The sequence below is a fragment of the Panicum hallii genome, chromosome 7, assembly GCF_002211085.1.
Source record: "Panicum hallii strain FIL2 chromosome 7, PHallii_v3.1, whole genome shotgun sequence".
NCBI lineage: Eukaryota > Viridiplantae > Streptophyta > Magnoliopsida > Poales > Poaceae > Panicum > Panicum hallii.
The window spans coordinates 30,673,097-30,813,648 of NC_038048.1; the positions used below are offsets into that span (position 1 = coordinate 30,673,097).

Below are 140,552 nucleotides of genomic sequence, written 5' to 3' on the forward strand. Positions count from 1 at the left end.
ATACTTCTATATACATCCACTATATACTTCTATAGTATCATTCAAGACAAGATTGTAGTACACAAGGATACGCATGCTTTCATGCTTTGGAGGGTCCTTAGCAGAGTACATCTTCGGGACATAGGGCACTATCTTAGCGCCCATGAGTACCCGGCTCGCTCGAACTACAGCATCTGATCGCTGAATCGGCTCTGCAAAAAATCGAGAAGGGTCTAAGAATCCAAGATAGTCGAAGCCAAACCTTGCCCACTTCTGCAGTGGCTGGATCCGCCTACCGATCCATGAGAACATCACCACTATGCCAGTAACTCCCGTATCCCTCTGCTTTTTGATCATACCAAGCAATTCTGGGATCTGGCTTTCATCCCTGCAGGGCTTGGACCACTCATGCGTGATCTAAAGTGCTCTCACGGTCCTCTCTGGCAGGGAAGGCGCATGATTTTCGATGTAGAACCACTTCTCTCTCCACACTGACAAACTACTCGGGAATTTGTACGAGATGTATTTTTTCTCCATCCCTTCCCTCAGCTACAGCCCAGCACCTCCGACCTTGTATGGGACCTTATCGTTGGGTTGGGACTTGAGGTGGAAAAGATAGGTGAAGAGATCGAAGTGTGGCTCTATTCCTAAGAATGCTTCACAGAACTGAACAAAGATGGAAACGTGAAGGATGGAGTTGGGATTAAGATGATGCAACTGGATTTCTTAGTAAAAGAGGAGTCCACATAAAAAAATCAAAAGTCAGGAGGGCTAATCCTCGCTCGACGAAGTATTAAAAAAGAACAATCTCATCAACTCCTTCATATGGCCATTTATCCCTAGTGGCAGGGCGCCACTAGATGACTTCCTTGCTCTGGAGAAAACCCTCATCAACGAGGGCCTGGAGATTAGCTTTGGAGCACTTACTTGGTTTCCACATATCTCTAGCGGTGGTGGCGGCATTACACTCCTTTTTCTTCCCCTTGGAGGCACCTCGCTTGTTGCTGGCCATCCTTGTGGTCACGAGATGCTTCACTCGCATACGCTCGGGGGCTACGATGAGAGAGGCGGCGGAGCAAGGCTTTTGGGGGGAAGGATGAACTGGATGACTACTTCTTGCAATGCAAATGACCTAGATCTAACTCTAGAAGTGGCGGCGGCTGCAAGATAGAGGAAGACGAAAGGCTCGAGCAGTAAAAAGCACAAGTGAAAGGGCGAGTAAAACCCTAGGTCACCGCACGGTTAAATAACCAGCAGCGAGCCCAAGTTTACTGTACAGAATTAGAAGAGTTTTTTACGGGATAAGATTCGTTTTGAGCAGTAATCTCGGGGGCCATGGGGCACGTGTCATCAATGGCTTATTTTTAAAAAATTTTGGAAGACAAGGATGGAAGACTCAAAACTAATTTGACCCTCAGCCTGATTCTAAGATTCAACATAAGGCTCAGTTGTAGCTACTCATACCGTAGTAGGACTAGTCGGAACAGAAGGAAACTACCCGAGTAGTACTCAGGTAGGATTCCTAAGCTCTTATCTGGCTAGGATTTCCATGTAACCCTATCCCCCAGACTATATAAGGGCGGGCTGGGATCCTAAAAAACATCAACACCTAATACAAACCACCACACAGGATGTAGGGTATTACGCTCTCGGTGGCCCGAACTTGTCTAAATCTTGTGTTCCTTGCACCTTCGAGTTCCTGATCTCAGCAGCACCCCACCTACAACTGACCACCTCAGGGATATCTTTCTCCTTTGCGTACCCATTGTTTTGCTAGCCTCAAAATATCTAGTGCATCAATCACCTACTCCGGGTATTGACATCCACATTCACTAGACAATCCCATTCACAACACAGCCCAAAATCTCCACGACGAACCCATCCATCCAAGAAAGGTCTACTCCAATAAATACTCAATTCCAATGTTCTACATGAGCCAAGAGAGTATGGGTCATCTTCTAGAGAGAGAGAGAGAGAGAGAGAGATGAATGAGGCAAAGAAAAGAGGAGACCAAGACCCATACATCTCCAAAAATTCATAAATGAGGAGTACAAATAAAAGACAAAAAAAATTCCAAAGTGTGGGTCCATTTTTCCATCTCCCCTAAACATTATCCATTCCATAAGATCGGAATTTGAACGGGTATCGACCTCTTGCGAACCACTCTTAGGCTCAGCGATAAAGGTAACCAATGTATGCTACACTCTTCCTACCTATGAAACTCCACATATCAGCCTTAGAAGAAGGAAGAAGATGGTCAAAATTTTCGACCATGGTAAGGACTATACACCTTGAGCGATTTGAGAGCACCATTGGGGAATCTTGAACCTCTTTTGAAAACTTGCAAGAAAATCCAAGATAGGAACCTAAACAGAAAGCAGGAAATATTCTGGTGAAGACTGTTCAGTCTCTCAACCGCCCAAGACGAGGGATGAAACGTGAATAAGCCCCACACTCTGAAAACCAAGGTACAAACCAACTTATTCAATGTACATACGGGTACAGTAATATGTTGTGCGCAAGGTACCTGCAGGGTGTGAACATCGAAGCAACTCCTGATCCACTGAGCCTAAGTTTTAGCTTTGCTCGAGGACGAGCAAAAGTTTAAGCTTGGGTTGTGTTGATGGCCATTGAATCACACTTTGTTCGTCAACTTCTCGGAAATAAATAGAGCTTTGCACCATGTTCTATACATATTTTATGTAAACTAATAAAGTTTCACAAGTTTTGGATGAGTTATGATTACAGGAGTATGTAGCATAAATTTCACGCAAAATGGGTGAAAACCGAGGCCAACCGGCCTCCCTTAGGCCAGCTGGCCTGGCACCTCCACGAATGGCCACGTCATTGATCTAGGGCAAAAGAAAAACACTCAAACTAATCATGAGCTGTGCACTTAAAGACGGTTTGATCCAATGACCCGAAAGGCACTCACCATGGATTGAAGGGCCCACCTGCATGCAAGACTCGGGCAAACATCTGAAAACAGCCTCCCAAGATGACATGCAAGCGTTGATCATCAAGTCGGTGCAACAGATGGACGAGACGTGCTAGAGTCAGGCTGACCAGCCTTGACCAGGCCGGCCGGCCTCCATTGCTCCGCTTCAGACAAACGCCACCTCCACTGACACCACGAGTGCATCATCTAGGAGAAGGGCGGTGCCACGCAGCTACCATCCCAGGCCGTCCATCTTAGGATTCATGCAACTGTCATAATTCTTTTATCGACATCCACCTCAGCACCTCCACACTATAAATAGAGGGGCATCATAGCTTGTAAAGACACACCAAGGAGTTCTCTTCTCTCATTTCACTTTCTAGAGTTTGATTTAGTAGTCTGGGAGTTAGAGTCGAGTTGAGCTTGTCTCGGGATTCCGGAGTCATCATCGGAAGTCTGGTATAGCTCTTGTATCTTTCCCTTTGATATTTTATCAATATAATTTATCTTCTTTACTTTTCGAGTCAGCCTTTACTTTCCGCATTTATTTATCTTTCCAAGTTATCCAGCTTGTGTGCTAAAGTTCTTTCCTCTAGCTTAGACTTTGTTATCTTTCTTGTTTATCAGGATCTTACCTTACGGGTTTTCTCGCCCAGACTAGGGGGCTCAAGTTAGTTCCCTAGGTTGAGAGGGATTTCTCTTGTCGGTCACAAGAGAATCCTAACACCGAGCGCCGAGTGTAGACATGGTGTCTGGCTTAGTGTTAGATAGAAAGTGTGTTCCATCCCACGGAATAGTGTGGCAGGCGGCAGGTGGTGATAGCCATGTCCGTCCCTCGTAGTCCACCATGTTCGGGTATTTTGGTAGCAGTATTTGCTGTTTGCCATTGGACTCCCCTCCCACCCCTTTCTACAGTCCTTCCTCTCTCTAGCCGCCTAAGTAAGCTTTTGGTTCCCGATAATAAGTTAGAAGCAAGGTTTAATCTAGTAAGGCTAGCTTGTTAGTTTAGAAGTGTTTTAGGAGTTTCTCGATCGTTTTCCTCCCAGCTGCTTACCGCTATAAGGTTTAGAGTCTCCTGTGTCAGATGGTCAACACTTGGCCATTATCTTATCTTATCATATCTGGTTTACCTCACTAAGTTGATTGGTTGATAACTCTAGTAAAGTTTATCATTCGCTTCTCCGATACTCTTTAAACCATAATGCTTCCTCGAGAAAATTTACGATACCCTGGAATACTCCAAAGGTGAAGTGCTATTACGATGATTCCGTGCGTATTGCATATTCTATTGGACATAAGAAACGTCAACAATTTCCTCCCATAGATAATGAAACCATCCGCCACAACTTCTCGAACTCGCGATACCGGACACATGACCTCTCTAGCTGGTTTCTCTCAGTGGTTTTTCTCCTTTTTCTTTTATATTTATTTTGGTTGAATCTTTGGAAAATCATAGTAAATCATAAAAAATCATAAAATAGAAAATCCAATTTTGTTGGACTCCACAGGAGTAGATTTATGTAATGAACATATGATATGATATAATTTAATAAAAAAATTTTGTTGTACTTTTAGATATATATATATACTTTTCTGTAATTGATTCATAGCTACAGTTTCCGTGGTCCAATTATGGTGAAATTTTTATGGTGAGCTAATCATTGAGCTTTAGTAAAAATTTCATACTTATTGAATCATATATACTTGAGCAACTAAATTCCAAGCTATATCAGAGATAAAGTCTTCGATTGCTCAAGCATACATGATCCAATGAGCATCAAATTTTTAATACAGCTCAAGCATATAATGATTAGCCTACCATAAAAATTTTACCATAATTGGACCACAGAACTGTAGCTATGAATTAATTACAGAAAAGAAAAGTATATGTCTAAAAGTAAAATAATCTTTTTACTAAATTATATCATATCATGTAGATCTAATCAAAATTGAGTTTTTCAGTTTATGAATTTTTTTGTAATTTATTTTTGAAAGTTTCAGCCAAAATAAATATTGAAAAGGAGAAAAACTTAGAGAAACCAGCCAGGTAGGTACGTCCGGTGTCGCGAGTTCGAGAAGTCCAGACGAACGGTTTTATTATTTAGGAAGGAAAGGCAGATTCGTCCGCTGCACCTAATAAACGTGGGACACGAGCCGTTTGCCGGACCTCTGCTGGGGTGATGGGTGGGTGGGCTAGACGACATTTCGACCAAACCGCCATGAGGCCCACGACGCGACCGCGCCAAGCAGAGTCTGTAAGCCCAAGCCCAAAACCGAGCCGAGCAGACATCGTTTCGTCCCCTTCCACCTCCCGCTCCGTTCCTCCTCTCCGCCCGTTTTGCTCCCCTCCCCTCCCCCATCCCGGCCCACCCCACCGCCGCCGCCGTCTGCGCCGCACCACCCACCCCGCCCCGCCGGCGTAACTCCCATCCACGCGGAGCCCCTCCCACCAAAACCGCAGTGCGGGCGCGCGACCCCTCCCTCTAACCTCCACCGCCGCCGCCGCCTTGACGGAACCCTAGAACCCAGGCGGGGGTCGGTTCGTCTCGCCGGAGCGGCCCGACCCCGCCGGGAGCCGACCGCGGCGGAAGCCGGAGACCACCACTCTGCCCTCTACGGAGGAGAAAACCGTGGGAGGAGGCTGAGGGAAGGAGGGGGTCAAGATGAGGATCATGATAAAGGGCGGCGTGTGGAAGAACACGGAGGATGAGATCCTCAAGGCGGCCGTCATGAAGTACGGCAAGAACCAGTGGGCGCGCATCTCGTCGCTGCTCGTCCGCAAGTCCGCCAAGCAGTGCAAGGCCCGCTGGTACGAGTGGCTCGACCCATCCATCAAGAAGGTAAGAAGCAACTCTCAGCCCCGCCACCTGCAGTATCCCCCTCTCTGCTGCCTGCATCTCTAGCGAACCCAAAGATTTGTGCTCGTACGGGTGTTTGTAGGTTTAGCTGTCAGGCACTACTTTTAGGACAGATGAACACAGTTCATGATTGACTGATGTTACTGTAAAGCATGGTCACATTTGGTACTGAAGATGGGCATAAGCCCATCGTACATTTTTTTTTTGAAAATGCCCTGACTCTTGCAAATGGTCGAGAGTTTTCCAAAATTTCCCAGATGCGATGGTGTTAGCTCTTGAATTTTACATTGATACAGAAAATGTCTGCACCTGTCTTCATTAACTTTTGAGAACTTCTAGACTGCATTATAACACAACTTTAGTAGTATATGCGAGCACATTTTTCGTTGGATATATACCTAAACTCAAACTTCAACTGAACTGATATAATATTATTTTGGAATCATGAACTTCATTGCAAAATGCAGACATGGGAACTTCTATTCAAAATCAGCGATTTTTTCTTATCTAGTTCGTGCTGTATTTGGTATAGTTTGGTTAAAACTGAAATAAACAGAGCGATCACTTCAGGGCATGCCTTCTACAATCAATGAATACAGTTATCTTAATTACCCCCAATCATCCCATGATATTTATGTGCCTTTGATTTCTTTATCATGCCACAATGACATTGATTCTTCCATTTTCGTATACTCTATCTACTCTTTTTTGTTGACTACAGACTGAATGGACAAGGGAAGAGGATGAGAAGCTACTCCATCTTGCTAAACTCATGCCTACACAATGGAGGACCATTGCACCTATTGTTGGTCGGACACCATCTCAGTGCCTTGAGCGTTATGAGAAGCTGCTTGATGCTGCTTGTGCAAAAGATGAGAATTATGAACCTAATGATGACCCGAGGAAGTTGCGACCTGGTGAGATTGATCCAAATCCCGAGTCAAAACCTGCTCGTCCTGATCCTGTCGATATGGATGAAGATGAAAAGGAGATGCTTTCTGAGGCAAGGGCTCGATTAGCTAATACCAGGGGCAAAAAGGCTAAACGAAAAGCAAGAGAGAAGCAACTTGAAGAGGCTAGGCGGCTTGCTTCACTGCAAAAAAGGAGAGAGCTGAAGGCGGCTGGCATTGATACACGGCAGCGGAAGAGAAAGAGGAAGGGTATTGATTACAATGCTGAGATCCCTTTCGAAAAGAGGCCACCTCCAGGCTTTTATGATACGGTTGGTGAGGACAAGCCACCTGAGCATGTGCAGTTTCCAACTACTATTGAGGATCTTGAAGGGAAGCGGAGAGTGGATATAGAGGCACAATTGAGAAAGCAAGATATTGCCAGGAACAAGATTCTGCAGCGGCAAGATGCCCCAGCTGCAATAATGCAAGCCAATAAACTCAATGACCCTGAAGCTGTCACAAGAAGGTCCAAACTAATGCTTCCGCCACCACAAATTTCTGATCATGAGTTAGAGGAGATAGCAAAGATGGGTAGTGCTGGTGATCCTGCTCTAGCTGAGGAGCTTGGCGAAGGAAGTACTGCCACAAGAGCCTTGCTATCCAGCTATTCCCAGACTCCAAGGCTTGGTATGACACCATTGCGAACTCCACAGAGAACTCCAGCTGGTAAGGGTGATGCTATTATGATGGAGGCAGAAAATCTTGCACGTTTGAGGGAGTCACAAACACCTCTTTTAGGAGGGGATAACCCAGATCTTCATCCATCAGATTTCTCTGGTGTTACACCACGTAAGGAGATACAGACTCCAAACCCCATGGCGACACCCTTGGCATTGGCAAGCCCCGGTCCTGGTGTGACCCCACGGGTTGGCATGACGCCCTCCAGAGATGGAAATTCCTTTGTTATAACTCCAAAAGCTACACCCTTTCGAGATGAGCTCCGCATAAATGAAGAGGTGGAGTTGCAGGACAGTGCTAAGCTTGAGCTTCGTAGACAAGCTGAGCTAAGAAGGAGTCTGCGATCTGGTTTTGCTTCTATTCCACAGCCTAAGAATGAGTACCAGATAGTTATGCCACCTATCACAGAGGATGAAAAGGAAGAAGCTGAAGAGAGAATTGAAGAGGATATGTCGGACAGGCTAGCGAGAGAGAGGGCCGAGGAACAAGCAAGGCAGGAGGCATTGCTTAGAAAGAGATCCAAAGTGTTGCAGAGAAGTCTGCCTAGGCCACCTGCTGCCTCAGTAGAGGTTCTCCGGCAGTCTCTGATTAAAGGTGGTGAGAGCAGAAGCAGAAGTACCTTTGTGCCTCCAACATCACTTGAACAGGCTGATGATCTAATAAATGAGGAACTCCTTAGGCTCCTTGAGCATGATAATGCTAAATACCCCCTTGATGAAAAAACTCAAAAAGAGAAAAAGAAAGGGAACAAGAGGCAGGCAAATGCGGCAGCGGTTCCTGAAATTGAGGATTTGGATGAGGATGAATTAAAAGAGGTACATTTTCTTTTCTTGCTATTGAATTTATTGTGATGATGATCTTATCGCCATTTTCCCTGATTGTACTTTGTTTTGTTTCAGTAGACCTGATTTATAAATTTGTTCGCTGTACCTTGCTAATTATCTTGATGAGATGTGATATAATAGGGTAGCAGATGTGAATCATGTTTACCTCCTGAGACTGTCAAAATTCTCTATATTTAGTACTGATTTAGTGATTAATGGATATTTTTCTGGACATGGGTTGGCATGAAAAGGACATGAATTTTTGTACTGGTAGCTGTGCAAGTGTGTATGTAGTAGGAATATTATGGTGTGGTTCAGGATTCACAGAAGAATGTGCTTTTAAATAATTAACATTTTGATCTTTATCAAAACTTCAAAAGTATTGGGTGCAACACAATCATAGAGGTGATGATTAAAAGGGAATGGCCGAACTCTAGTTATGTACTGTTTGACATGGCTTGGTCCGGATCTAATATTTAATGATGGCCTTACTTTTGGGATAATTTTTTGAACCATAGGGATAGTTCAAACAAAATGGGTCACCCAGTGAAGTTTCTTAATGCCTTCCTTGACTTCTGTTAGTATTTTATCAATATGCAGATTTGTATAGCAGGCAGATAGGTGTAATGTCAGACAAAAAGCTACACTTGGTTTCCCTTGATTCCTATAGATGATCCAGTACTGTTTGAGGACATAAAGAAGATGGAAATGTTCCCAATGATCTAAGGCCATTTGATATGCATGATCTTCATGCAGAATGTAGGTGAAGAGAAAGTTCTTGTACCTTTCAGCCTTTAACTGAAAGGCTAAGGTTTCATTGAGAAATTGTGTTTCATGGAGGAAGGAGCACTTAATAGCTGGAAATGAATTATGTAAACTAGAGAGATTTTCTAGAGCGGCAATTTGCAGAGTGCAGTTCAGATCTAAAACTTAAATGTTCCTATCATCATCTGGAAGAGAACAAAAATGTGTTGTTTCGTATTATTATGATATGTACTTTACCTTGACATATCACATATAGCACTTAATTACTTCTTAAATTGATCACCTTCTAGTTTGTTTGTATTTTTCTCTTTTTAATTGATTACTATCCTGTGAATAGTAATGTCATGTAATGATGAGGAAGGTGTTCATATGGCTGCATTTCTTTTGTTTGCAGGCTAGTTCTTTGGTTCAAGAGGAAATTCAGTATCTTCGTGTGGCCATGGGGCATGAAAACGAATCTTTTGAGGATTTTGTGAAAGCTCATGATGCGTGCCAAGAGGACCTTATGTATTTTCCTACAAAGAACAGCTATGGTCTTGCCAGTGTCGCTGGAAACGCTGATAAGTTATCCGCTTTGCAAAATGAGTTTGAAATTGTGAAGAAGAGAATGGACGAGGAAGCTAAGAAGGCTTCTCGTCTGGAGCAGAAGATCAAACTTCTGACACAAGGGTACCAGGTAAGCTGAGATCATGCATCATCTGCATTGGAGTGTGTCTATACTTGACTGCGTACCTTCTTTTAGGCAGTGTGTCATACACCAGTGCTACGTTATGTGCAGAGTGGGCAATATCTTTAGTGATTCCTTACTTCTGACATAACAGTTTTCATGCTCCAAAGTTGGCTCCGCTTTTCACCTGATACTGGCTTTGTAAATTGCATTGTATTTCTGTATTACCATGTCTTAATGCTGATCCTTTGACTTGCTCTTTTTTTTTGAATCTTTAGGTACGGGCTGGGAAACTGTGGTCGCAGGTCCAAGACACATTCAAACAGATGGATACTGCTGCAACAGAACTTGAATGCTTCCAAGAGCTCCAGAAACAAGAACAGTTGGCAGCTTCCTACCGTGTCAGAAACTTGACTGAAGAAGTGGATAAACAGAAAGCTTTAGAACGAACACTCCAAAGCCGCTATGGTGATTTGATGTCTGTTTACCATAGAATCCAAGAACAGCTTGAGGAGCACAAGATTCAACTTAGGAAACAGGAGGCAATAGAAGCAGAAAATCGTGCTCGAGAGGAGGCTGCAGCACAGAATTGTGCTGCTGAAGAAGAAAATGAAAGAATACGTAATGTTGAAGTGGGGAAAGAACATATGAACAGTGTTACTGATGAGGAGCCTGCCCCTGCAGGAAGCAAGCAAATCAATGAGGATCAGATGGACGTGGACAACAATAATGTAGATGGGGAATTCGTTGGTCCTATTCCCCCAGCACCAGATACTCAAGGGGATATCATTGAAGCTTCTGCTCAAGAGAACTCTTCTAATGCTCCAAGTAGTGATGGTGTCACCACGAATGGTGAAGCATGTGATATGGTCGATGCATCCAAGGTAGAAAGTCAGGACAATGCCAGTGGCAGTTTGCTCGTGGATGCTGGCAATCAGGAAGATGGCAAGAATAGCATTCCATTGGTTGGTGCCAGTGAAGGAAATGCTGCTTTATCCTCAGATGGTGCTGTCACAAATGAGCAGAATGACATGGTTCCTGAGTGAATATTGTTCGTTGCACTTTTTCTGAAGCTGAAGTCAGTACCGGACAAGGTAATGAAGGCGATCCATGTCAAAGGAAAATGAAGAGTCTCAAATGCACTGCTAAAATATGCTTGAGACAACACCATGTTGGTAGTATCATGTGTGAAGCCAACTGAACTCTCATAGATGCAGAGCTGCCTAGTTTTTTCCCAGCATTTTACACCCATTATTGCTGGGGGACTCTACAGATGTCAGATCCTGTAATATGTTGATCCAGTCATTTTCTTTGGATGCTTACTAGATTTGTGAACCCACATCGTTGAGCCATGCACTGAACATTTTACATTTTTTGCTGGTGGAGACTAGTCGGGTTTCGGAAAAATGGTTGGAACTGTGGAACCCTTCCAATAGTGGTGGGGTTTGCAACCTTTTGGATCGCATAGCTTTTTCTCACATGTTAATTTCCATTTCTAGATCACCTATTGAATTTGTCTTAAATCAACTTCGCTGCTCCTTGGTTGGCTTTATATGGCGGAAGACGAAAACTATGCTAGAGATTGTGCGATGTGGTTGATCCCAGCTCTTCTGGCACCACCTATTTTTCTTGCTGTGGGGTTTGTTTTTCTGTTGTTGCTGCTCTGCCATATGTAATCGGGAGCAAAGTGGCTGCCATGTGTGCAATTGCAATTTCAGCGATACATCTAATACATTATGATGGGATCCGTTCCCACTTATCTTTGTGCTTGATTTTCCTTTATCTTTTTTAAAAATGTGAGCATTACAGCGTGATCTGGCAATTTTGCTGCTGCTTTCAATAATCTTTAGAAGTAGAATCAAAGAAAGATTTCCCAACACGTTGCTATGCCAAACAATAACTTTTTTTTCCCGGCCTCGTGATGCTTGGTAAACGTGCCGTGCCGTACGACAGTATGAGTGCTATTCTCCTTTCTTTTTTCTTCTTTGTTTATTTACCATTTGGATTGAAGGACAAGGACCCGCATGCCATGATGCTGCATCACCATCAGATCAGAACGCATGCTATGCCTTTTACGTTTCCCTATTCGCAATGCGTGGTTTTAGCAAAAAGGAGACACCACAGCCTGGTCAAAAAGAAAAGAAAAGGGAAAAGAGAAACATTAGACCTTTTTTTAAAAAAACAGATTAGTAGCTGCTCTCCTTTTCATTATTAGAAGAGATTAGAGTTCCTTTTGGGTCGCGGAAATTTCGCTTGAATCATTATGGATCCCATATGACCGCGGAAAGACATTCCGCATTTCAAGGGGGGCTAGATGTGTCATCGACACCTCCATGGTCAGAAGCTTGACAATTCTACTCCATCCGTTTTAAATTGTAGTTTGTTGTAGCAAATATAGAGATATAAGCATCTAAATATACATTGTGTCTACATACACTACACAACTTCTTAATTTGCCAAAACGATCGACAATTTGGAACGGATGGAGTAGTTAATGGTGCCTGTCAAGCATGCCTGCTATTGTACTAAAAAAGGCCTAAATCAGTGGCGTGACAGTTTCATGTGGCATTTGGTAATAGTAATCATGCCTGGAAACTGGAATGGTTCTGCAGTGCAGTTTGGCGCCTAGCTTCAGCTTTTCCTGATAAGCACCCTCCTGAATCTGCATCCTGTTGGTTGTCTGAATTCAGAGCAGTTTTTGGGTATACATCCAAGCATCTGTTGGGAACGTAGATAGAAATTTAAATTACCATCCCAAATTGTCTGAAAGCTACCTGACGCACGCACCAAGATAAGTTTGTCGCCAAAAGAAATTTCTAGTAACAAAAAGAAGTAACTACTATTTAAGCAAAATTTTGAGCATAAGCTACGGCTTACGTTCAAAATGACCAAGAACCGACAGTTCCAACAAAGACAAAACCTTTACAACTAGCTCTGCATCTTCAACATGCCTGTACACTGAAACGGGAAAATAGCTACTATACTTATGTATTATGATATCTATACGCCAAATGAAGACCCTCTTTCTTTCCTTTAGCGGCAACTTTATTGTCAGACCCTAGCAGGAACTATGCCTGTTGTGCATGTTCCTCTTCATCTTCTCAAGGATCCCCACAGCCTTCCTCCTCGCCCTTGAGGTTCCACTCTGAGCGAGCAAAGCCAGTGAGCCGTTTACCTTCTCATCAGCCTCGACCTCCTTCAGCTTCGTCCGGTTGAACATGCAGATCGCGAAGAGAACCACCACCGCGTTCTCTTTGCTGCGGCTGCACTCACTCTCCCTTATTGCACGGAGCATGCAAGCAGTGCCGTCAAACTCGGTGATCATCTCCACCACCTCATGGTTGTTCGATAGCAAAGCCAGTATAGCCAGGGACCCATCGACAAGTAACTGATCATCGATGGCTCTCATTGCTACATCCACAATCCCATTTTTTTGAGCTCTTGACTTGTTCTCGTGGAGCAGACAAAGATTGAAAATTGCTGATGCTGCGTCTTTCTTTGCTATGATATTGCCATTGTCGAGAAGATCAACCAAAGGTCCCATTGCCCCAAGCTCCCCGATTTTCACCTTGTTGGAGTCGAGTGCTGACAGAGTGAAGATGGCAGCTGCAGAGTTGCCACGGCTCCCCATATCTCCCGATTTTAATGCCCATATCAGAAAAGGGACTGCTTCTGGGTCATCTCCAATAACCTTCTTGTTACTTTCATGAAGTGAAAAGTTGAGAATTATAGTCACCATGTCCTCCAGAACTTGTGGATCGTTTTGCAATCCTGGGGTGGATCGAGCAAAGATCATTCGTGAGATGTAATCCGGCCTCTCTCCTAAAACAGCTCTGAAATCGCTGTTCTGCTTTGTAATCAGTCGAAGATCCTTGATTGCTTGCCTCATTTCAGTACTTTTTGCTGAGGAAGTGATTTTTTTGAATATTTCATCAAATGTCTTTTGGTCACTGTTGGTAACATTGTTTTCCTCTTGGTTCTCAACTGGTGGCAGATTAAATCTGTTCTCTGTGCACCACTGTAATATCATGCTTCGAACAAGGTGATTAGGAATTAGAGTTGTGTCCAGAAGAGCTTGCTGAGTCTGTGGGCACAATTGGTTTCCTGCACTGAACCACTCCTCAATGGATCGACGGTCATAGGTCTGTATGGACAGAAAAATAATATTATTAATGCCCAGGCTATCAATAATTCAGCTTTGCTAATTTTCAATTGCTTGGAAATTTCTTATCTCTTGATCACCTAAAACTACAACCACATAGAAATTGATACTACGTGAGTTGTTGGATGTTGATGCAATGATTCAGCTGAAAAGTCGCAAAGTTTCAATCACTTAAAGCTAGACATTACTATAGTACAAGCATGAAATCCAACATGTTGAATTGTCAGAGATGAATGTGATGTGAATAATAGAAGGCTATCATGCAAAACACAAAGAAAAAAAATGAACTACATCCAAGCATCACATAGTATATCATCAACCTATGGATCTATGACATTTTGTTACAAATTATGAATATCACTTGAATATCTGTATCTGGTCAAGCATTTTCAAACCTTGAACTTGTATTATTACAAATAATTATATGGAAAGATACATAGACACACATGATCTTCATAGTAAGTACTACTGTAGCCAAAATTTCATAAAAATATACTGACAGCCCGGACACGCGTCTCGCTCCAGACAAGACGTGGCACGGACCCAACGACACGGACCTAGGCTTTTCCTTCATTGGAGTTAGGGCGTGTCTTTTCAAGTCCGGCCAACAGCCCACCACTGTTTCCTTCGTCTTTTCCCCCAGGCTGCTCTGATCCATTCCCCAGGCGTCTTCATCAATGGCGTCAGCTGGCTTACGCTGCCAAGCTCAGCCTGACCTCCGCCGTCGGTGTGCTCGTATCTCACCCCCGACGCCTTGGGAGCGCTTCGTTGGGTAGGACCGCGCCCCCGCAGCAGCCTCTAGCACCCGCATGCACGAAGTCGTAGAAGTCATCTCCTCCAGCGATGGCTACTCAAGGCGCTCGATTTTTCCGTGGCAGGAGGGAGGGGTTGGCGCGTGTGCAGGGGCAGCTTCTCTAGGGCCAGAGGTGAGCGTCCGCCCGGCGCGGCAGGGGCGGGCGACCGGTGGCTGGCGGCGGGCAGGCGTCGGCGGGATGCATGCACAGGGTGGAACGCCGGACAGCCGTAGGGTGCCGAGATGAGATGTTGCAAAGATTTTTTTTGGATGTTGCAAGAGATGATTTATGCTGTTTCAACGAGTGATCGGTTTTTATTCGATGTTTTCAATTTGTGATTTCTGATGTTGCAACATATAATCTTGGATGTTCCAAAATGTAAGTGTCAATGTTGCAAACATTGTTTCTGCATGTTACCATCTTGAGTGGATGTTGCACGAGACATGATGTACATGTTGCGGTGGGAATTTTATATCTCAGAATCAGATGTTATAGTCAATTTTACGTATGATTTCGTATGTTGCAAGAGGTGATGTCCGATGTTACCTTAGTGAATTCTCAATGTTGTGACGAAGCGTCCGATGAGAAATTCCCCATCGGACGTCCGGGCGCTAGCAGCGCCGTAACATAAATGGTTGGTACATGCAAAAGTTAAAGAAGTACAGTCCTCTTGGACCTTGTGGGCTAAGTAGTAATGGTGGGAAGCATGTTTTGTCATGTAAATTTAAGATACTGAAAAATTGTGATCTTTACTTGCTGGTGAAGTATAGAAACCATACTACACAGTCAATGGAGAAATTAAGCAGTGCAACCAGTACCAAGTACCAAACAAGTAACACATGGAAACAAAGACTCTGTTCAGCAACCATTCAATTCTCATGTTTCACAGGGAAGAAACCCAACTAATTCTAGTATTTGCTAACCGCAGATTTACAGATATATTGAATGAAATTAACATGAATCTATAACTTATACAGGAAAGGAAACTAATTTAAAAATATACTTTCAATCACAAAAAATGGAAACCATCCCAAATCCAAGCAGATCTGCAATCTAAGCCTCTATGAAATACTAGCTGATACTACCCATTTTGTTATAAGGACGGAGATGGACATATGTAAATATACAAGTAACCAATACCAAAATGTACCAAATGTGACATTTGCGGTTGTTAGATTTGGATACTCCAAACTCCGTGCAACGGACAGATAATAGTTTACCCAAAGCAAAGCAGAGCCACGGCTGATCACGTATTAAGTCTTAGCCTTAAACAGACAATTTACTGTAACCACAGAGATTAGTAAACATGTACAAGAACGTACTATTGGAAACACGATGGGGAAACGTACTATAGAGCAGTAATGGTCATGTTTCATGTACTCCCACGCGGGAGAAGTACAACATGAATTCTGCACAGGACAAACCACACGCAAATCCCCAGAAACGAGAAGTGCCGCCATTTTGCTCTAATTGTGATGGATTCGATGAACCAAAATGCTATAGAAGAACAGCAATGGACCCCAATTCTGCCCAAGAATCGATTAAAATGACCGAATCACTAGCAAAAATCAACTACAAAAGCAACTCGATAAAAAAGAAGAAAACAACCAACCAAGAAAACAATGGCGGCCAGTAGATGATTTTCACGGCAATGGTGCACCAGAATTCACCAAGAACACAATCGAAACCAGTCAAGAAGCGCTGCTGGCTCCTCACCTGCCCAGACGCGACGATGACGGGGTCGCTCATGACCATGGACGAGATCGGGCACAGGAACTGCGGTGGCACAGGGACGGCTTCCTTCTCCTCTCCCCCCTCCGCAGCGGGCCGCCTCCCCTCCCCGCCTCCGCCGCCGCCGCCCTTCCTCCCTCCGGTCCCGAGCTCCGCCTCCCTCAGCGCCTCGAGCGCCGCGGCCGCCTCGTCGTACACGTCCGCTGCGGCGCCGCCCGCGGCCACGGCCGCCAGGGACCGCCGCAGCCGCCTCCGCAGCGCCGCCGCGTCCTCCTCCGCGGGCGCCGGCTTCGCCATTGTCTGCGCCGCGCTGCGAGGGGAGGAAGGACCCGGGGCTTTTATTTTTCCTTCTATTATTAGATAAATTAATTAATGCTCAGCGGTTTGGGTGGGGTTTGCGGCCACCACGGCGCGCCACGTAAGCCTTCCTCAATCAGTGCTGTAAATTCCGGTGGCGTACAGCGTAGTACAGGCGAGGGCAGAAAATAAATTGACTAGGAAAATATTTTACTGCTGAAAACTTACACTGTGTTACCCATGGAAATGTTGGTTTTTTTTTATATGGCCTTGAGATGAAATTCAGACAGGAAGCAGATCTTGAGGAGTCTTTTGAGTTCCTGCCTTGGTAGGTGTGAAGGTGTGAAGCATGTGCCTGTGTGAATGCTGGAAAGAATTTCAAAAGCATGAGTAGGTTCAGTACAAGTATAAATGTATGTATATAATTGACAATATCTTTATTGGTAGAGATATGATTTTTTTGGTTTAGATCTGCTTGGCCATTATTTATAAATACAAGAAATGAATATAAGAGGAGGATAGAATAAGAAATTATTTGTCAGTAGGGACGACGGAATACGGAGACGATATAGTAAACAATAATATTCTAAAGATAGATCTGGTCACAAATAGTAACATTTTGGATTGCTTGCAGTGAAATATTGTTAGAGCATGTATGTATGGTATGGCTCCAACTCTGCTAACTCTGTCTAAACCAGCTCCACTTTAAAATTTTAGGTGGAGCTAGTTCTGAATGGAGGAGTTGGAGCTATCAGAACGTAGTATTTAGCTACGAGGTGTTCTCAACACCAAAAGATATAGTTTTCAGAGTGTATTGCCATCGTTGTCCTTGGTTGATGGGACCCATATATCATACTTTTTTTCTGCCTTTATCTTCTCCTCACCGTTGATTGTGTTCGACGTGGCTGCCAACGACTGGAGCAAGGTGCAGCCGCTGATGAGGAGGTTCCTGCTCGTGCAGCTCGGCGGCGGCATGGAGCGCGAGACGAGGGTGGCCCTGGTCATGGCCGTCGAGAAGAGCACGTGGACCGAGGTGGCGCGGATGCCGCCCGACGTGCACGCGCAGCTCGCGATGGCCGAGGCTGGGCGCGGGTTCGAGTGCGCCGCGCACGGCGACTTCGTGGTGCTGGCGGCGAAGGGAGCTGCGGTGGCGTAGGGGAGCGGCGGCGGAGGAGTGCCACGGCGCCGCAGCGGAGCGGCAGTGGAGGCGAGCCGTGGCGGTGGAGACGAGCCGCGGCGGCGGAGGGGAGCGGCGGTGGATGAGACCCGCGGCGGCGCAGGGGAGCGGCGACGGAGGAGAACCGCGGCGGCATAGGGGAGCGGTGGTGGATGAGATATGCGGCGGCGTAGGGGAGCTGCGGTGGCGCAGCGGAGCGGCGGCGGAGGAGAATCGCGGCGGCGCAGGGGAGCGGTTGCGGCGCAGGGGAGAGGCTGCGGCTACGGCAAGGGAGGGAGGCGGAGGGGCTCGCAATGGGAGGCAGGCGGATGGGGCTCGAGAGAAAAGAAACAATATCTTTTTGTAATGGGTGGCACTGGAACTCCACGTCTAGGTCCAATCTAAGAGTTCTGGAGTTGAAAAGAAGTACTTCAGAACTGCACTACAGCTCCAAAGTTGGGGGCGCTCCATACGAGCTGAGGTGTTTGGCTAGAAAATTGATTGGAGTTGGTGGAGTTTAGCTCCAGAGTCATACCAAACAAACCATTAGTATTGACCATAAATAGCTGCTTGCACATTGAGATTCTCTGTTTGAAAAACTTATTAGTAAAAATCCTCTATTAGTATATTTCCAAATAGTAGTTCCATAATGTTATAATTTTTGTTGGCTTTATCAAAATTTTACAATATGAATTAGCGGTTAAAGCAACATATTTGATACCTAGCTATGATATATGAAACAATCTTTTCTAGTGATGAGAAGGGGAACTTAACCAGCAATTATAATAAGGTGATGGGTTAGTATAAAATACTCCCTCCGTCCCATAAAGACTGTTCGTTATAAAAATTTCAGATATATTACTATTAGTGGAAAATGATCATATTACCCCTAATTAACTATTGCAGTTGTGATTGAAGATCATACTATTTATTTGGTTCTTTAAATCCTCAATAAATGCAAATGTATTGGAATCTGAAAAGTAACATCTACTTAGGTATTTGATTGGCTCCATACCCTTCTCTATGCAACTATTTCTTGGTGTTCGATATTGCTTTAATTAGATGAATTTTACTACAATCTAAAATAACATATTTTATAGGATAAAATTTAAAGCTAAACGATCAGTCTTTGTAGGATGGAGGGGTTACCCATCATTTATAGAAGTTTGGTGATTACGATTGCTTTTTTTTTAAATGGACGTACTTTAAGCGTTGGATTCAATCCAACGATCCAGTGTCCTTCAACCTCAATCCAAAATAGTTTGATTCTTTTTCTCTCCTCAAACAGGCTGAGGCCGCCACGCGCCCAACACACTGCTTGGGCTACACCGTCTCTCGAAGCTCTGCCATTAGGTTACCGGCACAATGAGACTATGTTAATAGCAGTTTAAAAAAATTTGAAAGCTCCTAAAAAAAAAACAAACTAAAAAGTATATTGATAAAATATCCATCAAAGTTACCTTGAAAGGACTATACCAAAAATTTAAAAATGAAAAATATAAAGGATAATAATATGCAAAAAAATAAGCATGTGCTTGGATGGTGAGTCAAAGTGGGTCGAGATGGGTTCGATCCACATGAACCCATGTTTGGTTGCAATTTCATGTGAGTTAGGATGGACCTAGACAGAAATATTTTCCGTAGATGCGGATCCATCTCATCCGCTCGAGCGGATGGGTCGACTCACTTCGACTTGTCTCACTCCGTCTCGTGGGACGGGCGAGCAGCGAGCGGGTGAGCGCGCGGTGGCAAGCGACTGGCGCCATGCGGTAGTGCGCGGCCGGGGCAAGAGTGATAGCGTGGAGCCGGGCATCAGTAAGCAGCGGTTGGGGCAGGGGTAGTGGCGCCGAGCCAGCAGCGATGGGGAAGGGATAGGGACAATGTGGGCACAGCCCGCTGCCCGTGGCCCGAGCAGCCCGGGCAAGGGTGCCACCGCTGAGCTTGCTGTGGCCGGGAAGGGCCAGCACCGCCGAGCATGCCGTGGCCGGGGGAGGGGCGTCGGGAAGGGGCAGGGCGGCAGCCAATAGAGGCTCAAGGAATAAGGAAGAAGTAAGAAGATAATGTATGGTGAAAAGAATTCAAAGAGGCTGACATATAGGACCAAGAATGACATGTAAGCTCCACCAATGCGTGTTGTTAACGGTATGAAATTGTCATCCATCTCATCCTACTCAACCTCTACAACCAAACTGAAAATTGGATCAGACTCATCCCTCCTAACCAAAAGACGAAATGGGTTGGACCCAACCCAAAAAATAGGGATGAATCCAACCTATCTCATCTAGTCCCAGAACCAAACACATGCTGAAGTATTCATTTTCAAACATATTGCAAACTCACTCATTAGAAGAAGAAGAAAAAAAGAAGGGCAAAGATGTTGTCTGGCCCATGAAACAATAGCACATTCAATAACATGAATAATACAGCTTTCGGCCCATTTCATAGGGTTCAGCTCATCCAATTGTGGTCTCACAACACTATTTCTCATATCTCAGCTGCCAAGGTTGGCTTTTCGATCAAGGTCTTCTTTATAGGCTCCAAAACACTGTGAAAGACCGACCGACCACGAACCCACGGCCAGGTTCGCAGCTACGTTTAGGCATGATTAGGAAGGAGATTGAATTAGAGTGCAAAGCCGTCACAATATGCTAAAGGTTAGATACTTTCTATTTACCAAACAAAATTATAAAATTCATGGACAACCGGGAAACTCAGCCCAATAGCAAAGTCTATTTCTTCGAGAAATTCTTTTGGGCTAGGCCGCCATTCTGCTATCAAGCCCATACTTGGAGATTCAAGTTGAGTACTAAAATATAAAGCCGGCCCAAGATGCATTTTGTTTTTAATATGATTTAATACTATAGTTTCTCATTCAAGAAATTGCAGTAGGAAAAGGGACCTTAGGAAGGGAACACGCAATGCCGATGACACATGCATTGAATGACATCTCACTCAATTTTGTTAGAGATATGATATCTAGAAGCAATGTGCATATCATTTATATTGGCCTGCACACATCACAACACCTGAGATATGTGAGGTGTCACAATATCTACAAGCTAGAAAGGTGCAGGCCAAGCCAGATGCATTGAATGACATCTCACTCAAGTTTATTTCAAGGGATTCTATATTTTAGTGAAGGGCTCAAGATATACTCTTATTACTTAGGGATATGATAAATCTATAAGCACATACATATCTCATTTATATTGTCATGCACACATCATAACATTTGAGGTATGTATATGTGATGTCCAAACATCTACAAGCTAGAAAGGTGCAGGCCAACCCCAAATGCTTTTAATGACATCCCACCCAAATTTTATTTGAAGGTACTCTATATTTTAGTTAAGGGTGCAAGATATACTCTTATTAGTTAGGGATATGATAAATCTAGAAGCACATATATATCATTTATACTTGAACCACAGTTCAAAGATATGGGTTTATTAGCACAAAATACCTTGGTCGTGTTAGTTGTTTCTCTTTCATCCTTGAAACCTTATTTTTCGATTAGCCCCTTGATTTAAAATGGATATTGTTTTAAGATTCCTAGCTTTTAAATTTTTTAACTTTGATGAATGTTGATTGACATTGTAAGATAAGTTCTACTAGATCCACCCTTAAAAGTATAAGAGCTTTCTTTAGAATACCATGTTTTCGTAGAAATTGTTGGCCAAAGTTTCAGTGCGATCATGTTGATGTTCTACACAACATGTATTTCGAATCGAACGGAAGCAAGAGTTTCACCTTATATGAATTGCGAAAATGTTGAACTCACCTTCCTCCTAACCAGTGACGGCGCCTTCTCTAACTCGCTAGTGGTGTCTGTGCCACCTCTTGCACTGGTTACACTGCTTTATCTCTCCATCATCTCCCTGCTTCCCTCCTTAGACCCTAGAATTGCTAGAGAGGAGCAATACAATGGTCGAGTCACAAATTTGATGAATGTTGAGGTGTCAAGCTAATTAGTTCTCATTGGGAGTGGAGAAATGGGAGGGGGAGGGGAACGACTGTATTAGTACAATGAGTCGGTGACAAAGGAGATGGGAAAAGACAGGATGTGCGAATGAATACATGGCATATATATAGTAGTTCCGGTCTACAATCATATTTTCGGGATATGATGTTATCTCAACCAAAATTGAAAGTATTTTTTTCTTATTTTTCCGACACAATTTATAGTGACTTAACTTTATGCCATTTGCTCTTGTAAAACCAAATCCTATAAAATGTGAAAGCAATATTTTTACGGAATTGTTCAGCCATCGTAACTTTTAAATCATTCTTATCATGCGCTTTTTGGTTTTTTAGTTCTTTAAATCATAAAAGCACGATACATTAGAAATACCTAAATATTCAATTATAACACTCTTTTGTGAATTTTAACACAGTGAACAGACATTTGACTAGTTCTAAAGGTAACATAGGCGAGATATTTTGCAGGCCCAGGTGTGAACGTTAGACATTCCATGTCCACCTTAGAACGTGTCGTGTAAGCCCTTGCAGGTGAGGGTAATTTTCTAGAGGGACAAATATGTATATATGTTTGCATTATTAATTATTCAATGCAGCAACGTGAAACCCGATGGCGCAGTCCACACTGGTTTGAATCATCATGTCTTCAAGTATATCTCTAGGCTATAGTTGGTTAGATTTCAAACTTCGCATGGAGATTTTGTCCTTTTTGCACTTATTATTGTGATATCCCATAGTTGTCCTCAGAGAGAGAGAGAGAGAGAGATCAAACCTTGCTGCATTATAAATAGCTAGGTACTGTGCTTATAACCCTTAACAAACACCAAAACTAGTTCAATCATAACACTGAAAGCACTCATGGATGAAAGAGCAAAGTTATGCCCTGCTAATGGGCTGAGTGTCATTGTTGTTGATGAAGATAAACATCATGCGAACTCTACAAGGTCTATGCTTTGTACACTTAACTATCATGGTAAGTTCCTTCCATTCCGATGTGCAAAAGTAGAACCCATGGGAGAAAGCCATGCACAGAAGATGTCATTAGACAATTTTTTCGTGGGTTGTATTTGTGAAACACTCATTTCCACTATGAATGATTTGGCGAGCAACAATTTTTTCTTGTGAAGTTCCTAAACAGAAATTTCATTCCCAGTTTTTTTATGAACAGATGTTTTATTCCACATATCGTAATAACCTTTTTTTTCTCTTTTACAGCAACAGCATATACAAGTCCCATAAAAGCACTTGAGTTTCTTGAGGGTCATGCACAAGAGGTTGATCTGGCTTTGGTAGCAGTGCACATGGAAGAGTTGCATGGTTTTCAGTTCCTTGACATAGTTAGCGACGCACACAAAAACGTTCAAGTGATTAGTAAGTGTCAATTTCCTTCCTAACTTTGAATCCAATTCTGTTCCCTTTTATTTCTTTGATTTTCTCGATTTATTTCTTTTTTTAGATAAATTATTACTAATAGTATGTCCTAAATTTGAACCAGTGATGTCAAATGAGACAACAATGGATACAATGAAGAGATGCATTAAGCTTGGCGCACGTTTTCTGGTGAACAAGCCTATTGATGCCCACACCATAAATAACTTGTGGCAACATCTTGACTTAAAAGATTATTCAAGGATGGATTATATCAAGAACTTATTACAAGGTTGAAACCAATGCTGTTACTAATGATCTTGCTTTTCACAGTTGATAGAAAATATAATATAATGCACTCCCATCTAGATCATAAGCATGCCCCGCAAGGTTTATCAGGTTAATAGTAATCATTATCTGTCATCCATAATGAAATCATGAGCATTTGTTTGGCCAACGGTAAATTGTACGGCTAAAATACTATTAAAATATAGTGGTTTCAAAATACAATTGATGTGCTATATTTTGCATGCATGTATAGGTAATGGAGAAGCACATGATTTAAGTTACCTAAAGGAGAATACTAAAACAAAGAAAGGTTATATCTGTTGGAATGAATATCTACACAGGAAGTTCCTACGTGCTCTTGAAATACTTGGAGAAGGTTAACAGATTTCTTACTTGCAACACTTCAATTGGAAATTTCAGTAGAACTTCAGAATTCCAAACTACACAATCCTTTGTTTCAGGTGCTGCTTCTCCTAGAAACATAGAGATTCTCATGAATGTGGAAGGTGTTAATCGCAAACATATTGCTTCTCATCTGCAGGTGTATATATATCTATATGCTTATAGGCTTATAGCATCCATATATATAAAGGAATCAAATCTGCTATATTCTTGAAATAAAATAAATACATGCATGCTAATTGCAACCCCAAAATAGTTCCATTGACCTACCTATATGTGCTGGTATTTCTAGTAAATTTCCTCTTTCTGTGACCAATAAGCTAATTGTAAAATTGATCTTTCATCCAGAAATATCGAAAGCGTATGGAAGCAGGGAAACAAAACAGTGCATTGGATGCAAAGAAGTGTAGACATAGAGCCTCAACATCCAAATCTGCAAAGCGTCAGGAAGGCCCTAACACATCCCTTAATAGTTTGGACATCCAACAGGAAGAAATGACAGCTGTGAGTCTTATATATGATGCAGGACAACATAGATACTATTACGGACAAGATGATAAAATTTTGAAAATGTAGGAAGCTGTCTAAGTATTTCTTTTGATTGGCGTGCAGGATGAAGACATGCCCCATGCTAAGACGGGGAGCTTCTCTGACAATAATAATGCTCATGCTGCAATGCAAAGATCCATTCAATTTGGTACCATTTATGATGAGTCCGAATATTTCTATTATTCTTCTGGTGATGAAGCAACTGAAGATGGAGTAGATATGATGGAAGATGATGGCACAAGTGCTTCTAGTTTTACAGCACAAGTTAGCACTGCTGAAACTTTCTCTGCAGAAGGCACTAAGGACATCTTGAACAATAACAGTTCTAAGAAACAAGATCGTCATGGTGACAAGGTGGGCAAAGCTATAAAGCTTGTGGACTATTCAGAATCTGAGGACGATGAGATATAGGAGTTTGCTTGGTTATGAGGGGAGAAAGACAGCAGAGATTGCAGTAGTTCCGACAGATGGAGTACCTATAATCATGCTTTTAAACTGCCAATGCAACTATCCAGAAAATGGTGTGCATGTGTAGTAGTGTTTGTGTCATCGTGTTTATGAGAAATAAGGTATCATATATGATATATGCCTAAAAATTATAGTAATTTTGAAATGTGATGTTTTCTACTAGAATTGTGAAACTTTTGAACAATAAGATAGCGGCAAATTGTGTATGTTTGTGAAGTTTAAAGTTCAAAATTTTGATCAGTCTGTTCCGCTACAAACTCTGTTTAGTACGTAAGATCAAATAACTTCATCTGTGGTTGGGCCGTGCTAGTCTAAATACACGCTATTGCAAAAAGCAGCAGGTGGACTATCCACACTGTAGAGATCTCCTTTCTGGCATAACAGATGCGTGTATGAAAACTAAACATACTCGTCCGATGTTGCCTTGACAATATTTGAAACAACACCTTAGAAAATAAGGAATTCAAATCGGAACAAACCCAATGGACACATTGACCATGCCAGAAAGAATTTGAATGACCCAATTCACGGTGGGACAATCCTTTCTCTATTCCATAGGATTGTAGAACAAAAGCATGGCATGTATTCACTTATTTGTCATGGATGTTTCTCCAGACTCTAAAAAATAAACTTCAAGGTAGAACTGTTATAGATATTTGAAGACACCAATTGTGATATAACGGTCAATTCTGATGGGTTCAGAAAGATCATGGCAAACAAATTGTATTATGAGTGTTTTTGTAGTAGTATTGTAAATGTTATATGTATAATATGTTTCTCCGTGGCTGCATGCTTTATAGGAGTATTCTGTAAGAATAGACAACATGGACTATGCATTTAAGTTTCTTGAGAAGGATATATACTCCCTCTTGTCATAAGAAAGTGACCTTTTCAGGTTGTCTGAAGTCAACCAAACCATTCTTGCTTACAAATTACCTTTTATATGTTGATTTGTATATTTGAAAATGATATGAGTAGAGTTGTATGAAAATGCATAATTTTGCTATATCTTACAAATATATTATAATAAAATGGTAGTCAAAGTTGTATCTTTGGGACAATATTTTTCAAAATGTCACTTATTTGTGACAGGAAGTAGAATGATCATAGAAAAATGATACTCCCATGGTGACTGTAGATATGTTGGCAAATGTATGGTGTCTAGTATTGTGTACGTCAACATATATTGTGTATATTATCTTGTGTGAATTTCAATGTGTCCAATGGGCCTAATTGAGTAGTTGCCATCAATGAGGCCCAGTAGAAGGATTGGATGTTCAGTGATTAGTGGTAGTAAATGATGTGGTAGTAAATGATATCATAGCATCCCAAATCCCAATGGCACTACTAAACTAGATTAATTTTAGCGCATCCAAATAAAATTTTGTGCTGTCCTTCCTATAGCTGCAAGATGTACTATGATTAGTTAGGTGGCATGTGACTCACAAGTACATACAACCTAAATATATATTATATTATATATATTACACATATCATCAAATCTACAAGATATCCCTTCACCAGAATCATTTAATGGTTATTCAGTATGTGATATTTTCTAGAGAGGACCTTACTGGTCTTCGTAATTTTCTCAAGAACCCTTGCTTGGAGATATGGCTGCTTAGAAATTTGTACATTCACTTTACCTTAAACCTATTCCATTTCTCACTAAATTGAGCTTGACCTTGTGGTACATAAACATAGAGTGGATCGTGTATCAATATGGCATATAATCTGGTTAAACAAGTGTACAGTTATGATACCACTGTGACCATTTAAATATGTGACGCTAGTATATAGTTATTTTTTGATTGGACGACATGCCTACTATTGTGGAACATATAACACAAAGTTAGTACTCTTTGTGGGTTTATTAAGTTTATAATGTATATATATAACCTTACTGATTAGTAATTTTGTTCAATTGATATTATATGAATATTACTGCACATCGAGAGAGTTCTAAATTTCGAGTCACCATATTTCTGCAGCCAGAATAATAAAGACAAGATTTTAACTAGTGTATATCAATTGTCCAACCTATAAGATGGTTGGGATGAGATCTGTTGTTAGAGGAATACATCACGTCCCTAGTCTCGACTTTGTACAACATGAAGTTTTGCGCCCTGTCCGAAACTCAATTGTTTTATTTATTGAGTAAATTAATGAAATGTATTGAACCACTACCCTAATCACTTTACATGTTTTACCATGCCAAATATATTAACTTCAATGGAATGTTGGTTCTTCTAACAATTGGATGCGCATAATTTGGACTTTGTATTAAATTCCAATATGTGGTAGGGTCCTATATAAGAAAATAATTAAAATAGTTAGGACCCTCACATATATATTGACTAAAACTATAAGTGCTTGCACATATTTGCCACATGTTAGTTGCACATAAGCAATTAATAAAACATATATTCTTCCGTCCATAAATGTAAGGACTTCCAGGCTTCAAATTTGTCCACAACTGTAAGGACTTCTGGCATAATCCACTAGAATAGGCAGGATTTAATTGCATCATTTATATCAGTGTTCACCTAGATAATCGATGGTTTTCTTCCAATATATGATGGGGTCCTATATAGGAAAATAATTAAAATAGTTAGGACCCACACATATATAGTGACAAACTATAAGTGCTTGCACATATTGGCCACATGTTATTTGCACATAAGAAATTAATAAAACACCTTCCATAAGGACTTTCGGGCTTCAAAATTTATCCACAAATGTACTTCTGGTATAGTCCATTAGAATAGGCAAAATTTTAATATATCATTATATTATTGTTGACCTAGATAATTGTTGGTTCTTCTAACAACTCGATGCACATAATTTGGACTTTTGTATTAAATTCCAACATGTGATGGGGTCTTATATATATGAAATAATTAAAATAGTTAGGATCCACACATATATAGTGACTAAAACTATAAGTGCTTGCACATATTGGTGACATGTTAGTTGCACATAAGCAATTAATAAAACATATAATCTTCCATCCATAAATGCAAGGACGTCCGGGCTTCGAAATTTGCCCACAAATGTACGTCCATAAATGTAAGAACTTCCAGGCTTCTAAATCTGTCCACAAATGTCCGTCCATAAAGTAAGAACTTCCGGACTTCGAAATTTGTTCACAAATGTAAGGACTTCTGGCATAATAATCCACTAGAATATGCAGGATTTTAATATGTCATTTATATCATTGTTTATCTAGATAGTCATGATTTAATTGTGTCATTCTGATTCAGGTCCTTAATTGAGGGGTACTTGTGTCCTTTCCCTCCCTGCTTAAGTAGTCCTTAAAATCCTAGAAGTACTTAAATTTATGGATGGAGAGAGTAGAAACGAACATATGTGGGCCCTTTTTTTTCTCTATTTATAGGTAATAGCTTCTTCAGGTGTTTCCCAAAAAAAAATTGGAGCATAAAACGCTGTGTAGCTTGTAGAAACATATGGGTAATCAAAGAATAGGACGACCTAGTGATAAGCTTGGTGTCATAGTTGTGGATGAAAATCTATGCCATGCCAACGCTGCAAGACGCCTGCTTGTCAAACTCGACTTCCAAGGTAAATATCTAAACAAATCTATGCAGCTACATCGAGCAAAAACGGTATGCATACGAACTCTTTTCCATGTTTTATGGATCCATGTTTCTAAAAATTGTTAGCTTCTAGAAACTTCTATTTTGAAAGATTATTTCTCACCATTCTGTGCCAAAAAAGATTTCCTAAATACTTCTCCCTTCTGTTTCAGTGCTGGTTTATACAAGTCCCGTTGAAGCACTCAAGTTTCTTAAGGACCACATAAAAGACATTGATTTTGCATTGGTGGCGGTGAACATGAAAGAGATGCATGGTTTTCAGTTCCTCGACATTTCCAGGAAGTCCCATAAAAACCTTCAAGTGATCAGTAAGTAGGCGGTTTCTTTACAAATTATGAATATTGCATATGCATGTATTCATGCAGGTTTTTGTTTATTTCTATTTATTATTTACATGGCGGAGTAAATTTTCTAAAATTTTCAAGATACTAACTTTCATTTTCTGAACCAGTGATGTCAGTTGATTTGACGTGGCCAACAGTGAAGAGAAGTGTCGAGCTTGGTGCACGTTTTTTGGTCAAGAAGCCTCTCGATGCAAATACGATAAATAACATATGGCAACATCTTGACCTAAAATTTTATTGGAGGGAGAAGATTGAATACTTATTCCAAGGTTGGAGCTAACGTGGCACATACCGACTCTTTCTCTAATTTGACCAACAAAAAGGAAGAGATTATGTCCTTTTATACAATAAAAACATTTAGTGATAATATATGGAAAAGAGAAAAGCGTTTATGTCCAATAGTATTAATAATAATTACCATGTTGCATGTGAATACATGTAGGAATTGAACCAAAAAACGATGATGTATTTGAGAGTGAGAACAAATTTGGAGAAGGTAAAAGGAAGGTAGCCCATCTCATGTGGACTCCATTTCTGCAGAAGAAATTTTTACAAGCTCTTGAACTTCTTGGGGAAGGTACAATTGTCTCTATTTGTATCGTGCCTCACAACTTCCCCATTTCAGATAGATAGTGGATTATATATGCATGTCAATTTTATTTCAGCCGCGACTCCAAGGAAGGTACAGCTGATCATGAATGTAAACTCCATTGGTCGCAAACAAATTTCTGCTCATCTTCAGGTACATGCATACTGTTCTTGTTAATATTGTACGCACACCACATAGCATGAGCTATCATGAGTTCATATAGGCTGTCTCTTTGAATACCAATTTTATTAACTGTACAGCCAATGTTTCTGTCAGAAACACCGAAAGAAGGTCGAGAAGGAATTACGTAACACAGATGCAAAGAAGTGTAGCAATGACCCTGAGATCCAACCAGCAAATATATCTGTGAGCTAATTAATTATGCAGAGCTCGATCATATATTTATACTCACAAAAATAGATATTGTACACCTGTGTAGCTGTCTAATATGATCATTGTTTGCCTGTAGGATGAAGAAATGTCCTGGGATGAGACAGGAAACACCCAAGAAACACAAGGCAAGACTATGTATGAAGCAATGCGAAGAGCCTTGAAGCTTGGGACTGTTTTTGATGAATCGCAGCTACCCAATGATCCTTTTGGCAGACAAGCAAGCAAAGGTGAAGTAGATATGACGGGAGATGGCTATGGTCGAGATGATTGGACATATGCATTTGGTGGAAACAGTGTGGTATCTGAAACTCAAAATGCAGAAAACGCAAAAGGGGTCATGGGGACTAAGTGTGATTCTGACAAGCAGGTTCCTAATGGTGATGCGCAGGCACAAGTTATGAAGCTTGTGACCTATTCAGACTCTGAAGATGGTGAAGCGTTCTAAACTAAGGCAGCAGCTGGTTACGTAGGGGAAGTACTTGTAAACTGTCAACAGTTGCATGATGTTCAGCATGGACTGAATTTCCCTTGCATGACAGTGGCCGTACCCTCTCATAGTCTTGTAATGAACAAGATTCCAATAATTAAGTTTAGAGTGCTGCAATAGAAATGCTGTAGTTCTTCTGATCTAAACCGTGGTATCCTCTGCCACTGATGGCAAACTCACAAAAGCTACTAATTCATTCGTAAATGGTAACAAAATGCACTTCACAAGAGTACATCCCTGCATTTGTGACTCCATGGTAGGGGTTATGGATTTGAGCAAACTCCTTATCTGCCATAAGAACTTGGTGCTCTATTTACCATTGTAATAATTTTTCTTATCTGGAATCACAGTTAATAACTTTGGCCTGATTTCCTTCCATGACACTTCAGTGCAAATGCATGACTTTGTATGTCCATAATCTCGATTGCAGTGTATTCCCACAGGCGCCTGTACAAATTGGTTCCACTGGGATAGTCAATTACAAAATCCAGCCAATAAGTGCAGTATTTCAAATACTGCACGAAATGGTAAGAGCATCCAAATGTATACAGCATCAAGGATAGAACTCACGGTAAGTTTGAAAACAACCACCCCGTTCATCTTCGTATGCCTCAGCCAACAACTTAAACAGAGCAAGAAAACATTGCATCTTCTTCCTGGTTCCTTATGACAAGTGAGGATCTCAAGCACCAACATATGAACAAGTGCATGAATGTCAAGGTTGAATGGACAGTAGCAATAGATGCAGACTGTTCAAAGTTGGCACGATGTTTGGTTTCCACAAAGTCATGGTAGTTCTTTAATACAGCACTATATATCTCTATGGTACAGCAGTAACTAGGGGGAAGCACATTCAGTACAATGAAATGATGTAGACCTCAGAAACGCTTCTGCAGAATAGTAAAGAGAAGCTGACCAAGAAAAAGTATTAGTTGCTACCTAAGAGTTTGTGAACTGGCCCCATTGCTCAGATTGATTGCCTACAAGAAAAGTGATGGCAGATTAGATATGTTTTGAGAGAGAACACTGTGTCAACAAACTATTCAACTGTTGCCAAATGAGATGACATAAATTGAAATTAACATGAACCAGTTACTATTTACAAGCAGAAAAACTGTTGTAATGAGAGAACATTAGGCACTGTGTCAGACTGTCAGAAAAGATCTATGGCTGGAATGTGAAAAACTAACAACGGAACATTGTAACTGCTGAGGTAGCATATCTGCACATATAAGAAGTCTTGATTGAAACTTAATTGCCGGTTTTCTTTTATGCAGAAAAAAAAGGCAACTAGAGTGTTTCTAAAGAGCATGGATTATTTCTTTTCTTTTTTTCATCTTTTTCCTGATTTCAAATAAAGTGATGGGTCAATAAATCAATACACACAAAACAAGATTTGGCATTCTGACTGTTTCCTCTAATTCTCCAAAAATACAATACAAGGGTAGCAAAATAACAATGTTTATGTTCACTTGTAACTCTCAAGCTTTATATAAAAACTCATTCAGTTTTAAACTCATTTTTGTTATTGCGAATTTGCGATATAGTCGATGAAACTCAGCTCCATGTAGGTTAAATTCAAGTATAAAGAAGACACTGTCTGATCAATAGTCATACAATTCAAATCTAAAGAAGTCATACAGATGACTGGCCATAGACTTGCACCATGATCAAGTAAGGAAGCAACGGGTGTAAGATACTCAGGAATGTAATAAGTTTGCAAGTTTTGATAACAATAAACCAATTTTATTATTTTTTTTCACGAAAATATTTCATCTTTGATTGAAAGGTAGGGTACTTTAGATAATTCAGATAAAAACAATTCTTACAGGAATTCAGGTTTTCCATTATTCACATTTTCACCGCCAGTGTTATAATCTTGAAAGCAGTGGCTCCCTACATCATAGAGGATAATGAACCTACGCTCAAGGACTTAACAGTACCCCTCAAAAAAATTATTAGTTGCACCTTCAAAGATCACCATTTCCACGCACCCATGAGGCAGACTCATGTAAAAAAATCAGTCACATAAGTGAATCAATGGCATGCCAACTTGCACCCTAAACCACACAGACACATGAATTAGAATGAACAAAGTATGTTCAAGAAACTATGCGTCAGTAGTCATGACTCTTGACCAGATGAGGATAATCTTGCATACATAACCAAAAAAAAAACAGAGCTTCAGGAAAAAAAACACTCTGAATTCTAGAGAAGCAAAAGCAGACAGCAGAAATTCCTTTTCAGCTCATACTGGGTTAAAGTCCACAATAAATTAATTTAAAAAATTCTCGAATACTAGAAGAAAGTGCTTCCGAACATTAGCAGTGATATAATTAAAATAACTATTAACACCGGATAAAACTTGAATTATTTTCACAAGAAAGCACAATAAGAACCTTGATTGGTGTAAATGAATTTGTAAAACATGATAAAACTTCAACAGCTAATAGATCCTGAGAAATAACAGCTGCAACAGATATTAACTCAGAAAGTAAGGAAGTTATAAAGCTGCATGAGGATACATAAAAGGATACAGCTGAAGGCTAATAACCCAGAGGCCTGTATTATTTAGCTACTGCAAGATCATGTCAAATAGCAGTGTAAAAAACAAGTGGCAAACACAAAAAAAATACAACATAATATAACAAGCATACCTGACATAGAAAGCAAACTATTATCATTCAGCGGTGGTGATCATGCTTTCTTTCATGATGTCTGCGATGATGTACTTCAGCTTGGTATATCTCACGCTTTCCTTCAGCAGCATCAGAAAGCATGTCTGTCGGAGGGTCTCCATCAGAATATGTGCTTTGGGGATCATATCTGTCGCTGAACTGGTCTTGAGTTACAGATAATGATCTATGCTGCTTCTGACTAGCTCTATTTCTATCACTGCACCCTTCTCCTGACATGTGAGCATATTCTGTGACAGAAGATCTTTGTGATCGTGCTGACCATGCTGCACAATCACTAGATTCAGAACGGTGATCCGGGACACCCTTCTTATACTTATTCCCATAATTTATATTATCATTGGAGCTTCTTTGTCGTCGATGATTCTCTTGCCGGTAAGGATAACTTTGATCAACTTCACTTTCTGATCCTACAATCAACCTATTTTCATTCTCAGATATATATTGGTAACGGTTCCCATGAGTTTCATATCTTGAGGTCTTGTATGAATCTCTTGTGTCACGGCTCCTTGATGAAAATCTTCCCAACGAATCAGCACGTGGTGACTTGTCACAACTAGGTGACCGAGAACCCAATGCTGCCTTATCATGATAAGATATCCTAGAAAATTCATAACTTCCTTGATATGTACCACCATGAGAGTTGCTCTTAAGCACATTTTCTGCAATGTCAGAAGGAGCTTCCACAAGACAACCAATACCTCCTGCCTGTTTGATTTCCTCCATATGCTCATCAATTATGTCTCTTAGTACCTTCATAAAAGAAAGGAAACCATCAGATTCATAACTTGATCAAGGCAAGTAACTTGCAGAAATCAACAGAATAAGAGGTGACACAATATACAGAAGCTTTTTCACTTCTTCCATCAGCAGTAAAAATGAGGTCAAATTGATACAGTATAAGAAATTTAGAGAAAACAGCTTTAAATTGGATCATTATGTACAATAGAGAAATGAGACTTAACCAGATGCAGACAAGAAATTACATTAGGCTTCTTACTTGGACTCAAAAGTTGTTGTGTTTCCTATACTAGATCTAATATCTCACAAGAAGCGAAAGGCTAGGCAAAGAAAACAAGATGGAAATTGTTTGCAATCTGCAGGATAACCAGAACAGCTGAAATTATTTACAAATTTGGCATGCACCTCTGTAGGGTTTCGATTCACTTTCTTGCCACGGTAAGACGCTCTTCTTCGTTTGTAATCTCGTTCTTCAGCTAAAAGCTCCTCCCTTGTCTTGGCTCTAGCAGATTCCTTTTCCAAAAAAGAGAAAAAAAAGAATCACCATATAGTAAAATGAATAGCATACTGTATTGGTATCAAAGTACAGCAAAGTAATAGCAAAAACTTATGCAATTTCAACTCTTGTTTATTTGCAAATATATCTCCACTCAGTATGTGTATACATTTTGACAATCAACTGTGAGATGATCTATTATTTCTGCAAGTGTTCCTCTATTAATCAGTAAAAGGAAAGCGAATAAGTATGTCAAATAAAAATAATGCCTACAGAACATTTAAGCTTCACAGAACCTACTCCTACTGCATGAAGCATCTTCTTTTGCAATTGAACTGTTATGACTAAAAATGAATTTACAATAAGTAATCCTTAATACTACCTCCATTTCAATATATATCCTGCTCAAATTCCTAAGAAGAACACCATTCTTTCTTTTATTAGCTAGATATGATACTGGTCAATCTAATGGATGCAAGTTTGATACAATTTCACATATGGCATTATGCCTCCTAATAATGTAGACTGTACATATAGTGCGAAGCAGAGGGGCTAATTGTATCCATAATTGGCTATTACATAAAACTGGAAAATGTAGAGACATCTGTGAGGTATCTAGATTCAGGCATCTATTTTCAAAAAAATTGCTTGCATGTCTATACCTGGTTCTCTACTCTCCGTGACAGAATCCCATCATACTCTAGAACAGCTCTGTAGTTTGGTCTGTTTGATCGCTCCAAGTCCCCTCGTTCCAGTGCTTGTGAATATTCAAGTAATCTATAAGAGAATTACATGCATTTATCAATGCAGGAAAAAGAAAAGTTTTACCAAACCAAGCAAAAGTAATCACAATTTGAAAGGACAAAAAGGTCTACGAATTGCTATCATCACCAGAGTTTAATAGATGTTTGCATAGAGATATGGTGTGCAACATGCTACTTACACATGATCAACAATCTGATATCCTTATACATACAAGCTACATAGTATCTGGTCACTTGGTGAGTATGTACATTAAGGTTGTTTAATCATAAATTGCTGACTATATTCCTAGCTTTGATGTGAATATGCACACAAAAAAAGAAATGCAGTGTACTCCCTTCCTCCTTGGAGAAGAATAAGATATTAACAAGTGTGTGCTACACAATAAGACGGTAAGCTAATGCTCATTGTCTCTCAATCATTTATGCCATATAAATTGAACAAACATAATCACAGGAGGGTATGTAGCTAAAAGCTGATTTGTTATATCGGTACATTTAATTTGTTAAACTGGCTAGAAAAAGGAACTAGTGATATTTGAATTTCTACTCCGAAATTGCCTTGGTGTTGAACTTTGATGTTTATTGATAAACTTCCCCTTTCATAAACAGGTATCCTCACAGCCTTGGTGTTGAACTATGTATGCTTTCCTAAGCTTTCATTTGCAGCAGCATCATAAATTTAATGATACTATGCAATGCCGAATAAGTAGAACACGAGACTTTAAGAAAGCATACAACTGATGTTTCGACGGGCGTTGAGCTTGCAGTGCTTTGGTCTTCTCCAAGGAGAACCTCTCATACAATGCCATGATGGCAGCAGCAACCTGGGAAAGAAAAACACGGCCTGCCACAACATCTCCAGCATTACTTCCTATTTCACCAGCACCTCCACTGGCTCCAACCTCACCCTCTCCTCCACCAACCGCACCATCTCCTACACCGACAGCCAAGCAATACGCCATCTGAAGCACCGCCTCCTTCACTGCTGCAAGAGCAAATAGTCTCCCATTGCTTTCTCCATACAGAACCCCAAGCTGTGTGCCTAACCACGAGACGCCCTCAACCAGCCTTGGGCACTCAAACCTCTTGGCCCTGGGATCAAAACCTACACTCTCGTTGCCATCCCCATAGTGCATCGCCTCCAGTGAGCACCCAGCCTCCGCCGCCGTCACCTTCAAGCAGAGCCACAACAGCACACAAATATGGTCTGCCTCCATCATGCCGACCTTGACCCCGTACCTCGGTGAGCTCCCAAGCACCCACTGCCGCAGCTCGGCCTCCCACCGCGGCGTCACGCCCAAGCGGAGCGCGGCCGCCACCCGGGTTGCAGCGTAGGAGCACGACCCAGGGGGGTGGTAGCCCCCCGCGCCCCAGGAGTCCAGCTCCCGGCGCAGGAGGCTGAGCTCCGACGGCAGGATGCGGGGCGGCGGGGAGGGGCTCTGGCCGGCACCGCAAGAGGAGAAATCTGCGCACTCGGCGGCGATGGGGGCGGGGAGGGTGGAGACCGCGGGGATCGGGGTGGGGGTGGTGCGGACGACGGCGGGGCAGTCGGCGTAGGGGGCTGGGGCGGCCGGGAGCGGGAGGGTGATGGCGGTGGTGGGCGGCGGGAGTGGAGGTTTGGCGGTGGTGGTGGGCTCAGGTGAGGGGATGCTGGTGTGGAGGCTGGCTTGGTGGAGTTGGAGAGGGGAGGGGAGGGCGGCGAGGGCTGAGGAAGCGGCGGAGAGGAGGGAGCGGAGGCGGGCGAGGGCGGAGGTAAGGTCGGGGGGTGGGGGTGGCGGCGGATGAGAAGGCGGAAGCGCAGGAGGGAAAGGCGGTGCCTCCATTGGAGCGGGGCGGATCCACGCCGGCGGAGTAGGGTTTCGGAGAGGAGGTGCGGCGGCCGTCGCTGGTCCGGCGGCGGAGACGAAACAGGAGGTGCGGTGCGGTGAGAATACGTTTGTTATTTGGTCGTTCGATGCGTGTATGATACACTTTCCAATTCACTTTCATAGATTACTGAGTAATTTCATCCCAGTATAACTAACAATAGGAGAGCTAAAATTCTCTTTTTTTTAAGAGAAGTTGGAGTGAAATATTAGAACAATCTAATAATTATTAGAAAAGGCTAGAGATTTTAGGAAACTATTGCAGTATGTCTTTTTCTAATAATACTAGTATATTGAGGAAAGGAAGACCGCTGGATATGTCCCTAAACTATCTGTAACCATCTAAAAAATCGTAACCGAATACATCGTGGTTCTTACACATTACACTAATTCATACGACGGTAACTAGATGAACGATTTATAGATCCTGTTTGTTTAAGCTTCTTGACATTTTGAACTATTTATTTTAGGGTCTTCAAAAGTTAAATGCGTTTAAAAGCCAAACACCAAAACAATCTTGTCATGAGTTTTTCAGCTTTTAACTTCCAAAGGCATATAATTTTTAAACATCCAAAAGCTAGTAGTCCAAAAACGCACAAAAGCTTAAACAAATAGAACCGTAGTCTAAATCAAATAAAAGAGCGACAAATTGCTATCGTCTTAGTTGCCTGAAGAGAGCCAGTCTAGTTAAGCCTTGGCATGACTAGAGAGCTTCGCGCCGTGTCTATTCCTCACGCGTGCTGCTACGCGCTACCCTATCGCGGAAGGGCTTCACGCGCCAGGTTTTCAGCCCTTCTCTCTTCGAGGCCCTTCGGATATTTGATTTTGCTTTTTTCCTTCCCCCACGCACCTCTTTAGGGATCGATCAGGTAGCCTTGCCTTGTTCAATTCAAAGAGTAGTATGGAAAATATTTAGCTATTAGGTAGATATTCAACTGGATCTCATCATCTTAGTTTTGAATTTTTATTTACATTTTGCCTTTTGTTCCTCAGCCTCTTCCTGAGACGGTTTCTGTTCGTGAACCTGTGTTGACTAGTAAGATTTAGAGTAATCATGTAACTAAGTGATGAGTCTATTGCTCCAACTGATTTCTATTGTATATTTTGTGCTGTGCAATTTTTTTTTGATTCTCCAACCATTATTAAGATCATATTGTCCAAATTCAGAATTTCTTTGAAAGTTTGGAACATCTATTAATGTTTAAAACTTTTTGAAGAGTTCAAAACTTTTTTGAATAGTTTTGATTTTGAAATGGGTGCAAAACTTTTTGAAAGTTTGGAACTTTTTTGAATAGATTGGAAAATTTATTAATGTTTTGAAACTTTCTGAAATGGGTGCAAAACTTTTTTTGAATAGCTTGGAACATTTATTAATGTTTGAAATATTTCTGAAGTGGGTGCATAACTTTTTTGAAGAGTACATAACTTTTTTCTGAATAATTTCGAATATTCATAAATGTTTGAAACATTTTTAAATGGGTGCAGAACCTTTTTCGAATCATTTTGGAACTTCTTATTGCAAATGAATGTTTACTCACGAATCAATGACACTCGGTTGGTCCAAAGTAAACATATTTCTTCTTTGTAACTATCCAATCAGCAGTACCAGTGGAGTACGTATTTGGCTTCAATTTTTACGACCGAGTGTAAAAACCAATAAGTTGATGATCCTCCCAAATAGAAAAGGCAAGCGATCCATGGAGAAGAAAGTTCAAAAACAAAGCCTGACTAATGAACCCTAACAGATAGCAGTGATGGTAAAAACCTGATGGTGCTAGCCTGCTACCACCAGCAGCAGCAGTAATAAATTCGGCCCACAAGTCACGCGCGCGCCACTCGCTGCCGGAATCACTTCTACGATAGGTGCGCTCAAATTCGCTCACGCTATGTATAGATGGACCCGAGTTTCGGAGGTAGTGTTTTTCTTGCTATGTAAACAACTTTATCCATATCAACATGCCTAGTTTTGAATAGTTTGAGATGTTCAAAACCAGATTTGTAGCTTAGAGATTGAGTAGATGAACCTCAATAATTCATATGTTTATGTAGGCTTATTTCTTCTAAAGAGATCTACCATAAGTAAGTTTAGTAATAGTCCTAACTATTGGTTTTTTGTGATAGCATATTCCGTGTCTGAGTTTATAGCTAAGTTAGATGCACCTGAAATTTCATATCTTAATAATTGGAGGAAAGTAACATCTGGTTGGCATTGTAATCAAAAGACATGGAAGGCCAAAGAAGCCATTAGCTTATTATATTTTTGAATCCTATTTTTTTATTTGTTTTAAGATAATAGTTGTTAGCTCTCCTATATGGTTCATTTTTTAAAAAAGAAGCCATTAGCTCGAAGGCAGTGAAAAGAGCAGCCCAAAGACGAAGCCAAATCTCCTGTATGGTTCATTTGTTGGGTTTGTTGAGATGATTGAGATTGAGGGCTAGACAGAGAGGAAGAACGAGCTACTTTAGCAACGACACTGACATACAACTAATGCAAGGTGTAAACGGACCTTGTTAGGATTAGACTGGGGCTTTTTTTCTTTCACTGTGCCCCCCACTCTACGAGGGGCTAGCCAGGCCAACTTTCGAAATTCAAATAATTTGGAGGTAAAAATCCGTATCGGAAGCTGCGCTCGTCGGTATTAGAAGCTGCCCTTCTCAACTTTAAAAAACATATACGCTAAACCTCCGTTAGACCCGACGGCCTCGTAAAGCTTTGTGCTTGTCTTGCTGATACGCTTTCGCCAGACGTTCGCAAGCAACGAAAGAAAACCAAACAGGAAATACACCACTCGGCGAGCCATCTCAGAGAGAAACCAAAACTGCTGAACACAAACTGTCAATAAACTGTGAACCTAAACATCAAGAGAATACAATCACAGCAGGTGAAAATTCTCAGTTCTTTGAAGCTAGAGTTGATTCACTTTCAGAAAATAGGTGTTCATCAGGTCTGCAACACGACATAACATACTTGAGGACTAACAAAACCCAGAGTAAAGGAAAAGATAGGCCGCCCCCTTCCAGACAATATAATGCTTCTAAGCTGCAGCACCCTTGCCCTTCTTCCTCTGGAGCTTCTTCATGTAGAACTCGAGCTCTTTACCCTCAAGGATGTAACTGTCATACAAAGGGAAATGCCATTGTAAGAAGCTGATTACTGGTGACGCAAAGCTTTGTTTCAAAACTAGCTGAGCCCAATAAATGATTTAAATAATGACTGGATGCCAACCAAATCAGTATTGACCATAAATAGCCAGCACAGCAATCTATTACTCACTACAGAATCATGAGCTAAGAAACCCAAACATAACTTTAATATTCCTTACCCGTCAGCTCGGCCACACTGTCCAGGGCGAGAAGCAATGCATGCCAGCAACCTTCCACTGCCAAATTGCTCCTCAATGTGCGGGTCAAGTGTGCGTCCCTGCTGGCGCTTCTCAAGCTTCCTCTGGACATGGTTACTCTTCTTTGTTTCCTCAGCCGCGGCTTCACCCTCTTGACCCTGTACATATAAACATCAAACATTAAATAAATAATACATAAGGGAACCATAAGATCTACAGTATAGAAAAGGAAACTTTGGTTAACTGCAAAAGTTATTTTGTTTTCTACCAAATTTTTAAGGAAAGATCATAATTAGATCAACCCATGAAACCTAAAACAAGCTACTGATGCATAAGCAAGTAATCAACACAAAAGGTTCACAAAAAATGGAATCTACCAACTATAAATGCAGTGCCACTTAGGCGTGAGCAGTAAATATATGCATGTGTAGTAGTCAGATCTCTCACCAAATAAAAGAATAAACAATACATTATTTTCACAAAACAACAATGAACTTGGGTTGCAAAGAATGACACCTCAGCAGCATCCTTCTTAGCAGCAGGGGCCTTCTTCTTCCTACCAATGTCCACTCCATAGTGAGTGAGGTACCACTGCTTAAACGGGGCAGCATCAACTTGCACAATGGCACTCTTCACAAGGGTCTGGGTACGAACAAGCTCATTGTTTGACGCATTGTAGACGACATCCAGGATACGGGTCTTGCGGGTAACAGCCTCACTTCCCCATGAGTAGTTACCGGTATCCAGGCGGAGAGCCCTCCACTTCACATTACCTCCACGGACACGGACCCTCCTCACCGTCTTGTTGCTGGACAGCTTGGTGTTAGCAGGCTGGCGGCCAAGCTCATACCTACAGATGAGAAGCTGAATTAACCTCTGAGCTAAGGCACAATCAAGTCATCACAATATGTAGACCAAGGTTTACTTCTACATTAGCTGATAACTACATTACCCATTATCAGAACCTCAGTACCTCTGTTTTACAAACGAAATGGTATAATTGGACCACATGCATTACGAGAAGCACATGAAGGTTTGAACTTCAAATCAACTCAAATGATACATTAGAGTGGCCTAGTCAAGCTGGAGCTATCCTTCTATCAATTCAGTCAAGTTAACCCCATTTGACATCTAGAAAGAAGACATATAAAATTGAAAGGAGACAATCGTTATTACTTGATAACAGCAGGACTCCATCGTCCATTAGAAGCATCATGACTAATTCATTGTTGATTTAGCGACCACATAAGAGGTGCGGGTAATCTAAAACAGTGAAATGTCACTGGAGTTCACCTAATCTCGTCAAGAGCAGACAATACAGCTCGGATCAATCACAGATCGAAATCAAAATCTATCTATCCGTATAGTACTGAGCTAATCTTACACTCGCCAAATCTACAAATATGCAAACCGAAATGAGTCCAAATGAAAGAAGAGGGGGAGGGAATCGGCAATTACTTTCGCTTCTTCCTCCAGGCCTTCTGCTTCCCACCGGTGGCCCGGCGCTTGTGCATCGAGTCACGCGAGATACCTGCACAGACGCATCCAAAGCAACAGCCGCCGCAGCCATCAGCATCTGGCCAACCGAACAACCTCTCCGGTCGCGGGACATGAACAAGCAGAACAAGAAGCAGAGGGCGGCGGGGGAGCTCTCACCCATGGTGGCGGCAGTGGCCTCGCCCGGCTGCTGCTGCGGTTCCGCCGCCTCCTCCTGGTTCGCCCGCGCCGCCGCTCTTCTGGTTGGGTCTCGCAGGGAAGAGGAGAGCGAAACCTTGGAGGGGCGCTTATATAGGGGGCGCGGCCGCGGGTTAGGGTTTATTCACAGGTGGGATCGGCTGATCCGACGGTGGAGATCATGGGGCCGATCTCCATTCTTTACAGGTTGCGGCCCAGTAGGCCTGTGTATGATGGAGGGAGGCTGGAGAAAGCAGCCCAGTTAGGCCCGCCTCACTAGGCCTCACTGACACAAGTACAGCGTATTTTCATTTCAGTTCCAACACACTCAAATAATTTGCCTGCATCACTAAACTTGTGGCCTGCTTGTTTCCCCGTATGTGCAATCCAGATTAGTAGAATGCATGATTCAGCCACCTTCTGATGTAATTGAAAACTTCCACCGCAACATCCAACGATGCTTCAAGCAACATCAACACATAAGCCTCTCATCAAAATCGAGGGATGTTTCCAGCAACATCAGCACATGGATAAATTTTCCACCGCAACATCAGATAGGAACAATACCGTAACACCAATATATTGCACTGCAACATTCAGAAACTACAAGTCCAACATTTATAGACAACAATTGCAACATATGTATAAACCACTTCATCGCAACTTCCAAAAATATTTCCGATTAAAGCAGGAACACTAAAACATCATCTGCTGCAACATGAAAAACCCTAATGCAACATCGCTATAGAAGATAATGAATAAAAGGCATCTAGCAATACCTCAATTATTTTTATGCAACATCCAAAATCATTTATTGCGACATGCGAAATAATACATTGCAATACCAAAAAACAATGAGCGGCCACGTAGCTGTCGCCATCTTGCGCCTCTTTGTCACCACCGACTACGGCTACTCGGTGAGGCCAACATTCGAAGAGCAGGAGTCTCCAGTTTTGCTGCATATCTAGGCGAGGGGGAGAAGGTCGCCGGTGGCGCAACTCACGAGGTCGGGGTAGAGAGGATAGCACCTTCCGTCGCCAGTGTTTAATCTTCAAGCCCACCGAAAGATACCCCTGAGGTGGTAAATTGTAGGTAAGGTGTCGCTGAGACTAAAACTCGAAGGTGCAAGGAACACGAAACATTAGACAGGTTCAGACCGCCAAGAGCGTAATGTTCTGTTGTGGTGGTTTGTATTGCCTTAGATGATGTAATGTTTGGGGGAGTTCTTGCCCATCTTTTTATAGTATGGGGGGATAGGGTTACATGAAGTTCTAGCCAAATACGAGCTTAGGAGTCCTAACCGAATGCTACTCGGGTAGTTTCCTTCTGTTCTGACTAGTTCTACTCATGTACGAGTAGTTACAACTGGTGTAGGGTGCAGACCATGTCTCATCCCTATCCTAGAATATGTACGCCATGAGCTCAGTCCCGTGGCTCCAAGTCGACAAGCCTCCAAGCTCTTCATAGTCTAGTACTGCAGGCTTTTGAGTACTTCTGAAGGTGTCTTTAAGTTCTTCCGAACTTCGTCATGAAGGTGTCTTCTGAGTACTTTCTTGGCTGTATCGTGTATCGAGGCTGTGAGTTGCTCATGCGCCGAGTAGTTTTCAAGTCTTCTTTTATATGGGGTGCGATTAAACTCGCACTCCATATGGAGCAGCCCATGAGCCTTAGGTTGAATCAAAAAATCAGGCTGAAGGTCAAAATTAATCTTGAATCTTCTACTCTTATCTTCCAAAAATTTTAAAAATAAGATATGGATGACACGTGTCCCGCTGCTCTCGAGGCTTGAATTCAAATTTCAAGGTTTGGAAAGAAGAATCCAAAGAGTCGTGGCATAGATTGTGGAAAAAATAAGAATTTAACTTGATGGTTAAAATAAGTAAATTGGTTCGGAAATTCGAAAACCCCTTTTTCGGGATAACGTCCCTGAAAAATGGTTAAGCAAATAACTTTCCCAAAGTAACACGAATTTAACGGTCCAAACAAATCTTATGCCGAGAGAAAAAACCCTTCACATTCCACATATTAATTGCAGGGCCACCGCTGGTTATTTAACCGCGCGGTAACTTAGAGTTTACTCACCCCTTCGCTTGCATTCTTACTGCTTTGACCTTTCATCTTCCTCTATCCTGCAGCCTCCGCCGCTCCCATAATTAGATCTAGGTTAGTCCCAACTTCCTTATTGTGCAGAAAGTAGTCGCTGAGAGCCCATGCTTCCACCGAGCGCGTCTCCGCCACCTTCATCCTCGGCCCCCGAGCGCATGCGAGTGAAAAAGCTCGTGACATCAAGAATGGTGGGCAAAAAAGGCGTCTCCAAGGGGAAAGGGAAGGAATCCAAGCCCGTCGCCACCACTAGGGACGGGTGGAGAAAAAGTAAGTGCTCCGAAGCCGATCTGGAAGCACTTGTAGATGAAGGACTGCTTTAGTCCCAGGAGATCATCCAATGGCACGCCGCCACTGGGGATAAGAGGCCGTATGAAAAGGCTGATGAAATAGTGCTATTCCAGCATTTGTTGAGCGTGGGTTAGTGTTGCCGACTTCTGGTTTCTTCCGCGGCCTCCTTTTTCACTATGGCATCCAGCTTCACCACCAAATCCCAACTCAATTCTCCACATAGCTATCTTTGTATATTTCTGTGAAGCCTTGTTAGGATAGAACCCCATTTCGACTTGTTATGTTATCTTTTCCATCTGAGAGCTTAATCCAGTGCTAACAAGATAGAAGTAGTCGGAGGAGCTAGTCTCCAACTGAGGTAGGAGATGGAAAAGTTGTACATCCCTTACAAGTTTCCGTCTAGCCTGTTTGGTTAGAAAGAACGCTAGTTCTACATTGGAAACACGCGCCTTCACTCCCAAAGAGGACCGCTGGAGTCCCAAAAATAACTGGAGGGTGGACGAGGAAAGCCCCCTAGCTGAGCCAAGTCAACGAGCTGCTTGCCAAGATTAAGGTCCTCAGGGATGAGGGAGTCACCGGAGTTTCGGTGATGTATTCTTGGATAGGCAGATGAATTCAACCGCTGCAACAGCGCACTCGCTTTGGTTTCGAGTACATGGGCCTCAAAGATCCATCTCGATTCTCTGCAGAGCAAATTCATCAAGCTAAAGCCTTGAGGTAGGTAAGCCAAGTACTTCATGACGCCGGGACGGTGCCCTATATGCCATCCAAGTTGTCTACCATAAAAAATTCTCCTAAACATGTAAGGGTAAGTAGTCGTGTCTTTCTATCGAGTACTTCTTAGTCCTTAGATGTTAACGTGTACTGACAATATCTTGAACCTGTTACAAGATGATATAAATGTGTATACGAGCACGCCTCGAATGCCAGACATCGAACGCCCAAGCCACTTGATCCCTTCCGCCCGTCCTCTTGCCATCGCAGCAACAAGCGAGGAAGAGGAGGGTGATGAATTGACGATGACCGCACCCTGTCCGAGGTGATCAAGGGCAAATCCATGAAGACCTCCTAAGAAAGCGCAAGCTCTCCTGGTGGTGTTTCTTGCGGAATCACCCTAAGGGACCAAGGGCTGCCACCCGGAAGCGTAGGGCTAGTGCTTCTCCAGGTAGCGCTGAAGATGAGATACCCAAGTGAGCATTCTTTCCTTGACCTTGGCGAGTACTTTTGCTCGATGTGCAGTTGCTAAGTTTTGTTAAATTTTCCCACTTTCTTGATTCTGCTCTGGTAGCTCCTCAAACCCCAAGCACTCAAAGCGAAGGGTCGAGGATGCCGTCGGGGATGATACTGTGAGGGAGGCAAAGCATGCCCTCCACCACAGTGGACCTGTCATCAGATTCTGCTGGGGCCGCGCAAGGGCAATCACCGCCCGTGGTTGGCCTGAGTTCAATGGTGACCATTGCGGTTGCCTCGCCAAAGCGGGCTCTGCCCTTGGCTGGCGAAGCCGCACTGGCGAGTGTTTAAGTGCTGTCCCAGCACCTAGTCCACTTGGAATGAAAAAGTTAGGAATAAAGAAGTCCAGAAACGAGTGGGCTGTTAGCGGGCTGTGCGATTCGATGGCTTCCCATCTTCCGTAAACAGATAGGAGCCCCCGTTCTATGTTGGTCGTCTGAGTAACCCGTATTTTTAGAACCAACAAACTCGCAGCCTCCCTTGCCCTTGCCTTTCTTGCTTCTCCTCCAAAGCATAGCCAGATGTTCTGCCAGCCAATCAAATAATCTAATCCAGTTGCAGAGGAGTTTCCAGTGAAAATTTTGTTCCATAACTTGTTTTTGTGACCTGGTGTGCTCATATAAACGGGAGTGTCCATAAATACATAATTTATATGCAACAAATTTTCAACTAAAGAATTGAAATGAAATAATATTCAGGCATAGGCTATGCATTATGTGTCGTACTGATGGAACCAGGAAACACTACTACGGTTTCAGCAAGCATCACTCAAAGTGATTAGTGAATCCAAGCAATTCAACCCAATCATTATATTGATCTTGAAAATAACATGAACCAAATTTATTCAGTTTGTATCTGCTATATATGTCACCATATAGCTGCTAGTAGGTGTAGCATAGCCACAGTGACACGCACAAGCAACGCAAAACAAACAAGCAACAACGCATGTGGATACAGCACCTAGCTCGTTCGCGCGACCTCCTACTTGGGGGAGGGCGTGAAGGAGACGAGCTCCCTGGACTTGAGCCACGCCTTGACGACCACCACGGCGTCGAACGGCCTGTCGCCGCCACCGCCACGGTCGTCCCTCGCGACGACCTTGAGGTAGTACGCCACGCCGGCGACGACCTGCTCCTGCGCCGCGGCCACCGCTCTGAAGGAGAGGAGGACCGTGACGGGGTCGCTGCTGGTCGCCACGCCGCCGCTGCGGCGGAGGCGGCGGTTGTGCTCGGCCACCGCGAACCGGCCCAGGGACTGCACCTCGTTGTTGGCGGCCACGTCCTTGATGTCCCTCCGCCCGCCCACCGCGGCCGCGCGCGCCGGAGCGTGCGCCGCCGCCGTGGCGACGAAGAGGAGGGAGATCAGCAGGAGGGTGGAGGTGGTCACCGTTCTTGCCATTGCGTCTGGTGGTACGGTGAAGGTGAAGGGGTGGGTTTGGACGTTTGGTTAACGTGTACTGAGTATATATAGAGTTGGAGACAAGAATGGGAATGCCATGCAGTGATACTATGTGAATACTATGATAAGGTTGCCCATTTGCGTAACCAATGACAACAAAAGAATATGATGCTTCGGTGTGCGGAAATTGTGGCGGAAAATCTGATCACCCAAGTAGGAGAATACATCTAGCTCCATTATATTGTTGCTTTGTAAAAGAGGAACAGTAGTAATAAAGTAGTAAAGTGTAATTAGATGTAAATAACAAATTTCAGTTTCCATGCATGGTAAGCAAGACGAATTTGAACATGCACCAAAGCTCCTTGAACTTAAGGAGCTAAAGCAGTTCAGTTAAGCTTAACATGTGAGAGAATAGTGCCTAATTAAAGGTCTATTTGGATCCATGTAGGTAGTTAATGTTAGCTGGGTAAATCTAAATTGGTCAGCTAATGTGCAGCTAAAGCCCTTCTTACTAGCTAGATAGTAACTACCATACAATTAGCCGGTACAATCCAACTAATTTCAGCTAGCTAGCTAATGGATTACCTAGGTGTATCCAAATAGCATATAAGGTTAGTGATCTAGGATCAATTTAATATTTATATATATATATATATAAGTCCCGGAGGGTAGTATTTCCAATATTAGAGCGCCTTTGTTTTACACCTCACTGGTCTACGAGAATGAGACGGTGTGTCTTCTTATTCAAAACCGACAATTGAGGATAAGCTTAGGGTGCTACTGTTAGAGGTTACTTGCAAGCCACCCTAAGCTAGCTAGCTAGTAGAACAAGGCCAAAAACAGTCGCCGTACCACACCACCCCTAATAAAATGGCCCCATCTAGGAGGCAAAGGCATGTGCCCAGCCCCTATTTTGAAGGATACAATGCATGGAGATCCAGTGTGGTGCCCTTCTTCCTTCCCTGGAACCATGTGTCACGGGCGATCCAAAAAATTCATTCCATCTCATCTCTGCAAGACCATGCAAGTTGCAAGCCATCTCCTCCAGATCCTCTCTGATTGAAATGTGAGGAGGCTGTGCGACCGTTGCATTCGAGAGGATAATATTGCAGACTTTGCAAGCAGATGCATGCAGGAACATACTTGAAGCGAAGCTAGGATGCATGTATGTCCACGAATGCTCCTTTTCTAAAGTCAGATGCCAACAATATATCGTTTGGGAATGGGAACCCTAACTGCAGCAGGCAGCACGCAGCTCTTCCAGGCTCATCACCTTAGCTTTCTTCTATACCTCTGGCGACCTGCCACCTCTTGCGAGCTGTTACGTGTGTTGGAGCTAGAGCTCTGTAGCATGTCTCAAGCAGACAGATCACTGCTGCCGAAGCTAGCTTATGGACATGCTACTGTCTTCCCGCCGACTTCGCTGGCCATTGTTTCCTTACTTTCCACTCTCAAATCCGTCGCATATTCAATCCCTTAAATTTAATTCAAATGTCATTCTTGAACACACGATGTGAATTCACTTGTAAGCCTGACACCTTGTGTTGGAGTTTTAATGGCTCGACAGCAGGCTCATCGACTCTCTATCGACTCTCTACCTTAGTGTGGAGCGACGATGACCATGCATGTATAAGGAATGAGGAGAACTCTTTCTTCATGGAAAATCTCCATAGTAAAGATAGCATCAAGGTGAGGACCAATAGTGGTCATCCTTGGATGATAAGTGATTGACAACGTTGTGTGGATGGATGTATCTCTTGGCTCAAGACAAGGATAAGTGATTGACAACGTTGTGTGGATGGATGTATCTCTTGGCTCGAGATGTGCAGGTACATGATGCGACGTGACGGTCGATGGATACAATGAAGGTCAAACGAAAGGTTCATACCGATGGACCAAGGGCAGTGAAGGATGGGCGCTAGTAGGCTTGGACTAAGGGACCTGAGGAGTTCAGGCGGAGTCATGGACGATCCACGCGGTGCACTGAAGAGAAGAGTACATGGATGAAGACGGCGTCGGAAAAGTCAAGGAGCAAGGTGATGGAAAGTTTGAGTAGGCTGCCCGTGTGCAAGAGCGTGAAAGACTTGAAGGCGTCTTGACACTTGGCGGAGGCCGGACACACGTCGACATCGAGAGGGTCGTGTGGTGACCAAGTGGAGATGGATAGTTTGGGTGGTTTGGACGTCAAAACTACCATGCAGGTAGGTTTTCCGGTTTGGACCTCAAAATCGGGGGCGTGTTCGGTGCGGCCGGATGGCGGTGATGGAGGGCACGTAGCGCCATCGCGAAGCTTGTGTCGAGGCGAAGCAAAATCGTGAAAGCGGCGTATCCGTCCGGTGCTCCTAGAAAAAGTTGGACGGTTTTACTACTGAGGGATATTTGGGTTATGTGCTTTATGTAATGGCGTTTTGAATATTTGTTAGGCGCTTATGTATATTGTGGATGGGCTGTTGGAGCAGCCATGTCTTTGGAGAGGTTATTTGGGTGTGTGAGAGTTTTGGTTAGATTGAGAGAGCGAGAGAGGGAGGATTTTTTATTTGAGATTTTTTCCATTCAAGCTTTGATTGGGCTTCAGAAGTGGATTGTAACAGGACATCTTGAAATAATCCAAAGATCAATTTCGTACCAAATCCTTCTGTTCTCCCATGATCTGAAATTTATCTTTTACGGTTTTTCCGGGGCTATTTTTAGGGGATTTTGTTCGTTACATTTGGCTGCGATTTGGTTCCAATTCCCCCCCCCCCCCCCCCTAAATTTCCTCTTTTTCCAGGGTTCTTGGGATCTTGTGAAATTGGAGCTAAAAATTCAACATTTTTAGGTGTTTTCGGTTGGAATGGATTGCCCATGATCTAGTGAGGCTGTGGTTCAAATCTTGTATGAATCGAGTTGGATTTAATCGAGTTTTGAGAATTCTTGTGGAGCTCGTGCTTGTGTTTGCCTGCTGTTGTTCCGTTCCAGAGCACCGGGCTTTCATGTCGGTTCTGTGCGTTTGTGTCTTGAGCTGTTGCCGCCTCGATCGATTCTACAGGTCAAAGTATCCCTCTCCGGCAGTCAGTAAGAAGAGGAACACTCCGAGTTCTTCTCTGTCAATCCTAGCAGCAGCTCGGCTGGATCGATTTTTCTTGAAGTGTTCGGCTCTTCTGTGTAGGTTCAGTTGATAGCATCTCAGCTCAAGCTAGCAGCATCTGGCCTGTTCTTCAGCTCTGCTTGTGTCGATGACAGCAATAGCATCTGCTCTGGTTTTTCCCTCTGATTTTCAGCGACAGCAGCAGTGCGATCGATGGTCGTCAGTTCGCTGCTGAAGCTGCTACCTCTTTTTGGTTAATAGCTTGACCATCAGGCAGTCAGGCCAACTGGCCAACAACAGGGGCAGCTCCCTTCTTGAGTCGACTTGATTTGATTTTGTCCCTTGTCGATTTGGCGTGGAGCTGCAGCTTGGTTTCTGCTTCAAGCTTTTGCCTTCAGATTTCAGTGCAACATCACTTTGGTGTGCTCGGCTGTTTTGCTGTGTTCTGCAGGTTTCGTCAGTTCAGTAGCTGCAGCTATAGATGGCCATTCAGGCCGACCGGCATGACCTGGCACAGGCCCAGGCACGACTCGACTGGGCCGAGCATAGTAGCTGCAGCTATAGATGGCTATTCGGACCGCCCGGCATGGCTTGGCACAGGGCCAGGCACGACTGGACTGGGCCGAGCATGGTATGATCATCATTCGGGCCGTGCCGTGCCCGCCCACGTGCTGCACCTTCAGTCCAAGCACAAGCCCACAAGCTCATTTACGTGCCAGGTTGGCCCGGAAAGCACGTCCAAACAGTCATGCCATGCTGGCCCGGAGCACGTTAACAAAAAAAAAACTCTCCCTCAACTCCAAAACTCACCAAGAAGACAGACAAAAATATATGTAACAGAAATAAAGTAGAACAAACTTTAAAAAAAGCAGCAGCATCACACATCAGTACATCAGATGGCTTAACAGAAATAGCAAAATGGTATTGATAGAGCTGTTTCATAGTAGTTTTGGCTGCCTCATTAAAAATCTTGCTAGGTAAAAACTCACACCTTGTGAGAAAATCCTAGCAAGGAAAAAAGAGTACAGCCAGCTCTAGCTAAAGATAGGTTCAATTGTTCAACATTATAATTTTCATGAATACATCATTACATGAAAAAACAGATAAGAGAAAGCCATTGTCTTGACTTCCACGGTTCCACTCTTGTAATCTTGTAATCTTGTTGCCTTGCAGACTTCCTCCAACTTCAAGGCTCCAATCCTCTATAGCAAGTAGAAACAATAAAAATCAAGTTAATAAGCATTAAGCAAACTAGCAAAGTTACAAATTGGATTGCACTATTAGGATCTCTGAGTACTTACTAGTTACTTTGCACTTGTGCTTGAATGCCAAAGGTACGCCGAGTGCTTTGTCACGCCAAACCCTGTTCTCAACTTCATCAAACCGCCAAAGGTACGCCGAGTGCTTTGTCACGCCAAACCCCCGAGCATGGAAGCTAGACGAGCCACCGGAGGTACCCCGAGTGCCTTGTCGCGACCAGCCCCCAAGCATGGGAGCTAGACGAGCCACTGAAGGTACGCCAAGTAGCGTAGGTACCGGCCGAATCAGAGGAGATATGCCACGTAGTCGGTGACGCCAACCCCCGAGCCTGGGAGTCGGCCAAGTCGCTGCTAGCACGCCGAGTGGTCTGAGCCGATGAAGTGATGGCCGAGTAAGACAGCTATTGGGAGCATACCTCACCCAGCGGCATGGTCTAGATCTGGTCCCCTGCAAGGTAAACATAAAAATATGTTATAATCGATATACATGATATCAAGTCGGGAGCGAATCCCGACATTATAAAATGCATCATAAAATATCACATCTTGCTCTTATCAAGCCATGTAATTTCCCCAAGTAGTTATCTGTTACGTTTAAGCACCTGATCACTGATAGCCATAGCCCATAGCGCAAGGAGCTGATCACGTGCACGCTTAGGAACATAGTCGTACAGAAGAGTCAAGATTTCACGGATTAAGGCGTATGCTACCCGAGTACTTTAGAAACCGCTAAGAGAAGACAGCGAATGCAGAAATAAGAAGTCAACATGCGACAAAGAGAACGCGCGTTGCGCATAAAGTAGTCGGCGAGAGCATATGTTGCAGCGTGCATGTCTGTAGGGTGTAGCCGCTGTGAGCCCGACATAACTCGGTGTACCAAGCGCGTGGGCTGTTAGTCAGCAAACTCTAAAAGTATTCAATCATGGTGTACCCCCCCGAGGGTAACTCTCGTCAAGAGACGTACCCAAAATAGTAGCTGATCCTGTGATGAACAAATCGGAAAAGGTATAAATGACTTAGTTTGATTTATGGGCGATTTGCCGATGAAGCTGACTAGTTGGAGTCGATTCCGACTAGCTATTGACGGTGTGAGGTCCGCTCCCGACTAGTTTTCTTAGTCAAGACGAATTATGGAAGTAGTCATTGGCGCAAGCAGGAGCCGTGCCGAGTTGTCATGGTAGAGTGGGCGATTTTATCTCCTGATTGGAACAAAATGAAGAGCCTTCAGCCCAAACGCTGAAGGGTTATGGGTGCTATTCTAAGAATTAAAAAACACAGCTGGCTTCTTGCAAACCCAGCAGCTCTTAGATGTGAACTAGAGACATTCCGAAGAGAATCAACAGCTTTCCATTCTGGCTGCAGAAGATAAAGAAATATTTCTCTTCAACTCTTTAGAGATTTATATACAAGGAAAAAGTCCAGATTACTCCCTCAAGTATGATCAAACTCCGGATAATGCCTTTAACTATTTTTTGGTTCAATTTGGCCCCCTAAACTATATCATTTGGTCCAATTTACCTCATAATATAATTTATCTTTTTTATTTCTCCACATACAAGTTCAATCTTAATTTAAGATTTTGCAGAGTTATAGGGGGCATCACAATGTATGTCAAAAAATATATATTATGAATTTTTCGTCATTATTTTTTTATAATTTTATATCATAAGGGTTAGTGTATGATTAAATATCATACCCTATCAAAATAATGATGAAAAATTCTTGATATGTTTTTATAAAATATGTTAAGATATCCCTATCATCTTGCAAAGCTTTAACTTATTACTTCGCTTGTGCATGGATAAATAAAAAGATAAATCTTATTAAGGGATAAATTGGACCAAATTACATAGTTTAGAGGGTAATTTGAACTAAGAAATAGTTTAGGGGATTATTTGGACTTTGACGATACTTGAGGGGAGTAATCTGGACTTTTTCCTATATACAATGGCAAGAGGTGAAAAATAGAAAGAAAACAGTTGTAAATGTAGTAGTACCCTTTCTCCCTGTGTACACTAGCAAAAGAGGCATACTATTATTTTCATGTTTGAGCAATGGACCTATCTATAGTCACTTGAGGGTTTCAAGCCTACCTAGCACCTGAATTTCAGTATGTTGATTCGTCAAATCCAATGGCACACCTACTCACCCATTGATCCTAGTAGTTATCGGCATCCTGCTTTGACTCCTTCAACCCGTGCCACCACTATCTATGCACCGCGCCTATCACTCACCGGAAAAGTATGTCTCGTTGACATGACCAAAGTTCACATAACTCCCTTAACTATTTTTTGTTTCAATTTGGCCCCTAAATTATTTCATTCGGTTCAATTTTCCTCCTATTATAATTTGTCTTTTTTATTTCTCAACACACAAGTAGAATTTTAGTTTAAGATTTTGCAAGGATGTTGTGGGCATCACAACGTACGTTAAAAAATATATTATAAATCTTTTACCATTATTTTTTTATAGCAGGCGGAATACTTCACCTCCTGAACTACAAAACCGAGTATTCTACCCCCTCAACTATCCAAAACCGGTCAAGTAACCCCTCAAGCGGTTTTGAACGGTGGTTTTGCCACCGTGGCTGTTGATGTGGACGACGATGTGGTGATGGCCCACATGTCAGCCCCTCTCTCTTCTCTCCTCTCCTCTATCCTCTATGCCCGTGCGAGGCCATCTCGCTGCAGCCGCCGATGGACTTGCTGATGCCGGGGGATGCCATCGCCGGGGCATCCGCGGACGCCCGGGAGGTCGCGCGGATGGTGTCCGACCAAGCGTGGCGGCGCCAAGGTACGGCCGAACTCGGAGGATGATCGCGCCACGCGGAGCGTGCGGTCGGTGCTCGCATGGTTCCGTGGCAGCGTCATGCCCGACGCCGAGGACGCCAGGCTCATGCTTGCCCGTGTAGGTGTCGCCACCTGGTCAGACTGCGAGGAGGAGGAGGAGGCATTCTTGGAGGCCCATCGCGCAAACTCCGTCGCCCCAGCATCTCCTCTACTTCCAGCTGATCACGCCACTGCCCCATATCTGCCACCTCGGAGCTGTCCTGGGCCGATTCCTTAGGCCACCAGCACCTTCTTCGCCCCATCGACCTCTCTGAAGCCTCATCCAGGACCGTCGTGCGCTGGAGCGTTCTCCCACTGGCGAGCCCGAGCCACCCAACGCCGCTGCCAAGAACCCCACGGTGAGCACTCCCACCAGGTCATTGCCGCCCCTATTTTAGTCCCCAAATTGGTTCGCTGTTGTCCCTTGGAGCCCGTGCGCGCGCTACCGGTCCGCGTTCACCGCCAGCCTTGTTGGAACGCGTGCAGAACCGCCGCAGGCACCATGGTCGTGCCCTGTAACAGCATGGGCACAGAGAGCAGATGAGAAGAGAAAAGAGAGGGGTGGCTGACATGTGGGCCATCACCACTCGTCGTCCACGTCAGCAGCCATGGTGGAAAAACCACCATTCAAAACCGTTTGAGAGGTTATTTGACCGGTTTTGGATAGTTGAGGGGGTAGAATACCCGGTTTCATAGTTCAGGGGGTGAAGTATTCTACTCTCGATAGTTTGGGGGTTATCTAGACTTATTCCAAATTTAAAGCCACAGAGTTTAGTTCCATCACAACTTCTCCTAGCTATAAGGTCTTGATTTAGCTTTTGCTCAATGACCGAGGTATACCGAAGAGAAAAACTATGGAGCTTGAATCCTATGACTGTATTATTTACACCTACCAGTTGCAAGAAACACTGGAACATCTCTTTCTAAGCTACAACTTTAGAGTCCATTTGGCAAGGTTGCGGCTCCAAAAATGGCTCCGGCTGGAGCTGAAGCCGTTTTCAAAAATATTTGGTAAAACGGCTTCACCTTATTTATTTTTATTAAAGGATTCAAGAGAAGGAGCCTGTTGGAGCCACGTTTTGTGGCCCCACCACCACCTTGAAAGCTGTTTTGGGCTTCATCGATGGCTTTTTGCACAGCGCCACTCCAAAACCACACAGCCGCTCCAAAACCACCCATTTGGCCGGGCTTCAGCCGGAGCCGGCTTTGGAGCTGCTATTTGAGCTCTCCCAAAGGGCTCCTAATTTGCCCAAACATCTGGGCTTCTCTGAACCTTTATCTCCAACCGCAGGTAGACCTTTTTGGGGCTCTTGAAGGCTTCAAGACACAACTACAGGTTTCTTTTTTCATGGAATTGAAATCATCATCTTAATTTGCTGGGCAATATGAACATAAACAAATGACTTAATTTTCAAAGGAGTTTCACCTACCCCTTGTGAAACTTGCAAGAATACATTCAAGAGAGAATTTAGTTTTTTTTATGGTCACCAGGAGGGAGAGCGTCCCCCACCTGAAATTTCATTGATAGGACTTTTGGCAGCCAACAATATACATTACATTTCAGCATATCGGGGGAAAACCAGGGAGAAAAGAGAACACCAACACCAAGGTACAACGATAAGAGATACACAACTCGCTAACTAACCAAAGACGAGTCATGTCACAAGCTGAAGACGACCACCGATCCTCGATTAATGCCACCACCGAACAACATAATTGCCAGCAACACTGTGACCATTGCATCCCCACACCGCTCCTCGTAGCGACGCCGCTCCACTGCCGCCCTACATCTGAGGGACCACCCAGCAGAATGGGGACTAAGAGAGGTGTAGGACATGCAAACCACAGTTTACTGGACACAACGGTCTCCTTTTGAAGTTGATGGCGACACCTACAACATATCCGGGCTCTGCATAGAGCCATCCAACGCCATCCAAGGAGAGGAACTCATGAAGAGGAATGACGGTAGCGGTGGAAACACCGCCCGGCAATTGATTCACTAGCACCACCAGGGAGAACGCCGACAAAGCAAAGGCGCCAGAGGAGGACATTCACTGAACCACGATGCCAGCCAGCAGCGAGTGCTAGCTTCGCCAATAAGAAGTTAGGAGGAGATAGAGCATAGACCTTCGAGGATGCGGTGCCTAAACCAACAGCAGGCAACATAGACCTCCAAAGATGACGCCTACAAGTAGGAAGCGATATTGAAGATGCTGTCGCTGCTTGCCCCGTAGAGCAGAGTTTTCAACCGGAAATCTTGCAGCAGGAGCACGACAATGCCTTCAAGAAGGTAGGTGGCGCCGAACGCCGTCGTCGACTTGTCATTGTCAGCCTGAAGAATGGGCATGGCTTTCTCCAAGCTCTCTTGTCCTGCATGCCACCAGCATCTGTGGTGTCACCACAATCCTTGCACTCGCAGCACAGCCCCTCGACTGCAAGGCTTGCAGTCGTGCGCAACCCATCGTCGGGCACTAGCGGCCAACCCCACAAGGACGCCTCGGCTGCCACTCCATGGCGAGCGCCTCGACCGACAGCCAGCGCGGCTCGGGGTATAGGTGACTGTTTGGCCCGGTGCAAATGGGTCGGCCCGTGGCCTGGTCATTTTGGCCCGACACGAGCACGGCCCAACACGGCCTTAATCGTGCCCGGGTCGGCCCGGAGCACGCACAGTGCCATGCTTGGGCCTGGCCGTAAGCCCGCCGGGCTGCTTCGGCATGGCCCTTTTAGGCACAGCCCGTGTGGCACGGCGCTCGGCCTGGGTGGCCTGTGATGCACAGGCACCGTCCGAGCACGGCCTGTTTGGCCCGTTTAAGTCTATCTCTATCCGACCCCCCAGCTCCCCTAGTCGCCCAGTCCGCCAGTCCCACTCCCCTCGACCCTGACTCCTCGTCTCCTCGCGATCCTGTCCTGAGCCCCACTCCAAACCCTAACCCTACCGCACTGCCGCCACCGCCGGCCGCCGCAGTACCGCCCAGCTCCTGTCCGCCCCGCCGCTGCCACCCATCGAAGACGAAGGCACGAAGCTCAAGCATCGGCGCCATGGTTGCGGCCACGAATCGCCCCTCCGTCGGGAGCCGCCCGCCCTGCGAGGAGCCGCCACCTCCTCCGTCGGGCGACCCCAACCTCTCCGCCACACCGCACGTCGCCAGCCGCCGGGCTTCTAACACCACGTCCAGCGCTCCTCCACCGTGGTGCCGCATCACCCAGATCCTGCGCGACGACCAGAACCCCTCCACCGTGCCGACACCTCCTGTCGGCCACACCCCCACCTCGACCACACCCTCAATTCCTCCTCCACCGCACGCCATGGCCGGATCTGGCTCCGGTTCTGGCTCCATCAACGACGATCTTCGGGCCTGTGGGTGTGCCGGGGATGATGAAGATGATGTTGGCGACGACGGCGACCCCCTGTTTGGTGGTAGCCCTGGCACGCAGCCGGACTCAACGCCGATCAGGAACCGGAGCCCTACCCCGAGCACCGTGAGCACCCAACCTACTGGCACTGGCAAGAGGCAAAGATCGTTGACATCGGATGTTTGGTAGTACTTGGACCCGCTCGATAAGGACGTCGATGGTAAGACTGTGAGGTATGGCGCCAAATGCAAATTCTGTAAGAAAGTATTAACTGCTAGATCTAGCATAGGTACCGGTCATTTGGGAAGGCATGTTAGGTCTTGTTTACGTAAGCAACAAGCTGCTACTGCTACTAGTCAAACAAATTTGCATTTTGCTCCTGATGGCCGGGTGGCACACTTTGAGTATAACCCTGCAGTAGCTAGAACTGAATTATGTCGTTTGATTGCTAGGCTAGATTTGCCTTTGAGTCTTGGTGCTTCTATTGAATTTGAGGAGTACATAAGGAATGCTCATAATCCTAGATTTGTACGGGTGTCTAGGACTACTACTACTTCTGATCTTGATGCTTATTTTATTACCAAAGTTGCTGAAGTTAAATCTTTATTGTCTGAAGCATCTTGTGTGTGTTTGATATCTGATATATGGAGTGGCAATGCTAAGGAAGACTATCTTAATGTGGTTGTGCATTTTGTTACTACTGACTGGAAGTTAGAGAAAAGGATAATTGGTTTTAAATTGATTGATTGCTCTCATTCTGGAGTTAACATTGCTGAGAGAATTTCACTTGTGCTTGCTGACTATGAGTTGACATCCAAAGTGCTATCTGTTACACTTGACAATGCTTCTGCTAATGCATCTGCTATGGATAAATTAACTCCATCTTTGTCATCATATGTTGGCTCTTCTTTGTTGCATCAGCGTTGTGCATGCTATATTATTAATCTTATTGTTAAATCTGGTCTGAAACGATTGGACACATATCTGGATGATTTTAGGATAGCCATTTTCTTTCTTAATTCTTCTAACCAGCACATTGCTTCTTTTAAATTATATTGCTTGGCTGCTGGGGTTCATCCCCGTAAGTTTGGTTTGGACATGAACATTAGGTGGAACTCAACCTACCTAATGCTCAAGCACCTTGTGCCATACAAGGACACCTTCTCTGTTTTCATCCACACAAACTATAAGAGTGGTAGTGGTACGTTGCTCACACAGGACCATTGGTATGTTGCTGAACACATTCTCAAATTCCTTGAATAATTTTACAAGTCTACAGTTTCACTTTCTGGTATTTACTATCCAACTGCTCCATTGATGATGCATGCTATTATTGCAATTGCTAATCACTTGAATCAATATGAAAATGATAACCTGCTTAGAGATGTGATTGTTCCTATGAAATCTAAATTCTTGAAGTATTGGTGAAATATCCCAATGTTGTACTCTTTTGCTTTCATTTTGGATCCTAGAGCTAAACTTAATGGTTTTAACAGTGTTTTGCAAGTACTTTCTGAGTTGCTCAATCATGATTACTCTACTTATTACAATGATGTTAGAAATGAGTTAGCTAACCTGTTTGCAAAGTATGATTCAAAATATGGTGCTTTGAGGTTGCAAAGGCCTTCACAGCCTACCGCTGCACTAGGTGATGACCCGGCAGTTTGGGGTCTAATTTTTCGTGGTGCACCTGGTTCTTTTGTTGCACCAAATCCTGCTAGTTCTAGGCCTACAATTTCAACTGCTATTTCTGAGTTATCAGCTTATTTGGATAGTGATTCGCTTAACCAATATGATGCATCCTTTCATGTTCTTAACTGGTGGCATGATCATAAATGATCTTACCCTGTTTTATCTATTTTAGCTAAGGATATCATGACTGTACCTGTTTCTACAATTTCTTCCGAGTCTGCTTTTAGTTTAAGTGGCAGGTTGCTTGATGACCGGCATCAAAGCCTAACTCCAGCTCATGTGGAGAGGTTGAGTCTGATCAAGGATTGGGAGCAAGCTCATGCGAGGCAGCAACACAACATGCAGAACAAGGAGCTCGAAGAAATGATGGAAAATATGTACCTAGATGAGGATTGATGCACCCTTATATGTAAGCTCCTCCCTCCACCCTTGTTCTTCAATTCGGAGCTTGTTCAAGTTACAAATGCTGCTCTTATTTGCATTTTGTAGATTAAAGAGCTCGATGCTCGAAGATCACTAAAAGGGTTGGGTTGTACTCTTTTTTCCTTTAGGGTTTTATCCTCATGTAGTTGAAATGGGGTTTTACCTAAAGGTTTTTAATGAGGCAACCAATTTTGTATTCAACTCTAAACAACCCTTTTATAATAGCATGGTGATCTTGTGCCTTGTGCATTGTGCTTGAATGTGTAATCTATCTTATGCCTTGTGCCTTTGTAATAGCATGGTGATGTAAACAACCCTTTATAGAATCATATTATGTGGAAAAAATTAACTTTGTTGCTGTGTGCCTGACTGCCTGTTAACTGTGGGAGGGGTGGGCTGCGGGCCTGGCCCAGCACTATAGCACGGGCCGGCACGGTTAACTGGATGCGTGCCGTGCCCGGGCCTGACCCCCGGCCCATGGGCGGGCACGGCACGGCTCGCTGTGACAGTCGTGCCGGGCCGCGGCCCGTTTAAATCGGCATGGGCACGGCCAGGCCCGGGCCGTGCCAGCCCGTGACAGCCCATCACGGCCCGACTTGCCGGACATCATGCGTGCGTAGGGGACGCCATGCCCGTGCCATGCCCACCCACAGGAAAGAACCAGTTGGTGCCAACAACGACGTTGCGTCGAGGTCAGGTCAGACGGCCCTCGCCACAGCGAACGAGGAGGTGGTAGATCCGGCGTTGGAAGGCCCGGATCCGGGGTCAGGAGACCCAAAACTCGCGCGCCCGCCGGAGCACGCCATGGCCGTCGGTGAGGACAGGCACGGAGAGGGAAACGGGGAGGGGACGCCAGATCCGGCCGGATACATGGAGGATCTGGCCCCAACTGGCCTGTAGCGCCGACAGCCGGCACCGGCGCCACTCTAGCCGAGGCAGGGAAAGAAAAACTTCGGGGGAGGGAGAGCTCATGGGAGGAGGAGGCCCTGCCACCGCCGTCCTTGAGCCCGGGTGGAGAAGGGGTGGCTGTGTGGCCGCCGGCGGTGGTCCGCCCGGGTCGCCCTAGGGGCAACGCGAGCGGCCTTCGGATCAAAAGTTGGCTGGGACTCGGAGAGGAGAGAATTTAGTTTGGTTATGCATACTTACCCATGATTGAAGAATGCTCGCGGAACTTTGTATAATTTGATTGATTTTCATTACTTCTTTTCTTGTTTCTTAAAAGTTTCTTCTTTTAAAAACTATGTACCTATTTTTCCCTCTTATCTACCCTCTCACATTGCATAAAAAAAGCTTCCACTGAGTGTGGGTTCTCTAGGATAGACCCTTTCTTTGAATCCACGGGAAGAGTTTTGGTTTTCAAAGTCCATTTTACTCATGAACTTGTCGCTGAATCTGAAAAACACCACTGAATTCAAAAACAAGAAATCTTGCATACCTAAACTTTCAATACCAGTCAAATTACCCCCTTGCCCAGGTCAAAGATGTTTTGCAGATGGTTTTGCTGATGTGGCAATAGGGCCCACATGTCGGAGCCCACCTCATTAAAAATATGGCAATGGACCCCACCTGTCAGGAATTTATCCCCTCCCCTTCTCCCTCTCTGTCCTCCCTCCCTAGAGACGCTAAGGCGCTCAGTGCCATTGCTGCCTGGCACTATGGGCCACTGCGGCGGTGTCTTGGCTGACGACGGCGATAACATCATGAAGCTGTGTGGTCCCGCAGCACGGCGGCCGCGAAGGGGAGGCAATTTGGCAATGAGAGAGGTAGGAGCGGAAGGAGAAGTTCCTAATATGTGGGTCTCATTGCACATAAGCAAAACCACTATAGAAAATCGCTTTGAACTAGTCAAGGGCTAGTTTGACTGGTATTGAAAGTTTAGGTATGCAAGATTTCTGGTTTTTAAGTTCAGGGGTGTTTTTAGATTCGGTGATAAGTTTGGGAGGATGGGGGGTTAAAACGGACTTTCGTGTTGCAAATTTCTTTGTGCAATTGGAATACCATTGTTGACAGGAACTTATACAATTAGAGCTTACTAAGTAATTACCCTTCTTGCAGCTGAGAATTAAATTACCGTCATCAGCCAGCCGCAAGGAAATACAATATGATATCACTACAACAGTCTTGATCACCTCATTATTCAGCCAAACCCCATGGCCTTGGGAGCCAAGCGCAGCAGAGGCTCCAGCGTGTCCGGCGCGAACTTGCGCGCGAACACATAGCACACGCCGCTGGCCCCGTCATGGTAGCCGCTGCAGTTCCTGCCGCCGCCGCCGCCTCCCCCTCCCCTGATCTCCCCGATGAGCGCCTCGGTCACGTCCCGCGCGCCGTGGGTGCGCGGGTGGGAGCCGCCGCGCCTCCAGTTGGCGTACGTGAGCGTCCGGTTGGCGTTGCGCCGCCATCCCAGCACACTGAGCAGCGTCGGCAGGTAGTGCTCCTCCGCGAAGCAGAACCTCCGGCGCGCGCAGAACTCGACGAACGCCGGGAAGTAGGCGCCGTCAGAGACGAGCTCGAGCGCGAGGTCCCGGCCCATCTCGAACCACTGGGCGCCCTTGCGCCACTGCTCCAGCGTGACGTTGCTCCCGCCAGCGGGGCGGCGGCCGAAGAAGGGGTCGTAGCGCACCTCGCTGTCGTGGTTGACGAAGCTGTCGACAAAGCTGGTGCCGGAGCCGGTAAGCACGGCGTGCACGGTGGTGAAGTTGTAGAGGGGGATGCACGACTCCGACAGAAGCGCGAAGCGCTCGTTGCCGTGGTCCAGGAGCGCGCTCGCCACCAGCCGCCGCTCCGCCGCCACCAGGCTCACGTCCCCCCAGAACGTTTTCTGCAGCCATTGCGCCTGGCCGTCAGCAAGCTCATCATCGTCGCGTGACTGTGAACTGAGTTCTTTTGGTCCATTAATTAATTACCTGGCTGGGGATCATGCGGCCGTAGAACACCGAGTCCTTGGGCGGCGAGCCGGTGTAGGAGGGATCGGCGTGCACGTAGATGGAGTAGCGACCCTCGTGCCCCTCGAAGAACTTCTCCCACAGCGGGCGCAGAGGCAGCTCGCCCCTCGCCAGGAACAAGAAGGCAACCTTGGTCACGCGGTGGCGGTACGGCGTGCTCCGCACCTTGGGCGCCATGGACGCCCACCAGAGCAGCTCCTCGTCGGTCATGTTGCTCTTCATGAGATCGCTCGGCTCAACCAAGCCCATCAGCCCCATTTGCCGGTTCGTTGCTGGCGGCGACGGTGGAGGCTGCAGGGGCAGCGGAGGTGGTGGCGGCGGCGGCGTTACTGGAGGCGGCGGCGACGGTGGCGGCGCCGTAGCAGTGGCCGGCAGCGGTGGCACGAAAGGGAGGTAGAAATTTGGAAACCTTGCGTTGGAGGTCATGCCCAGAACGAACCCCAAGGAGAAGATGAGAAGGACAGGCACCACGCCGAGCAGCTTCCGGCCTACGTGAGGCACCCGGATGACATTCGTGTCGTTCATGGCTTGGCCGGAAGGCAACACGACGAGTGGGTGATCGAGACAGAAGCATTGCAGCAGCGGTGCGTGTCTATATGACCGCGCTGCGAGTCAACTGCTCCGTCGATCGAGGTGACGATGAAGAGACGCACTCCCGCAGCTCCGCTTTGCTTCCTATGCAAATTTTCACATGCGTGGCTTGTGGCTGCAAAAGCTTGTGGCGTTGACGCGGTAAGCTGATCGCCAGTGCTACCGAGTGGTGAGATTGGAGTGTATGGAATCTAATGATTTTTTTTATTGTTACATTTATCGGTATTTTTCGAAGAAAGCTGCAAATGGACAGAAACAAACGCATGCCAGTTTATCCTAAAAAAACGCATGACAATTTAATCATATTGTCGATATTAGCACTAGAAAAGAAGATCATCAGCCGCCAGTACTACGAAGCCGAGACTAAAAGTCTCGATCTTCGTCACTAGGCAAATAACCTCTTGCCTCACACGGTGTCTCTTACCATCTCACTTACACATCACTTATGATTGAGAAAGAGTTACTTTCCTTTTGAAGTAACTTATAGAGGACCCTTTGGTATCGGGTGGCAACACCAACTGATATTAAAGGGTGCGGAACCTTCAGTATCGGGTGATAACACCAATCGATACTAATATGTAGCTTTTAGTACACCAACCAATAATAAATATCCCAGACCTTTCCATCCACCATAAAAATATCGGTAGGCATTGCACCCGGTACCAATGTAGTATTAGTACTGGATCCAATGCCTACCGATATTTTTGGATGGATGGGCTGTTTTCTAGTAGTGTGGGGCCGAATATACAGCAAAGTGTCTATCTTTTAAGTGGACTTATCTTTGTTTGGACAAATCACATTACTAATCAACAAGTTCTAGTACGTGAAGAAGCACGTCAATGTCTATCTATATGCAAATCAAATGGGCACGAAAAGTGAGTGACCCTTACGAAAAACTTCAAGCGAACAAAACTAAATAGACAAGCAGTAGTCTAGTTTTAGAATCGTTTATTGGTTAGATCGAGACGAACTATATGTAAGGTCAATGGTAGCAGATGCCAAAGATATGGGATAGGGTCAGATCTTGGATCAGGAAAGGGACGAGTGATACGACGTACCGAGAGGTAGAGTAAACGAGAATACGTAACTTGTAACGTATGTTCCCAGCTGGTCAGTTTTAAACCCGGGAGTAATAAAGGTTTTAATCCTGAGTCCAACGGCTAGGGGATGGCGGGAAGTTTTAGTTCTGGTGGCTCCAATCCGAACTAAAAGGGTCTTTAGTTCTGATTGGTGGCTCCACCGGGACTAAAGGATCCTTCACGAGTTAGTTTAAAAAGGAAGGTATCCCATTCAAAGTCACATGTGCTGTGTAGGTGGGGTGGTAAGAAAGCTACGTGTGAGGTAAGAGATTTTGAGTTCGAATCATGTGGACCGCAGGGTTGGTTATGCTTGCGCCAATTAATTATTTAGTCTAGCAGACCCTTTAGTCTCGATTGCTTTCCCCAAACCGCACCGTTTTAAATAAGTCGGCACCAGAATACAACACACATGAACACGCACACCTTGGACTTGGAGGTACAAACTTCACAAGGAGGAGGATAACCAACGTGCAAGCTCAAGAGAGAAGCTCCCCTAGAGCTTAAACTACCGCAAAATCCGCTCCAAGGGACGAACTCGGGGCACTAGGGTGCTATTAAGGCACTACAAGCTCTGAATGGAAAGCTAATCAATGCCAGTGGTGCACTTTCCTATTCTGGAAAATTTGCTTTTTCATATTTTTTTTTCTTCCTTGCGGCGGCCGCTTCCTTTCTCCAATGCTATCAGCAGCCCAGACATAAAACATCATTCAATTCACTGCCCAGCAAATTTGTTTCCCCCAAGCAGTTTAGGCAAATAATAAGCATCATCATCAAGAATCATAGAACAAAGAAATACCAGGCAACAGACAAATTGTCAGGCACTTCATAAGACACAGCAGCAGCCCCTCATGGAAATAAAAGAACGTATAAATGTCATGCAGCATCATGCATCTTAGAACACAATTTCCAGACATACGAAGTTACCTATTGATTTGCCTACAATTTTCATTGCTGCACTATGTGAATCAAATTGCAAAATGCACTCGATATGTGCTCCCAACTGCTAAATATATTTGCTTCTAATTACTCGAAATGCCCTCCGATTTGCATTCATGTTCAATACTTTGGTGACCTGCAAAATATAATGGAACAAAACATAAAAATCAGAGAGGACATGCAACTATGTGAGTAATGGAGGTTCAAAAAACATTCCCTAATTAGTAGGCTGAAGAATTGTTGCTGGTATTAGTATTAGCATTGCTGGTAGTTGTATGTTAACTATTTAGCGAAGGCAACCAATAGAAAAATGAACTGTGAGATACTCATACAAAATTGCTTAATGAAGTGTACTCTTATGCCTAAATAGAACAATATTATTGCTTATTGGGAACAATGGAACTAGCAAAAACTTATTGCTACAGGATAGGTATTAGCAGCTGCAGAAAACACCAGCAAAGCTACAGGTTAAAATGAGATGAACAAAAGCACATTGATCTAAAAATTCAATTCATCAGCCAAAAGCAAGCAAAGCGATGACTGAACAATGGAACCAGCAGTTGCAATACTATAGCATGAAAAAAGACCTTCCATGTACCTGACATTTGAAACCTTGCTGGATTGATGAGCTGCTTACCTGCCCAAACTGATGACAGATGTCGCTACTGTTGCGGCGGCAAAACAACTGATGCCACTGTTGTGCCGACCCAATCAAAGAAGAGGTGATGATCTCATGTTATCCCTATTGGCATGAAACAGAAAGGAGAAACTACGGCAAATGCAGACAATTCCAATTGGACAGCACAATATCAAGATGGAAGTTCCTTTCTAATAACAGTACTTTGCCTAACTAATAATAATAATTTGTCTAATTAAATACAAAACTTTACCAAACTAGTAACAGTAATTTGCCTAACTAATAACAATACTTTGCCTAACTGAAAATAGTACGTTGCCTAACTAACAACACAAACCAAGAAGAAATGGATAAATTAGTTGCAGGAAATCATTGATGGATCATTCAATCACTGACAAAACTGATGCGTGATGAAAAAATGCAATTACTTATCTAGCAAAACTGAATGTTGAGTTATAGAATTCCCTAACACTTATATTTGCTAGATTATCAAAACAATACCAATAACACAGATCAGATTCCTATGTTCATGTACTGTCAGCATGTCTTATAAAAATGAACGTAAATGTGTAGCACTGCTCTTACCTCCACCTATCAGAAAATATTCCCCTTGCCAAAACATCTCACACCTCACACCACAAACCACTCCGGTGGATTTGGCATAGGCAACCTACCAAATGAATTCTAGGAAACTGAAAATGGTTAACTAATAAAACTATGTTATTGCCTAATAGATACAATAATACTGTCTGCATCATATTACTAAATTGGTATTGAATAATCAAATAAACTGCTTGGCTTGAACTTAAATGATAGAAAATGATATATATGAACACAACCAATCAGCAAAAAAAAAGAGTGGATGTGCTCTAAAAAATATGTGATCCCAATCCTAATAATGTCTAATATATGATACTTCTTTCACAATTGCCTAATAAAAAAACAGGAATGGAGAGTTCCGCATGCATCGAGGGGCCACCACGCCGGGAATTAAAGGGTTTTTGCGAGCATGAGAGGTGCATAAAACACACCTCACGCTAATAAAAATCACAAACCACTCTGGTGGATTTTATGGCCCCAAGTAAAGACTTATGCGACTCAACTCAGCACATGGCAACCTAAAATTTTCTTAAAAGCATATGGCACCCGAGAAAAATGGATTGTTCTTTAGTGATGATATTCTCCATACGAAACAATGGTAGACTAAAAAATGCACAATTTGGGTGTTGATTTAGAGTAGGCAACCTACCAAAATGAATTCCAGTAAACTAAAATGGTTAATCAAAGAAAAATGTGTTATGCCTAATAAATATAATATTACTGCCTGCACCAGATTACTAAATTGGTGTTGAATAATCAATAAACTGCTTGGCTTGAACTTAAATGATAGAAAATGATATATATATATATATGAACACAACCAAACCGCAAAAAAAAGGAGTGATGTGCTCTAAAAAATATGTGATCCCAATCCTAATGTCTAATATCTATACTTCTTTCACAATTGCAGATACTGAAAACTTCAACTTACCAAAAACCAGCAAGATCCCCATGGAAAAATGATGACTGCACTTAATCAACTACACTAGCTTATTGCGGATCCTGAAAAAAAATCCAAATAAGCAATGTACGGGCAAAAACAAGACAAAGAAACTCAGTATCATTTGCTAATGAGTTTGTTGAGCACCTGAAAATAATTACGGAGTGTGTAAAAACACTATGTATGATAGTTTCCTAGCAGAAACTCAACTTTAAACAATTACGGGGGGCGCGATGGTGTGTTTCCCCTTTCCAATGTGGCCTCAGATTCAAATCCTCGAGAGGACAGCAAAACTGAGATACACAAAAACGGAGATCAAAAATCCATAATCTAGGAGCAAAACAACATGGGAGAGAAGTGTGTGTGTGAAATGTGGGGGAATACAGTAAAATCAGAATGCAGCAATGGATTTGATAATCCATGATTATGAACCTGCGCTTCCGCCCCACTACATCCTAGATTATGGATGCGAAATCGAAATCAAGGGTGGGTGTGAGCAACTAATCTGCGCAAAAATCACTCGAAAAACAGAAGAAAACAGAGGGGAGCAGAGGGGGCAAACTAATCTCGCGCATGACACCGCCTAATCTGTGCTTCTAGCCCACATCCCCCACCACGACATCCCCTAATCTGTGCTCCCAGCCCACATCCCCCACCCTTGCATGAATCCATATGCGGAAAACAAACCACCGAATGCAGAAATCAGATGAGAATGTGGAGGTGCATGAACTCACCTGGTCTAATTGCAGCTTCCAGTCCCCCTCCCCCACAACCCGCGGATGCCTCGCTAGATTCCAGAAGCGCACGCCGATAACCTCCACCAAAAACGAAATGAAAACCGATGAAAACTGGACGCGCGCATGGCTTTGAGCGCGCTGCAAGCAGGAGGGATTCACTCACCTGGGGGGCTGATTCGCTCCCCGCTTGCTCCACTCGGATCTCCCTTCACGTAACATCCTAATTTTCATCGCCATTCATCACCATTGAATCGTATTTTTCCTTTCTTCAGGTGGATTTTCTCTAATTTCTTCTCCACTAAGCAAAAGTGGGATATTTCCAAAGCAACCCTTTAGTTCCTTCTCCACTAAGCAAGAGTAAGATATTTTGTATGGAATAAAATTAGTAATAAGTAAAATTTTAAAAATAGAATATTTTAGAATTCTCTAGAAGGGGACACCTGTCCTACTAGTATCATAGCTTCCCTTGACCTATAAATAGAGCCCTCTCCTTACCATAGCATCCACCCATAAGTAAGGTAGTTAAGTTGTGGAAAGGCTAGGAGAGTGAGTGCTGGACTAGCCACTTAAAGGTGTGTGTTCCTTCGTGGCTTTGTCGTTCCAATAAGGTAAGTGTTTTATAAGTGTTAGTCTTCTGATTAAACTTAAGTATTTAGAATATAAGTTGTAATTCATCTATTGGTAGGCTCCACTCGCCATAAATCGGGGTCGTCGCACACAGTGCCGGCCGAAATATTTTTCCGCCGTGTGAATCGCCACAATTCGTCTATAAAGGAAGCCGACGCCCTCCCTGCCGTCCCCACCCGCGCTCGCTCCCGCTCGCGCACGCGCGACACGCCGGCCCCACGACGGGACCGCGCACTGCCGCCGGCACCGCGCCGTGCCGCCCACCTCCGCGTCCCCATCTCGCCCACGCCGCTGCAGCGTCCTCGCCGGCTTTGCCGCCTCGACGCTCGCGTCTTCAGCGCTGCCACTGTTTGAGTTGACGGCGAGCTGCCGCAGCCCACGCCGTCGCCCGTCCCTGTGCGACGCCGCTGCTGCTCCCCTCGCCTATAAAAGGAGCAAGGCCGTAACGAACCCCATCATCAGCCCAAGCAAATCGAGCCGCTTCACTCCGGTAGCTGAACCACTTCTTACGAGCCCAGCTCACTCACAAGACGAAACTCCAACAGTTAACCCTCTTCCTCGAGCTATTCCGCGCCAAGGTAAGATAGCAGGCAGCTCTCCGACCATTAACTCCGCAATACTAATAAAGGCCCAAAACACCCACCAGGCCGTGAGCACCTAATCCAAATCATTCTATTTGAATACCAACCAATACTGTAAACCCAATATCTCCTTCATATCAACTCTTTTTCACATAACTCTTTTTCCTAAACTCTCCTCAAATCATATACTATCTATTCCTCCTATTTTCATCTCCATTTGAGCTTATTTTATAGCTTGCTTGTGTTTGTTTGCCGGTTGTGCCGTTTCCGCCGTAGATCACGGAGTGATCGAGGAGGAGCCTGCCAAGGAGTACGAAGGCCAGTACAGCGGGCCGGAGCCAGAAAACCTGTACCGCGAGCAGGAAGCCGCCGCCGCCGCCGCGTACGTAAGCGAAGACAAGTTTCATCGATCCCTACGTGAACGGTTGCATCCATGTGAGGACGTCTAGTTGTAGCTCTGGTTTAGGATCGATTACATATATCGGTGCTTGAGTGATTGAGTGTGCTCATACATGCATATGAGTAGTTATGCATATCCAGAGTTGAGACTAGGATATGAAGGGATTTAACTGAGACTAGGGTAGCTGGGTATGCTGGAGCCGGCGCTACCGTGGTGGTAGACTGGCAGGTGAGTGCTACCGTGGAGATAGGCTCGAGTTAACATATTGAGGGATGGTTGCTGCTCTGGTGAACCATAAGGACCGAGCTGTTTTGACATCTCACCTAGCTTACTTTAGTACGACCACAGGTTCCGTTATGGGCCGGACTTAGCCTAATCCCACTGGTTAGTCTGACGGTCGTAGGGATGGTTCACGGGTATAGACCATTGGGGTCAGGGCCTGAGGGTTTGTGCGGCCGGGCTGGGGCGTGACCATGGTTGGGTGTCGGCTATGTCGGTTGTCCGTTCGGGCAGTCGAGCTTGTGGGTACAGTGTACGATCTCTGCAGAGTGTAGAATCCATTCGAATAGTCCGTGTCCACGGAAATGGACAGGCTACGATGTGGTCCTAACAACTAGTGAGCTATCTACTGTGGGTTGTGTCGGGAAGAGTTGCATACCATGAATTGCATTGCTAATGCATTGTGTTTAATGTGCGTCGTGCATGCCATTCCCCTCCCGTAGGGAGAGGTGGAACTTGTTGAGTATTTTTGTACTCACCCGTTTATGACTTATTGCAGAGAATCCTGATTTTGTGCCTGAGGAAGGTGAGTAGTTCGTGCCGTATATCCAAGTCTGGAGTGGTGCCGTTGCAGTAGAAGCCACCATGTCAGATGAAGAGTTTGCCCTTGCGTTTATCACCGCTACTGTTGTATTCCTAGTTTATATTATTGTATTCCTAATTTATATTATTGTTGTAATCGAATGTATTAAATAAAGCTATGTATGACTGTGGCACCACTTGTGTAATGTATTTTCACCAGTTACTGTTTTCTGATGTTTAAATATATGTTTAGCTCCGGTTATTTAGACCGGGGCGTTTCAACTGCAGATGCAGAAATGCGCGCTGCGAATGCGAGAAATACAGCCGGCTACGACAGAGTTTTTACCTTTTAATTAAGATGAGTTTGACAATAAAATTTTGTGAAGAGGCATTTCATGCCCATCCACATCTTTAATAAAATTTATAAAGTTTTTGCAAACTTTTATTGATATACACATTTGGAATGTACAATATTGCTGCAACTTTTTGCTTATACTTTCTTGACTAAGCTGTCACAGTGGTGTGCGTTTTACTAGAGATGGGGATGGATATGATATATCCTCCAGCTATACTAGTGGATATGATATACGTACTCATATCAAACTCTATACTGGCCTGCGTAATTGTTATTAGGGGCACTCTCTTGCTAGTTAAAATAAGCACAAACATCACAGACCTCAGCGTCGGAGAACTGACCCCGTTACTGGAACAGCTTCCGGCCGGCGTCCCCGACGAAGGCCGCCACCGCTGTCCACTCCTCCAGCAGCACCTCGTCCCCTCCGTCCCTGTTGATAGGCGGGAAGAACAGCCAGAACGCCGTGCCCGCAACGAACGCCACCACGAGCAGAGTCGCCACCGGCCGCGGCGGCGTCGGCGGCCACCCCCTCGCCGCGCACCACCCCTCGGCCACGCAGCAGGCGCCGTGGATCAGGAAGAACGCCGCCATCTCCCCGGTGGGCGGGCGCAGGGTGAGGTAGCACACCATGACCTCGTGCATCAGCCCGGACACGAGGAACGTGGCCAGGACGCCGGCCGCCCTGCCCGCGCGCGCGCGCACGGGGCCGTAGACCGACGGGCGCAGCACCGCGGGCACCACGAGGTTCCACCGCCGGCCCCAGAAGTCGCGCAGCGACGACGCCAGGTACGGCAGGTCGAACTGGGGCTCCGCCTCCATGCCGAGCGCGCCGGCGGCGGCCGCGATGCAGGGGAGGAGGAGGTCGAAGAAGCAGTACATGTGGACGCCGTACATCGCGAGGCGCGCGTAGAGGGGCAGCCGGTCCTTGAACCGGTAGGCGCGGAGGAGCGCCGCCACGACGGCGACCTTTGCGGCGCACGAAACGAGGAACGCGGGTGCGGGCCGCTTGGACGCCGCTGCTGCTTCGCCGGCGGGGCGGGTTCCGCTGCCGCTGCCGCCGCGATTGGTCATCAGCTTGACGGGGAGCGCCGCGGTGAAGAGGAACGGGAGCACGGGGAGGGCGGGGTCGAGCGGCCCTAGGCCGGCCGCGAGGAGCGCGACCTTGAACACGCCGAGCCACGCGAGGAAGAAGGCGGCCATGCCCCGGGTGGTGGCGGAGGAGGAGAAGGCCAAGGGCGCCGCGGCGAGGAACGCGACCACCGGGAGCAGCGCGGCGAGGCGGGGGAAGCCCGGGCGGAGGCGCGAGGACACGGCGCGCGCGTACAGCGCGGCGGCCGACACGGCCAGGGACACCATGGGGATGCTGTCCCGCAGGAGCTCCATGGCTGCGGCTAGCCCGGCCGTCGCCGCCTCCGGGTCGTGGCAGCACTGCAGCAGCCGTTGAATTCAACGACCGAGAGCCTTCCAAGAGAACACCTTGTAGTAGATTACGGCCGCGAGTGTCGCGACGTACATTATTTTGGGACGAAAATTCAAAGCCAGCAACCTCTTTCTCCATGACTCGCTCGCTCATCCAGAGTTCATTGCAGTCTTCCTCGCACGCTCATGTTGCATCCACTCTACTGCCACGTGTACAAACTAACCATAGTATACATATCTGACACGGCAGAATATAAACTATACGAATATATAAATCTAGAATATAATTTTATTAAGAAAATCCTAATATTACAAAGAAGAGGAAGATCAAAACCCATACCAAGCACTTCTAGCAACTTCGGCACCCGAACAAGAGCTGCTTCACCTAAACTCCACTACGTGGCACAGGGATCTCTCGGCCGGCAATCGAGGGGAGGCACTAGGAACCGCCATTGTAAGCCAACGAGGAAGCTCCACGTGCAAGGGTTAAGTCGGTGGAGCTGGCCATGGTTCGGCCGAAACACCTGGTTCGGTCGAACCAAGTTTGGCCCCAATCGACCTCAGACTTTGCTGAGTGGCTGGCAGGGTGGGCCCTGGGATCTTTGGTGCATGGTTTGGTGCTGTCCTAATTCGGTTGCATGTCCCAGTGGGCCCTTTGATCCATGTTAAGGTTGAACAGTGCTTTCTGATTGGTCGATAGCTTTTATCTTGGATTCAAGAGTGTGTTTTCCCTCCATTTCTACTCAATTTCCTGCATAGCTCTATTTTCCAAGAGATATGTGGAAATGACATTATTCTAGATAGATATGCGTGCAACAAATGCTAGTTCTTCCCAATTTTCTGATCAAATTGACGGTCGAAATCGTGCCGTAACGAGCGTCAACAGCGGCCTTGCTCGCCACACGCAGCGGCGAGCTGCTCGAGATCCTTCCCGACCTACCTCCGACGCCTCCACCCTGAGCCCCCTTGGTCGCAGCCGGAATCGTGGGGATTTGGGCCCACAATTCTACCGGATGTTCCGAGATTGGCCGGGAGCTTGCCATTGACGCAGGAGGAGTGGAGGTCGATGACGCCGAGCAATGACTACAGGCCATGGCCGAACACATAGGGATCTGGCCCGGGAACGGGAACCTCGAGGCGTTGAGCGTCTCGAGCGTGGTCAGCCATCGCAGTGGGTCAACGGTGAAGGCCGCGCGGCAGGCCCCCGCACAAGTGCTCCTGAGCCCGCTGAGGCGGAGCTTCGCGACATGCCGGCGTGGCAGGTCGCACCGGACCAGAAGATGCAGGGATCGGCCCTGGCAGGCCAGTTGCGGGCGCGCATGACCAGCAATGTGCACAGGCTGCAGAGCGCAACGACGTTGCGCGGCGCGAGCACGGTCTGGTGAGGCAACGGCCGCCCAACAGAAGCATGGCGAGGCAGAAGAAGGCACCGGCGGCGAGGCGGCAGCATGGAAGCATAGGGATGGGGAGGTGGTGCGTGCAGGTAAGGTGCCGCACCACCACGGGATGCCACCAGCTCACCGACGGCGTGTCCTCGCCCGCGGACCTGCCGCCCAAGCCCACCATGACACAGGGCGTAGAGGGGAGACACAGGGCTAGGGAATCAGGTGGGGAAGGCCGGTGACCAGCGGATTTGGCCGGTGAACTTGGATCAGCCTTGTTCGAGCTAAGGAGGAACTGAGGGAATGAGGGAGAGGAGGCGCTCGGGGAACAAGAGGTGGACTTAAAAGTTAAAGATGAAAGGAACTAAAGGGGTTTTCTTTATGTTCGCCAGCGTGACATGCTACATTAACGTCGGGAGCTTGCGTGGCGCGTTTGGGATCTAGGATGGACCCCTTTACGCAGTTCAGGGATTCAAATGTGCATTTTGAGAGTTTGGGGACCTAAGTGAGACAACAGGACAAGTTTAGGAACCTGGGTGCATTTTACACTTTGCAATTCTTGCAGCTAGGTTGTCTTGGCCGTGGCTAAGTTTAACCCTTGGCTAGTCCTAGGCCAAGGAACCAATCACTACCTAAGCTTCACCCAAACCCCATGAGCTTGGGAGCCAAGCGCAGCAGCGGCTCCAGCGTGTCCAGCGCGAACTTGCGCGTGAACACGTAGCACACGCCGCTGGCCCCATCATGGTAGCCGCTACAGTTGTGTCGCCGGCCGCTCCTCCTATGAGCTGCGATGGTTGGACTGTCGGGCTGCCAACCTATGTGGTTGGCGGCGACCTCCCCGCGCCCTGCTAGCGACAAGCCACAGCCCACGGCGCTGACGCACGAGCTACCGCCAATTCGCGACGACTCTGTCCTGCGTCCGCCTCCTGTCGCTCGATTGCTGCCACTAGGGTCCGGGATTTGGAGGATTTTGATTTCGCTGATTGGGGAGAATGGGGAAGGAACGATCGAACGAGGGTGTTAGAGGCCGAGGCCGAGTCACCCCCTACGGGCAGCATGCAGTGAGATAGAGAGGGGAGGTGGGGTCAGCCGATGGAGCATGGCCTGTGTTCATGGATTTTGGGCCGGCCTGTTGGGAGGAGTGGAGGGAGGGATAGGCCTAACTTCTCTCGGTTGGTTGTTGGGCTGCCTGAGAACTTAGGAAACGGAGATTTAGGCTCCATAAAATCTTTATATATGTATAAGCTTAATGTATAGTTGATTTGTCACGAAAAATGTTGGGTATTCCTGGGAATACCCATGTATCAATGTAGCTCCGCTCCTGAGAACTAGCAGTTAGAGAGGCGTACTTAGCAGTAGCAGTGTGGTAGAGAGCAAGCATTAGCGGAGTAGGAGCACTGCCCCAACAAAGCAATGACTTGTGTAGTTGTGTGAGCTCTATCAAGAGATAGAGATGGAGTAGGAGCACTGCCCCAACAAAGCAATGACTTGTGTAGTTGTGTGAGCTCTACCTTGATAGAGATGAAGAAGATGACAATTTGAAGGGCAGGAGTTCAAATGAAAGCCTAAAAGATATGATTTGGATGATGCACATTTGTTCTATAGACAACAATCTGATTATAGTGTTGTTCCCAATAGAGATGGTTTTGAAATATTTTTTCCTAATTTCATAGGAAATCCATTATTTATACATAGAATAGGCCCATCAACTTTGTTTAACATTGGACAGCTGGATTACAGCCCACAAACCATCCACAAGCAGGAGCCCAGCCAGGAGGGCGAAGGGTAGACTAGATTATTTTTTTTCTCTTCTTTTTTCTTTTTTCATAGGAAAATTAACAATTGGGTGCATATGCATTAGATAACAAAGTACATCTATGGATGAACTATGGATGTGCTAAGTTTCAATTTTTACAAGGCGTGCAGTTTTTTGGATAGTTTTCAAATTTCATTTTATTTAGTCTTTTACATGATATGCACTCCACATATACACCCTAGTATGCTTGGTTCCAAAAGAACCTTTCAATTCTCTGCAGATTTCAATTGAGTACTAAGTTCAATTCATTTCATCAAATTCTTCTAATCCCACCACCCCTCGCATGCGTGGGCCACCTAGCCTTTCCCTACACAAACAATCATTGATAATCATGCAGAAAATTCACCTCTTTTATTATCCAAGAAAATGGTTTAAATAAAGTGCACCACCTGATTTGTTGTAGAGATATGATAAGCCTGTTTAAAAAATTGAAAGAGTTCTTACCTATGCATCTTGGAATGCACCCAATATTATTGATCGTTATTACATCATATCATCTTTGGAGGATATTTATACATATAAAAACAAACTATAAGGTGAAAGGTATTCCACAATCCACATAGGGGGCTCATTTTCCGTTTCTTCTTTCCCCATCCTCTCATTTTCTTCCTCTTCTTCATCCATAGCTGAAAATTGTGTGTGTGTGGTGGTACTGGTGTGTGGGTGGGTGGGTGGGGCGGCGCTCTTGCCCCCATGCTGGATCTGCCCCATAGCCTGGTAATACATCTCCGCTCATTCTCAGCGAAGAATTCCATCACAACCACACCTCCAAATCTTGGCATTCCACATTTATGTTGTCCCTATGCTTCTCCTTTTACTGAGGTGATATTTAGAGTTTTAGCCAAATATGTGGCTTTGAATGTTCCTACATAAAAGATAATATCTTTCATAATGAAAATGCCATTATAGCATTGGCATATTATAAAGTTATCACACCCACTAATTACTAATACTAAAGCAATCATTCATAATATGAATGATGCATCAAATTGAATTAGCCAAGTGCCACTAAGATAAAATGTTGTATGTTTTAATTGAAGTTGCAACTTTTGCATGTAAGGCTTCCGTTCCTGTTACGCTTTATTTGTCAAATTACCTTTGGTCAAGATATCAATTTCTTACTATGTTAGCAGGTTCCACGATCATTTGACATGGGAAACACATCTACTGTACACAATACCGTTTGAGTGCGTGTGACAGTAGTGGCATCAAGAGGTAGAAAAATAGCTTGATAAGCTGCATATTTGACCTTAAGGGAGGCCTGACCGAGTTGATAAAGTTTAATTTTCTTGTGAAATCAATATGACCCTTTGGGGCGAAAAGGTCTGTAGCCTAGTAGTTACAAGAGAGTCTCAATAGCACCTGAGGTTCTGTGTTCGACTTCCCGTGGGAGCGAATTTTGTAGGATTTAATGACGTTGTGCTTCCAGTGGTAGGCGACGTTCCCGTCAACAGCAAGAATTTATCGGCTCAGTCTTTGAAGATGCTCCTAAAAGTAGGGTTTGCGTGCGTGCATTAATCGGAGTGAGTCTGCGTGCGTTGTGAGTGTCTGGTTTGGGGTATGAGTCCGTCCCCTTTACATAGGAAGCAAATAGGGCCTATCTTCGGTTTGTCCAATAAATTCATTATCGTGTTCGTTTCTAGCCACTAGCCAAATGCATGTGCCTAATTTTTAAAATATTTTTAGAAAGAAACTAGCTCCTCATTGGGTTTTAGAAAATTTCATGCATATCACTTTTATACTATCTATCGCATGCAACTTTTGTTAGTTTTCATATTCCCTATGGTGTTGCACATATGCAATGTCGTACATGAAATTTTTTTTTCGAGTAAAGGGAGACTTTATAGATTACTTATGGGAGTGTTACAATCACAAGCAATCAACTGCTCGACAAAAGCTGGAAAGCGACTACGCCACACAGCGCTATAATTTAGCCGCTTAACCATTTGCGCAAGCTCATTTGCTCCTTTATTTCTCTCTCTTTACATGACTCAACTGGTAACCTGCTGGCAGCCCGTATCGCCTCCTGGATGATGGAGTGGCAGGCCGGTCTCACCGTCTTCGCCTCCTTCAGGTACTGGACAACCATGGAGCAGTCAGATTCTAGTATTGCCGGTGGAGGTTCCCATTCTGCCGCAAGAAGAATTCCTTCCCTACATGCTACTGCTTCTGTTTCTTCTGCACTGATGGCGCCGTAGATGACCTTCCAAGCCGATAACTTGACATTACCCAGATGGTCTCGTATGACAACACCGATCCCAGCCTGGCCCGACACTTCCGAATAGGCCCCATCAACATTTATTTTGATCCAGCCCAGCTTGGGTGGTTCCCAGGATGTACTCTCCTACTCCCTCCGTCCCAAAACTAAGGTCGTCCTAGGTACCGGTCACCAAAACAGCAGAGAAAGCAAATGACCTTCTTACCCTCAATTACTGGTACCTTTTGGCACCGTTCGAGATTCCTTTCTCTTTGCTACTCATTACAGCACAGTCCGCATGCAGGTGTAATCAATATTAAAAAAAGTGCTTGGCGCCGCAGAAAGCTAAAAGGCGCCAGAATCACGTTTCCACTGCAAATTTTGCTCCAAAATCACCCCACCGCGCCAAAAACTAGTAGTACCAGGCAAATTACAAATCGGTTGGACCTAGCCTATAAATACAGACTAATACTACAAATTGAACCGCCTAGCTCCATATCCTACCACACGCATGAACTCAGTGAAGCAAAATGAGATTGGACCTCAATCAACCACCAGACACAAATGGAGAGGCTTCTCATGGACATCAAGACAGAGAAGAAGAAGATGCACATGTTGGAGGTAGCCTTCGGCGAGGTGGCATCCAAGCTCCATCGGCTCTCCATCTTGCCTATGGCCACTTGCATGAGGTCAGCCAAGCTCCATGGGCATTTCCTGTCCAGCCTTTCCATCTCCACTTCCAGGCTGCACATGAACAAATTCATAGAGGTGAGATATTTTCAGTGAACAAAAGGAACACCGCTTTTATTTTTGTCTTTTACAAAGGTGATGACCTTTAGTTCTTTGTTCTAGAGGATGGGTTGCAGGTTGAAGGACAGCTTGAGAGAGAGGGCTTCCATGGTGATCTAAACTTTTCTGCACATGTTCAAGAGGAAGGAACATTTGCTGGTTAGTGTGATCTAAAGTGTGTACAACATTGCTCTCAGTAAATTAAAGTCTAGGAGTCTGTAACAAAGTATAACTCTTTTGGGTTTTTATTATTGCAAAAAATAGCATTTCCACATGATTTGCCTAGACAGACAAAAAAAACTCTACAGTCATAATTTTGGGCAGAGTAATGAACAAATCTTTTATTTATTTTTTGTAGCAAAGGTCATCACCTTTATTTCTTTGTTGTAGGGGATGCCATACATGTTGAAAGAGAGGTCCACCATGGTCACCATACCCTTGATCTAAACTTTGTTGCACCTATACAGAAAGCAAGATTGCTTGCAGGTTAGTGTGAAAGGAAATCTTTGCGGTCCCTTAAAGCACTCAATGGTTGTATATTGTAAGTTTGTAACATGTTCATATTAGCAGAATTAATATAGCAACAAACATGAAGGCCTTGTAGTGTTACTGCCCATGTGTGGACAGATCCTACATAATTAGAATCTGAAAAAAGGAATTTAGGACCTCAAACAATCAAAGGTTAATGTCACAACGACATAGATTGATGACATGTTTGCTAATTTATCTCCCAAATTTACAACTTAGTGCACTGCATGACCAATTTATCACTAGCATATCTGATTATTAAAGCATGATTTTTATAGTAAACAAGATCACATGTTTATCGTAGATGATGATCCAAGGGAACAGGAGAACCCAGCTATGCATGCACTTGATGAAAACTATGATGTGGACCAAATGGAGTATGATTGGCATGAATATGGTGTGTACACCAATTATGTCGACATAGTTTATGATGATGCTGAGCTGCTCAACTCAAACCAGAAAGATGCAAATGAATGTAGTAGGCGCCCAGATTTGACAGATAGAGAAAGACAAGATGTATATGAAGAGCTACTACAGAGGTATCACAAGGGGATACTGAAAAAAGGCAGCACAAATGCAGTCGCAGATAAATTTAACATTCACCCCCGTACCGTGCAACGTGTATGGGAAAGAGCTAAGAAATGTATGGAAGATAGAGTAGCAGTTGATGTATCTTCTAGGAAGCCTAAGAATACTGGGCGGAAAAAAGTTGTTGTTGACCTCTCAATGGTCACTAGTGTTTCGTTGCTCCAAAGGAGTACTATACGGTCTCTAGCTGGTGCTATAGGAATGTCAAAAAGCGCAGTGCATAGGTGTTACAAAGAAGGGCTTATTAGGAGGCACTCTAATACATTGAAACCTTATTTGAAGGAGGCAAACAAAAAAGAAAGGCTGCAGTGGTGTCTCTCTATGTTACATCCACCTTCTTTGCCAAACAATCCCAAGTTTATTGAAATGAAGTATATCATCCACACAGATGAGAAATGGTTCAATGCTACTAAGAAGGATAGAAATTTCCACCTATTGCCAAATGAGGAGGATCCTTATAGAACTGTGCAAAATAAAAATGCAATGGAAAAATGTATGTTATTGTGTGGAGTTGGGCTGCCTTGGTTTGATGATGAAGGAAATTGCATATTTGATGGCAAGATTGGCATCTGGCCATTTGTGAGAAAGGTACCACAACTTTTACATGCTGTCATTTCCATAACTTGTCCTTCGGATTTATTTATCATGCTAACATATGTTCTATACTACCACTGTAGGAACCAGCACAAAGGAGCAGTCATAACCAGCCTAGAGGGACGTTAATCACCAAGCCGATCAAAGTTGATAGAGATACAAGCAGATCATTCTTAATTTCAAAAGTACTGCCGGCTATTCAAGCTAAATGGCCTGAACAAGGAAGACACGAGACAATATGGATTCAACAGGACAATGCCCCTTCACATGTGCGACCGGATGATGAGCAATTTAATATTGCAGTACAACAAACAGGACTTGATATCCGTCTCATGAACCAGCCACCAAATTCTCCGGATATGAATTGCCTAGACCTAGGCTTTTTTGCTTCTCTACAATCCTTAGCATTCAGAAGGGTCTCTAGGAACTTGGATGAGCTGATTGAAAATGTGGAGAAGGAATTCAATGAGTATGATCCATGCACTCTAAGGAGGGTGTTCCTGACACTACAAGGATGCATGTTAGAGGTGATGAAAGCAGATGGAGGGAATTGGTACAAAATTCCTCACATGAGTAAGGAGAAGCTAGAGGCACTAGGCATATTACTAAAATCACTTAGTTGTGATCGTCAGCTCTATGAGAAAGTGGTACAGTTGCTGAATACTCCTACTTGAGTGGTGCTATAGTATTGTTGCAATTGGTACTGCATCTTTTGCCCATCGTTTGTAAAGGTTAAGCAGTAGTAACAGTTGGTATTGATTATTGTATAATCAGTAACACATCTTTTGTCCATGGTTTGTAAAGGCTAAGTAGTATTAACAGTCGGTACTAATTATTATATAATAAGTACTGCATCTTTTGACCATGGTTTGTAAAGGCTAAACAGTATTAACAATCGGTACTGATTATTGTATAGTTAAGCTTTGATATATGCTTTTGCAGTTGCCAAACATTACGTATTTACTTTTTTTTTTAGTTTGAAAGCTCTAGCCAAACGAACGGAGCTCTAAACTTACCAGTTCGAGCTGGGACTCATCCAATGGCTCGTATTCTTCCTCTTGTGAATATGCTGCAAGGTCCAAGGACATTTCCTGCTCTTGTGAAGATGCTGCAAGGTTCATGGACATTTCGTCCTCACTTTTCTTGCCCTCCTCTAACTATCAAAGGCATAGTAGGAAGTAGTGCGTATTAAAATTACAGCTCCATATAGGCATAAAGGATTACTCTACTTATTTTAAATAAAGTTGTAAATAACTACAAACCTTCCTCTGCTCGGTACTGCTGCACTTGGCCATTGCGTAAAACTTTTCTCTTGACCATGGGATATATCCAGGGAGCACCAAGCGAACCATCTCCAACTCAAAATCACCCATGACCTTATATTCTGGCTCTTGTACAGCAAGGTTCATGGGCATGGTCTCCTAAAAAGATCAAAATCATTAGTGACTTTCAATTGACCTTGTGGTTCATAATTGTAGATAGAAAACTATACTATATTGTACAAATTAAGCACACACACCTTGCTCTTAACAGTGTCCTGGTTGGCCATGCCCATCACCGAAGGTGGATCGACCTTTGGTGAGTGTGCTTGCTGGTTGTTGATCTCCCCTTCCTTCTTATCCATGATTGCAACATCAAGTGGTTCAGTCTCTGGCACAAACTCGCCGTCATCTGTGCAAATTATGCCTTGAAAACCTTCATCATCCGAATTAGGGATGAACATGTACTCATCACCTCCTCCTTCTTGCGTGTCCTGGGCAAAATCGACGCCCTCGACAGCAAGGCGCTCAGAACGTACATCCCACCATGAGCCTCGACGCTTTTCACGGCCGGGGACACGCCTCTGCTGGCAGCGACAACCACTTCGGTGGCGACGGTGACGACCCGCTCTAAACCTGCCACCACTTGTTGACGAGCTGCTGCTCCAGGAGCTATGCCAACCACTGCTACTGCCACTGGTCTAAGAGCTGGGCCTGACACCAATGGTGTTGGAGATGGGGCTGAGGCTAGAGCTCCAAGAGCTGGGGCTGCCGACGGTGCCGAAAGAGTTCGGCCAATCGTCGCCGCTCCAGGACCTCATGTCTCTGCAGCCGCTGCCTTCCCAGCTGCGAACGGAGTCATATCGCCGGCATGGAGGTGGATTGGAGCGGCGCGACGCGGAGACGTGAGCAGATGGGGAAAATTGCGACTCTGTTCGTGGGGAAGGAAGGGGAAAGGTGCATGCCTGCCTCTGTCCGTGGAAAAGGAATCGGGAGGGGAGAGAGAGGCAGGTTTGGGTAGTGGAGGGTCCCACCGTGGCTAGTGGGCTGGTGGCAGACTCGCAGAGATGGCAGCCGACGAGAGTTTTGGGACAAAATCCTAATCCTAGAACGACCTTAGTTTTGGGACGGAGGGAGTACCTGCGACGAGCAGATTAATACGTATTATTTTTAAATAATTTATAATTTATAGGCGCATATGCAATATGTTTTTTGAAAGAAAAATGTGAGATCTAAATTACAAGAAGTTATAAAGCCTACGCACACTCCTCTAGGATCCCATTTGGCATAGCTTATTTTAGCTTCAGCTATAAATCAAGACACTGTAGTATGAAACTGTTTTATAAACCCGTGTTAAATTATAAACCCGTATTAAGATAAACTAGAAACCAGACAAAAATAAATTTTTCAGCTTCACCGGCTTCACCTTCGTCTTGCCCATGTCATAAGGGCCCCACATACGGCGCTCGATGATTCGCCCAGCCGGCCCCGTTGACTGGCCACTCCGCCCCACCACACCCGCAGACAGACACCGGGCCCGAGGCCAGATCCCATCGGCCGAGCGGACCCATCCATCCTTTTCCCCACCCCACGACTCCCCCTCCCCCGAGCCGTTCGAAAAATTTCAAATCCACTTCCCCTCTCCTTCCCCAACGTCTCTCTCCCCCTCCCCCTCTCTCTCCGGCCACGGCCTCCGCAGCCATGCGGTCTCTCTCCCTCTTCTCGCGGCAAGCGCGCCACCCCACCACGCCGCCGCCGCCGCCCTTCTCCGGCGGCGGCGGCGAGACCCCTCCGCGGCGCCGCGTCCCCAAGGAGAACGTCGACCCTTCCTCCTACTCCTCCCCGGCGCACCACCACGGCCCCGACCCGTTCCGCTCCCCGTCCTCCGCCGCCAAGCCGCTCTCCACCCGCAACCGCCCCCCGCGCCCGCCTTCCTCGAACCCGCTCAAGAGGAAGCTCGACATCTCCTCCGCGGCGGCCCCGCCGCACGACGCCGCGCCCGCGTCGGACTCCGGCGTCCAGGTACGGCTAGGGTTTCGTGAGTGGCTTCAGGGATCCGGTGCTGGGGGGCGTCGGATCTGGCTTGACGGGTGCTGGCTCTGCCGGTTTCGCTGTTGTTTGGGGCGCAGGTGGTGGTGAGGATACGGCCGCCGTGCCGGGTCGACGAGGAGGAGGCGGGCGAGGATGGTCGGGGCCCGGAGGCCTGCGTGCGAAAGACGGCGGTCAACTCGGTCGCGATCCAGGGGCAGGACTTCACGTTCGATGCCGTCGCCGACGCGGTCTCCACGCAGGTGAGGCTGGGTGAAATTTTTGGGGGTAATTTCTCTGAGCTTGGGAATTCGGTGGACATTGAAGGGCTCAGCTCAATTTTCGGGTTAGATGTATAAATGGTTGTGGTAACTGGTAAATGATTTGATATCTGGTGCTGCTTATGTCTGAGAGTACGATCTGAGAGAACTGGCGCTGGTATAGTGTTACTAACTTACTAGTACATTTCTGAGGCGATGTTTGCAATAGTGGATCAATGTAACCATGAAGCTTTTCTGCATTGGTGACTATAGCATGATCGTGGTATGATTTGGCAGAGGCCAGGGTCGAGTTCTGTCTGCTTTTTGCACACGTAGCTAATGTTAGTTGTCACGGCAGTGAATTCTTTCATCTTGCAGCAATTTTGCTCAGGAGCTAGTTTCGTTCTGAGCATGCTACGTTGACAGAATTGTGTACACTTACTGGATTTTGTTCTTGAAAGGATAAAACTGCTGTTTGATTCATTATTAAGTTAATTAATTTTGTCTCTATCTCCTGTTTGGTGTTGTGATGGTTTACGTCCATATGTGTTTAATATGTTAAACCATCACAATCACTGTTTGGTGTTGTGATGGTTTAAGTCCATATGTGTTTAATATGTATATTCTTTTATAGGATGATATATTTAACCTTGTTGGGCTGCCACTTGTTGAGAATTGCTTATCGGGTTTCAACAGCTCGATATTTGCCTACGGACAGGTGATTTTATCTTCAGTTGAATATCTAAATCAAGTTATGTCTGGGACCTGGAAATAAATTGACTGATACTCCCTCATTCTTATTTTGTCACATTAAAAGACTGGCAGTGGAAAAACCTACACTATGTGGGGGCCTCTGTCTGCGCTTTCAGAAGATTCAGTGAACAGTGAGAGGGGGCTGACACCCCGCGTATTTGAGCAGTTATTCTCCCGCATTAAAGAAGTAATGTGATTTTATTTTCTACCTTTTTTTCCTTTCAAGAATTTCTCTGAGTTGAAGCTGAAACTTGCTGTCCCATTTGCAGGAACAAGTTAAACATGCGGATAAAGAGCTAACTTACAATTGTGTCTGCTCGTTTCTTGAGGCAATTTCTGTTCTTAGTACCTAGAACATATTGTATCCATTCTTGTTTGGCTCAGGAAATGTGATCCAGTTTTATTATAATGCACAGATCTACAATGAACAGATAACTGATTTGCTAGATCCCTCGCAGAAGAATCTTCAGGTGAAAAAACGAATGGTGAAGTATAGTAGCATAACACCAAATCCTTTACTCATTTTGCTAATATATAACCTATTCCTTTGCAGATTAGAGAGGATGTCAGAACTGCCTGTGTTTATGTTGAATCATTGACGAAGCAGTATGTTTTCACTATGAAGGACGTAACTCAGTTGTTGGTGAAGGTGTGTACCTCAATATTGACATCTAAAAGATCTATTGCAATATATTGCATCTCCATTATTTGTTGTGATGGCATTGAACCTAATTTCTGATAGTCGTGTTTAGTACATACCAATCTCGGCGGTACATAATAATTTATCCCTTAACCAGTAGAAATACTGAGCAAAAACATTCTGTATTATGTTAAAAGGGAGAAAATTCGCCAGAGTTCCATCTGTCATTGAACATAGCTGCAGCACCATGGAAGATTTTTATGGAACCTCTAAGACCACTTGATGTACACAAACTGTATTTCTGCATCACACTTGGTTCTGCAAAATTTGATCACAACACAGAGTACCGCTTAATTAAAAATTGATATATTTCTGCAAGCTTACAGCTCTGCAAATACAGACTATTCTTGTTCGTTTGTGTTGAACAGATTTATTACAATTGATGCAGGGCCTGGCAAATCGAAGGACAGGGGCAACAAGTGCAAATGCCGATAGCTCACGCTCGCATTGTGTTTTTACGTGTGTCATTAAGTCCGAATCTAAGGTATCTATAGAATTTTGGCCCAGTAAAACTTTATATTTATTAATCATGCTAGTCCCTATCTTGAACTTATCTGAGCACTTGTTAATTGACAAAAATGTAATTGTAATATTTTCATTCTCACCTTTAGTAAGTGTTCTTGACCTTTTGATAATTGTGCTCTATCTTTTTGACTTCCTTCAAGCTGATTGTTCTTTTGAGTTCTCGTCATTGCTTTACATGAGATTTATTCTAGTTTGTTCCATTCATACAAAAGCACAGGCCAACTAGATTTGCTTGTACGGACTGTGAATGTATTTTTTATGTTTGATTTTGTATACCAACCCGAGGCTCTCTTGCAGTAGTTAATTTATTGAATCACATTCTGTTGTTTCATATATGGAATGCTATAATGTTCTTTAAAATGTGTTCTGAAACATATGGTAATATTACTCTGCTGAATCCTTGCAATCTCTTTGGTTCCTATGCACAGGAGAATCATCATGACTTCTTGAAGCACAATATTTTATCGTATTTTCATTTTTTTGTTGCCGCTGTCTGACCATGCAATATGCAGCTTTAGAAACTTGTAGGTGTTCATGTACTGATAGAAACAAGGTTTATGTTAAGGAAATCCTTGTTTGATTTGCATATATGAATACATTGAAAATGTTTCTGTTGTTCAGGTTACTAATTGCTGTCTAAGATCATTGTTGGATTCATTTTTTATGTGTCTATTAGTTATTTACGTGCTTACTATTGTTCTATAGAATCCAGAGGATGGCTCAAGCAGCACAAGATCAAGCAGGATAAACTTGGTAGATCTTGCTGGATCAGAGCGGCAAAAACTAACACACGCAGCTGGCGATCGACTAAAAGAAGCTGGAAATATAAATCGTTCACTTTCACAGCTCGGGTAAAGTTCTGTTGCATTTCTCAAGACATCGGCTAATAGCTGAACTCAGTTTAAGTCTAATTAACTAATAATGCATATAGTTTTACTGCACAGCATGATGTTCAGAAACTAGATCTGCATAGAAACTTCTCAAGTTATTTAATGGCTGCATCAGTTGGCAAACATGAGTGGCTGTCGTGCCTATCATCAGTTCTGTTCTGCATATAATTGTTGCCAAATTTGATTGTGGAGGAATGGTCTCTTGATTTCAATATTGTCATGATGGGTGTCACGGTTTGAGATTTTTTTGTAAAAGAAATTGTTTGTTGCTAGTTGTGCTTTCTGCGATTCTATAGTTGTCCTCACTGTTGTTTATGGGATAAAACCTGTATTGTTGCTGCCCAAGCATGTATTGTTGCTAACCTCTTGACGATCTGTTAATTTTTGTAATATATTATTTTTATTTTTGATATGCTATATACTATTCTTTCTACCTATATTTCATATTTTTTAGTTCTTGGCACAGAAATTAAGATATGTACCAGTCTACCAGATAACCAATTTAACTTTAAGCAGCATGTAGAAAGTTTTGGCACAACAAAAATCAAAATATGAGGTTGAAATCAAGTGAAGGCTACTTCTGAGAACACAAATTATATTTATATATATAGTTGGTCTGATTGACATGCCTATGTGGTTTAGGAAAACAAAGTAGTGGTTATGGAGGAAAATAGGTGACTTGGGGAGTGACACGTCTATCATTGTTTTCTACCCAGTTTACATACTGTAACTTTACAGCAATTGGATATAGTTGTGATTCTCAAGGTTCTGATACAACTATGTTTTTGTTCACTGCAGAAACTTGATTAATATACTAGCAGAAATATCACAGTCTGGAAAACAAAGGCACCATGTTCCATATCGTGACTCCAAGCTCACATTTCTATTACAAGAATCCCTAGGAGGCAATGCAAAACTTGCAATGATTTGCGCTGTTTCACCATCCCAAAGGTACTTTCTGAGCAGAACAGCAATTTGTTTAATTCTTCTGGCCAGCTACTGTTGGTTACCTCACTGGATGTTCGTTGTTCTTATTTAGCTGTAAGAGTGAAACATTAAGCACACTCAGATTTGCTCAACGTGCAAAAGCTATCAAAAACAATGCTGTAGTTAATGAAGAAAAAGTTGAGGATGTAAATGCGCTGCGTGAGCAAATCAGGCAGTTGAAGGTATGATTGCGTATCACCTGACAACCAAGTTTCTCTACAATGTTTTGCTATGTTGATTCAAGTTTTATCAATAGTATCTTATTTTCTATATCCTACACTGCAGGACGAACTTCACCGGATGAAGTCTAATGGAGGCTTAGAAGGAAACAATGGCTGCTTTGCTTCTGGATGGAACGCTAGGCGCAGTTTGCATCTGCTGAAAATGAGCTTGGGTCGTCCTACAACATTCCAAGCTATCAAAGAAGATAGTGATGAGGAAATGGAAATTGATGAGAATGATGTTGAGAAGCCCTACAATCATGATAATACGGCAGTATCTCCTATTAAAGGTAACAGGTCTAAACTGCAAGCTTCTATGGATATATGTGCTGGCACTTCACATGTTGAAGTTCTTGATGGGGATAAGAATTTGATATCAACAAAAAGGTCCTGCTGTGATGCTAATAAATTTAGCGGTGGTACTGATGTTGGAGATGGCAAGTGCAAGTTAAACCTTGCTGCCAGTATACAGAGGGGACTTCATGTCATTGAAAGTCACCAAAACAATAGTGCATGGAGGAGAGCATCGGTTGGGTTAAATGCTAGAATCATGGATATTCAGCCTTGCAAGGTTGATGTTGCAATTCAGACAGATCCTGAAGAATCTGAAGCCAGAGATAACCCTCTAGCTCTGATTCCAAGTTGTCTACTTGAAGCTTCTGCAAATGAGATTAGGGATCCCAGTGCTTCCAGGGATCTACAATTAGTACCAGCTGATGGAGCAGTACCAGCTGATGACCAAAAGCAGCAACACTTTCTGAAAGTAAGTTCAAGCAAAAGAAGTTTGATGTGCGAATTTTACATCAGTTAAGTTGGGCGTAAAGCACTCATGCATATCTCATGTCCATATAGGCTGTGGAAAAGGTCTTGGCTGGAGCTATCAGGCGAGAGATGGCGCGTGATGAGCAGTGTGCTAAGCAAGCTGCAGAAATTCAACAGCTCAATCGTCTGGTCGGTATTCTTCTCTAGACATAAAACAAGAACCTATATGTTCCTCTGTGTTAATCATTCTGGTTTTTGCAGGTGCAACAATATAAGCATGAACGCGAATGTAATGCTGTAATTGCTCAAACACTGGAAGGAAAAATTGCTAGGCTTGAGAGTCTCATGGATGGAACTTTACCAACTGAAGAATTCATGAATGAAGAGTATTTATCACTTCTGAATGAGCATAAGGTAGCACGAATTTTCCATTCCCACTGTACTTCTGTTACTATATTTCTTGTTGAAGCCTGCATTTACTTATTTGCTATTATGTTATACTAACGAATGCAGATCCTCCAAAAGAAATATGAAAACCATCCGGATGTTTTGCGTGCTGAAATTGAAGTAAAGAGACTCCAGGAGGAATTGGACATGTTCAGAAACTCTGGGGATGAGAAAGAAGTTCTACAGGAGGAGATACAGGATCTGAAAAATCAGTTGCATTATATGCTTTCATCATCATCATCAATTCGTAAACTCTGGCCTCCACTGCCATTGTCTGGGCCTGGCACAAAAGACAAGGATGGAGATACTGATATTGGGGACGCTCCTGATTGGACTGAAGCTGAGAGTAAATGGATTACACTCACAGAAGAGCTTAGGCTTGAACTTGAAGCAACTAAGTCCCTTGTTGGAAAGTTGCAGTCAGAATTGGAATCCGAAAAGAAATGCTCAGAGGAACTGAAGGAGGCAGTACAAACAGCAATTCAGGGAGCTGCGAGACACCTGGAACAGTATGCTGATCTCCAAGAGAACCATTTCCGTTTGCTTGCGCTGCATAGGAGGATGCGTGAGGGTGTTGAGGATGTGAAGACGAGAGCAGAAAAAGCTGGTATCAAAGGTGCCGAATTGAGGTTCATCAATGCCCTTGCAGCTGAAATATCAGTTCTAAAAGCACAAAATGAAGGCCTTCAGGGCCAGCTAAGGGATACTGCCGAAGCTGTTCAAGCAGCTGGTGAATTACTTGTACGATTGAAGGACGCAGAGGAAGCTGAAGCACTAGCCAAGGTATGGCTTTCTGACATTTGCTGAGACTTTACATTTTGGCAGATAAAAGAGTAGGTAGGATGCTTGGAACGTGGTAATACAACAGGATTTCTGAACTTTAGGATGAAAATGTGTAACTGTCTATGCTCACAATATTTTGTCAGCCTAGTAACTTGATCATAGATTCTTCAGTTTGAGTAAAAAGTAATACAAGATTTGCCTTCGTTTGTCGCAGAAGCGGGCATTGGTGGCAGAGCAGGAGACGGAGAAAGCTTATCAGGAGATTGACAACTTGAAAAGGAACTACGATCAGGAAATCCTGGCTCTAAACCAGCGTCTTAGCGAGTCCTCTCAGTCTCAGTGCAAGGATGATGCTGTACAGCCAGAAGAGCCTTCTCAGTCTCCTAGGTATGACACTGCTGGTAGCCCCAGCGGCCAGCAATGGAAGGAGGAGTTCAACACCTTGCAACAAGGCGGATCATTTGAGGTCTCCAAGAGCACGGACCTGAACTCGTGGTTCTACGGATACGACAAGTGTAACATCTGACAACGCACGGTTTAATTTCATTCGGTCCTATGTTGTACCATTAAAGTGGCGGTAGTGTAATTTTTGTACACCTGGTAAGCAGAGAAGGGGAAGGATGCCGGTGCCTCCTCACCGTCTTGTGAGGTGCACGCAGATTCTTCCAGATCCTCGACAACGTTGTATCCTGTCTTGTAAATCTAGATGGACATTTTTTTTACATTAAAAGCGGCGACTCCGATGTTCTATTGCTGTATCCCTGCAAATAAATCTCAAGCTGTTGGTCAGGACAAGGTATTGGTTGGTCGTGGTTCGGTGTCACGCCAAGATGTCATGCACGATGCAGCTACTATTCTTCTGCACCTACAGGTCATAAACTCTTAACCCCACTTCTCGTTTTCCGCCTTTCTGGTGCGGTGCTGTGGAACTGTTTCCCGGTCCTGGTAGCATGTGCTCAACCAGTCTGATGAATCTTCATGCCGGCCGGAGTATTTTCTAAAACTTCATAGTTTGCCACGCCTTTTTTTTTACTAATTATCCTCTGTTTCTGGTAAATTCTTTCTACTATTCTATTCTGTTTTTGGAAGAAGCAGATCGAACTGCAAGTTGACTATTGGTTTCCTAGTGTGCAAAAGTTTCTGTTACTTTTCTTGTATAATAGTTGGCGAAGAACAGGGGTAGTATCACAGCAACAGCAACAGCAACGAGCCTGCTGCTGGTTGATCTGCTTGGCTTTTGGGGAAACAAGAGGTTCCTTTGGAAGTTTCTCATGCATCGGCCGTCGGCCCCCAAACCTCAGCTCTGAACCTGAACTGCTCCTCTGCTGCACGAGCCGTCTCGTCACTTTGACACCTCAAACCTGCGAGCAGTGATGTGAGACGACGGCCTGTTGTGGGGGCGCCAAATATGGGTGCCGTTCACGTCGGAATCGTGGGCGGCCCCGGGCCCTGCCCAGCTAATCGTCTGCAAAGCTTGCTAACGCAGCAGCCGTAGCCCGTAGGCTAGCTCCTAGGTGTTTAGGATGTCTCAGGGACCGGACCGGGCCGTGGTGGGTACTAGGGCCGTGCGAATAGGGCCTTCCTTCCGTCCCCATCGTCGTCGTGCAGGCGGGCGGTGCTCGTGTGGGCAGTTATGGCCCGCGGGCCTCCCAGCCTCGCCGGCGTCGTGCCGGCCACCCAGACTCGCCGGCGGACCGCGGACCTAGAGCTGCGACTTGGGCCGTGTTATTTTTAGGTGTGCCACGGCATGATCTTTTGGCGCGATCTAAAATACAGCATACCAGGTCGTGCCGTGTCTAGAATCTCAGCACGCTAAACTGTATGGCACGATCTGCATTGGGTTATGTTTGGGCCGGCACGGCAAAAAAATAACTCGTTGGCCCGCGCATAACGCGCTGTTCTACTATGGTAATTAATGTTGCTTCCTAATTAAATCACATAATTTTTCTACCATGTATGGTTTCTGTGCTTTCTAGTTAAGATATATTGCCTTCCATATGCAGTGTACTAATGTAAAACAAAATTGATAAAGCATGTTTTCCTCAATTTTATCTCATCTTACTTATTTTTCTTATATCAGTTTGAATATTTTTTTCTTATTATTGGTATAAGTAACAACGCATACGCATGGTGGATTAGTCGTGACTATCTCTTTTTTTAACGACGAGTAGCAAACCAACTGCAAGTATCTGGAGAGCCGTGCTTAGACCACCATGGTATGAAGATGTGCCGACATGCCGCGGGCCATGCTTGGACTTGGTAAAAGATTTATCGTGCCAACACGACACGGCACGATGCCCCGAACGTTCATAGAAGTCTACTCCACTTCCAAAATAAGTGTTGTTTTAGAAAATTTCAGACATATTACTCACCTTAAGAAATGATCTTGTTACCCTAATTACTTCTAGCAATTGTGATTAAAATCCATGTGTCAGACCCGGGTACACGGGATTATCCACGTGGCACACTTATCCTAGGATATGGGATGGGACATGGCCCACGCCCTACATGTGTCGTAACTACTCGTAGTGCAGTAGGATTACTCGTATAGCAGTGAAACTAGTCGAACACGGTAGGAAACTACCCGAGAAGTATTCGGGTAGGACTCCTGGATTACCTGACTAGAACTTCCATGTAAATCTGTCCCCTACACTATATAAGGGCGGACAGGGACCTCCTTGGGACAATCATCGTCAAAGACAATACAAACCATACAGGACGTACGGTATCACGCTCTCGACGGTCCGAACCTGTCTAAACCTTGTATTCCTTTGCACCTTCGAGGTTTTGATCTCGGCGACATACTACCTACAAACTCACCACCTCAGGGGTATCCCTCCGTGGGCGTGGCGGTAAAACACTAACACCATGTATTTATTTAATTTTCTAGAGCTTTAATGAATGCATATGCATTGAAATTAGAAAAATAACATCTACTAAGTATTTGATTAAGTATTTGATTGGTTCTATACGTTTTCCTATATAATATTTTCTTGGTACTCGGTATCGCTTTAATTTAATGGATCTTATTATAATCTAAAAGAGCAATTTTTATGGGATAAAATTTAAATACTAAAATAAAACAAAGCTTATTTTAGGATGAAGGGAGTAGACCCGAGGCACGGGAGGACCGAACCGGGTCAGGATGGCACGGCCAAGTCCCACCTCCGCGCGGAGCACTGGTGGCCTGCTGCTCGGTTCTTCTTGGAAGATGCAAAAGGTTCATGACTCACCTGTGACACAAAAGTTTATGGACAAAAAACTTTAATACAAAAGTTTGGATCAGAGGACTAATTTTAAATATTATATATTTGAGAACAGAGCTTGTACATGTTACAATTTTTTAAGAGGGAAACAATGCCAACAGGCTGCGAGCATCAGAAGATCTACAAGAGAAGAAATGGAGCACAGTACACGCGCGGCTGTACGTATTCCCATCACATGTACATCCCAATCCATGTGTACTGAGTGGAACGGAAGATCCTTGCCCTAGCTGCTCGTATTAAATTCTTATCGTCGTCCGATCCCAACGTTTGTTCGGTTAATCGCTTTCACAAGGGGATTGAGGGAGATTGGAGTGAATTGAGTGAGATTTCAACTTGTTGGAAATTTAATCCCTCCCAACCCTCTCTAATCCCTTTCAATCCCCTTCCAACCGAACATGGCCTGGACGGGGTGAGGGCCCCGCGGGATTTATTACTACTCGCAGTCCAGCCCGGCCGGGAATGTGCGCACTGGCCGATGCGCACAGGCCGGCTAGCCAGCTAGCTAGGGCGATCGATCATGCGCCGATGGCAGAGGCGAGCCTGGCCGGCCGGCGGCCGGGCAGCCGGGGCCCCGATCGGCCGCGCGGGCGGGCAGACACGAACAGTCAGCTGTGGGGCGGCGAACGAACACGACTCGTCGGCGTAGCTCAGGCGGCGCAGCTTATGATCTTCATGCCGATCGATCCAGAGGAGGAAGACGACACGCCGCGGACGTTCATGAATGAAGCCACTGTGTGCCAGTAGCTCGCGGTGCATCAGTAGAGTGCAGCCTATCCTATAGCCTATATATAGTAATATAGTAGTACGTAGTAGTAGCCCTCCTGTGCGTTCGTGACTATAGTGTCTTCCATGTATCGATCCGCATCCGCTATGCGTCTAGCACCTGTTCTAGGGTACGTGCTGACGACGACCGATGGACCAGCCACAAGGTGGATCGTACGCCGGGGAGCAGAGTACGTAATCCTGTGAATTGATTCCAGTCATCAAACTAACCTTGGTGTAGTGTGAAAAAAAAACAGAGATTAGACGGGACCCAAGAAATCTACTGCATTATTTACCATCCGTGTGTAGGGCAGTGTTGGCCAAACAGCCTCTAAGAATGTCTTAGGGGTTATTTAGATTGTTGTCTTGGGGGTTATATAGGTTGTTGTTTTGAATAGTTTTTCTAATAAGTAACCTATATTTTTCTAATTAACAGGGAAAATTAGCCAACCTTGAATCAGAAATGCTACGGCTCGAGCGTCCGACGTGACTGAAAAAAATCGGACGCGCTCCTCGTACGTCCACTCGTCTAGCGCTTATCTAGGTTTTGTTCGTTCGCATCAAAATTTGGTAATTTTGTGGCTAATATAGAGTGTATGGAAGGAAACCAATGATTTAATACCAAGGAAGGACACCATCGGTCACGAAAGCTTTAATAGAAAAGACTCAAAAGGAAAATTAGAGTTTATGTATCATAATGTTTCCTTTGATTTAGATATTTCTAGTTAGGCAACTTTTTGTACGGATCAAGTAGGAATCTTTTGTCTAGGGTATAAATATGTACTTTTGACCATTGTAAATCTATCTCTTAATCAGTACATAAACTCTATTTTCTTCTTGCCTCAACGCCAAACTCTAGGAGTAGGAGTAATGTAACTACTTGTGTCTTCTTTGGTGAACAAGGCTGCATCGTCTCGACCTCCAGTTCGCTTGCAAGCATTGCCATCCTAAGATGCTCTAGACTTTGATTACCGGTGCATTGCTGTAATTTCGTCTAGTTCATCTATCAGTTATCGATTCCTATCATATCTTATAAGGCTGTAACGTTTGACCTCTTGCTAGATCTGATAGAATCACATTTATCTTATCCTTATTTAGATCTATCGGCTTATATCTATTGAATCTGTTGCTTAACTGCTAATAGCAAAAGATTGGTATTATTATTGAAAGCATCAGGTTAGTTCTAATTAGCTGATAATTTTTTTCTTAGTCTTTACTGAGCCTTTACCGACCTTTTATGTTGTCGTATTTAGATTCATCGGCCAGTGAGTTTTAAGTCTACCGCCCTGCTGCCAACGTGGTCTCAGTTAAGTTCGATCCAACTGGTGGTGACATTAGATTAATTATCATCAGCTTGCTTGTCCTATTTATAACGATTTATTTGTTCGGTGATTGCTCAGTTTGTTAATTCTATTCCGGCCGATGGGCGACTAACTGATTAATTATCGCATCGGCCATTGGTCGTCGGCTATGTGTATTTCAATTCTATCATCCCGCCGATAGATTTTCGTATACATTATTTGTCCGCGTTGTATCGTCTAAGCATTATGATTCTATTAACGGGCCGATATGATGTCGTTGCACACCTTGTCAGCTGAATGGTCAAACTGACTGGCATGCCGCGAAGCTCAAGAAGCTAAAGACCTACACTGGAGCTAAGCAGATCTTCCAGATCCGAGCGTTGCGTGAGAAATCATCATCGTCGGCTGATTTTTTACACCAACGCATATTAGCAAGCCCAGTGGGATAGATTAAATTAAATATCGCTATTAACCCAGCTAGTGATATTCAAGCCGACATGTCTGAGGAACAAGTCACGATGGAAGGTTTGACAAAGGAGCAGAAGCAACTGGTGGAGAAAAATATCGCTAATTTTCAAAAGCTCTGGCTAGACTCCTTCGTCACGACACAACAAGGGCCAATTCAGAAGATGCCAATGCCGAAAATTATGCTCGGTGGGCAACTCGATGACCAAGTACAATATCATCAGCATGAGGAACCACAACAATATCAGCTGAGGGAGCAACCACTTCAATATATGGATGAAGAGCCATATCAGCTATATCGGCTAGAAGAACTCCAGAGGCATGAGTATGGAGGGGAGCAATACCATCAGAGGAACAATGGTTGGGCTGGTAGAATTGCAAAATTAGTAGAGGAGCAGTTTGGACTTAAGTCCAAGGAACAAACTTGTGTGTATCGGCAACCGTATCCTCAGTGGTTTGATAGGCTTCCATTGCTACATCGATACAAGATTCCAGAGTTTTCCAAATATTCAGGGTAAGATGATATATCTACAATTGAACACATCAGCCGATTCTTAGCGCAATACGGGAAGGCATCGGCTGAAGAAGCTCTGAAAGCTAGACTGTTTTTATTGTCTTTAACTGGATCTGCTTTCACATGGTTTTCATCATTGCCACCAAATTCTGTTAGAGAATAGGCCGATCTTGAGAGGCAATTTCACAAATATTTCTTTGCTGGAATCGATGAGATGAAACTTTCAGACTTAATATTGGTTGAGCGGCAAGAAGATATCGCATTCCAAGGGCTATCAAGCCTATCAAAGAAATTTTTTTCCTCAAGAGTTCGACAGCCTAGCTCATCTGATGCAGACAGTATCAGCTTATGAAAGCCGATTACAAGTATAAAGGAGGATCAATTTTGGAGTTATCAAGATCAGAAAGAAGATAATTTTGAAGTATGATTTCTCGTACTTCAAAACCAGTGGGACGCGGAAGAAATATCATTGATCATCTGCGTTAGTTGTGTTGTCATTTTTGTTGCTGCCGATCTTGTTCATCTGGAGGTTTTCATCGGCTACGATGGAGATGGTCCTACTGCTAATGATGGAGCGGCCGATGAAGCTGCACCTTCTTTTACGGATGGCTGTGACCGATGGAGGAGGCAAAGAGGCTAAGCAGGGCCGATCATTGGTGGAAGAAAAGGGTAAAAAAAATCGGCATAGCCGATTAGCAAGGGAAAAAAGAAAAACCAACATCGGAAGCTGCGTAGCCGAGAAGGTTTATCAGCCTTGTGCAAGCCGAAGATGAATAGCCAGAAGTTGAAGTCATCGGCTTAAGAGGTATCAGACTTTAATGAAGATTAATTTGAAGTATGAAGCATTCATACTCCAAAACTAGGGGATGTGTTCGCATAAAAATTTGATAATTTTGTAGCTAATAGAGTATATGGAAGGAAACCGATGATTTGATATCAAGAAAGGACACAATCGGTTAAAGAAGCTTTATTAGAAAAGACTCTACAAAAGGAAAATTAGAGTCCCTATATCTTAACATTTCCTTTTATTTAGATATTTCTTGTTAGGCAACTTTTTATACGGCTCAGGAGTCTTTTGTCCAGGGTATCAATATATACCCGTGCCATTGTAAATCTATCTCTCGATCAATACATTAATTCTATTTTCTTCTTGGCTCAACGCCAACCTCTAGGAATAGGAGTAATGCAGCTACTCGGCGTCTTCTTCGATGAACAGGGCTGCATCGCCTTGACCTCCGGTTCGCTTGCAAGCATTGCCATCCTCAGGTGCTCTAGACTTTGATTACCGGCGCATCGCTGTAATTTCATCCAGTTCATCTATCAGTTATCGATTCCTATCATATCTTGTAAGGCTGCATCGTTCGATCTGTTGCTAGATCTGATAGAATCGTAGTTATCTTGGCCTTATTTAGATCTGTCGGCTCATATCTATTGAATCTGTTGCTTAACTGCTAGCAAAAGATTAGTTTTATTAATGAAAGAATCATAGCTGATAGTTTCTTTTTCTTGGTCTTTACTGAGCCTTTACCGAACTTTCATCTCGTCGCATTTAGATTCATCATCTGATGACTTTTAAATCTACCGCCCTGCTGCCAGCGCTGTCTTGGTTAAATCCGATCCGACAGGTGCTGACGCTAGATTAATGTCATCAGCTTACTTGTCCTATTTATGACGATTTATTCGTTCGACGGTTGCTCAGTTTGTTAATTCTATTCCGGCCGATGTGCGACTAAATGATTAATTATCGCATCGGCCATTGGTCGTCGGCCGTGTGTACTTCAATTCTATCATCCAGCCGATAGATCTTCGTATATATTATTTATCCAAATATCGTATTGGCTAAGCATTGTGATTCTATTAACTGGCCGATATGACGTCGTTGCACACCTTGTTAGTTGAATGGTCAAACTGACTGACCCGCCGTGTACCTCAAAAAGCTAAGGACCTGCACGGGAGCTAAGCAAATCTCCCATATGGAGTGTTGTGCGTGAGGAATAATCATCGTCGGCCGGTTTTTTGAGCCAACAGGTTCCATCCTTGGGTCTCCACGCCGCGCACGGCTGGTTTCTACTGCTCATGCTCGCCGACGTGGTCTTGTTGTGCTTCACCGCATCATGGCACCCGTGCGAGAACCCCGCCGCTCCTCCTTCTCGACCCGGTGCACCGCAACACCACGCTGCTCCACCTGGCCATTGTTAATTCCTTGTGGCGTAACTGCACATAGACATGAACAAACACCTCGAGGTACCTCCTAGCCTCCATGGCGTGCACCGTCGTCGCTTGGTGCCGTGAGCCTGCGACGAGCTCCTCCTCCTGCTTCACCTTCAGCACCACCACTTCTTGATCCCACGCAGCGTCATTTTTTTCCATGTTGCAACAAGTGAATTGATATGTTTTGGTTACTGATTTGGGGATGTTGCAACGGTAGGTGTTTTGATTTTTTAATGTGGTCACATGTGAATTGGGATGTTGCAAAAGATTATTTGGGATGTTGCAAGCGATACTTTCTGATGTTGCATCCCATGATTTGACATGGAGAAAGATAGTGAGACTGGAAATAAACAAGTGACGATTTCTGGGTTCAAATTTTTTTATGTTGTAACTTGTTTTTTTGTGATGTTGTGATTATACATTTGTATGTTGCAGCCTCGTACTTTTATCTTAGATTAGGATTCTGCATGTTGTATTCATAGCTAAGAGATGTTATGGATATGGTTTTTGAATGTTGCACATCCATAAATTGGCTGTTGCATATGTTAATCTTGTTTGTTGCAGGATATATCTTGGCGGTGAGACCTTGTGATTTGCACTTAATTTTCATGGTGGGAACTCAAGGCAGAATTTTTGTGATGAGAACAGGGAACTGAAGAAGGGAATAATTAAGGCAATGAACAGCATGATCAGCTTGAGGGTGAGCGTGCAGACAGACAGATGAATGCAACATTATAGAATGTTTCTGTGGGAGTTTTTTTATTATTGTCCAAAGACAGTAATTAACTTTGATCAGAGCGTTTGATGCAGCGCCCGGACATCCGACCGCTAGTAGCCCCGACCTTGAATAGGTGAAGTATAATAAAGTAGGTTTATATAAACCACCTAGAGGTACTAAGTGGTTACAAGAAGTCGCTTCTATGCGTGGCTAGCTGGAAAAAAATAGTGCCAGTGACGGTGTAGTGTACATATACCTGCCCCATATATATATATGCTACATGGACGCTTTTCTTCTTCCAGATTCCTTCACTATGTGAGAATAGGGTTATTGATAACGGACGAAGACTAGCATTGATAACGGGCACATCCAATGTTATCATAATTGGGTTACTAATAATCGGTTATTGGTAACGGGCTACCTATTTCTTACAATGATAATAGGCTTTAAGCAACGTCCGTTACCAATCACCTTATGCGACTAATCACCTTATGCGACTGCTCCCGTTGGGCCCACAGTCAATAGTGGTAACGGGTCATTGACACCTCAAAGGCAACGGACTTCATTTGAGGCCCGTTACCGCTAACTTATTTGTAACGGGCATAGAATGTCGTCCGTTACAAATGTCCTATGCCCCCCTAGATAACGACAATCTAAATTTGCTGGGTAATCCTAATCAATATCGGTTGTCGCACTGGACTTATAAGTCATCAACTAGTGTTTTATAAGCAGTGGAAAGTGCAGGACATTTTTGGATACAAGAAAGAACCAATCTCTCATCCACAACATAATTACAGGATAATTAGTTATCACCTGGGGGGCTTCAAGTTAAGTGAAGATATAAATATCATATAATTACAAGCATCATGTTCAAGTTCATTCGTATATATAGCTACCATCTAGTACAAACTAATCTTGCCTTCTAACTACGATATGCCAAACTACCTTGAGCACCATCTCCATCTAATAATCAACTACCGCAAGTTCCAACTCCTTGCGTCTCGCCTTGCGTTGGGCCAGCAGAGCTTTATCTTCAGCACAGCTGTAGATGGACATATGCACTTTATTTCTACAAGTCGCATGCATCCACTCTAGTGCGCGATTCGTTGGCCGCATATGTTCCCGGACACGAATGCTTCGAAGCCCTGCACAATCCACCGCTCTAATGGCAAGAGGGCCATGCCCTGCATGCGCCATCCACTTGCGAACCCTTAGACGGGCTTTGGCCCGATGCTCCAATGCTCGAGGCCAAATCATTGCTTTAAATAAATAACAACAAGATCAATATATGAAAGTTAATATTCATATCTTCATTCATATATGAAAGTTAATAAATAACAACAAGATTAATAAGATTAATAGACAGACCTCATATTTGGTTAGAAAAGGAGTCTACAATGTCTATATTATCACTCTCTTTATGTATGTTTGTCTATGTATTTGTCTCTCACGAGAGAGAGAGAGAGAGAGAGAGAACTTGGACATCGTAGACTCCTTGTAATCGAATCGAGGACTAAAAAAGGAGTCTGCAATGTCCATATTATCAGTCTCTCTATGTGTCTCTCTATGCGTCTCTTTATGTGTCTCTCTCTATATTCATCTTTAATGAAAGAGAAAGAATGTAGACATTGAAGCTTCTTTCTTGTAATCGAATCGAGGATTTTCATATTCATTAATATGATGCACCCATAAACTAACATTGTTCCAACCATATCATACATAGCACATTCATCCAGGCCCATAAACTAACATTCGTCTAACATTCAAAATCGTGCATCCAGCCCCATATCATACCACATTCATCCATCATATCACAACACATTCATCAATCCATGCATCCATAGGGCATAAGGAGGAGGACTCACCTCGGCGGAGGACGTCGAGGTCCGGAAGGCGCGGCAGTGGAGGAGGCTCGGTGAGGCCGGCCGCACGCCGGATCTACCGGGGTGCTATGTTGACGGCATGCGCACGTGCGTTGGGTGGCAGCGCCGGCGGCGACAAGAGAAGGCTAGGGTTTGCAGCGACATTTGGACTTGTGATTCTGAAATGAAGAAGCGCGTCCATATATCCTGGAGTGAACTTATTTATAACGGGCAATAATGCCCGTTACAAATAAGCAACTATTTATAATGGGCAACAAACGTCTGTTACCATTGTTCACCGTATCGGTAATGGGTGTTAACACGGACGTAGATAAAGTCCATTACCAATAGCTTGTTAGTTGTCGGTAACGGACATCATTATTGTCCAGATCGGGTACAGACCTGGGGATCTTATTGGTAACAGATATTATCAAGGTCCGTTACCTTTAATTTTTCTTGTAACGGTATGCCCGTTACCAATGCCATGTTACTAAAAAGCTTTTCACGTAGTGCTTGTTTATTTTTCACGCATGCCTAGGTCAGTAAAAGTGAGCCCATCCAGAACTCGGATGCTATGCTTGCCAGTGTCCGGCAAACATGTGGATGTTGACATAGGATTTTGGCAACACATCGGAGAGAACATCCAACCTTCTCTGCACTTTCTTTTTTTCACTTTGCAAGTGCATGCCATTCGCATGGCCGGGGCCGCTATGTAGTAGCTGGCATAGCACCCACCTCAACTTCACAGAGCTGATCAATCAATAATGATCCCTTGACACTGATATATTAAGCTGAAAGATGCATGTTTTTTAAGGAGAATCTTCTCCCTTTTTATTCGTTCGGCGGATGAGATCTCCCATTTCGGTTTATTGTTCCATCTGCAGTTGCAACGCTTTGGTGTCATCTGCCAAACTGTCTTCTCCCGCTAGACAACCTTAGCTAGCTCGGTTTTGATGGAAAAACATGCACCATATTAAAATTGTGGGAGTTTTTTTTTAGATTTTCCTTAAAACAAAGAAGATATCCGAGTACCATAGAAAACTATATTGCAAGTGTTTGTTGACTGATTATTGATCAACGATCGGTAGGTAAGATCCAGACCAGTAGAAATTGGCATATAGCATGGAAGCCATCGTGATTCAGAGTCTGAACAGCTGCATGTATATTCTTCTACATATGAGGAAATTACAAGCATGCATGTTCTTGAATTCTTTAACCTAAACCGAACCAACCAACCTTATTAGGAGTAGGTAAATCCTGGTCTCGGTTTGACCGGCCGGCTATGCCTGCCAGCGCATTGCCTCCATTTTCGTATCCCTGCACCCTGCTCGCCTGGCCTGCTATTGACTGAAGAACTTTGAGATCCTTTGCTCTACCTACTATTGACCATAGTTTTTTTTTCATCTCTGTGCGTGTGTGTGAGAGAGAGAGGTCTCACTCACCGGCGCAGTGTCTGCATAAAGGGTGCTAAAGGACCAGCAGCCACAGCACTACAGCAGCGATGTCTCCATTGTCACATCACACGAGCTACGACTTGTGCAAGCAAGAAGAAGAAAAAAAAAGCGGTTCAGAAGACAACAAGAGTTGCAACAACCAAGGTTCCTATAAAGGCTCAAAAAGCGGCACATGATGCTAGGACGAGCAAGTACCAGTACTTGCCATGTCAGCAGGGGTGGGGGGTGGGGGTGGGGGTGGGGGTGGGCCCACACGCCAGCTGGGTACCGAGAAAGGCCCTGGGGGTGGTCTAGATTCCATACGCAATGGCAGGGCGGGCGCACACACGAACTAAAGTAGCTCCCTGTTTTGTGATTAAGAGATGCATGGCAACAACTAACAGGCCAGCAAAGAAACCTTCCCTGCTGCCCCCCATGTTCAATTATTGCCGGTGTGAAATGCGGGGAGAGGTAGTATCATGCATGATTATTGATTAACTTAACACTACTGATGATGCAAGTGGATTTCGGTGCCAACAACCAATGCCGGTAAAAGTACGATTGCAACAGCCTCGAAATCTTCTGATCTCCTTTTTCTTTTGTGCAGAACAGTCCCAAAATAAATGTTTGTTTAGAAAGTTTCAGATACAATAGTAGAAGTGAGAAATAACCTTGTTACCCCTAATTAATAGCAGTTGTGATAAAAAAATCACATAGTTTATTTGGCTCGCTAGATGCTCAATAAATGTAAATGCATTGGAATAAGAAAAGTAACATCCACTTAATTATTTGATTATTTGATTGGATTCATGCCCTTCTCTGTATAATTTTTTCTTGATATTTGATATTGCTTTAATTAGATGGACCTTACTAAAAGATCACTCTTTATAGGATAAAATTTGAATCCTGAACAAACACTTATTTTAGAACAGATGGAGTATTTAAGCTACAATCCGCACATATTAATTAGGTGCTCAATAAACTCGGGAGTACGCTGCAACCACACTGTTGACGACATCTCGCTACAAGCACTCTGAGCTAAAACATGTGCAGCCCTATTCTGGTTTCTACTACAGTGTACAAACTCCACCTCTCGGTGCTCCTAAGCGAGCAATTTTACTTCCTGGAGGAGGAAGGTGAGACGACTTATGTTCTCAGACGTCTAGAGCATTGCAAACACTTTGACAATCTGACTCCAGTATCAGTGGTGAATGCATCCATTGGACAGCTAACTTCAATCCGTCATGACAAGCCAGCATCTCTGCTTGACTGCTTCCTCAGCATTTCCACACCTGAAGATAACTCGCCTCGCCGTCAAGACCACCTCACTCTCTTCGTTTCGGTCCACAATTCCCAGCCAGCCAGACAGTGAGAACATCGAAAGAGGTTCAGTTTCTTTAGATCACTTTCTTCTGACTTCGGGTGGGTGATGTACTGATATGTGGGTCCGGGGCCACACGTCAGCCGCCCTCGAGGCCTAAGGGCGACTTGTTCGAGAGCCACCTTTCTTATATACAGGAAGTAAGAAAGCTGCATTGCTAGAGATCCATACTCTTAATAAGATTTTTTTTTTTTGAAAACTACTCTTAATAAGAATTGCATTGCAGGTTGTGGCATCACTATGCTCCGGCGAGCAAACTTCCACTTCCTAGCTACGGTCGAGCCACGCATTGCAGATTTGCAGGCCGCCTGCACCTCTGCCGGAGCGCAGAAAAGTGAGGAGCTCCTGCTCCTCTGCCTCGCCAATAAAATGGATCTCCTCTGTGGGCCCAAAGAGCAGCTCCCCTCTTTGGTTGTGGGTCCCGCCCGCGTTGCCAGTCCTCTGATGGCAATCATTGTTTCGTCCCCGATAGGGACGCCGCTGGGCTGCTGCTGCTGACGACGCCGGCGAGATGGGAAGAAAAAAGTCGGGGAGGCCCTCCTGTGCGGTACGGCGGCTGGCGTCGCGTCGCGTATGTACAGAAGGCGGCGGCGGCGGCGCCGGCCGGGGAGGAAGGCAAGGCAGCGCCGCGCATTTACTACGGCTGCTCGAACTTCACGTGGCTCGCTGCCGCCGCTGCTCCTGCTGTCCTGCATGCACCGAGGAGGCATCGATCGACCGAGCCCGTCGTCAGCCACTACTGTGCGGCGGACGCTGAGCAGCACATGGGCAAGAGGAGACACTATTTCTGAATCTTGCGAGTAATGGCAGCCACCGCCGGCCGATTCGGTTTCGTTCACTTGCCGTGGAGGAAACTGTCGCGCGCCGGCGGCGACGGCGGCGCGTGCAGGCCGTGCCCGTGCGCGGCGGCGGCGGCCGGGCTGTGGTCGTGGCGCGCGGCGCCGGCGACGCTGCGGAGGTCGTCCAGCTGCGCCGCCCAGCCGGGGCGGAAGGCGCCGGCGCACGAGTCCGCCAGCTGCGCCGGGTGGGCGGTCGCGACGAACGACGACGGGTCGTAGGAGGAGGGGAACGCGGTGGGGGGCGGCGCCAACAGCGCCGCGGCCGCCTGGTAGCGCGCGTCCGCGTCCAGCTCGGGGTTCATCGTCGCCAGCTTCATCGACAGGAACTGGCCACCACCGAGAGCATTCCAAACGCGATCAAGCTCAGAAAGTTTTGCCTTTTTCTTTTTACCAGTAGGAACGAAAAAAATTCAGCTGGTTTACCTCGACCTGGCGCTGCAGCGACTGGACGTAGTTGATGATCTCGTCCAGCATCAGCGCCTTCCCCGTGATCTGTCCGCCCCCGCCGCACATTATACAATTATAATTAATCAACTAACTAACTCACCAAGGGTTAGATTAAGAAATTATTTTTAAAAATTCATAGTTTGACCACCAGTACCAGAGCGATAGCAGGCTTGAGCTCACCGCAAGCCAAGCAATAATTGGGCACTAATCCCGCGCCACCACCGGACCCACCCACACCGTGCCCTACCGTTTCATTAATCGCCGGCTAGCTGATTAATTACTAGTATGCAGCTAACCGGTGGATTGATTACTAGTATTAATTAGTTCGCAAAACTTTTCATCAGTACAGTACTCGCACAAAAGTCCAAAATTACTGTGCCCAGTGATTAATTAATTACCTGAAACCCGGCACAAATTACTCCTATCTGAAAAAAAGTGTAGTACTGAGATATAATAGCCTTATTTTTTTACTGAGATACAATGTGTGATAATGTTGTTTAATTAGCTAGTGTCCATGCATACGGTGACAGATGAAGGTTCACTATGCTCATAATGCTTTAAGAGCGTCAATAATGAATCAAATGTAATGCGCGTTTGGACTGGGACAGGACAGAGTACCTTGTTGCAGCCTGGCACGAGGGACTGCAGCATCTTCATCCTCTCGCTGATCCTCTCCCGCCGCACCTACCAATGGAGCTAGACGCAATCAGCAGCTGCGAGATGATGATAGATGGAGCCTGATGCATTGTTGTGATCCGGGGATGGCGTCGTGCCGGCCGCACTTACCCTCTCCGCCAGGCTGTGGCTGTCCGTCGCCTGCCCCCGCCGCGCCCGTACGTGGATGTAGTCCTTGGCCGGCTCCTTCACCGCCGCGGTGTCGGCGTCATCGCCATCTTTGCCTTCGCCGCCCTTGGCCGAAGAGGTTGCCTTGCCCTTCCCCGAGGCCTTGCGCTTCTTCGCCGGCGGCGCTGGGTCCCGGTCCCGCGTTCCGGTGCTGCCGCTGCCCATCGGCACCATCTCGGGGCGGCTCGCCTCCGCCTCGGGGCTCCCGGATGCCGGCGTCCCGGCCCCGGCGCCGAGCGACTTGCTGCTGGCGACCCGGGACAGCCTGCCGCCGGCGCCGGACGCCTCGAGGGCCGCGGTGGCGGCGCCACCGGGGTAGCCGCAGCAGCCCCGGAAGGCCGGCGACGGCGCGGCGGCGCGGGGCGGGGAGCTGAGCGGCGTGCTGTAGCAGGAGTTGCTGGCGCTTGCCGCGGCGCCGCCGCAGATGCTGCCGAGGCGCCCGATGAGGTCGCCGATGGCCACGTCGTCGCCGCCGTAGCCGCAGCCGCTGCCGTCGTGCGCCGGGGACGAGACGAGGGAGCTCAGCGCCGAGTCGAAGTGCGCGGTGCCGGAGGAGTCGGGCAGCTGCAGGTCGGCCCACGCCAGCCCGAACCCCTGCATCGCGGCGGCGGCGTCGAGCCCCGGCGGCGGCGCGTAGGAGTAGGAGGCGCCGAAGAAGGGCGCGGCGCCGAGGCCGGACGGGAAGTCGCCGGGGCCGGGGAAGAAGTGCTCGTCGGCCATTGCCACGCGCGGTCGCTCGTCGCGGCGGTGGAGCGGGGAGGCGGTAGGACTAGGTGGTGGAGAGAGGATGGGGAGGAAGCCGAGCTGCTCTGGAATAGGGAAGGAGGTAGTTGACCGTTATATAAGAAAAGAGGAGAGGAGGGAAGTAACCGTATTGGGTGGGTGGGGCCCACGCAGCCCGTGTACGTAGAGGGGCCTGGCTCGGTAATAAACAGGAAAAAGACAACGCGGAGGCCGGAGGGTTGCACTTGCAGAACACTCGACGAGTTGACCAGTGCGTTTCTCTTAAAATAGTTAAGAAATACAAGAATGTATTTCTGGGACATAACCATGTAATAAAAGAAAAAACACGAAAAAACAACACCTGCGGGTTGGATTGGGGCATCAACGCACGCCGAAACGAAACCAACGCAAACTGCACAGGCTGGTCGGATTGGGACATCGACGCAAGCCGCACAATGCAACTCCACAAGACAAACCTGCTCGGTAGGATTAGGACATCGACATGGACCATAAACAGCAACACCTCCCCGCCAGACACGGCACCCACCAACACGCTCACTGCAGCGTGACTTTGCATCGATAGAAAAACCGACAGAAGCAGACTGCACCACACCGAGAAAGCCACCGTCGTGCGGGATCCTCCATCGTAGTGTCGCTGCAACACCACCCTCCACCTGACAGAGTGAGACCACCGAATCCGTACCTCTCGCAGGCTGCCTCGCACTCGCCACCACAAGAACACAACGCACGGGGGTGCCGTTGGACTCCACCTCTCGTCACCTCGAAGAATCACCGAACGCAGGGGCCTCGCCACGCCCGCCTCGGTACTCCATGTCATGGATCCGTTTCAAAAGTTGTCGTCAGGGTGGTGAGCAATGTTGCCCCACAACCCTAGAACTCCATCGAACAGCTGAGCTGCCGTCACGAGTCGACCTTGTCTCATTGCTTCACCCGCGCACAAGACCTCCGCCGCCATGTTAATAAGCCAGAGTAGTCGCTTGCGTCATCTTCCGACGATGTACCGCACTGGATAGCCCAGCCCAGCTGAGCGACCCACCACAGTCTTCTTCAAGCCAAGTCATCCCACGATGCCGATGCCGCAAGCACCATCCTCCGACGCAGTCCCACGCCGCACTAACCATTGCTAAGCAACGCTAGCCGCCACGGTCCACTGCAAGCAGCCACAACCGACAAACATGCGACAACCACCGGCCGCTACCATAACCACAAAGGCCTCCCCGTGGGCTCAGCAACACCCTTCCAGCTTGCCACGCGGCAGACTTGCTGTCACCGATTTTTGCCAACCATAACCGAACGACCTGCAATGCCAAAGTCGAGTTAGTTCTCTAGAGACGACGCCTCCAAGGAGGGAACGTTGCCAAAGGCGCCGCCGTCGCTCGTCCAAGAACTGGACAGGGTTTTCACCCAGAGAAACTCGTGCAATAGGATTGTGTCTCCAACATGACACCCCCAACAGGGAAAACGACACCCTAGGGTGCCGCCGTCATATCCACTGGCAAGAACGCCGGCGAGGGCTTTCGCCTGGAGCATCCCAACCCCCTGCACGCTCACGGCTCGGCACTCTCGGGCCACAGCCATGGCAGCTCCTTCGGGACAGCGCCATCACCGCGCCTCCACCTGCCACGCCGCGTACCTCCACCTCCACTGCACCACCTCAAGGGCCGCTCCTCCTCCATCACATCCTCACTCACTGAGCAGCAAGGCCACCGCGCGCCACTACCCCTCCACCTCCTCGTCGACGACCACGCCGCCGATGCCGCCATCACCCTGGTACCTGTTGTCGGTCAAAACCCGCCGGCGAGCAGTGACAGGCAACACGAGGAGCCGGGAGGCTTCCGGGACTGCTGGTGGGCCCTGCTCCCTCGGTCAACGGCCCAGTAATCCGGCGCACACCCTAGCTTGGAGTCGCTAGGCATGCCACCTGACCCTGTACCTGATCAGGAAGGTGCGATGTATTAAATTCCTGTATGCACAGACACATGTAAAGGTTAGTCCGAGCCGTGATCGGCTCATCACTTCCTCCCCGGCATCGGCTATGAAGAGCCGATTGCATCAGTACCGGATCGGATCTATAAATAGGCAACATATGTACTTGATAATAATATAAATCCTGCTTCATAAATATTAATTTAATCCAATCTACGATAACTAAGCCCTCGCTGCATGATCGTAACATCTTACACGTGATTGAGCCTAACAAATACCAAAAGCATCAGAACAATCAACCTAAACAGAGGCCTAAAAACCAGCCGAAGAGCCGATTCCCGGAACAATCTCTTTTCAAGTTGCGATCCGATACCAATCATACTGCCGGAACTTTCAACTCGTTTACAAGGCCTAATCATGCACATATCGAACTAAATCTCTGATAAACAGAAACTAATCACAACAGATTGGATCTACTAATAAAGATAAAGCAAGATGTGACCATTGCATCCAAGATCGGACACGATGACCACCAAACACTCACGAGCAACAAACAAGGCACGATCGGAATATGAAGAAAACGACGTTACTCTATGCGTGTTAAGATAACTAGTGTTGCTCGTCATCTACAAAGCTTCAGAACGAGAAACACATAAAGTAAACGGGCAAAGGTGATGCTACCCCGATCACGCAGAGCGTGATCGGGGCCGCATGGCACTTACCCGAGAAAACCCTAGAACAGGTGAGGCGATACGCCAAGAGTTGTTGATGAATGATTCTATTTCTTGTTTATTCATGGTACATATTTATAGTCCGTAGACTTATCTTTCTTAACCAACCCTAACGAAACACGACACGAATCTTAACTACCTATATCTATATCTATACGGCCTCTCTGGCCCCAAAACATCCGCACAAGGTCCAATTCGCAAGCCCATTATAGTTATCCTCTAAGCCCATCTTGCTCCATGGCCCACTTCCGGCCCGTCCAGATTATGGCGATAACAGTACCGCCCAATAGCAAAGCAGGCGACGCGCACAGGACTCCTCTTCACGGCCCGTGTCGAGGCCGCCACCACACTCGCCGTCGGCCAGCACCGCCATCACGTGCCGCTGCACCTCATGCTGCACAGCAGCAGGATCCGCCGCCGCACGCGCCGAGCCCACAGCACCTCACTAACCCACCGCGCATGCCGGAGAGGCCGGGGGTGGCAGATCCGGCGGCACGAAGTCCAGATCCACCCACTGCCGGGTTGGATACACGACGATGAAGCTCCAGCGCGCCATCTAGCTAGGGCCCCAAGTATCATCCCGCCCCGGCACCCCGGGGTCCCCATCGGCCGATTCGCCCCGCCATCGCCTTCCTTGCCGGCCGCCGGGCTTCCGGAGACCTGCTCGGGCGATGGCGAGGGAGGAAGGAAGGCAGCGGGGGATAGAGGCGGCAGCGCGAGGGAGCCCCCCGGTCGCTTGCGGGAGCGACCCAGGGGGGTGTCTCAGTCTCTATTTTCTTAGATCAACCAGTGAATTAAAGGGGAATTAGAACTTCTAGTTCTATGGCCACCCGACACTTGAAATGTTCATCCAAACGAAGCTGAATGGCCTAGACTTGTTCTACTTGTAGGAACAACATCCATTGGATTTAGGCAACACGCTTTGATAAGTTTATGGGCCCTTATATACAGTGTCCAAGTTCTTGGATCTAGATAACACTTTACGATATGTTTGAGGACCGACCGCACATTTTATAAAACGGTTCTTATCTCTTAGTACACTTAATATGCGTTATTAATTTAGATCATAGGACACAGACCCATAGCCATTGCACCTGATGAGACAAAGGAGCTTGCCATGTATGTACAGCTGCGTTCATCCACACTAGGGGCTCAAAAATCAAATTCTTCGAAGTACTATGCCTTGATAAATAAATTTCCAGACATGTAACTTATTGTGACACATTTTGTCATCTCCACCTAGTTTTAGCTTGAATATTTCACTCTGTTATCGCCATAATTTGGCTAGGCCGGAAGGTGGGCCGCGAGCAAGATGGGCTTAAAGGATAATTGTAATGGGCTTGCGAATCGGCTCCTGCACGGGCGGTTTGAGGCTAGATTGGCCATGTATCTGGATAGATGTGTGCGTTTAAGTTAGTTGAGATAAAGATAGCCAGGATTCGTATTGTAGTCAGTTAGGATTGGTTAGGAGAAGCAAGTCTCCGAACTATAAATATGTATCCTAGGCTACGAATGAATAGACGAAACAACAACCATTCACAAACAACTCTCAGCGCATCGCCACCCCTATTCTAGGGTTTCTCTCAGGTAAGTGCAACGCTTCGCGTGATCGGGGCAGCAATGTTCCTACCTGTTATCTTTGTGTTTCTCATACTGAAGCATTATTGATGGTGAGTAACACTAGTTATCTTAACGTTTATAGGGATGCATCGGCTTTTCAAACTGTATCAGTGCATTGTTCATCATCTGTAAACATTTAGCTGTCTTCGTGTTCGATCTTGGGTGTGAGGGCAGCACCTTGCTCTATTTTTGATTAGTAGATTCAATCCGTTATGGTCAGTCTTTGTTTATCAAAGATTTAGCTTAATTATCCGCATGGTTAGACCCTTCAAACGAGTTAAATGATCCAGCAGTACGTTTGATGCTTTATATTAATCTAAAGAGGGATTGTTTCGGGAATCGGCTTTCAGTTGGTTTTTAGACCTCTGTTTAGGTTACTGTTCTATCATCTTTCGTATTTGTTAGGCTGGACCACGCGTAGGATGTTCCGGTTATGCAGTGAAAGCTTTAACCATACTAGATTGAATCGGCTTATTGATTGCAGAGCAAGTTTATGTTAGTGTCAGATATATGTACTTTGTTTATATATATATATCTGATCTGATACTGGGAGACAATAGGCTCTTTACAACCGATATCGGGGATCACCCGAGGAGGCGATTACGGCTCGGACTAACATTTAAACGTGTCTGTGCATGCAGGAAACTAATTGAAACCACATCTACACCTTTCTGATCAGGTATATGTCAGGTGGCACGCCTAGCCAACCTAGATGCGAGGTTGTGTGCCAGATCCTGGGCCGTTGACCAAGGGATCGGGGCCCAGCAGTAGTCCTGGGAGCCTCCCGGCTCCTCGTGTTGCCTGTCGCTGCTCGTCGGTGGGTTTCGACCGACAACACATTCTGGCACGCCTGGTGGGACCATCTTCATCGACTACATCAACTTCCACCGTCGGGATGTCGAGGGAGGATCCAATCACGTACGAGGAGCTGCCTGCGGAGCACAAGCAGAAATACGATGAGATCAAGGTATCTTCGAAGCTGATCTCATCGGCTCTTTTGAGAAAACCCGCCACCACGGCGTCAAGTGGAAGGGGTTCTCACCTGAAGCCGCTCTTGATGACGTGGACCTATCCACCCCTTTAGAGGATCGTACCAGAGCTCTACGCCAGGAGGTGAACTACATGGTGGCCCACTCTCTGCATCGGCACTCCGAGAGCCTGGTGAACGCTTTTGAGTGTGTCACGCTGCGCGTGGTCCAGGAAATCATGAAGCATCAGTACTCTCCAACGGAACCTACCCTGGGGAGTCACAAAGGAGAATTGCCGTTCCAGGCCAAGCTGCCGCTGCCTTATGTGTTCGCGGCTCCAGAATCACACGGCTCACCGGCTTACGTCGTCTACAAGGTGGGAGGTGACCCTGTGGACCAGTTCTTCAGTGAGCCGCCCAAGGAGATCCCGCATGGGTACATATGTGCGTATATACCGGACAGCAACAATCCGGTACATTCGGTGCAGAGGGCAGCTGGAGGAGTTTCCGGAGCAAATGCCGATAAACAAGTGTGGCTAGCCGCTTACGCCACCGGGCCGAGTCATGACAGCACGCACTCGGCCCCAGGAGCATAGACGGTAGACCAAATCAGTGCCATCTTAAGGGATCAATTCGGTATTCTACCCAAAAGACGGGCGATCGGCTATACTAAGCCGCATCCCAGTGAGTACGATTTAATTCCTCTGCCGCCTAAGTATCAGCTCGCTGAGTTCTCTAAGTTCAGTGGAGCGGAAGGATCTAGATGCATCGAGCATGTGAGCCGATACTTGGCACAGTTAGGGATGATTTCAATGTTGGATCCCTTGCGAGTAAGGTTCTTCTCGCAGTCTCTTACAGGGCTAGCCTTTGGATGGTACACATCATTAGGCCCTGACTCGATCCGCACCTGGAAGCAGCTGGAGGAGCAGTTTCACATTCAATTCCACTCGGAAGCCGTGAAGGCCGGGATTGCCGATTTGGCACAAGTCCAGCAGAAGCGAGGGGAAATCGTGGCAGAGTATATCCAGCGCTTCAGAGAGATCAAGAACCAATGCTACTCGACCCGTATTTTAGAGAAGGAGGCGGTCGAGCTGGCATCCTTGGGACTAGTGAAGCCGATCAAGGATCTGGTCTTCCAATTGGAGTTCAATTCTTTGGTGCACTTGGTGCAGAAGTTGACATCATATGAGCAGCGCCACCCAGAACTGTACCGGAACAGATTCAAGCGTCAGGTAACATTGATCGACGCAAAAGACGCTGAAGATTCTGGGGATGACCAAGAAGTAGCAGTTGTAGAGTGGACTCGGGGGGCGAATCCCGTGTCCTGCAAGTGGGTGAAACAGCAGGGACCTGCAAGAGGTTTTGACTTCGATGTGAGCAAAGTTGAGCAGATATTTGATCTGTTATTGAAGGAGAAGTAGTTGAAGTTACCTGAATGCTGTAAGTTTCCTACAGCACAAGAGCTGCAAGGGAGGCCATACTGCAAGTGGCATCATTCTTTCACTCACAACACCAGTAACTGCAAAGGACTCCGTCGGCAGATCCAATCAGCTTTGAACAAGGCCGATTGATCTTAGGTCAAAATGCCATGAAGGTCGACACCCAGCCTTTCCCAAGCGTGAATATGGTAGAGGGTTATAACCGATCTGCGAAACGATAATTGGATTTTGTATTTGGCATCAATATGGCAGGGCCTGCACCACGTCGCCATGCTAGGAATGAAGAGGCTGATCCCTACGATCAGCCCCAAAAGGGGGAAAAGGGATATATCACGGAGGAGCAAGTGAGGCACATCAGGAATCAGTGGCCGACTTCTTCCGATCTTCTCAAAAAGTATGAATACCAGTACTAGCAACATCTCCAGCATGAATTGGAGGATGAAGAGTACGAGCGCCGTATTGGGAAAAGTTTGAAGAAGCGAGGAGATACGCGTGATCATTGGTATTGCCCGTTCTTCAAGTATTGCTGGGATTCTGACATGAGCCGATTACATACCATCGAGGATTGCCTAGAGTGCAGATCTCGGAAGCGTGATGCAGAAGGGGTCTCGGTGTTTTGATGTTTGGGACCTGTGCCGCCCCAGCATGAGCAAATTCAGCCATCACGCAAAAGGGTGGACTTTGAAGAGGAGGAGGATAAGTATCACCGGCCGCGCTGGTGCCCTGATGGACTTAACCATTCCCAGAAATGCAGGGTACAGCGGTTGAGCAGTCTGGAGGAAGACGAGGCCAGATATCTTGAGACGCTAAGAAAGGCGTGCCCGGATTTGGCGGACAAAGTTGATTATACCCAGAAAAGGGAGTCGCGCCCTCCTAGGAAAGAGTGGCATCCAAAGCCAACAAGAGCTGATGCGAAGACATCGGCTGACGCACATATGGTGTTTGTGCTCCCCGTGGAGTTCCACGCCCAAGGCCGTGAAGATTTACCGGTAGCCTAGCTTGACTTGGGGCCACGACCAGTCATATTCGAGAAGCCCCGAGCAAAGAACTACAAGCATCTGAAAGCTTTATATCTCAAGGATTACATAAACGACCAGCCTGTCAACAAAATGTTGTTCAACACAGGAGCAGCGGTCAACATAATGCCATATTTAGTGCTGTGTCGGTTGGGACGGTCCACTGGAGATCTAATCAAGACCAACGTCACGCTGAGCGATTTCAACGGCCAAACATCAGAGGCACAGGGCGTCCTTAATGTGGCTCTGACCGTAGGAAGCAAGACTGTCCCCACCTCTTTCTTCATCGTCAACAGCAAGAGTACATACACCATCCTATTTGGCAGGGATTGGATTCACGCCAACTGCTGCATCCCTTCCATGATGCACCAATGTCTGATTCAGTGGGATGGAGACGAGGTAGAGGTAGTTCATGCGGATGACTCGATCGAGATTTTACACGCCGCCATGAGCTTCTGGGATGTAGACGATCAAGAGCCAATTTTAGGAATCAGCTTGGAAGGCTGTGATCACGTGGAGGTTACAAAAAATAGGATGAGGCTGGTCTTATCCACTGGCCTTACATAGTAGATGAAAGGGCGAGCTGTTCAGACGCGCTTGGCGAGGCCGATCCCCGCGATCGGCCTCAAAAAAATAAAATGTAAACTTTTGATAACAAGTATTTTGCATGATTGTAGCAGTTACAAGGAGGCCCGCTCTAGCAGCCGGCCATACATCGATTGTAAAGTTTCAAGGATTAATGAAGATTATAAAGCGGCCGATCTTAACGATCGGCCGAAACTCTTTTTGTCACATTCTTTGTCCATTTGCAGCGTTGACTTGACAGATGACGGAAAGCTAGGATACGGGTTTACATCGGCTGACGAGCTCGAAGAGGTTGACATTTGTCCTGGGGATAAGCCACGACCAACATTTATCAGCAAAAAGTTAAGCTCGTGTCTACGAGAGCTGATGATAGCTTTGCTGAAGGAGTATGCAGATTGCTTCACCTGGAATTACACGGAAATGCCTGGGTTGGATAGGAGCATAGTCGAGCATCGGCTCCCTCTCAAGAAGCGATTTCGGCCGTTTCAGCAGCGAGCGCGGCAAATGAAGGATGAAGTTCTGAAAGAAGTCAAGAAAGAGGTGGAGAAAATACTAGAAGCAGGATTCATCAGGCTGTGTAGGTATGCCGAGTGGATTTCAAGCGTCGCCTATGCAAAAGAAAGATGGCCGATGGCGAGTCTGCGTGGACTTCAGAGATCTCAGCTGAGCTACTCCGAAGGATGAATACCCGATGCCTGTTGCGGAAATATTGATCAACACAGCTGTCGGTCAGAAGATTTTGAGTTTCATGGACAACAATGCCGGCTATAACAAGATTTTTATGGCTCCGAAGGATATACACAAGACTGCGTTCAGAGTACCTGGGGCAATAATAGGATTGTTCGAGTATGTGGTCATGACCTTCGGGTTGAAGAATGTCGGCGCCACATATCAACGTGCCATGAATTATATCTTTGACGACCTGATCGGCAAGTTAGTGGAGATATACATTGACGACGTCGTGGTTAAATCTGCATCGGTTGAAGGACACTTGGGAGACGTACGGCGAGTTCTAGAACGAACCAGAAGGTTTGGGCTCAAAATGAATCCAAAGAAGTGCGCCTTCGGCGTATCGGCCAGTCAGTTTCTGGGTTTCTTGGTTCATGAAAGAGGAATTGAGATCGGCCTAAAGAGTCAAGAAGCTGTAAAAACAATGGTGCCACCTACTACAAAGAAGGAGCTGCAGCAACTCATTGGTAAGATCAACTTTGTCAGAGGGTTTATTTCTAATCTCTCCGGGCGGATCGAGCCGTTTATGGAGTTGGTAAGAATTAAAGTCAATGATGAATTTCGTTGGGGGTAGAGCAATAACAAGCATTTAAAGAAATCAAGGAATATCTGTCAAAACCACCTGTGTTAGTTCCACCTCAACAGGACAAACCATTCTACGTTTATTTATCAGTAGGCGACACCTCCATCACTTCAATAGTGATCCAAGTGCATGACGACAAGGAGAGGGTTGTGTTCTATCTCAGCAGAAGGATGCTAGATGCGGAGACCAGGTATCCTGAGATTGAAAAGTTATGCCTTTGTTTGTTCTTCGCCTGCACAAAGCTTCATCATATCTTGCTATCAGCCGAGACGATTGTCATCTGCAAATCGGATGTTATCAAGCACATGCTATCGGCTCCTGTGTTGAAAGGCCAACTCGGAAAGACAACGGGCTACAAGAGGTGATTACAAAGTAGTCTACTGAAGGAACTCGTCAATGGCTGTGATAGCCTCAAGGCGGACGCGATCAGCTTTAGCAATCACTGCTTAATCGTCCTTGTCCTCACCTGACACTACCTGCCGACTCAAAACGCTCAGCTCTGCGAGTTCTGTCTTCAGCTGGGCATTCAGGCCCTCTGCTTCTCGTTTGGAGCTGGCAATGAGGTTCTTCTCTTCCTGGATGCGCTGCTCGGTGGCTTGGACCTTTGCCTTGAGGTCTTCTAACTCCTTCTCCAGAAGATGAAGCCTTTGAGAATGTGCAGAAGTGTCAGTCTTGGCGTCCAAAGCCGCTTTCTTCTTGTTAAGCTGAAGACACATCTCGGCAATATCCGCTTTCAAGGGGGCTTGTGAGCGGCGGGCTTCAATCCTCTATGGAGCCTTTTCCACCTTTGCCCGAATGGTTGGCCAGAGCTTGATCTGAAGGTCTTCCGGGAGTTGGGGCCTAATCTTCTCAAGAATTTGTCTCACTCCATCGGAATCCTGGACCAAAGCATCAATTGGAACCGATAGCAGGCCCTTTATACGAAGGAGTTGGCCAGCGACACCGGTCGGCTGTGGCTGATGATCGTCCACTTCGAGTATGGCCAAGCCGACGGATGCAGGGTCAAATGAGGCAACTACGAGAGGTTTAGACCCTGAAAGAAGACAGAGAATTAGTATGGCACAAGGAAGGAAGATGCAAACAGCTCAGAGGTATAACACACCTGTTCTGGAGAAGGATTGATAGCCGCTGAGGTGACGATCGGCTCCTGCAGACGCACCCTTTCTGGAGAAGGATCGATAGCCGATGAGGTGGCGATCGGCTCCTGCAGATGCACCCTTTCTGCAGAAGGATTGATAGCCAATGAGGTGACAATCGGCTCCTGCAGCTCCTGAAGGTTGACCAGAGTGTCGACTGTTGTTGTAGGACTCTTTGGAGTTTCCAGGATCGGATCCTGGAGGTTGACCAAGGGGTTGACTGCTGCCACAGGGTTCTCTGGAGCTTCTAGAGTTGGGTCTTCTTGGTGTGTTGGCTCTTCCCCACTGGAAATATCCACGATATCAGCCTGCAAGCAAGGAAAGAGCAATTAAGTCAAAATATACATGTTAAGAGGACTAATTATAAAGGACAACCCAAACCTGGTTGACGTTCGGAGCTTCTTGACCGGTAGAAGATGGTCAAGGTTCTTTCCGAATCTTCCTGACAGTCATCTTCCTCGCCTTAGTTTGGGCTCGGGGGCAGCAATGTCGGAGGCTCGCTTTCGCTTGGAGGCCGATTTTGCAGAATCAGCCTGGATCCGCATGATGACCTTTGATGGAGGAGGTGCATTCTTGCCAAAGAGGACCGCGGGGGCAACTGATAAGAACTTGAAAGTGGAGCCATCATTGTTCTTGGGCTCCGGACCATCCTCCAGCTGCAGAGAAAATAAACGGAATTAGAGAAGGGGTTAAGCGGAGTCATGAAGAAGTACTGAACTTATGGTAATACCTCTTCCTCAGGGGCTTCATACTCAGCGTCAATCTGCTGCAGCACTGGCCCCAAGGCTTTCTGGAAGACGTGAGTCTTCCACATCGACCACCAACTCTCGAAGCAAATAGCCGAAGAAGTGAATGATAAGTCGACAGGAATTTGGATGTGAAGATCAGTAAATAGGCTATAGCATCTTTGGCTGGTGAGAGCATCGGGCAGGTCAGTTCTACTTATTGTCAGATGGTGGAGGAAGAAGTGGGAAGGAACTTGCCGAAGACCAAATTGCCGGGCTGCTACAACCGGCTGGTAAAACTCATAACCTGGCTTGATGATTCTGTTAGAGGTGCTCATGCCAACTGGAAGGAAGCAATGACGAATCATGATAGAGTATAAATGCCAAGTGCTATCATTATCAGCAAAGTCAAACAGTCTAAAGGCGATTGGGATCTCAAAAATCTCAGAATCTGTATAAGGGAGGAAGATTGGGTTGTCCAGGCCTCGGTAGAATATCCTAAACCAGCTTGAGGCGTCTGTGGGATTCAATTTGCTACCAGGAAGACTGTACAAAGCCTGGTTGAAGCTGGTACACCTGATTCATCTCCACTCTGATCTGGAAAGGAGTTATTGGCCAGAACAGGGAAGTTTGGTATGTGGTCTTGAAAATATAGGTGAGCCCATAACTGGATGAACCACCAGGGTCCATCGGTTCTAAGTTTCTTTTGGGTAAGTAGGCTTACAGACATCAGGTGAAAATACCTATAGACTTCCCCAAGGAACAATTTACCAAGGCCAACACCTTTGGCCAGTTCATATGCTAGGGGGAGATAGTTCTTGGTTGGGGCAAGGGAAGGACCACAAAATATGAAGTGTTCCAACCAAAGATTCAGAAAGGCCGTATGCTCCTTCTCAGTCACAGGACCTTTGGTTTTGATGTGCTGGTTCAGGTAGGCACCCCAGTTTGTGCAATCTGTTTTGGAGGACAATTTGAAGGGGACCTCAGGCAGTCTGAAGGCAGAGGGGCTGGGTGATGAGATTTTCAAACCAGTAATCATCACCACATCCAGGAGGGTTGGAGTCATTGGCCTATGGCCAAATAAGAAGCAGTTCAAGGCATCAGACCAAAAGTAGCGGATGGTTTTCAGAAGATTTTCGTTCTTCTCGAGAGGGGACAAAGACAAAGACTGAACATCGGCTATCCCTATGGTTTCCCATGTGGGCTGGTAGGTTTTTGCTACTCTGTTGTACCAAGATACCCAACCCTCGGGAGGATTTAGCCAGGCACAAAGGTTGTCGGCCCAGGAATCTAAGTCTATGTTTTGGCTCACGAACGGGATTCGATTGGCCTCACAAGAAATCAGATCTATCGGACGCTCATAAGAACAAGGCCCAAGACAAAAAGAATTGGGAGAGGATGGATGTGGCACAAGAATGTCTTAAACCTGAAGAATCGATAAGAGCCAAATAGCAGGAAAGAGTCATTTAATGCTTCAAGGGTTCGAATAATTACTTAATTAAATTAGAGAAAGGTCGGAGTTTTACCTTCAGACCAAGGACGCCCGCATCGGCACTCGAGGGTTCCGCCATCTGAAGCTCTAATGGCGATCGAAGGCTCGAGATTGGATTTAGGGTTTGCTTCACGAGTTTCGAGTTCGCGCTCTGAGGTTTTGACCAGGGGTTTTGCGATTGATTTTATGAGCAAGGATTTTTGGAGCGCAACTTGGATTCGGGGAACCCGTGTAGATTTGTTTCGGAAAAGATCCGGATTTGAGGGGAAAATGGAATTGATTTGAGAATTGACTCAGAACCGGATCGGCACTTTAAGGAAAGGAACCGATGCGTTGCCATCGGCTCCTAGTGAATCGGCTTCTCAACAATTGTTGACTAAACATAAGATTTCCTTCATAGGGAAGGTCATTACAAAAGGGGAGCCGATTGCTCCTGAAGCCGGTCTATCAGCTCTGTACATGGCAATCGTCACTGATCCTACGGACTACCACCAGTAAGTGCCTAAGACCTTGCAGTGCTTGATCGGAGGGGCTGCACCAATGTCGCTATCGTCATCGCTGCTATCGTCATCGCTGCTGCTATCGTCTCTGCCGCCATCACCGCTGAAGCCTCCTGCAGCCGAGTCATTCTCGGTTGATGTGTCATCAACTTCTTCCTCCGAGGTGGAGAGGTCCCCCCTCCTAGGACATGTTGTCGTCGCCATCTTCATCCTCCAGCTCCCCATTGAAGAGGAACTGAAGGTCTTCGCCATCGGTCAGGGGCTCGTCATCCTCTGACCAAACCTGGAAATCCCACTCCTCTGCATCCCAATGCAGAGGAGCGCAGGCCTCATATGCAGCCATGGGATCAAACTCCAGGGTCGCCTCTCGAGTTGATTCAGATTCGATGGAGATGACGGAGGAGGTAGAGGATGAAGAAGCCATTGCGGGAGAAGGAGGAGCGAGTTAGTGTGGCTGCTAATGGTTAAAGGAACGAGACGAGTGAAGAAGAAATCTACCGGGGCAAGCTTATAAAGACAGAAGTGGAATATGAATCAGCACCAGGACGGAGTTAGATGCAGAGCAGTCACATCTCGTGGAAGTGGAAGCGGCGCGCGTGTACGGATTTTGGAAGTCGAAGAGGCGAGGCAAAGACAAAAAATGCTTTTGGAATTATTATTGCCGAAACCAGGAGGGTATTGTGTTATCGCCATAATTTGGCTGGGCCGGAAGGTGGGCCGCGAGCAAGATGGGCTTAAAGGGTAATTGTAATGGGCTTGCGAATCGGCTCCTGCGCGGGCGGTTTGATGCCAGATTGGCCATGTATCTGGATAGATGTGTGCGTTTAAGTTAGTTGAGATAAAGATAACCAGGATTCGTGTCGTAGTCAGTTAGGATTGGTTATGAGAGGCAAGTCTCCGAACTATAAATATGTACCCTAGGCTACGAATGAATAGACGAAACAACAACCATTCACAAACAACTCTCGGCGCATCGCCACCCCTGTTCAAGAGTTTCTCTCAGGTAAGTGCAACGCAGCCCCGATCACGTCGCGTGATCGGGGCTGCAATGTTCCTACCTATTATCTTTGTGTTTCTCGTGCTGAAACATTGTTGATGGTGAGTAACACTAGTTATCTTAACGTTTATAGGGATGCATCGGCTTTTCATACTGTATCCGTGCATTGTTCATCATATGTAAACGTTTAGCTGTCTTCGTGTCCGATCTCGGGTAGGAGGGCAGTACCTTGCTCTGTTTTCGATTATTAGATCCAATCTGTTATGGTTAGTCTTTGTTTATCAAAGATTTAGCTTAATATCCGCATGGTTAGGCCCTTCAAACGAGTTAAATGATCCGGCAGTACATTTGATACTTTATATTAATCTAAAGAGGGATTGTTCCGGGAATCGGCTTTCTGTTGGTTTTTAAACCTCTGTTTAGGTTACTGTTTTGTCATCTTTCGTATTTGTTAGGCTTGACCACGCGTAGGATGTTCCGGTTATGCGGTAAAAGCTTTAACCGTACTAGATTGAATCGGCTTATTGATTGCAGAGCAAGTTTATGTTAGTGTCAGATATATGTACTTTGTTTATATATATATCCGATCTGATACTGGGAGACAATCGGCTCTTTACAGCCGATATCGGGGATCACCTGATGAGCTGATTACGGCTCGGACTAATATTTAAACGTGTCTGTGCACGCAGGAAACTAACTGAAACCACATCTACACCTTCCTGATCAGGTATAGGTCAGGTGGCACGCCTAGCAAACCCAGACGCGAGGTTGTGTGCCAGATCCTGGGCCGTTGACCGAGGGACTATGGCCCACCAGCGGTCCCGGGAGCCTGCCGGTTGCCGGTGGGTTTCGACCGACAACACACTCTAGTCACAATTTTAATATCTTAAATTATTTGCAATTCTAACTTTGGGTGGATATTTTTTTTGGGGGGGGGGGTTGTTGTAGAGAATGCATAGATTTTTGAATTATCATGATTTTTATGAATTGAGGGAGCAGCCATCATTCTCATGGTTGGCTTCAACAGTTTGTTGGACGCATTTTTAAATCACAAAATGCATCAAAAAAGAACTATAAAGATTATGGTTCTGGGATAAAACATACAAAGATAAAAAATAAATAAAGGTTATTTTGTACATTTAAACTCCTACCATAATGCAAAGATACACATGAGATTCAAGAAAATAAATAAATAAATATGACTACTCATTCAGTTTACCTATTGGTGAGGTTGCATTTGATCCAAGAAAAAAGTCTAATAACCCTACAACCTATAATAAGTGGATGACTTCACCCCTCCAACTATAAATCGAATTTTGTACGCCTTAAACTACACAATACCATTCAAATAACCCCTTTTCGTGGTTTCGCCACCACGGCATACCATGCTGGTATGGACCCACTTCTTAGAACTTTCTTCAACCCTCCCGTTCTTAATCTATTGTGCTCGACTCACCCACGGTGATCAACCCATCTGCATCCCCAGCCACCCTGGATCCTGCGTTGCCCGACCGCGCCCCCCATCCGAGCTAGCCTGCTTGCGTCGCCCATCCACGCAGGTCATGGAGCGAGGAGCGAGGCGGTGCGAGGCCCAAGGTGGGGCAAGACTTGCGACGGAGCAGGAGCAGTGTGTCCGCACAACCGCCACATGAACTGGCCGTCAACGAGAGTTGCTGCCACCAGGAAGCCCTGAAGCCCATCTGCTGCGCTCCATCGCTCACCTGTAGCTCGAGACGCCCGCCCACATGACGCTCGATCCCTGCCCTCAAACTTGGTCTAACTTCCACACTGTTCCTATCCATTGCCACCGCGCTTTAGCCAGCACTCGCTTGCAGCCCCCTTCCCACACTGATGCCACCGATCACCAAGACGCTAGCTAGCCTCGCCCAAGTGAAGCATCTAGCCGGTCCAGGGAAGAAGAAAGCCTTTTTGCAAAAGAGCCATCGTGTAACTCTAGAAAGCCTTTTGCAAAAGAGCCATCGCGTAACTCTATAAATATTCACAAATTTGTAAATGTCTTCACAATTTTTCAATTAACACCCTATAATTGTTTTAAGTTATAGCAATGCAGTCAAGTCCTCACATGTGGGCCTCACCATGAGCCACACAAGGCAAAACCATGGGATATTTAATTTTTTACCGTCCTTACGAATAGCCAGCATTCAAATACCAGTTTTAGAAATATCATAACAATTTTGCCACAGGAGAGAGATGATTTTCTACAGATTTGCCAAAATCGCCTACATGGCATGACACAATGGACCTCCACATGGCAAGTGGATGTGTAAAGACAAATACACCCCTCCCTCTCTTTTTCCCTATCGTCTCTCACTTCTGTCTTATCTCTCCTCCGCAAGCCATGGCTGCCCATTTGAGCTGGGCGTCTCCACAGCGTGGCAAGCTTGCGGGCGTCCTCCTAGCACCGGCGCTCTACGAGAAGCCTGAGCAAGCGGTTGCAGTGCCTTGGCTGCGGGAGCGCGCCGTGCAGCTCCCTGGTTCACGCGCACGTCCGGCGGCCTTCCTGTCCATCCCGGAGTCCGCGTACGCCGCGGTGAGCGCGCCGAGGCGGGCGCGCGTGGGCGGCGCGGCGGGGGGCATGGAGCGGAGGCGCGGAGCGTGGCGTCCACGGGCGAGGAGGCGGAGCACCGCGAAGCGGGCGAGCGGGGTCGGCGCATCATGGTGATGTTCAAAGAGATAAGCAAGCATGAGATTAGGCTAGCTCGATCTCCTGGCTAGCCGGTTGGCCATGTGTGCGCATTCGGGATTTCTTGGATGGGTCGCTCGTTAACACTGCTCCAATGCGCGAGCGCGAGGGCGAGGGCGAGGTCGGGGTCGGCGAGGGAGGAGACGGCGGCGGCGAGGCACGCGTCGACGAGTGGGAGCGGGAGGAACGCGGCGAGGGAGCGGGACCAGGTGGGGTCGGTGGACCGGGCGGCGAGGATGCTCGCAAGCGTGGCCGCGAGGGCCCGGGTGATGGGTGGGTCCGGGCTGGGGCGGCGACACTGCAGCAGGGCGATGCTGGGTGACACGGTGGCGCCGTGGCGAGATCCGACGATGGGCACACCATGTAAAGGATAACAAGGGGTAAAAGAGACATTCATGTGATCTTTTCATGCCGGTGTAACTACATGTTACGCCACGTAGGTGATTTTGGCAAAAATAAAAGAATTATAAGGCTAGGGATAGGGCATCCGGTCCATCCGACGTTCATATCCACTCATTCGCTGCCTAACTCGCCTCTCGCCCCCTTTATTGCATGCGCCGCCTGCTCTTTCACTCATCCCAGCGTCCTCCTCCCCCACCCTAGCGGCTCCTTCCACCGCACCGGCGGCAGCGCCTCATCCACCCCGCGTCATCCTCCCCAACCTGGCGTCTCTCTCCTCCTGGCGGCGCTTCCACCCGGCGGCCCCCTCCCTGCCCCTCTCCCTCCGCGTGGCGTGGAGCTGGCGCGGATCCCATCGGCTCGGCTCGAGGCAGAGGCGTGCGCGGGCGGGCCAGCCGGCGGCGCGGAGCGCGCGCAGGGTGCGAGGCGGCGGCGCGCACAGGGCGGAGCGGCACGGGCGCGCGCAGGTGCGGGTAGAGTAGCTCACGGTGGACCAACGGAGATTTTTGATATATTTTTTAATATTGCAAACGGTGATTTTCTATATTGCAGAAATTTATTTTCTATGTTGCAGACGTTATTATTTGATGTTGCGATGGACCAATAGAGCGTCCGATGGATCCTTCTCTCTCCATGGCAAATATGGAGGAACATTTCTAAGATTGGTATTTAATGCTAGCCGTTCATAAGGATGGCAAAAAATGAAATATCCCAAAACCACTCTGCAAAACCCCTTAGGAGAGATTAAATGGTTTTGGGCAAACGTTAGGGTTTCTATAAACTTTTTCCTTAATCCAACTAGGTTCCCCAACATTGATTTTCTTACCGGACAAGCCCGTAATACCAATCCCTGGGATCATGCTACTAATAAATCTAAATCCATGCGATTCGAGTGGCGCCGAAGGTAACGAGACAAGGAGCGAGGGTCCGTCGAGGAAGGTCGATCGGTGACTGTGCATGCATGGCTGACACCACCCATTCCGTGCTGGACCGGTGCGCGCCCCCGGGGGGGTGGGGCTGGGGGGTGGGGGGGGGGGGGTGGTGCGGGGCACGTTAGGCGTTAAGCCAGCACAGTGGGGGTTAGTAAAGTGCTTTGGCGGCTGGCGGGTGGGAACAGGCGCCCGAGAGCCGAAGCCGGCCGGCCGGCCGGCCGGGCAGCTGCAGCTCTAAATGCCCACGAGCGAGCGCACGGCCGAACTCCAGCTCCGCCTTTATTGCGGCGGCCGCCGCCGCTGCCTGCGCGGTCCCAGGCTTTTTCGCGTCCCCCCTCCTCGGCTGCCGAGACGATGACGACGAGACGGGAGCTCACTCGGCGAATAAGATGTTTGCCTGAGTGCCGCGTTCGGCAAAAAGAAATACTCAGCAAACAATAGATTTGCATAGTGTCAAGCGTTCGGCAAATAATAACACTCGGCAAAATCTGTTTTGCCCAGTGCCCTGCACTCGGCAAAGACAGACACTCGGCAAAGCTCCGTCAGCTGCAAACGGCCGTTAGCTTTGCCGAGTGTCGGTATCGCGGACACTAGGCAAATATGTGATTTGCCGAGCGCTTTTCCTGGGCACTCGGCAAAACATATTTATTTTTTTTCCTTTTTCCACCCAAACTTTTTCTATTGTGATTCTAGATTACCTCGAACTACATATGCAAGTTTGGCACATTACTCGAATTGTTTGCTATATTTAGTCAATTTATTTCATTTGATTGAATTTCTTGGAATAATTCAAATTTGAATTGCAAGTCATTCACAGAGTGGAAAAAAATGAATCGAAAAATGATATTCATATTATTGAGCCTACTTCGACACCTTATCCATGAACAGACAAGAATTTCAAACATCTCATGTTCACGAAGCATGACCACAAACTTAGGGTCCGGTTGTTTTTAAATTGTATAAAAAGCAAATTTGGTCAGAAAATCATGAAACTTGCCCAGATGTCATGATATTATATGTGGAGGCTGTGATAAAAATTTGGCTAGGTTTCGTGAAAGTTTGTCAGCTACGATGCTTAATATCTAGTTGGCCTTCACATGAAATCATGAAACTTATTTGGACATACTTCGGTTCGTAAGCATACATTGTTACAACTTTCACAAAATTTTGTCAAATTTTTATCACAGCCTCCACATATGATATCATGACATCTGGGCAAGTTTCATGATTTTCTGACCAAAATTGCTTTTTATACAATTTAAAAATAACCGGACCCCAAGTTTGTGGTCATGCTTCGTGAACATGAGATGTTTGAAATTCTTGTCAGTTCATGGATAAGGTGTCGAAGTAGGCTCAATGATATTGATATCATTTTTCGATTCATTTTTTCCACTCTTTGAATGACTTGCAATTCAATTTGAATTATTCCAAGAAATTCAATCAAATGAAATAAATTGACTAAATATAGCAAACAATTCGAGTAGTGTGCCAAACTTGCATATGTAGTTCAAGGTAATCTAGAATCACAACAGAAAAAGTTTGGGTGGAAAAAGGAAAATAAATAAATATGTTTTGCCGAGTGTCGCAGAATAGCGCTCGGCAAATATTGGTTTTGCCGAGTGTCCAGTTTGTGGACACTCGGCAAAGGTTGCCATATTTCAACAGTTCACGCAGACGCGTTGAAAAATAAAAAAATAGGAAACTTTGCCAAGTGCCCGTGATCTGGCACTCGGCAAAGGGTCTTTTATTTCTTCACAGGCTATCCGAACACTTGTACACTTCATCGGCTCTTTCATTCCTTTCCTCGCCCAGCTCCTCGCCGCCCAGCTCAGCTCCTCCCTGCCGCGCCCCGGCCCCCGCCGCACCCACCTGCCTGGGCACCACACCCACCTGCTCCGACCTCAATCAGACTGCTGCCTACGCCACAGCGCAGGGCTTCTTCACGGCCGCCTCGCTCAGCCCTCTGCAGTCGGGCTGCTGCAAGCCTCCCACCAGGTGCGGCTACACCTTCGTCACCCCAACCTACTGGATCAGCCCCATCAGCCCCGCTGCTGACCCCGACTGCACCGCCTGGAGCAACTAGCAGGCCAAGTTCTGCTACTCGTGCGCCTTCTGCAAGGCCGGCCTGCTTCAGAATCTCCGCAGGGAGTGGCGCCGCGCCGCCCAGCCGCCGCCGCCCCGGCCCCGAGAACTGTGAAGCAGGTTAGTACGCAGTGAATAATTAGAATATGTACACATAAGTCTTTCTTGAAATATGGCATGAATGCATATAACTTTTTTTTATGATAGCGTAGTCAATTATAAATTTGGAATAATATAGCTTTTTTGAGTAATATAGTATCAGATTTTGAAACAATTTGAGACCTACAAAATACAAATAGTTCTAGTGTCCAACCGTAGATCATCAGTACTATTCTAGAATAATCATTTAGAAAAGTCTACAATGGATTCTTCCCCAGCACATATATAGGTTAGTTGTATCCTCTGCCTAGCAGCCTTGGGTTGCGATTGTGTCACTTTATTTTGTTCATGAAAACTTGTATCATATGCAATTGATATTATTCTCGGCTGTATATGTTTAGAGGATGGAAGACCGTGAGTGGATGTACAGTGGCCGCTTAGGTCAGGGTCAGGTCACCGATGAATGGATCGACAAGACTGATGCTTTCTTGGAACAGGCGTTTGGTGAAGCTGCTAATGGAGCGAGTAAAATAGTCTGTCCATGCAGCAATTATGTAAACAGGAAGAGAGAAACAAAGAAGGTTATGGGGAACATCTTTGGAGGAATGGATTTACGGCAGGCTATACCCGGTGGGTCTACCACGGTGAAGACGGTCGTATGAGAGAGGAGGTGGTGAGACCACGCGTGGAGGATTATGATGCCGATGCCGAGGTAGCAGACATGCTAAATGACTATCACGAGGCACAGTTCGCTGAAGGACGTACGGAGGAGGAGCCAGACGCAACCGCAAAGGCATTCTATGACATGTTTGCCGCGGCACAGAAACCCCTTCACGAACTGACAAAGGTTTCTCAACTGGATGCCATTAGACGCATAATGGCGTTAAAGTCGCAGTATAGCTTGAGTCGAGACGCCTTCGATGGTATGTTGACTGTTATTGGTAGCCTGCTTCCGGAGGATCACATTCTGCCAAAGAGCATGTACGAGGCACAGAAACTCCTTCGTGCACTCAAGATGCCATATGACCAGATACATGCTTGTCCGAAGGGGTGCGTCCTGTTTAGGAAAGAATACGCGGAATCAAAGTATTGTCCAAAGTGTAAATCCTCTAGGTTCATGGAGGTAGACTCTAGTGATGGCCGCAAGAGGCAGCTTGACATCGCCGTGACAATCCTACGTCACCTTCCGTTCATACCAAGGATCCAGCGGTTATACATGACTGAGGAATACGCGAAACAGATGACATGGCACAAAAATGGCAAACGATACTATCCTGACAAGATAGTACATGTGTTCGATGTTGAAGCATGGACCCACTTTGATAGCATTCATCATGAGAAAGCTAGAGAGGCTCGTAATGTACGCATTGCGTTGGCAAAGATGGGTTCAATCCTTATGGAATGATGGCTGCCACGTACACATGTTGGCCCGTGTTCGTTATCCCCCTCAATCTCCCACCAGGCGTATGCTTTCAACGACAGAACATATTATTGTCGTTGATTATTCCTGGACATCCGAGGAATAATATGGGTGTGTTCATGGAGCCTCTAATTGATGAATTGGTCCATGCTTGGGAGGAAGGGGTATGGACGTACGACCAGGCCACAAAGACAAACTTCAAAATGCATGTTTGGTACCAATACTCCCTGCATGACTTGCTGGACTATGGGATATTCAATGCCTGGTGTGTTCACGGGAGGTTCCCATACCCAGTATGTAAGGAAAATCTTAGGTTCATTTGGTTGCAGAAGGGTGGCAAGTATTCGGCGTTCGACAAACATCGGCAATTCCTCCCTCGTGACCATGCATTCAGACGAGACTTTAAGAACTTCATGAAAGGTGTCGCGGTGACAGACCTTGCACCTCCGATGAAGACTAGTGCCACGCTCCGTCAATAGATAGATGGTCTCGTGGTCAATCCAGAAGGTGGCTTTGTGGGATATAGCCAGCACCATATGTGGACTCATAAGTCAGGCTTGACTTGGCTCCCCTATTATGATGATCTTCTCCTTCCACACAACATTGATGTGATGCACGCTGAAAAGAATGTCACTGAGGCACTTTGGGCAACAATCATGGACATTCCCGGTAGACAAAGGACAATGTTAAGGCTAGAGTGGATCTGGCAACGTTGTGTGATAGACTAAACCTAGAGATGAAGCCTCCTGGTCATGGTAAGATATGGAGAAAGCCTAAGGCCGATTTTATCTTGACCAAGCCCCAAAGGAGGGAAGTACTAGAATGGATCAAGACGTTGATGTTCCCTGATGGTTATGCAGCTAATCTGAGTAGGGGGTCAACTTATCTACTATGCGAGTCTTAGGGATGAAGAGTCATGACTACCACATATGGATTGAGCGGCTTCTTCCGGCAATGGTTCGAGGGTATGTCCCTGAGAATGTCTGGCTAGTGCTTGCAGAGTTGAGCTATTTCTTCCGCCAGCTTTGTGCCAAGGAGTTATCTCGGACCATGGTTGCAGACTTGGAAATAATTGCACGGGTGTTGCTCTGTAAGTTGGAGAAGATCTTTCCACCGGCTTCTTCAGTCTGACGGAGCATATGATTTTGCACCTCCCATATAAGGCACGAATGGGGGGTCCTGTGCAGGGTCGTTGGTGCTATCCAATCGAGAGATATCTAAAGGTTCTTTGGAAGAAATATGGAAATAAATGTAAAATTGAGGCTTCCATTGCAGAGGCATACATTCTGGAGGAGGTGTCGAACTTCACAACAACATACTATGGTGACAACCTCCCTAGCGTGCATAATCCACCCCCTCGTTACAATGCTAGCGAAAATGAATCGAACCTCAGCCTTTTCCGAGGGCAACTCGAAAGTGCAAGTGGTTCGACCACCAAGACATTGAGACATCAAGAGTGGCGCCAGATCATGCTATATGTGTTGACCAATCTTGACGAGGTGGTGCCGTACATGGAGCAATTTTTTCATGAATTCTGGCGTCGATCAAGGGATCCTATCCAGCAGGAATGTGATACCCTTCTTAGACAGGGTGCGGGAAATGGATTGCCCGATTTCATTTCTTGGTTCAAATAGCAGGGCCATAGGATGAGTGCCAAGTTGAGACAGGTTGCCGATGGCTTTGCCTATGGGGTCAGGTTATATTCTGTTTATGACGTGAATGGATATCGTTTTTGTACAACAAGCTATGAGGCAAGTCGACCCAATCGAAAGACCACAAATACTGTAGTTTTTACTCCTGGCCTTGATGGGGTCGAGTATTATGGAAGAATTGAAGAAATATACGAACTCAGTTTTCATGGTTACAAACCTCTTAATCCTGTCATATTCAAATATCATTGGTTTGATCCTGAAGTAACGAGACGGACATATTCTAATCTTGGGCTAGTCGAAATTCGACAGGATTCCATCTTACCAGGAGACGATGTCTATATTGTGGCCCAACAGGCCATACAAGTTTATTATCTCCCATATGCGTGCCAAACCAAAAAGCATCTTAAGGGTTGGTATATTGTGCACAAGGTATCACCGCACGGTAAAGTACCTGCCCAAACAATGAAGATTATAACTTAGACCCTAACACATATGACGGAGAGTTCTTTCAAGAAGAGGGATTAGAAGGACGATTTGAGATAGACTTAACCGAAGCGAACGGAATGGAAGTTGAAACGGTTGTTGATGAGGATGAGGATGAGGTGCAAAATGCGAAGGACTTACAAATGCTACAACGATTACATTTAGGCAATGCCAATGACGATATTGATTCTTCAAATAGTGTTGATTATGACATGGTTGATAGTGATGATGAGACTTATTATCCAGCTGCTCCCGATTATGAAGATTATTTTTAATCAATGTAATACTATATTATTATGTAATTATATTTATTTATTTTGCATCTCTTTCTAAGTACGTCTTGTTTATCTGTAATTATTACTTTACTCTTCTTAATTGCATGTGATTGAACAAAGATGGTGGGCAGTGGGATGAGGAGCGTTAGGTCGCTTTACCAGAGGGCTAGGTCCGCTGAAGCTGGGTCATCTGAGAGGAGGAGGGGGAGGAGGAGGGGGTCGACGCAGGTGCCCCTGCAGGAGGCCACGGAGGAGGAGGCGCAGGTGGCCTCGCAGGACGACACGGAGGAGGAGGCGCATGTGGCGCAGGAGGAGGACGAGGAGGCGCAGGAGGAGGACGAGGCGCAGCAGACCGCCTCTGGTTCCGCGCCCTCTGGTTCGTCGAGCGTCTACTTGCGAGGTAAGTAACTTTATATATTTTTATTGCTTCTTCATGTTATATGTTCAAATTTGAAGTAGAAACTAATAATTTTTCTTAATCACTTGTGCAGGTCCCGCAAGTCTGCCTAAGCGACCGATACCTCGTGAGAAACGCCCGTTGATTCGACCGGAGGGGGAAAGTAAGTAAATTTTTATGTTTTCATTGCTTCTTCATGTTATATGTTCAAATTCAAAGTAGAAACTAAAAGTGATGGCTAATCATTTGTGCAGGTCCTGGAGGATTGTGGAGAGTGCAGGTGCTGCTCACAGACGCTCTGTCAATGGCATCCTCGGTCTTCTATGCAAGGAACACTTCCCTAGCCTGGTTGAGTACGCTGGAGTGGTGGGGGCGGCCTATACATTCGACCAATACGCCGCCGCCCCTCGATACTGAAGATCGGGATGGCAGGGTATTCAACAATAAGGCGGAGCGGGTGAAGCAGGAGCTATGGGTAAATGCTAAATACATCGCATTCATTGCATATTCTTGAAATAATGAATGGTATACATCGTGTTTGCATGCAGGATTTCTTCAGATGCCAGGATGGGTTTGAGGCCAAGGCTGATATGGTGGCTATCAGATGCTGTAAGAAACTAGCCGTGGACATGCACTATGAGGCGCGTCTCCAGGCCATTATAAGTTTCCACACCACCATCCTTGGAGAGAAGGTCACCAAAACGTAAGCAAGAACCATGTCATTGACTGAGGAGCAGTACTTGCAGGTAAATATAGAATATTAATGTTTATTCTTTTTACATTAAGTATTCATTCCTTTTTACATTAAGTACGATTAATTTCATCTTCTAATATATCATGTACTTATTGTCCTGTAGATGATTCCTTATTGGTGCGCTGCGCATGCCGAGTGCTGGCAACAGATGGTGCAAAAGTGGTGCTCCAACGAGTGGGAGGAGTCGCACAACGCTTGCCGGGAGTGGTGTTTGATGATGCCTGGTGTACCACACCATCAAGGCAGCCGCAACCTCAGCGGATACGCAGAAGCATGGGCACGCGAATTTATTTATTTAATCCAACACTCAATTATGCATGATTTCTAATTGTCTTGCTGGTTTTCTCGCAGTCATCGTCACATGGTGGCCAGCCTTGCTCCCTCTTCAAGGCATTTGCTATGGCCCACAAGGGCAAGGCGACGTCCGATGTCAACTATAACCTGGAGGATGGGCTCGAGGCATACAGCAACGCGACCGCCCACAGCCGTCTCAGTTAGTATACATCGATGGCAAGGGAGGTCCATGGTCCAGATTATGATCCGACCACCGAGGACCTTGACGGTGAAGTCGTCATGAGGGTCGGAGGAGGTAAGAAGTATGGGTGGTACTGGATTGCCGACGGCACAATCTACTCGTCCTCTACTCCTACTCTATCTCAGATTAGAGCAAGGAGCACCAGCGCGAGCCCAGCCATACGACCTCGGCAGGACACTTCACAGTACCGGATACAGGACCTCCAGGTTATTCTTTCTTTATATGTCATTTATTGATTATTATAGATCTTTTCTTTGCATTATTGTAATATTGGGGTGAAAATTTTGCAGGACCAGCTAGAAGAAGAGAGGAGGCTACGTGTGGACTTGGAGGCGAGGATGAGGGCCGAGCGTGAGGCCAAGCGGCTGGCCGAGCAGCAGAGAATGAGCGAGATTCTTGCTTACATGGAGAGCCTTGGCGCCGCAACGGGTGTTGCTCCGCCAGCTTCATTGTTTTCTCCACCTCGACCTCGACCTCCACCTCCTGATCCGTTTTCTACTTGTATAAGTATGGGTAAGTTTTAGTCATGTATGATCGTCATTTTTCTTGTCTCACACATGTAATCTCTTCTACTTTGTGCAGAATCAATCGGCGGCCTCAAATGATCCTCATGTTTCTCCAAATCAGTCTAATTGGCCAACTTGGTGATGGTTCTCGAAATCAGTCAAATGATTCTTTGTTGTGAACTTGTTGTGAACTTGTTGTAATCAGTAGTTTTGAGAATTGTTTGTGAACTTTGTGAATTTGTCCGTTGAACTCTTATAAAACTATTTTGCATTGCTTGTTAACTTCGTCTTTAAACTCTCACGCAGCACTCGGCAAATAAATCTCTTTGCCGAGTGTCACTCCACCAGCACTCGGCAAATAGCATACACTTTGCCGAGTGCTGACCTAGGACACTCGGCAAATCGGCAAAGAGCATACACTTTGCCGAGTGCTTCTCTCAGGCACTTGGCAAACGTCCGTCACCGTTTCTTCCGCCGTCACGTCCATTTTTTTGGCCGAGAGCAGGATTAGGCACTCGGCAAAATCTTTGCCGAGTGCCCGATAAAAAACACTTAGCAAAGAGGTCTTTGCCGACCCTTTCTTTGCCGTTTCCTCTTTGCCGAATGCAACACTCGGCAAAGGGTTTGCTGAATGCTTATGTTATTTTGCCGAGTGTGTTAGACACTTGGCAAACGAGGCTTCTCCCGTAGTGGCGAGCGATCGACGAGACGACGGCCTGCGGTGCGCGGCGGCCCGGCGGCAGAGGCGCGCTCAGTGTGGATGGGCGCGCGTCGTGGCGTGGCATGGAGCAGCATGCATGGGGCCATGCCCATGCATGGCATGGCGTGGCCGGCGTCTGACACCGCTCGGAAGGAGCTTGCCCGTGGTGTATGCGCGAGATCAACAGGGAGATGGACGTCGTCGTGCGAGGTGGGAGATCTTGTGGACCGTCGAGGAGCTGATACCGTACATGTTCTGCTACCTGGTGCTGATCAATGACGAGGGATCGACAAGTTCCAGAGAAATGAATCGGCATTCGGCAGGGAACGAAATTGAGAAATCGACAAGTAGCACAGGTGTCTTTTGACAATAAAAAACTGAAAGTGTAATAATCTGCCCCTTTTTTTTAAAAAAAGAAAGAAGTTCTTCCGTACGTATTAACTAGCAGAACAATAGCGCACAAAGTTATGTTGGAGGTGAGTTCGTTCAAACCTGGACGGGAATGTACAGGTTCAAAAAAAAATCAACGAACAGGTTTATATTTACAAATTACAACCCTACCGTGTACCAATTGGGGTTGGTGCAGCCAACCGAGAACAACAGCAACCAGCAACCCGATAGACGGATCCCATTGAATTCCTCTCCTGTCCTGTAGTAGGTTCTCGGGACAGGCCCCTTTGGCCGATCATGATGCCCTCCCCGCCGGCCAGCCCGCCTCGACCAGCCGTCCGGTCAGAGCACGGCGTCCTCTCCCAACGGGGCGCACTAGTCATTCCATCCACCCTTTAGTTCCGGCCGGGGTTGAATTCAAAAATAATGAAAGCATCAGTTCCGGATCTAATAGCTAGAGAACGAGGGATCGAGACCAAAAGTGTTATTTACATATTAGTTTAAAAGAAAAACATCACATCTAAAACTATATATATTATGTAAGTGGGATGGTAAGAAAGTTATATGCGAGGCAGGAAGTTTGATTCTGTACTGACGGCGGACGCATGGCATCGCGCCTTCTTGACCTGAGGTGGAAATCGATGGCGCCGCCGCCACCGCGGGGTCAAGAGGAGCGGCGCGATCACCCGCTCACCGGCCGCGCGGGGCTGGATTCACAGCGCACCCCCACTGCGAGTGCACGATCTTCCCCGTCCTCGTCTTGTTGGTCCGGGCCCGTGGCAGGCGCTGTCTGTCCGGTCGACGCGTGCGGATCGACCGACTGGTGCGACCACGCGAGGCGTACGGGACCCAGGGACTACGTGCCGTTTTCATTTATATTATTCGACACATTTTATTTGTCGCTCATGCACGGACATTACATTTATATATATGTATATATATTGTGTGTTCCTACTTTCTACTACCAGCAGGGATTATAATATGTAACACACGCCGCCGCACTCTAGCTAAGTACTGTGCAAGTGAAAACACTATAATAACGGAGCACTATCTAACGTGGCACCTCAACCAGAACCCCCACTCACAGGTAGCATACCCAGAACAGTATCGTGTGATGTGCATTCTGAATCTTCATTTAGACACCTGCTAGTACCAGCTTCCAGCTGATTGCCAGCAATAACATGATGCATTATATTGTCATCCAATAATGCATATGGATAACTGAGCCATCCATACCGATCGATGCTTTCTTGAACACTATATCCAGGAAGCATATGTATGTCATCATTTTCTCGAGAACGTGCCTGAGCACGTGTTTCGTTAAGAAGAAGAGAGATACAGTGACGACACAACTCGAAGCTCAAAGTTACAAGAGATATAAAGAGCAACATAGAAGATAACCACGTCACCGCCACACACCAAATCGACATAAACCACTAAAACCTGCAGAGACCGAGAAAAACACAATGGATAACCGCACAAGTTGCCCAACTAATGAGACCAGCGAGAGGAAGGATGTGGAGGTCATGCAAAACGAGGCCTTCAAGAAGGACATGATGCTGAGGACGCCACCATCGTCTGTCCACCCTCGGAGGAGCAGAGACTAAGTTCTCAGCTGGCAAGAAAATACAAATGGGGTTTTTTTTTTTGAAAAACGCAAATGGGTTTGGCTGCCACAACAAAGCAACGTCTCCAACAAGGTAAGCTACATCAACGGACGCAGCTATTATCAGCGCTGACGCCCATGACCACCAAAGCTCAACTCTACACAATCTACCGCGAAGTTCCAGAAGCGAGGCAACACGGTGGCGGGCAGTCCACGGCGACGATGAGGCCAAGGTACTCAAACCCAAATCGTGTGCACTTCTGCAGTGGCTGGATCCACCTGCCTAGCCACGAGTACATCACCGACACTCCAGTGACTCCTGCATCTCTGTGAACCTTGATCATTCCAAATAGATCTTCGATTTGGCTCATGTCCCGGCAAGCTATGGTCCATTCGCCGGCAATCTTGAGTGCTCCAGCAGTCCTCTCGGGAAGCGAGGACTCATGGTTTCCAATATAGAACCACCACTCCCTCCACCCCGACAGACTAGTCAGGAGCTTGTAGGGGATGTACTTCTTTTCCATTCCCTGTCGCAATTGGATTCCGGCTCCACCAACTTCGTACATGGTGTCCTCATTGGGCTGTGGGTTGAGATGAAAAGGGTAGCAGAAGAGATCGAAATAGGGTTCTATCTCTAAGAAAGCTCCATATAAGTCGACAAAGATGGCGATAGGAAGAATCGAGTTGGGGTTGAGATGATGGAGCTGGATGCCATAATAGAAAAGAAGACCGTGGAAGAAGTCAAAAGTCGGGAGAGCTAACCCGCGCTCGACAAAATACCGAAACAGGACTATCTCCTCAGCCTTCTCAAACGGCCTTTTATCACTAATGGCAGGGCGCCATTGGATAATCTCCTTCAGATGAAGGGAGGCACTCATCTGCCAGCATTTTGAGGTCAGCCTCAGAACACGTACTTGTTCTCCACCCATCGCCCGCTGTGGTGGCGGGCTTGGAATCTTTCCCTTCATCTTGGTGGCGCTCTTCTTGCCGGCCATCCTTGTTGTCATGAGTCGCTTCACTCTCATATGCTCGGGGGCTGAGGACTATGGAGATGGAGCAGCGCTCTAGCGCTCTAGAGGAGGACGAAGATCTCGCCGACTACTCCTAATAGAAGAGAATCAACTGTGATTAACCTGGATCTGAATCTAGACACGGCGGCAGCTGAGTGACGGAGGAAGACAAAGGGCCAAAGCAGAGAAAGCACAAGCGAATGGATAAATAAACTCTAAGTCACTACGCGGTTAAACAACCAGCGGTGGACCTAGTTTCGCTGTGCGGAAGTTGAGAACTTTTTCTCGTGATTTAATTTGTTTCGAGCAGTAATTTAGGATAATTTTGGGGAAGTTATTTTATTAATTATTTTTTCGGTGATATTATCCCGAAACAAGGGGTTTTTTAAATTTCAAACCATTTTTCCTATCTTAATCATCAACTTAGGTTTATAAAATACTCTACAAGTCATGCCACGTTTATTTGGATCCTTTTTTTTCAAACTTTTAGGATTTGGATTCAAGGCTCGGAGACTGCGGGACACATGTCCTCGATGGCTTATTTTTCAAAAATATTTGGAAGATAAGAAAAGAAAATTCAAGACTAATTCTTCGATTCAACCTAAGGCTCGGGGGCTACTCCATATGGAGTGCAATTTTCATCACACCCCATAAAAAAAGAAGACTTAAAACTACTCAGCGTATGAGCACTTCATAGCCTCGAGGCAGCTAAGGAAGTACTTGGAGGACGTGTTCAAGATGGAGTTTCAGAAGAAACTGAAGAAAACTTCACAAGTACTCGGAAGCCTGCAGTACTCGGCTACGAAGAGCTCGGGGGCTTATCAGACTCGGAGCTACGGAACTGTGCAAATGGCATAGAATATTCTAGGATAAGGGATGGGGCATGTCTCATACCTTATTTCTAGTGTAAAGTACTCGGACATGAGTAGGACTAGTCGGTACAGAAGGAAACTACCCGAGTAGTACTTGGGTAGGACTCCTAAGCTAGTATTGGTCTAGGATTCCATGTAACCCTGTGAAAGGTCTAGGGACCCGGGGTCCCCAGCGGGCCTACTTTCCACTAACATTCTTCCTAGCCCGAAACCACGCCTGGAACGGATGACCGTCCTTGTGGGCTGCAACTTCGTCCAGACCGTCTGGGCCCATGACCCCGACCGGCCTCCTGGTCGGAGAAAACCTGGCTTGCGTCCCCGACCGAGGGGACGCTTAGGAACTGGGTCCGTACCACGGCTCTGACTCAGATCCCTGACTAGGCTCCACCTTACACGCGTCACTACCCCCGACCGGCGAGGCCGAGGCCAGCCCGACCTTGCGTACTGGCGCCCCCTAGGGAGCAGGTGTGGCGGATAAGGGTGCACGCCGAAGTCAACTTGCCGTACAGAGCCAACCACTCCCTCCAGTGGGGTTATAGTGTCCTTGCTACCACCGCAGGGGGACACTATTGCACCTCCCCATCCTCGCAAAGGGACGGGGTGTGACACCTCAGGTATATGGGAACCAGACTTAGTGCATTGAGTTTAGGATGTGCTCTTGTGTGTTATTTAAGGACAAGATTTTAGGATGTTTTCTGTAATTTTAGAAAAATATAGGGCTTAATGTGCAAAATGTGTGTGAGGGTGGATAATTTTGAAAAATAGGAAGGGCTGTTTTGCAATGATGCTTTTACCTTTAAACCACTGTAAAAGTGAAAACAAATCAGGGAGTTGTTTGAAATGTAAAATTTAAATAGGTTTTAAAAGAAATTTGACTAGTTGTATGGTTTTTAAAATAACTTTGAAACCTCAACTCTTCTGAAGGAGAACCCTTAAGCAAAAGTGTAGAACTTTTTATTCTCTACACTTTTGGTTTTTGGATCATTTTCATTTGAGCCTTGGTTTAAAAGTTACTCAAGCTTTACAGTGAGCCCCCTGAACTTTTGAACAATTGCAACCGGGTCCTCGTCATCCACCTCCAGCTTCTCTGTTCTCCCCATGAGCTGCTGACACCGCCGCTTAGCTCCGGCGAGCTGCCCTAGCCGCCACCTGCCCCCACGCCGCTCGCCAGTGCCACCTCCACCTCCAGCGCAGCTGCCCCGCCGCTTGCCAGGCCCTGGTGGCCGTTTTCCCGAGCTGCCACGCCATCCCCGAGCGCACCACGGCCGCCACGACGTCGCCGGCATCCAGCACCTGCTTGCCGCCCTCCAAAGCTTCTCCAAGTGCATAATTAGCTTCGTAGCATCTTGCTCGAGCTCTTTTACCACCTCCCCGAGCTCAATTCCGCCCCGGCCCCTGTCTCCCTCGCATCGCCGCCGTCCGCCATTGCGCCGCCGTTCGGCCTCGCCGTCGACAGCTCAATCCCGAGCCTCCCCTCCCCGACTTCTTGCTCCACCAGCACCACCTCACCCTCCTGAAGCTCATCGCACCGGCCGTTTTCCATTTCCCCCACCAGGACGCCCTGCCCACGAGCACGCCGCCGTTTCCCCGCCGCCGCAGCTCGGCCTCGTCGTCGTCCCACTGCTCCGCCGTACCCCAGCCCCTGCCAAGTGGAGCAACAGCACCACATCAACTTCACAAAGCTCTCCAGGCACTTGTCGTTCACTCCCCGACCCTCCAGCCATCGGAACGCCGCCGCCAAGCTTCCAGCCGCCGCCGCCGCCTCTGTCCACCGTCGCGCCGCCGCTACAGCTCCTCCCCGGCCCAACTCCGGTCACCCCTGAGTCCGTTGTAAGCCCCTGAGCATTTCCCCTCCCTTTCCCCTCGCCGCCGGCGAGCTATCTCGCCGGAATTAGTCACCGGTGATCCACCCCGAGAGGAAAGCCGGCCAGGGACCGGATTGCTCTGTTTTAAAAACTTCCAGGGGTCTGTTTGTAAAGGATCAGTCCCCTTTTCCATTTCTTTTTCAGCCAGCTTTGAAAATTCATAGGGAATGGTATAAAAATCCAAAAATGGTAAAACTAGTTCTGTTGTGTTCATAAAAATGAGATCTACAACTTTTGTTACTAAGGTGTAGTTTGAAATCAACTAGTTTTGAAGTTATTTAAATGTTTTCAAAAAGGGATCTTTTGTGTATAACTTGTGTGATTTAAGTTTATTTCCTGCAACTCTTGGCTATTAGTTAGCTTAACTAGTGTTTAGTTTTGTGTGAAATATTCAAGATCAGTACAATTTTGTGAATTGAATAATTTCAAAATTTGTCAAAATGAGTTCAAACAACTAAGATTTAAGTATAATTACTACTAAATGTGTTTGAACCTATGATTAGGAATAATTTGCTTTAGTTTTGTGATATTAGTTGTTTGATGATTTTGTCATTTTATTATTGATGCTGAGTGTGTATTGATCTGTTAAATTACAACTTTATCGTGAAGGAAAGATTTAACATGTTTGTTACTAAAAATCAATCCTTGCATATCATGTAGACTCGTCGACGCTTGAAGACGGAGACTACGAGTTGATCTTGGAACCCGAACCCGGGCTATCTGAAGACTCCGTCCAAGCTACTGAAGAAGTGACTGAAGCCCCGAACTGACGTTCGGAAGTTTTTAACTCGTCTGACCCTCACTTCGCTTCCGAAGGCAAGCCCCGGTGCACATCCCAATATTTCAAGTTATTACAAATTTATTATTATATTATATATTTTGCATTACGTCTAGGAGTTGAGATGAAACCCTAGTTGCATGATATCTTAGGAAACCAATGTGTTGTACCCGAGTCCTTATCGCTTAGGTGCTCTGCTA

At 45.8% G+C, this 140,552-nt stretch overlaps 11 protein-coding genes across 41 annotated transcripts; 4 read left to right on the top strand and 7 right to left on the bottom strand.

Moving 5' to 3' along the window:
- Positions 1–5,261: 5,261 nt before the first annotated feature.
- LOC112899311 (cell division cycle 5-like protein) lies at positions 5,262–11,189 on the top strand. Its single transcript, XM_025967733.1, has 4 exons — positions 5,262–5,757; positions 6,497–8,221; positions 9,390–9,671; positions 9,941–11,189. The coding sequence occupies exons 1-4, from the start codon at positions 5,581–5,583 to the stop codon at positions 10,706–10,708; spliced, it is 2,952 nt and encodes a 983-aa protein (XP_025823518.1). The 5' UTR covers positions 5,262–5,580; the 3' UTR covers positions 10,709–11,189.
- Positions 11,190–12,398: 1,209 nt separating this feature from the next.
- Positions 12,399–18,175, bottom strand: LOC112900090 (U-box domain-containing protein 9-like). Of its 3 annotated transcripts, none has more exons than XM_025968823.1 (4): positions 17,531–18,175; positions 16,875–17,012; positions 16,335–16,659; positions 12,399–13,806 (listed from the first exon to the last, which is right to left on the bottom strand). In XM_025968823.1, the coding sequence occupies exons 2-4, from the start codon at positions 16,886–16,888 to the stop codon at positions 12,721–12,723; spliced, it is 1,425 nt and encodes a 474-aa protein (XP_025824608.1). In that variant the 5' UTR covers positions 16,889–17,012; positions 17,531–18,175; the 3' UTR covers positions 12,399–12,720. The 3 variants fall into 3 exon arrangements, with proteins under 3 accessions (XP_025824608.1, XP_025824610.1, XP_025824609.1); XM_025968825.1 differs by having other exon boundaries at positions 16,335–16,699; XM_025968824.1 differs by having other exon boundaries at positions 17,503–18,175.
- A 4,463-nt stretch (positions 18,176–22,638) lies between these two features.
- Positions 22,639–24,798, top strand: LOC112900618 (two-component response regulator ORR29-like). Its single transcript, XM_025969460.1, has 5 exons — positions 22,639–22,753; positions 22,996–23,151; positions 23,276–23,440; positions 23,898–23,977; positions 24,451–24,798. The coding sequence occupies exons 1-5, from the start codon at positions 22,639–22,641 to the stop codon at positions 24,796–24,798; spliced, it is 864 nt and encodes a 287-aa protein (XP_025825245.1).
- Positions 24,799–28,322: 3,524 nt separating this feature from the next.
- On the top strand, positions 28,323–30,243 carry LOC112900619 (two-component response regulator ORR29-like). Its single transcript, XM_025969461.1, has 7 exons — positions 28,323–28,437; positions 28,625–28,780; positions 28,924–29,085; positions 29,259–29,393; positions 29,482–29,558; positions 29,682–29,771; positions 29,875–30,243. The coding sequence occupies exons 1-7, from the start codon at positions 28,323–28,325 to the stop codon at positions 30,241–30,243; spliced, it is 1,104 nt and encodes a 367-aa protein (XP_025825246.1).
- Positions 30,244–30,358: 115 nt separating this feature from the next.
- On the bottom strand, positions 30,359–36,928 carry LOC112899483 (U11/U12 small nuclear ribonucleoprotein 48 kDa protein). 10 transcript variants are annotated; one of them, XM_025967977.1, is made up of 9 exons: positions 35,718–36,927; positions 34,881–34,995; positions 34,128–34,235; positions 32,943–33,734; positions 32,254–32,863; positions 32,115–32,181; positions 31,225–31,265; positions 30,856–30,941; positions 30,359–30,732 (listed from the first exon to the last, which is right to left on the bottom strand). In XM_025967977.1, the coding sequence occupies exons 1-4, from the start codon at positions 36,803–36,805 to the stop codon at positions 32,970–32,972; spliced, it is 2,076 nt and encodes a 691-aa protein (XP_025823762.1). In that variant the 5' UTR covers positions 36,806–36,927; the 3' UTR covers positions 30,359–30,732; positions 30,856–30,941; positions 31,225–31,265; positions 32,115–32,181; positions 32,254–32,863; positions 32,943–32,969. The 10 variants fall into 10 exon arrangements, with proteins under 10 accessions (XP_025823762.1, XP_025823758.1, XP_025823760.1 ...); XM_025967973.1 differs by having other exon boundaries at positions 30,856–31,122; XM_025967975.1 differs by having other exon boundaries at positions 32,115–32,863.
- Positions 36,929–39,667: 2,739 nt separating this feature from the next.
- Positions 39,668–41,967, bottom strand: LOC112901541 (40S ribosomal protein S8). Its single transcript, XM_025970472.1, has 5 exons — positions 41,845–41,967; positions 41,647–41,719; positions 40,705–41,038; positions 40,171–40,346; positions 39,668–39,961 (listed from the first exon to the last, which is right to left on the bottom strand). The coding sequence occupies exons 1-5, from the start codon at positions 41,846–41,848 to the stop codon at positions 39,883–39,885; spliced, it is 666 nt and encodes a 221-aa protein (XP_025826257.1). The 5' UTR covers positions 41,849–41,967; the 3' UTR covers positions 39,668–39,882.
- Positions 41,968–42,828: 861 nt separating this feature from the next.
- On the bottom strand, positions 42,829–46,982 carry LOC112901295 (cysteine proteinase inhibitor 10-like). 2 transcript variants are annotated; one of them, XM_025970177.1, is made up of 2 exons: positions 46,447–46,982; positions 42,829–42,935 (listed from the first exon to the last, which is right to left on the bottom strand). In XM_025970177.1, exon 1 carries the CDS (start codon positions 46,882–46,884, stop codon positions 46,468–46,470), a length of 417 nt encoding a protein of 138 aa, XP_025825962.1. In that variant the 5' UTR covers positions 46,885–46,982; the 3' UTR covers positions 42,829–42,935; positions 46,447–46,467. The 2 variants fall into 2 exon arrangements, with proteins under 2 accessions (XP_025825962.1, XP_025825961.1); XM_025970176.1 differs by lacking the exon at positions 42,829–42,935 and adding an exon at positions 46,016–46,092.
- Positions 46,983–61,540: 14,558 nt separating this feature from the next.
- On the bottom strand, positions 61,541–63,001 carry LOC112901356. Its single transcript, XM_025970252.1, has 2 exons — positions 62,411–63,001; positions 61,541–62,325 (listed from the first exon to the last, which is right to left on the bottom strand). The coding sequence occupies exons 1-2, from the start codon at positions 62,972–62,974 to the stop codon at positions 61,645–61,647; spliced, it is 1,245 nt and encodes a 414-aa protein (XP_025826037.1). The 5' UTR covers positions 62,975–63,001; the 3' UTR covers positions 61,541–61,644.
- Positions 63,002–64,899: 1,898 nt separating this feature from the next.
- On the bottom strand, positions 64,900–72,274 carry LOC112901444 (probable long-chain-alcohol O-fatty-acyltransferase 4). 19 transcript variants are annotated; one of them, XR_003230288.1, is made up of 8 exons: positions 71,055–72,274; positions 68,133–68,267; positions 67,967–68,047; positions 67,380–67,525; positions 67,224–67,294; positions 66,278–66,384; positions 65,693–65,797; positions 64,900–65,191 (listed from the first exon to the last, which is right to left on the bottom strand). XR_003230288.1 is itself a non-coding variant. In XM_025970371.1 (2 exons), exon 1 carries the CDS (start codon positions 72,114–72,116, stop codon positions 71,079–71,081), a length of 1,038 nt encoding a protein of 345 aa, XP_025826156.1. In that variant the 5' UTR covers positions 72,117–72,274; the 3' UTR covers positions 70,660–70,681; positions 71,055–71,078. The 19 variants fall into 19 exon arrangements, 1 of the variants encoding a protein (XP_025826156.1); XR_003230301.1 differs by lacking the exon at positions 67,380–67,525; XR_003230293.1 differs by having other exon boundaries at positions 66,278–66,362; positions 67,443–67,525; positions 67,967–68,267.
- A 10,732-nt stretch (positions 72,275–83,006) lies between these two features.
- On the top strand, positions 83,007–90,453 carry LOC112898991 (kinesin-like protein KIN-12A). Its single transcript, XM_025967321.1, has 16 exons — positions 83,007–83,327; positions 83,435–83,596; positions 84,228–84,311; positions 84,411–84,533; positions 84,616–84,675; positions 84,763–84,816; positions 84,900–84,995; positions 85,435–85,530; positions 86,277–86,422; positions 87,260–87,412; positions 87,501–87,630; positions 87,734–88,432; positions 88,522–88,620; positions 88,693–88,845; positions 88,945–89,661; positions 89,876–90,453. Exons 1-16 carry the CDS (start codon positions 83,007–83,009, stop codon positions 90,185–90,187), a joined length of 3,405 nt encoding a protein of 1,134 aa, XP_025823106.1. The 3' UTR covers positions 90,188–90,453.
- Positions 90,454–104,409: 13,956 nt separating this feature from the next.
- Positions 104,410–108,210, bottom strand: LOC112900620 (transcription factor bHLH62-like). Its single transcript, XM_025969463.1, has 5 exons — positions 108,081–108,210; positions 105,647–106,512; positions 105,479–105,544; positions 104,837–104,905; positions 104,410–104,739 (listed from the first exon to the last, which is right to left on the bottom strand). Exons 1-5 carry the CDS (start codon positions 108,208–108,210, stop codon positions 104,410–104,412), a joined length of 1,461 nt encoding a protein of 486 aa, XP_025825248.1.
- Positions 108,211–140,552: the final 32,342 nt, after the last annotated feature.

Excerpts from the sequence above, each read along its gene's own strand:
- LOC112901295 (XM_025970177.1), bottom strand. The coding sequence starts at position 46,884 with ATGGCAAGAACGGTGACCACCTCCACCCTCCTGCTGATCTCCCTCCTC.
- LOC112899311 (XM_025967733.1), top strand. The coding sequence starts at position 5,581 with ATGAGGATCATGATAAAGGGCGGCGTGTGGAAGAACACGGAGGATGAG. Across the intron at positions 8,222-9,389 it reads ATGAGGATGAATTAAAAGAG|GCTAGTTCTTTGGTTCAAGA; the intron begins GTACATTTTCTT and ends TTTTGTTTGCAG. Across the intron at positions 9,672-9,940 it reads TTCTGACACAAGGGTACCAG|GTACGGGCTGGGAAACTGTG; the intron begins GTAAGCTGAGAT and ends TTGAATCTTTAG.
- LOC112901356 (XM_025970252.1), bottom strand. The coding sequence starts at position 62,974 with ATGAACGACACGAATGTCATCCGGGTGCCTCACGTAGGCCGGAAGCTG. Across the intron at positions 62,326-62,410 it reads GCCGCATGATCCCCAGCCAG|AAAACGTTCTGGGGGGACGT; the intron begins GTAATTAATTAA and ends CAATGGCTGCAG.
- LOC112900619 (XM_025969461.1), top strand. The coding sequence starts at position 28,323 with ATGGGTAATCAAAGAATAGGACGACCTAGTGATAAGCTTGGTGTCATA. Across the intron at positions 28,438-28,624 it reads TGTCAAACTCGACTTCCAAG|TGCTGGTTTATACAAGTCCC; the intron begins GTAAATATCTAA and ends CTTCTGTTTCAG. Across the intron at positions 29,086-29,258 it reads GATTGAATACTTATTCCAAG|GAATTGAACCAAAAAACGAT; the intron begins GTTGGAGCTAAC and ends GAATACATGTAG.
- LOC112899483 (XM_025967977.1), bottom strand. The coding sequence starts at position 36,805 with ATGGAGGCACCGCCTTTCCCTCCTGCGCTTCCGCCTTCTCATCCGCCG. Across the intron at positions 34,236-34,880 it reads CACGGAGAGTAGAGAACCAG|GAATCTGCTAGAGCCAAGAC; the intron begins GTATAGACATGC and ends TTTTTGGAAAAG. Across the intron at positions 33,735-34,127 it reads TGAATCGAAACCCTACAGAG|GTACTAAGAGACATAATTGA; the intron begins GTGCATGCCAAA and ends TCTTTTATGAAG.
- LOC112898991 (XM_025967321.1), top strand. The coding sequence starts at position 83,007 with ATGCGGTCTCTCTCCCTCTTCTCGCGGCAAGCGCGCCACCCCACCACG. Across the intron at positions 88,621-88,692 it reads TTCAACAGCTCAATCGTCTG|GTGCAACAATATAAGCATGA; the intron begins GTCGGTATTCTT and ends TGGTTTTTGCAG. Across the intron at positions 89,662-89,875 it reads AAGCTGAAGCACTAGCCAAG|AAGCGGGCATTGGTGGCAGA; the intron begins GTATGGCTTTCT and ends CGTTTGTCGCAG.
- LOC112900090 (XM_025968823.1), bottom strand. Across the intron at positions 13,807-16,334 it reads TCATCGTCGCGTCTGGGCAG|ACCTATGACCGTCGATCCAT; the intron begins GTGAGGAGCCAG and ends CTGTCCATACAG.
- LOC112901541 (XM_025970472.1), bottom strand. Across the intron at positions 40,347-40,704 it reads CTAAGAAGGATGCTGCTGAG|GGTCAAGAGGGTGAAGCCGC; the intron begins GTGTCATTCTTT and ends TTATATGTACAG. Across the intron at positions 39,962-40,170 it reads CAGTGTGGCCGAGCTGACGG|TTACATCCTTGAGGGTAAAG; the intron begins GTAAGGAATATT and ends TTTGTATGACAG.
- LOC112900620 (XM_025969463.1), bottom strand. The coding sequence starts at position 108,210 with ATGGCGGCATCGGCGGCGTGGTCGTCGACGAGGAGGTGGAGGGGTAGT. Across the intron at positions 104,906-105,478 it reads TCGTGCCAGGCTGCAACAAG|ATCACGGGGAAGGCGCTGAT; the intron begins GTACTCTGTCCT and ends GGGGGCGGACAG. Across the intron at positions 104,740-104,836 it reads CGCTGCAGCGCCAGGTCGAG|TTCCTGTCGATGAAGCTGGC; the intron begins GTAAACCAGCTG and ends GGTGGTGGCCAG.
- LOC112900618 (XM_025969460.1), top strand. The coding sequence starts at position 22,639 with ATGGATGAAAGAGCAAAGTTATGCCCTGCTAATGGGCTGAGTGTCATT. Across the intron at positions 23,152-23,275 it reads CAAAAACGTTCAAGTGATTA|TGATGTCAAATGAGACAACA; the intron begins GTAAGTGTCAAT and ends AATTTGAACCAG. Across the intron at positions 23,978-24,450 it reads ATATTGCTTCTCATCTGCAG|GATGAAGACATGCCCCATGC; the intron begins GTGTATATATAT and ends ATTGGCGTGCAG.
- LOC112901444 (XM_025970371.1), bottom strand. The coding sequence starts at position 72,116 with ATGGAGCTCCTGCGGGACAGCATCCCCATGGTGTCCCTGGCCGTGTCG.